Here is a 144,179-nt window from a genome sequence, read left to right on the forward strand (position 1 = left end):
CGAGGTCAGGAGTTTGAGACCAGCCTGGCCAACATAGTGAAACCCTGTCTGTACTAAAACAAAAATTAGCCAGGCGTGGTGGCAGGTGCCTGTAGTCCCAGCTACTCAGGAGGCTGAGGCAGGAGAATCACTTGAACCTGGGAGGTGAAGGTTGCAGTAAGCCGAGATCGCACCACTTGCATTCCAGTCTGGGATGACAGATGAGACTCCGTCTCACAAAAAAAAAAAAAAAGAGAGAAAGAAAAAAGAAAAAAAAATTTTGTATTAAACAGTATCAACCTCTTTTTTTATTTCAGAAAACCTCCAAATTAAAATGAGCTTCTATAAATAAAACAGAAAAGGAAACCCAACAATTATTCCCTGAAGTCTAACAGTTTCCTAATACATTAGCTCTTTAGAATGTATTGTTTGTTTATTATTATTGTTATTTTTTTTGATGCCGGGTCTCATCTCACTCTGTTGCCCAGACTGGAGTACAGTGATACAACCACAACTCACTGCAGCCTTGGCCTCCTGGGCTCAGCGATCCTCTCATCTCAGCCTCCCAAGTAACTGGGACTACAGTCATGCACCACCACACCCAGCCAAGAAGGTATGATTTTTTTTTTTTGACGAAGTCTCACTCTGTTGCCCAGGCTGGAGTGCACTGGCACGATTTCAGCTCACTGCTAGCTCCGCCTCCCAGGTTCACGCCATTCTCCTGCCTCAGCCTCCCAAGTAGCTGGGACTACAGGCGCCCACCACCACACCCAGCTCATTTTTTTTTTTTGTATTTTTTAGTAGAGATGGGGTTTCACCGTGTTAGCCAGGATGGTCTCAATCTCCTGACCTCGTGATCCGCCCGCCTCAGCCTCCCAGAGTGCTGGGATTACAGGTGTGAGCCACTGTGCCTGGCCCCAAGAATGTATGATTTTTTAAAAGGGATGGTATAGAGTGACTGGGAACAGATACTGGGGGAAGCTATGAAACCAACTATGGTTGGTTTTTTATGAATCTGTGAGTTCCCAGAAGTCATATGCAAAATTCTGTTTAATCTGCATATGTATATGGGGAGGTATAGGATCCATAGCTTCTTTCTTTTTCTTTTTTTTTGAGACAGAGTCTCATTCTGTCACCCAGTCTGGAGTATAGTGGCGTGATCTCGGCTCACTGCAACCTTCACCTCCTGGGTTCAAGTGATTCTCCTGCCTTAGCCCTCTGAGTAGCTGGGACTACAGGTGCACACCACCACACCTGGCTAATGTTTTTGTATTTCTAGTAGAGCCAGGGTTTCACTATGTTGGCCAGGCCGGTCTTAGAACTCCTGACCTCAGGTGATCCGCCCACCTCGGCCTCCCAAAGTGCTGTGATTACAGGCGTGAGCCACCATGCCCGGCAAGATCTATAGTTTCAATCTGACTCATGGACCTGAAAAAGCTAAGACCCAGTGCTGCTTCTTATTTGCCTTTAAAAATGGCTATGAGGAATGAGGGGTAATGTGAAGTGGGAAATAAGGGGCAGGAGACACCAAAGCTCTTCCAATATTAATCAGCCTCTTTCTGTCCAGGGTTCCGTGTATCCCTCCAGCTCCCTTCATCCTTTCCACCTCACTAAGCCTTGGACAGCACTCTAAAGTTTAGACTGTTTAAACAATATAGCTGAACAAAAAATAATTCCTGGAATGTGAACATGAAGCAGTATCAGGTAACATCAGGAAACGACAGAATGTCTTTAAATTTCTGTTTTTTTAAATTTATTTTTTGAAAACATATTTATTTTTTCCCTATACATGTATTTGCTTTTAACTTCCATCTCTGCAATTTTCTTTTCTTTTGAGATGGAGTCTCACTTTGTCACCAGGCTGGAGTGCAATGGCACGGTCTCAGCTCACTGCAGCTTCCACCTCCTGGGTTCAAACAATTCTCCTGCCTCAGCCTCCCGAGTAGCCAGGATTACAGGCGAGTGCCACCACACCCAGCTAATGTTTGCATTTTTAATAGCAACCATGTTGGTCAGGCTGGTCTCAAACTCCTGACCTCAAGTGATCCTCAGGCCTCGGCCTCCCAAAGTGCTGGGATTACAGGCTTGAGCCACTGTGCCTGGCCTGATCTTTGCAATTTTCAAAGAGTTTGGAGCAGGATGAAAACCTGTAAATTCAATGACAAATCTCAAGCATTTTTCTGATGATGGGGGCATTCTTTGAATGGAGAATGTGTTTTCTTTATAAGCACTTAAACTGTATTCTTCTTACAAGCTGAGGCTCCAAGATTTACTTAAATATTGTGTTACCTATTTGAACTGGCAAGAGAGTGAATAACAATTACATGCAAAATTGGTAGAGAGAGATTCAATGATTTATATTACTAAATTTAATCACATTTTTCTGATGAGGACAGACTGAGGTAGCTTCAGTGACTTGCCCAATGTCCCCCAGGTAAGTCTCAGGACCAGTGTCCAGCTCTGGGTTTGTCTGACTCCAGAGTCCATATTCTCTCTCCTGCATTCCTTGCCTCTGGGGAGCTCTTCTGCAACCTCCAGACATGAAAACCCCCATCCTCCTGCTCTGCACCCTTGGTATAGTGGCATGCAGTTCGCCTACTCCTAGAATGGAGCAAGCACTGACTTTTGGCGTATTCCAAAGGACTCCTCCTCTAGGGTGGCTTTTTTTTTTTTTTTTTTTTTTTTTTTTTTTTTTTTTTTTTTTTGAGAAAGGGTCTCATTCTGTCACCCAGTCTGGAGTGAAGTGACATGATCAAGGCTGTCTGCAGCCTTGAACTCCTGGGCTTGGGTGATCCTCCCACCTCAGCCTCTCAAGTAGGTGGAACTACAAGTGCATGCCACCATGCCCAGCTGTTTTGTGTATTTTTTGTAGAGACAGGGTTTCACCGTGTTGCCCAGGCTGGTCTCAAACTCCTGAGCTTAAGGGATTTGGTCTCCCAAAGTGCTGGGATTATAGGCATGAGCCACCACACCTGGTCTTTCTTCAGTTCTAACTACTCTTTAACCAACACTGATATCTGGTCAGAGACTCAATTAATTAGAAGCCCACTGACATGGCCGGGCGCCGTGGCTCACGTCTGTAATTCCAGCACTTTGGGAGGCTGAGGCGGGCAGATCACAAGGTCAGGAGATGGAGACCATCCTGGCTAACACAGTGAAACCCCGTCTCTACTAAAAATACAAAAAATGAGCTGGGCGTGGTGGTGGGCACCTGTAGTGCCAGCTACTCGGGAGGCTGAGAGAGGAGAATGGCGTGAACCCGGGAGGTGATCCACCATGCTTTACAATAAGAATATTTAAATAAATGTGGAAATATCCTGGTGGTATCCATTCTTCTCATTCTCTGACATCTAGTCTCTAGTCCTGGATGATCACTGAACTCAGAAAAACAAGGCACTGGAACCCCTGGAGTCAGAAAAACGAAAACAAACTTCTGTTCTCTCCAAGCTGCACTCATTAAGAGAGAAATGAGTATTCATATTGCAGAAAGTTTTCTGACAAGGTTAAGCCTTGATTAACTGGAGAACTCCATGAGTTAGAACAAACTTGTTGGTACCTAGCGTGAGCTTTACCTGTAGTTGGAGCTCAGTGAATTCCCCTAAGATTATGGTTGAGATTGTACCACAGAAAGATCTCAGCCACTTACAAGTGCTCGTCCTCCGAGGGTCCTGTCTGCCCCAGCATTTCCTTTCTGCTTTTCTTCCCCTTTCTTGCATGAAGAGACATCTAGGCTGATAGGAAATGTGATGACTCATCTGACATCAGATCAAATCCTTTTTATTCGCCCTTCATGTCTGCCTCAGTCTCTGATCCTGGGAATAACTGTGTGAAGTCCTGGGGATGTTTTGATTTCTCAGAAGACACACACAGATTGCAGTGGGCTTCTGATGATGTCAAGGTTGGATGCATGTGGCTGACTGATAGCTCTTTGTTTTCCACAATCCTTTGCCTAGAAAAAAGGAATCCAAGTGTGTTTTGACCATGCCGACCAGCAAGGGGCAGGGATTCTTTGACGGGGGCTTGTGTCTCTGGCTGTGTGTGTTCACACCTTTCTTTAAAGGTAGGTTTCATTTCTGCTTTATCTTCTATTTCCTTTTTAGCTACATGTATTTACTCTTTTCTAGTTGTGCTTGAGAAGATACATTAATAAAAGATTCTATGGTCTGCATAGGAACCACCACTGTTACAACTGCTAATTAATCCATTTGGTTTTTATGCATTAGGTGTAACAAAAGATGAAATCTGAGGGGTACGGTGGGGAGGAGAGGACCATGAAACATAGTGCAAACCATATTTTATTTTATTTTTCCCAATGAAAATATAAGAAAAATGATACAGTTTTCTATTGATATCTGCTGTGGCTGTATTGAACTTATTTATTGGCAGTTATGTTTAATGTTTTTTCAAAGTGGTAATATATTTGTTAGCTGATACTATTACTCAGTCAATGAACTCTTCCATTTTGTAGGTAATTGTGTTCATTTCGGGAAACACATCACATGATTATGCTGAAACGTATCCCATGAATAAGATCATCCATTTTAAAAGTTACAACTTAGAAATGGACCACTGCTGTTGTGCTGAATAAAATCACATTTTTATGCTGTTAGGTTTGCAGGGGACTTGCTTTTCAAGGCTGATGGAGGGTTTATCTGCTATAAAAAGTCTTCAAGAGGAAGAAAATGGGTAATGAGGATTATTTGTTGTCTGCCATGGAGAAATACGTTTAGCATGATTAATTACAATGGCAAGAATGATGTTTTACCTTAAATTTGTCCTTCCTGCTAAAACTCTAGCATTTCGGTGTTTCCAAAGGCATTCGTCAGGCAACTCTTTCCATTTAGTAATTTAACAGAGATCTTTCCATTCATGTTGCCTGATGAACTTTTCAATCCCTTTCCATTTTTTTTTCCTTCAATGTATAAATCCCTTTGGGAAATTTGTGGCGTCCTACGTTAGGTATCAAATTTAAATTCTGTGAGGGAAAATGTAGAGGAGGTAGTAATGAAATCAATTATGTCAAATGAGGACAAGTAACCCCACTTTTAAGGTTTTCTTGGAAAAATACGAAGAGATATGCATAAAGTTATTGTCTAGAATTTAGTGAATGAAAGTGCTGTTATTTAAGAACCAATTTCAACTTTTAAAAACGTTTCAAATGGCTGGGCATGGTGGCTCACACCTGTAATCCCAGCACTTTGGGAGGCTGAGGCAGACGGATCACGAGGTCAGGAGATTGAGACCATCCTGGCTAACACGGTGAAACCCCGTCTCTACTAAAAATATAAAAAATTAGCTGGGCTTGGTGGTGGGCGCCTGTAGTCTCAGCTACTTGGGAGGCTGAGACAGGAGAGTGGTGTGAACCTGGGAAGTGGAGCTTGCAGTGAGCCGAGATCGTGCCACTGCACTCCAGCCTGGGCAACAGAGCGAGACTCCATCTCAAAAAAAAAAAAAGTTTCAAGTAAATTTGCCTTAAAAACCTTGCATTCTCAGAAATCTCCACAATAACTGAATTTCAAAGTTGATTTCTGTTTTATTTTAAGTTCTGGGGTATATGGGCAGGATGTGCAGGTTTGTTACACAGGTAAACGTGTGCCATGGTGGTTTGCTGCACAGATCAACCCATCACCTAGGTATTAAGCCCAGCATGCATTAGGTATTTTTCCTAATGCTCTTCCTCCCTGGACCCCCTCAAGAAGCTCTAGTGTGTGATGTTCCCCTCCCTGTGTCCATGTGTTCTCATTGTTCAGCTCCCCCTTTTAAGTGAGAACATGCAGTGCTTGGCTTTTCGTTCCTGTGTTAGTTTGCTGAGGATAACGGCTTCAAGTTCCATCCATGTCCCTGCAAAGGCCATGATCTTGTTCATTTTTATGGTTGCATAGTATTGCATGGTACATATATACCACATTTTCTTTCTTTTGTTTTTTTTTGAGACAGAGTCTCGCTCTGTCGCCCAGGCTAGAGTGTAGTGACATGGTCTTGTCTCATTTCAAGCTCACTTCAAGACTCCCAGGTTCATGCCATTCTCTTGCTTCAGCCTTCCAAGTAGCTGGGCCTACAGGCGCCCACCACCACGCCCGGCTAAGTGTTTGTATTTTTAGTAGACACGGGGTTTCACCGTGTTAGCCAGGATGGTCTTGATCTCCTGACCTCGTGATCTGCCCGCTTCGGCCTCCCCAAGTGCTGGGATTACAAGCGTGAGCCACTGCGCCCAGCCTATACCACATTTTCTTTATCCAGTCTATCATTGATGGGCATTTGGGTTGATTCCATGTCTTTGCTATTGTGAATAGTGCTTCAGTGAACATACACATGCATGTATTTTTATAATAGAATGATTTATATTCCTTTGGTATATACCCAGTAATGGGATTGCTGGGTCAAATGGTATTTCAGGTTCTAGGTCTTTGAGGAATCGCCACATCATCTCCCACAATGGTTGAACTAATTTACACTCTCACCAACAGTGTAAAAGCATTCCTATTTCTCCATAGTCTCTCCAGCATCAACAGATTTCTTGACTTTTTAATAATTGCCATTCTGACTGGCGTGAGATGATATCTCATTGTGGTTTTGATTTGCGTTTCTCTAATGATCGGTGTTGAGCTTTTTTTCATGTTTCTTGGCCACATAAATGTCTTCTTTTGAGAAGTGTCTGTTCATGTCTTCAAAGTTGATGTTTTAAAAGAACATGACTTGCAAAGACCGTCATGAAATTACTAGTTATTACAGTTTCCTTGGTGAAGATTCCCCAGCTAAGTGCCTTGCTGGTGTAGGTACAGATAGTTGATTCAGTATTTTAGACAAGAAAGGATAGGATTTTCCTGAATTACTGGAAAGGGTCTAGTGCCATCAGTAAGACTGCGAGTTACTTCAGTGACATAAGCCAAGATTCCAAGCCTTGTGTCTACTCCTTTATATCTGCAGTGCCTTAGACTTTAAGAAATGCTCTGACCAACATAATTTTCTTTGATACTGCTCTAGTCCTGAAATTCAGGCATTACTCTTTTTATCTCCATTGTAAAGGTGAACAGCTGAGGCATAGAGGGTAGGGTGAGATGGACACTGGTGGAGCATGCACAGGTGGGGACAACACCAGGATACAGTCATGAGTTGGGACATCCACTCCCCACAGGGCCCAGGAAGAATTGCCTAGAATCTCTGCAGTGGCCAGTGGCCCGGCTGGCTTTAACTCTCCCCTCTGTTTGGCCTCACAGGCTGTGCGGGCTGTGCAACTGAGGAGAGACTCTTCCACAAACTGTTTTCTCATTACAACCAGTTCATCAGGCCCGTGGAAAACGTTTCTGACCCTGTCACGGTGCACTTTGAAGTGGCCATCACCCAGCTGGCCAACGTGGTGAGTGCCATCTGATCAGAGCTTTCCCCAGCATTGTTACGCTTTTGCAGGCGGTAAATGAAGGAATTTTAGAAACACAGATAAATGCAGATCTACAGAGATCTGGCCCTTCAAAGCCATCCATTTGGGAGGCAGGCACTTTTCTCACCAATGCTGTACCTGTCTGTGTGAGGCAGTGTTTTTCCTTGAAGTGCTTTCAGAACCAGTTTATGAATCAAAAAGTTGCAGGGGAGTGAAAGGCAGCTAACTTCATGGGGCACCCATTGTGCACCAGACGCCTGTTAACAACTGTGTGGCCAACATCTTCATCTCACTGCTGAGGAAATGGAAGCTCAGTTAAGTGACTTTCCCAGGGTCACTTAACTACAACTACAAAATGACAAAATTGAGATTTAAATCCAAAGCTCATGCCTTTTTCACTCCACAGTTAAAAAATTGCTTTAAGGCTAGGCGTGGTGGCTCACCCCTGTAATCCCAGCACTTTGGGAGGCTGAAGCAGGCGTATCCCTTGAGCTGAAGAGTTCGAGACCAGCCTGAGCAACATAGCAAGCTCCTGTCTCTACAAAAATGCAAAAATTAGCCAGGTATGGTGGCACGTGCCTATAGTCCCTGCTACTAGGAAGGCTGAGGTGGGAGGATTGCTTGAGCCCAGGAGGTCAAGGCTGCAGTGAACCAAGATTGCACCACTGCACTCCAGCCTGGGCAACAGAGCAGGGAAAAAAAATTGCTTTAAGTCTTCTATGTTATGAGAACGAAAAAAATGCAGTTTCCATTTAGCCTTGGAAAAAAAAAAAGAAGGATGGGAATTTGAGGATCTTAATTTAATTCCTTGCTACCGTCTTCAAGGGCAAGTAGGACTGGAGCTCTTTCTTTTGGGTAATCTTTGCTCTCCCATTGCAGGGAGAGGAAGTGGCGAGGCCTGTACTCTTGAGTCAGCAAGGTCTGGGCTCCAGGGCTCAGACCAAATTCCAGGAAGATGCAGGCTTAAGAAGCAAGGGATGTCTGAAGTATCTCCAGAGAGGGGCACCGGAGCGTTCTTGAGACTACAGCACGCGGAGGGGAGCCCTGCCCATCAAGTCAGCCCCAGCCATGGATAGTGAAGGGGCCTCCTTCCTCCCAGACTTTGCTCTGTGGGTGAGGTGGCGGTGACTCTTCTGGGTACACCTGGGGAAAGACCCTAATGACAGGCATGAGTCAGACCCCACCACATTCTCCAGTCCATACTTCCCAGTGGATGAAACCAACCCTGGCCCAGTCCTCTGTCTGTGACCCAGGCTTGGAAGTGTGCATGCACTGGCTGAAAAAAATAAAGCCAGATGTTTCCCCTTACCTGGATGCGCCCTCCCATCCTTTAGTGAGTATTTATTTGGTGCCTGTTCTAAACCCTTTCCCAACTCCAGTAGCTTTGTCCTGGTTCCTGGTCTCCTGCTGGGCTGGAAGCAGTTCTTGCTATGTACTAGGTTGTTGTGAACTGAGAGCTGAACTGAGTTTCCTCTGAAGTCTGTGAGGGCCACCTCACTGCATGGCATCACTCCATAACCCTGCTGGACACGCCCTTGCAGGAGGTTATTCTGAAGATGGGGGTGAAATGGCTGGTAAATGCAGATTTTGGCATTTACATTTGGTTGCAAGTATCAGATATTAAAAGAAAACCCACAGCCTTTACAAAACAAAAAGTTTATTCCTTTCTTACACAACAGAAATCTAAAGATTAATAGTCCAGGAGATTAATATCCGTCAGTTTCACGGTGTTAGTGGTTGCACATGTATGTTCAGTTGCCCAGGTTATGCACCGCACAGCTCCAGGGGATGTCACTCCAACGGACTGTGATTCTAAAGGCATAAACCAGATGAGGCAGCAGTGACCAAGGTTCCTTCCTTCTTTCTGTTTCACCACCCTTTGTACGTGGCTTCTTCCCTCAGTGTTGCTTCATGGTTCAAGATAACTGCTGTATTCCCATCCTCACATTCACATTCTTTGCAAGAAACAGAAGGAAGGGAGGAAAAGGGCAAAGTGTACATCCTAGACTTCTGTGACTTCCGTAAGAGTTGTTGCTTTCCATCTCATTGACTACCTCCAGCTGTAAAGCAGACTTGGAACTGCAGGTTTTTAAAATCGAATTTTTATTTCTTGAGATCATTATAGATTGACATGCAGTTGTAAGAAATAACAGAGGATCCCTTGTAGACTCTGCCCGTTTCCCCCACTGATCTGCCTTCCATTCTGAAATCTTCTCATTTCAACAATGTCATATGTAACTGGAATCATAGAGTAGGTAAACTTCTGGGACTGGGTTTTTCCCTCAGTATCATCTTTAGAGATTCCTCCGAGTTGCTGAGTGTACCAGTAGTTCATTCCTTCTTGTTGCTGAGTAGTACTCCAGGGTGCTTTTTTTGTTTGTTTGCTTGTTTTGTTTTGTTTTGTTTGTTTTTGAGACAGTCTCACTCTGTCACCCAGGCTGGAGTGCAGTGGCGTGATCTCAGCTCACTGCAACCTACGCCTCCAGGACTCAAGTGATTCTCCTGCCTCAGACTCCCAAGTAGCTGGGATTGCGGGCATGCACCACTACGCCCGGCTAATTTTTGTGTATTTAGTAGAGATGGGGTTTCACCATGTTGGCCAGGCTGGTCTTGAACTCCTGACCTCAAGTGGGAGGCCCCACCATGGCCTCCCAAAGTGGGGATTACAGGTGTGAGCCACCACACTTGGACTACGGTGTTTTATTTAACCATTAACTTGTTAAAGGACATTTGAGCTGATTCCAGTTTTTGGTATATTGCAAATAAAGCTATTATGAACATTTGTGTACAGGTTTTGGTGTGAATATAAACCTCCATGTCTCTGGGATAAATGCCCAGGAGTGCAATAGCTCTGTGTTGTCAGGTGAACTTGGGGTGGTGGAGAGAAGTGGCACAGCCGGGAAACTTTGTTGCCCCTCCCTTCTGGAAGGCCTCGGGGCCCTCTGTCTGATCCCCAGCTTGGCTCTGGAGCACAGGGCTGTACCTGGAAGTGTGTTTGTGTCATGCAAATGACCTTGGCCAGAAAGTGTTCTGGTTTCTTTCAGTGCAGGAGCAAGACCAAGTGCCCCTCGGAGGAATCCAGTGTTTATGCTGGCCTGGCATGTCTGAAATGACAAAGATAAAGCTTTGGTGTAATGCAGCCCACTTGGCCTTTCTGATCTGAGTCTCCGAGTCTGCTGCTGCTCCAGAAATGAGTCCATTTGAAATCATAACTCAAAGCCTCCTTTGATGCAGCTGCCGTGTCAATGAATTGATTTTTCCAAGAAGGAGGTACAGGGTGATGGCGCCAGGAATGGAGTTGATGCTGTGGGTCTTTGGATTCCTCCAGCAGGGACGTGTGATAGCAGTGCCATGCCCATTGGTGGGATCTGGAATTGGATGGAGAGAGTACGACTTGCCAGACAGGTCCTGCTCCATAGGGTCAGCTGACATCTCTGAAGGTGATGGCCCCCATGGGCCATGTCCATACCACCTGGAGCTTCTCTGAGCCTGTGGAAGTGAGGCTGTGGAGTTGGCTGTTGCCAAATGATCTCAGCTTTCTGAACACAGTGTGCTCATTCAGAGACAAAGCAGGCTTTGGAGGGCAGTTAGGGCTTATACCCTCACCCCCGAGGCCTTCCTGGAACCGAGACTGCAGGGCTAGTCCATTCCTGACCAACAGTGAGTGGATTTATTGACACGGCCCCTGCTGGACTCTGCAGATTGCAAGGGGACGCTCATCACCAGAAGGCACTGACCGCAGGCTTGTGTAATTGTAAAGCCATGAATTGGTTGACCAATAGATAAGTACAGATAATTTCTTTGCTTCCTGGAACTCACGGAAACCCATGACTGCAACTCCTTTGCTGATCTTTCAAACCCCGGGGCTTACCCTGTCTTGTCACAGGCCCATTTGAAAGAGGAAGCCTAGCAGGGTTTCTGTTTAGAGTTTTCCAGGAGGGGCAGCAGTGGGGATGGAGTGGGGGAGAAGAGAACTGCAGGGCAGCCACGTGGCCCAGGGCAAGCTGGTGTCTGAGCCTGGACACGGCTCCCTCAGCCACCACCACTGAGCTCATTTACTCTGGAGGGTGCCTGGGTATCTTGGGAAGTAAGGTTGACTGAGGAAGACTTGTGAATCTACTGCTGGCCACTGGGGACGTACCACAGCCACCAGGCTGCTGGGCTGTAAAGCTGCTCAAGATGCCAGATGTGTCTTTGGTAGTTCTGCCACTGAGAGGTGGTAGCTTAGGGGAACTCATTACATTTGGAATGTCACCTGGAATGCTCTTTCTCCACGCAGCCCTGACTGTCTTCTGGTCATTTAAGTATCTGCTTAAACATTACCTCCTCAAGGAAGCCTTCTTTGCCCATCCCATCTAAAATAGATATGTGTGTTTGAGATTATGTGCACGTGTGTGCATGAGCGTGTGTGCATGAGCGTGTGTGTGCATGTACACCAGTGTGAGTGTGAGAGTATGTGTATGAGTGTGTGACTGTGCCTGAGTGTATGAGTGTGTCCATGTGCATGAGTGTGTGCATGAGTGTGTGCACTAGTGTGTGAGTGTGCATGTATGAGTGTGTGTGAGAGTATATGTGTGAGAGTACAAATGTGTATGAGAATTCATTAGTGGGTATATGAAAGTGTGCGTGAGTGCGTGTGTTCATGAGTGTGTGTGTGTGTGCATGTGTGTGTGTGCATGAGTGTGAGAATACCATGAGTGTGTGTGCACATGTGAATGTGTGTGCATGAGTGTGTGAGTGCATGAGTGCGTGTATGAGTGTGCATGAATGTGTGTGCATATGTGTGTGTGTTTGTGTCCACACATGGACCATTCCCTTCTCCTTTATTTGTCCTCATAGGACTAATGCTCTCTTACGTTATAGTATAGATCTGTTAGTAATTTTATGTCTCCCCATCTAAGAGCTAAGACACATGAAGGCAGGACATTTTCCCATCCTCTTACTGCAGTATTCCCAATATTTATAGAGCACATAGTGGTTACTCAATAAATATTTGTGTAGTGAACGATCGAAGTGGTGGCTTGGCTGGGAGTGAGTAGCAACTGCCAGCTGGAAACTCCATGGTGACCGAGGCTTTTTTTTTTTTTTGAGATGGAGTCTTGCTCGGTCACATGGGCTGGAGTGCAATGGTGTGATCTCGGCTCACTGCAACCTCCACCTCCAGGGTTCAAGCACTTCTCCTGCCTCAGCCTCCCAAGTAGCTGGGATTACAGGCACCTGCCACCACACTCGGCTAATTTTTTGCATTTTTTAGTAAAGATGGGGTTTCACCATGTTGGCCAGGGTGGTCTCGAACTCCTGACCTCAGGTGATGCACCCGCCTCGGCCTCCCAGAATGCTGGGATTGCAGGTGTGAGCCACTGTGCCCGGCCGGCTGAGGCTGACATTTTAAGGTAGAATCCCAGGGCAGGGGTCTCAGGACTCAGAGCCTGGAGAGCCCTGAGGCACAGTCGGGGATGGGAGGCATTTAGGAAACAGGCAAAAACACTGCAGGGTTGGAATCCCCACCACTATCTGCAGCATCTCCCTCCCTCCTTCCTGCTGTCGCCCTTCTTTTCTTTCCTTCCTTTCATGGAACTAGAAAACTTGATGGGCTGCAGAGATCAGAAGTACTTCACAGAAGAGGTGTGACTTAAATCAGCTATGAAAGAGTTTAAAGCCACATTTCCTCTCAAAATGCACAGGGCTGGAGCCAGATGTGAAAATGCTGCATTTCTGCTTGCATGCTGAATGCTTTCACACGTTGCCTTTAAGTCTTCTTTCACTGGCGTGAATATGTCAGATTTGGTTCTTCTTAGTTGTAATTTTTGCTCTGAGACTCACCTCTATGGCAAGCACATTTGAGGCTAAAAATATTATTTCTTCTTCGCAGGATGAAGTAAACCAGATCATGGAAACCAATTTGTGGCTGCGTCACGTATGTGCCTATATCATCTGTTGGCTTAATGATGTCGAATGGATAAAACCCATAAGCACTACCTTGTTCCATCTCCAACTGGTTATAGAATATAAAATATTATCCTCTAGGTCATCTCCAAAGCCTAAAATGTAGCTCTGGTAATAGCTGACTTGATGCACGCTTCACAGGTGCAGACACCTAGTGACAGAGGTCCTTCTGACATAGAGATTTCCATCCTTCCTGGTTGCTGCTCTCAGATCTTCCACTTTTCTGTAACTTGAGCTCCCGGGTCTGATGCTTGCCTGCTCTTTGATCCCTGCTTGACCAGGCTTGGAGAAGTCAGTAGCTGAGCTTGGGAGCATGTACATGAGATTCCCAGCAGCTGGTTTTATCAGTCGTACCCCTTCTTCCTTAGGAAAGTCTTGGAGGGGTGCAGTGGCTCACGCCTGTAATCCCAGCACTGTGAGAGCCCGAGGCAGGAGGATCACCTGAGGTCAGGAGTTCGAGACCAGCCTGGCCAACATGGTGAACCCTTGTCTCTAATAAAAATACAAAATTAGCCCAGCGTGGTGGTGGGTGCCCAAAATCCCAGTTACTCGGGAGACTGAAGCAGGAGAATTGCTTGAACCAAGAGGCGGAAGTGGCAGTGAGCTGAGATTGCGCCACTATGTTCCAGCATGGGCAACAGAACAAGACTCTGTCTTGAAAAAAAATCAAAAAACAGAAAGGAAGTCTTAATCGTTTATATAGATTTTGTTAAAAAAAAAATCCAAAACTTATCATCATACCCTTGAACTTTTTGATATTAGAAATGGGTTGCCACTCCAGTGTGAGTGTCGTACCTCATGGAATATGGAAGTTAAGCCTAAAACTTTGACCAGCTAACTAATAGTCAATACATAATTATCTAACGAAATATTTGCCTAAATCAGCTTAGCTATTTAGTTCTCTGTTCCCCCATGGATAAAATTGTCCAGATTTTGATAGAAACCAAGGCATTCTTCAAATAAGAATGTATTCTTTTTACTTTTTTTTTTTTGAGACGGAGTCTTGTTCTGTCGCCCAGGCTGGAGTGCAGTGGTGCGATCTCGGCTCACTGCAAGCTCCGACTCCCGGGTTCACACCATTCTCTTACCTCAGCCTCCCGAGTAGCTAGGACTACAGGTGACTGCCACCATGCCTGGCTGCTTTTTTATTTATTTATTTATTTTTATTTTTAGTAAAGACGGGGTTTCACCGTGTTAGCCAGGATGGTCTCGATCTCCTGACCTCGTGATCTGCCCACCTCGGCCTCCCAAAGTGCTGGGATTACAGGTGTGAGCCACCATGCCCGGCCGAATGTATTCTTTTTTCAAAAACAACTGTTGAACCATCATAAAGTTAACATTGGAAGAAAGATATTAAGAAACAATTTTTTTTTTCCAGATAGTCTCACTCTGTCACCCAGGCTGTAGTACGGTAACATGATCTCAGCTCACTGCAAACTCTGACCCCCAGGTTTAAGTGATTCTCCTGCCTCAGCCTCCCCACTAGTTGGGACTACAGGCACGTGCCACCACACCCAGCTAATTTTTGTATTTTTAGTAGAGACGGGGTTTCACTATGTTGGCCAGGTCTTGAACTCCTGACCTCAAGTGATCTGCCACCGTGCCTAGCCAGAAAGTTATTAAGAAATTTTAAAAGCCAATTTCTATTTATTTTAGATCTGGAATGATTATAAATTGCGCTGGGATCCAGTGGAATATGATGGCATTGAGACTCTTCGCGTTCCCGCGGATAAGATTTGGAAGCCCGACATTGTTCTCTATAACAAGTATGGGTCTCTGACCACTGTAGCCTCTTTCCAAAGCTGCTGTTGGTATATTCTGGCCTATAGCAAAGGGAGTGTTACTAATGGTGTCTGACTTGCTTTGCAGTGCTGTTGGTGACTTCCAAGTCGAAGGCAAGACAAAAGCTCTTCTTAAATACAATGGCATGATAATCTGGACTCCACCAGCTATTTTTAAGAGTTCCTGCCCTATGGATATCACCTTTTTCCCTTTTGATCATCAAAACTGTTCCCTAAAATTTGGTTCCTGGACGTATGACAAAGCTGAAATTGATCTTCTAATCATTGGATCAAAAGTGGATATGAATGATTTTTGGGAAAACAGTGAATGGGAAATTATTGATGCCTCTGGCTACAAACATGATATCAAATACAACTGTTGTGAAGAGATATACACAGATATAACCTATTCTTTCTACATTAGAGGATTGCCAATGTTTTACACAATTAATCTGATCATCCCCTGTCTCTTTATTTCATTTCTAACCGTGTTGGTCTTTTACCTTCCTTCGGACTGTGGTGAAAAAGTGACGCTTTGTATATCAGTCCTGCTTTCTCTGACTGTGTTTTTGCTGGTCATCACAGAGACCATCCCGTCCACATCTCTGGTGGTCCCACTGGTGGGTGAGTACCTGCTGTTTACCATGATCTTTGTCACACTGTCCATCGTGGTGACTGTGTTTGTGTTGAACATACACTACCGCACCCCAACCACGCACACTGTGCCGAGGTGGGTGAAGACAGTTTTCCTGAAGCTGCTGCCCCAAGTCCTGCTGATGAGGTGGCCTCTGGACAAGACAAGGGGCACAGGCTCTGATACAGTGCCCAGAGGCCTTGCCAGGAGGCCTGCCAAAGGCAAGTTTGCAAGCCTTGGGGAACCCAGACATCTTAAAGAATGCTTCCACTATCACAAATCAAATGAACTTGCCACCAGCAAGAGAAGATTAAGTCATCAGCCGTTACAGTGGATGGTGGAAAATTCGGAGCACTCGCCTGAAGTTGGAGATGTGATCAACAGTGTTCAGTTCATAGCAGAAAACATGAAGAGCCACAGTGAAACCAAGGAGGTAAATGTGTGTTCCCTCCACCCAGCCTGCTTGCACCCTTCGCAGCCTATGGGCACTCTGGAGGCACAGTCAGACCTTCAGTGTGAGTGTTGTCCCTGAGAGGGTCCTGCAGCCTTGCTCTGAGACCTGGCTCTGTTATTGTGTGGTTATGGGTGGACTGACAGGGTCACACCTACCAGTGGAGTGGGGTCAGGTGCAACAGCCCTAGAGCAAATCTCCACCTCCAGAAATGTGAACTCAAGTAAAATTTGCTTAAAATAAACATTCAGGGCCAGGCACGTGGCTCACCCCTGTAATCCTAGCACTTTGGGAGGCCAAGGTGGGCAGATCGCCTGAGGTCAGGAGTTTGAGACCAGCATGACTAACGTGGGGAAACCCCGTCTCTGCTAAAAATATAAAAATTAACCAGGCATGGTGGCACAGGCCTGTAATCCCAGCTACTTGGGAGGTTGAGGCAGGAGAATCTCTTGAACCCAGGACGTGGAGGTTACAGTGAGCCGAGATCACACCCCTGCACTCCAGCCTGGATGACAGAGCGAGACTCCATCTCAAAAATATAAGCAAACAAACAAACTCAGGGCAACCTCAGTTAATGAAACCAATAACCTCAGCATGAGCAACATAGCGAGACCTTGAACTACCAAAAAAAATATATATATTAGCAGGCATGTTAGTGCCTACCTGTAGTCCCAGCCACTCAAGAGGCTGAGGTGGGAGGATTGCTTGAGCCCAGGAGTTTGAGGCTGCAGCCTGGGAGATAGACGACAGATCAGGGTCCTGTCTCAGAAAAAAAAAAAAAAAAAAAAAGCCCCTGCACAAGAAACAGCGGCAAATAAAAAGGTAGAAAGAGAAAAGCTGCCCCAGAGAGAAGGAGAAATGAGTTCAGAGTAGCGTGCAGCCTGGGGGTGCTGGGAGATGTGGGAGAGGGAAGGAGTGCGTTTGCTCCGGCAGCTCTGGCTCCACTTGTCCTACTTGAGAGGGATTTAGGTGCTGGTGAAATGAGCCCCAGGGATATTTTTAGCATTCACGTACTCTTGCTCCTGCTGCCCAGAGTCTAACTATAGCAGCATGCGCCTCCCTCAGCCTCCAAAGACAGCTCAAGAGAATCATGCCAATTTCCCACACCATGTGGGTGACTAGTGGAGGGCGTCTGAAACTTGGGCCAGGTGTCTGGGTTTGACTTCAGACTGCAGCTGCTGGCAGCCATCACTTCTAGTGAAAGGATGCTGTGAGACCGAAAGTCCGCCCTGTTGGTGTAGAAGGAGGATGCTGTGAATGGCTGTCATGCGATGTGTCACGGGACAAGAGAGCCCAGAAAAATTCACCTTCATACAATTTAAAAGAAGACCCTCTCTCTACAAAAAATACAAAAATTAGCGGGGCATGGTGGCGCATGGCTGTAATTGCAGCACTTTTGGAGGCCAAGGCTGGAGAATTAAGTAAGGCCAGGAGTTTGAGACTAGCCTGGGCAACATATTGAGACCCCGTTTCTAAAAAACAAATTTTTAAAAATTTGCCAAGTCTTTTGTCCCAGCTACTTGGGAGGCTAAGGCTGGAGGATTGCTTGAGCCCAGGAGTTCCAGGTTTCAGTGAGCCACAATTGCACCACTGCACTTCATCCTGGGCAACACAGCAAAATCCTGTCCCTAACATTTTTTTTTTTTTTTTTTAATCTAAGAAACAGCTGCTGTTGACTTAATCACTACCAGTTAGGGCTCTCAAGACACAAGTACAGAGACAGTGGCAGAAGGCTGGAGGGTCAGGAACTGGGAGAAACACAACCAGCTCTCCATGGCCAGCATCCCTTTGAGGGCTAGAGGGCTGCCTATTCCTGATAAAGTGGTTCTCAATCATACCCCATGTCCTGCACCCCCAGCGATACCCGCTGCCTCAAACTCATTCCTCAGACTTACCATGAAGCCAGACTACCCAGCGTTGCAAAGCATGAGTCTAGCTCTCTGAGCAGCTGCTTCTCAGTAGTGTCTCTTGCAGTTGGGAAAGTCCCTGGGGACCCACGGAGTCAGGGCTTTGCCGCAGACTCTGCTGTCTGAGGCTCTCACGGAGGCTGTGCATTCGCCCTCTGCAGACGAAACAAAATTTCTTATGTGTCCTATACAGGAGACGTGGATTCACCAAATACCAATATTTGCTTTATTTTTATTTTTATTTTTATTTATTTATTTTTCTTTTTTTTTTTTTTTTTTTTTTTTTTTTTTTTTTTTTTTTGAGACGGAGTCTCGCTCTGTCGCCCAAGCTGGAGTGCAGTGGCCGGATCTCAGCTCACTGCAAGCTCCGCCTCCCGGGTTTACGCCATTCTCCTGCCTCAGCCTCCCGAGTAGCTGGGACTACAGGCGCCCGCCACCTCGCCCGGCTAGTTTTTTGTATTTTTTAGTAGAGACGGGGTTTCACCGTGTTAGCCAGGATGGTCTCGATCTCCTGACCTTGTGATCCACCCGTCTCGGCCTCCCAAAGTGCTGGGATTACAGGCTTGAGCCACCGCACCCGGCCTATTTATTTATTTTTCGAAATGGAGTCTTACTCTGTCACCCAGGCTGGAGTACAATGATGTGATCTTGGCTTGCTGCAACCTCCACCTCCTCGGTTCAAGCGATTCTCTTGCCTCAGACCCCTGAGTAGCTAGGACTACAGGCACATGCCACCACACCTGGCTAATTTTTGTATTTTTAGTAGAGATGGGGTTTCACCATGTTGGCCAGGCTGGTGTCGAACTCCTGACCTCAGGTGATCTGCCTGCCTGGCTAATATTTGCTTTAAAATGTGCCGGAGAAACCTTCTTTGAAAAAGAGGCAGCTTATTGATGAAACGACACATGTTTCTTATGATTTTGGTTTTTTAAAACAGCTCTTAATTTTTGTTTGCATTTCAGGTAGAAGATGACTGGAAATACGTGGCCATGGTGGTGGACAGAGTATTTCTTTGGGTATTTATAATTGTCTGTGTGTTTGGAACTGCAGGGCTATTTCTACAGCCACTACTTGGGAACACAGGAAAATCTTAAAATGTATTTTACCTTTATGTTCAGAAATCTACAGACACCATATTTGTTCTGCATTCCCTGCCACAAGGAAAGGAACGCAAAGGCTTCCCACCCAAGTCCCCCATCTGCTACAGCTGATGGCTAGATGGAAAAAGAGGACTTTCTTGCACCTCAGGAGGCGGAATATCCTCCAGTGTAGCACAGGGGGAGAAGTGAGAAGTGTTACGACGTTGTTAGTACGACGTTAGTGCCCAGATTGGGCAGCACCCACGGCTACAGTATCAGGTCAGTTTTCTCATGTCTGTGTGTTTGGCTTCCAAGGACACGAATGACTTACAATACAGCCTAACTATGTAATTTACATCAAGCCACACTAAGAAGTTCTGCTTTACCTCCAGCGGTTGCTGTTTCTTAGTATTATGACATGTGACAGGTGAACTCCGGGAATTGGACCTTGCAACATTTGTGAACAATATTTGTGAACTATTGCATCCTTGATTTCTTGTGCATGTCTCTGTGATGTAGCTCACCCCCCTCAGCATTATTTGATACAGATTGTTTGTTTTTTTAAAAAAACAGTTTGGCCAGGTGTGGTGGCTCACACCTGTAATCCCAGCACTTTGGAGGCTGAGGAAGGAGAATTGCTTGAGCCCAGGAATTCGAGACCAGCCTGGGCAACATAGGGAGACCCTGTGTTACAAAATTAAAAACAATAGCCACTGTGGTGTTTTGCACCTGTGGTCCTAGCGACTTGGGAGGCTGATGTGGGGAGGATTGCTTGAGCTTGGGAGGTTGAGGCTACAGTGAGCCAAGATCACACCACTGCACTCCAGCCTGAGTGACAGAGTGAGACTCTGTCTCAAAAATAAATCAATAAATAAAAGCTTCCAGATAGAGTCTTTCTCAACAGGCTGTATTTGCTTAGCATTCATCTGGCAAGAAGCTTGAGTGGAAACCCAGCACTGTGCTAGGCATTGCAAGGGTGACAGCAATGGGTTCTTTCCCATAACCTACAAGTGCTTGTAGCTTCTTAGGAAAAGTAGTAGCTATGAAGACTGCAGGCCAGATGTCATCTGGGGAATGTCACTAGAGCAACCAGAATAGGAGAACATGACGTGACATGGCCAGGCAAGCCTAAAGCAACCACTTTGTTGTGGGTTGGAAAAAGTTGTCTTTCTAGTCTTTTTAATTTTTTTTTTTTTTTTTTTTTTTGGAGACACTGTCTTGCTGCGACACCCAGGCTGGAGTGTGATGGCTCAATCTCAGCTCACTGCAACCTCTGATTTCCCCGGTTCAAGTGATTCTCCTGTCTCAGCCTCCCGAGTAGCTAGGACTACAGGTGTGTGCCACCACACCCGGCTAATTTTTGTATTTTTAGTAGAGACGGGATTTCACCATGTTGGCCAGGCTGGTCTCGAACTCATGACCTCAAGTGATCCACCCGCCTCAGCCTCCCAAAGTGCCAGGATTTACAGGCGTGAGCCACCACGCCCAGACGTCTAGTCTTTTTTCATCAGCAGTTTTCATTTCTTCATTGTACTGATATTGAAAATAAAGTTATTTCTTTTCTTTTCTTTTTTTTTTGAGACAAAGTTTCACTCTTGTTGCCCAGGCTGGAGTGCAATGGCGCGATCTGGGCTCACTGCAACCTCCACCTCGTGGGTTCAAGCGATTCTCCTGCCTCAGCCTCCTGAGTAACTGGGATTACAGGCATGTGCCATCATGCCCAGCTAATTTTATATTTTTAATAGAGATGGGATTTCTCCATGTTGATCAGGCTGGTCTCAAACTCCTGATCCCAGGTGATCTGCCTGCCTCGGCCTCCCAAAATTCTGGGATTACAAGCATGAGCCGCAGCGCCTGGCCTAAGTTATTTCTTTTTTAAATTTTTCATTTAGGTTTTGAGTTTTAAGTTGGGTCCAATGCCACATGCGTATTTCTTCTATAACGAATTATAATCTTGGAGCGTTTGGAGCAATTACTTTTCTGAGAGGGAGAAGCTTGGGAATTCTGTTTTATCATACTCTGATTATCTTCTTATTTGTCGTATAAATATTATAACACTTTAAAACATGTATTTTAAGGCAGAAAACAATAAATCAAATCTAACAAAGGAAGTAATTTCATTTGTGCCTTTTCCCTTCTAGTCTTTGTCTGTATGCAAACACTTCAATTTTACCTTGCAATGCTGTTTCCTTAAAACATAATATCAGCAACATTCTCCTTTACAGAGTCTTGAAGTATAATTTATATGATGGCATAATTAACATTGTGTTGGTACATCGTAATTTTTGTGACTACCATGTGAATTCTTCTTTGTCTTTTTTCTGCTGGAGCTTGAGGTTCTCTGTAGGACATTAGGCAGAGGTCTTGAATTTGAATGACTCTATTTTATTTTTTATTCTTTCTTTCTTTATTTTTTTGAGATAGACTCTCACTCTGTCATCCAGGCTGGAGTGCAGTGGCACGATGCCGGCTCACTGCAACCTCCGCCTCCCAGGTTCAAGCGATTTTCCTGCCTCAGCCTCCTGAGTAGCTGGGATTACAGGGGCCTGCACCATGCCTGGCTAATTTTTGTACTTTTAGTAGAGATGGAGTTTTGCCATGTTGGCCAGGCTGGTCTCAAACTCCTAACCTCAAGTGATCCACCCACCTCAACCTCCCGAAGTGCTGGGATTACAGGCATGAGCCACCGCACCCAGCCTGAATGACTCTATTTTAGAGCATTTTTATTCCCTGTAATATTGGTGACCGTAGTACCTACCTTTTATCTTCCTGTCTTTATAGAGGATAGGTTGTTACCCAATACTTTATTTTTTATTACTAAGCCCAATCAATATTTAATTTCATTTACATTTTTTTAACTGTGGTAAAATCATATAATGTAAAATTTCCTATCTTAGCCATTTTTAAGGATCCAGTTCAATGGTATTAAATGCCTTCCTTTTTTTTTTTTTTTTTTTGAGATGGAGTATTGCTCTGTCACCAGGCTGGAGTGCAGTGGCACAATCTCCACTCACTGCAACCTCCGCCTCCAGGGTTCAAGTGATTCCCCTGCCTCAGCCTCCCAAGTAGCTGGGACTACAGGCACGCACCACCACGCCCGGCTAATTGTGTTTTAGTAGAGACGGGGTTTCATCATGTTGGCCAGAATGGTCTTGATCTCCTGACCTCGTGATCCGCCCACCTCGGCCTCCCAAAGTGCTGGGGTTACAGGCGTGAGCCACCACACCCAGCCCATAATGCCTTCATGTTGTTGTACAACCTTCAGCACCATCCATCTCCATAACTCTTTGTCCTGCAAAACTGAAACCCTGTACCCAGTAAGCAATTACTGCTCCTTCTCTCCTACCTCACAGGCAACCCCCATTCTACTTTCAGTCTCTATTAATTTGACCACCCTGGGTACCTCATGTAAGTGGAATCATATTGTGTTTGTCCTTTTGTGACTGGCTTATTTCACATAGTGTAAACAGCTTCAAGGTGCATCTATATCGTGGTATGTGTCAACATTTCTTTCCTTTTCAAGGCTGAATAATATTGTGTTGTGTGTATTTACCGAACTTTATGTATCCATTCACCTGTCAGTGGACACTTGGGTTGCTTCTACCTTTTGCCTGCTGCCATGAACTTGGGCTTACAAATATTCTGAGTTGCTGCTTTCAGTTATTTTAGGTATACACTCAGAAGTGAAATTGCTGGATCAGATAGTTATTCTATTATTTAATTTTTAATTTTTGTGGGTACATAGTACTTGTATATATTTACGGGTTATGTGAGATATTTTTATATAGGTGTGCAATGTGTAATAATCACAATGGTGATTATTATAAATGGGGTGTCCGTTACCTCAAGCATTTGTCCTTTGTGTTACAATCTAATTATACTCTTTTAGTTATTTTTAAATGTACAATTAAATCATATTTTACTAGTCACCCTGTTGTGTTAGCAAATACTAGATCTTATTCAATCTTTCTATTTCTTTGTACCTATTGTTATTCTATTTTTAATTTTCTGAGGAATCATTGTACTGTTTTCCACAGGGCTGCACCATTTTACATATTCCCACCAGCAGTGCACAAGGGTTTCGATTTCTCGGCATCCTCACCAACATTTGTTATTTTCTGGGGTTTTTGGCAGTTGCCATCCTAATGGGTAAGAGGTGATGTCTCATGATGGTTTTGTTTTGTGTTTCCCTAATGATTAGCAATGTTGAGCATTTTTTCATGTGCTTACCGGCCGTTTGTATATCTTCTTTGGAGAAATGTCTATTTAAGTCCTTCACCCATTTAAAAAATCAGGTTATTTGTGGCCTCGCATTGTGGTGCTCGCCTGTAATCCCAGTACTTTGGGAGGCCGAGGTGAGCAGATCACAAGGTCAAGAGATCGAGACCATCCTGGCCAACATGGTGAAACCCCGTCTCTACTAAAAATACAAAAATTAGCTGGGCGTGATGGTGCACACCTGTAGTCCCAGCTACTTGGGAGGCTGAGGCAGGAGAATCACTTGAACCCGGGAGGTGGAGGTTGCAGTGAGCAGAGATTGTGCCACTGTACCCCAGCCTGGTGACAGAGTGAGACTCCATCTCAAAAAATAAAAAAAATCAGTTTGTTTTTTGAGTTGTTGAGTTGTAGGAATTCTTGATATGTTCTGTATATTAGTTGCCCATCAGATATAAAAACAAGACTTTTAAGAATTGCATTGCAGCCAGGTGCGGTAGCTGATGCCTGTAATCCCAGCACCATGGGAGGCTGAAGCGGAGGGATTGCCTGAGTCCAGGAGTTTGAGACCAGCCGGGCAACATGGTGAAACCCCGTCTCTACAAAAAATACAAAAATTAGCTGGATGTGCTGGCACCTGCAGTCCCAGCTACTCATGAGGCTGAAGTGGGAGGATTAGTTGAGGCCAGGAGGTCAAGGTTACAGTGAGCTATGATCATGCTATTGCATTCAGCCTGGGCAACAGAATGAGACCCTGTCACAAAATAAAACAAATAAAATAGAAAAAGGAACTGCATTGCAGGAAGATGGGAGGAGAGTGCTCCCAGCCAGGGTCAAGCAAACCCCATCCTGACTTCTTAACACATACCTTTCTACTTGAGCATGCCTTAGATTGCTCAGTTCAGCGTTCCAGAAGTTGCTCAGTGACCCTTAGGGGAGAGAGAATCTTGAACTTACAAGTAAACAAACTAGCAAAATACTTTTAAGAAGAAATGAACTGAGCATTGGGGGGAAAGAAAGGGAATCACAACATTTGTTCAGAAGAACATATGAAAGCGTGGATTGAAAATGTATAAAGGGGCATGAAGGGAGTAAAACATGAAAGATCTCTTTGTTAATTGAGATTTTTAGCTTTTATTTTTATTTATTTATTTATTTATTTTTGAGCAGGAGTTTTGCTCTTGTCACGCAGGCTGGAGTGCAGTGGTGCGATCTTGGCTTACTATAACCTCCACTTCCTGGGTTCAAGCGATTCTTCTGTCTCAGCCTCCCTAGTAGCGGCATTACAGGCACACGCCACCATGCCCAGATAATTTTTGCATTTTTAGTAGAGATGGAGTTTTATCAAGTTGACCAGGCTGGTCTCGAACTCCTGATCTCAGTTGATCCACCAGCCTTGGCCTCCGAAAGTGCTGGGATTACAGGCATGAGTTACCTCACCTGGCCCGAGATTTTTAACTTTTAGAATTGACTTGAAACACTCTTGATTATGATTTCATCATTAATATCTGTACATGTGTGTGTTCACACGTGTGCACATGCATTGGGGGTTGTCTGAACTGTAGAATCAATGACTTAGACGTGAAATGAAACTCATAGATTATTTAACCCAAGTCTTACTTTATCTCAAAAGATAGAGTAGTTTGTCCACAATCATACAGCTAATGAATAACGGATCCAACACTAAAAAACAAATCTCCTGACTCTTTAACCATGTCTCTACCTCCTGTACAATTCATCCTCTTCCATGAGATGAGAGTAGAAAAAGAAGTAAATCAATTGAGATGGTTCAACCTGTCCCCGCCCCAAACCCAGGCTCACCACCACAGGACAGGGGTAGCAGGGGACACCCGAATTAGGGAGAGTGGTTTGGGGGACACTTCACTGTCAGTAGTCAGTAGGGAGAAGAAGAAATGTAAACCGTGTCAGGAAGACGAAGGAGCATGCGGTCCACTTATTTTAGGAAGATCTGGGACTGGGTGCGGTGACTCATGCCTGTAATCCCAGCACTTGGGGAGGCCGAAGCAGGCGGATCACGAGGTCAGGAGATCGAGACCATCCTGGTTAATACAGTGAAACCCCATCTCTACTAAAAATACAAAAACTTAGCCGGACGTGGTGGTGGGAGCTTATAATACCAGCTATTTGGGAGGCTGAGGCAGGAGAATGGTGTGAACCCGGCAGGCAGAGCTTGCAGTGAGCTGAGATCGCGCCACTGCACTCCAGCCTGGGCGACAGAGTGAGACTCTGTCTCAAAAAATAAACAAATAAAAAAAATGAAAAAGGAAGATGAGGACTATCAGTTGGGAAAAAAAAAAAAACCTGAGACAGTTTATTTTAATGAGCATAAAGGATAAAAATATCTAATGTATACAAGTTTCACAATGAGACCAGTCAAGGAGGTGGCAAGCTGAGTTGTGTGATTGATATTTGGAGGAAGACAAGTCACAGGCCAGATGGAAGCATCCCAGGTTTCCTCTTCCCACTGCCCTGTCCCACCCACCCTGTCACACTTTCCATGGCAGAGGCAGCAGAAAGTGGGCAGAGGAAAAACCACTGACAGCAGCAGATGCTGAGTGCAGAGGGGCGATGTCCGGGGTAGGTCATCCTGGGAGCTCATGAGCCAGATTGGAGTTGGCTGGGAAAGACAGGCAGACACCCCTGTGCCCTCACCCAGCTCCACTCGGTAGCCCTCGAAGCCGCATGCTGGATGTGGCCTCAGGCGCTTGATCATCTGATTTTTCAGAGAAACAATGATGACCAAAATGAAGGACTGAGGCATGTCTCTATCATTGAGGTTTATTAAACCAGTTGAAGGCGAGTCTGGGAAAAACACCGCACCTTGTGGGACACACCTGTGGCTGTTTTTTGGCAGAGGGTTTCAGTAGGTTTAACTTTATACATGTCCTTAGAGGTGGAGGTGGGGCGAGTAGGGAGAGGGACAGGCTGGCTCCGAATGGTGCATTTTACATAAGAGAAGGTGAACATCTGGAGAGGAAAAAGGGAAAGAATCAAGCTGGGCGTGGTGGCTCATGCCTGTAATCCCAGCACTTTGGGAAGCCGAGGCAGGTGGGTGCTTGAGACCAGGAGTTCGAGACCAGCCTGGGCAACACGGGGAGCCTTCCATCGCTACAAAAAAATACACAAAGTAGCCGGGTGTGGTGATGCCTGCCTGTGGTCCCAGCTAGTTGGAGAGGCTGAGATGGGAGGATCATCTGAGCTTGGGAAGTCAAGGCTGCAGTGAGCTGTGATCCTGCCACTGCACTCCAGCCTGGGTGACAGAGTAAGACCCTGTCACAAAGAAAAATAAAAAAAGATAACAAAGTTAAAACTATAAACTAAATTTCTTCTAGTTTGGCCTATGTCCGGGGATGAACGATGGCAGCTTGGAGGTTAAAGGCAAGATGGAGTTGGTTAGGTCAGATCTCTTTTCTCACTGTTATAATTTTTACAAAGGTGGTTTCAGGAACAAGGCAATAAGAACAGGGGCACACATGTGCACACCTCCCCTTAGCCATCCGCTTTAGACTTTGGAGCCATCGTCTCAGTACTTCAGCATATCCAGCTGCTGTAGACTGAATGTGTGTCCTCCCCAAACCCATAAGTGTATTTATTTTATTTTATTTTATTATTTATTTTATTTTATTTTATGGAGACAGAGTCTCACTCTGTCGCCCTGATTGGAGTGCAGTGGTGTGATCTGGGCTTACTGCAACTTCTGCCTCCCAGATTCAAGTGATTCTCCTGCCTCAGCCTCCTGAGTAGCTGGGCTACAGGCACCTGCCACCACATCTGGCTAATTTTTTTAATTTTTATTTTTAGTAGAGATGGGGTTTCACCATATAGGCCAGGCTGGCCTTGAACTCCTGACCTCAAGTGATCCACCTGCCTCAGCATCCCAAAGTGCTGGGATTACAAGCGTGAGCCACCGTGCCTGGCCCAAACCTATAAGTTTAAATCCTAAACTCCAATGTGATGATGTTAGGAGGTGGGGCCTTTGGAAGGTGATTAGGTCATGAGGGTAGAGACTCCGCGAATGGGATTAGTGCTATTATAAAAGAGACCCCAGAGAGTTCCCTCACCCCTTCCACCATGTGAGGACTCAGGGAGAAGAAGGGCCGTCTATAAACCAGGAAGCAGCCCTCACCACACACCAGACCTGCCAGCACTTTGTCTTGGACTTCCCAGCATCCAGAACTGTGAGCAATAAATTTCTGCAGTTTAGAAGCCACCCGATCTATGGTACTTTTATTATAGCATCCTGAATCGATTTAGATACCAGTTATTCTCAACTGGAGATGCCACTGCACCCATTCTACACACACACACACACACACACAGACAGACACACACACACAATTTCCCATTGGTGTTTGGAAATGTTTAAAGGGGTATTTTGGCTGCCACGGTGACTGGGGGTGGCCGAGTAAACTAGGGTGAATCCTTCCCCATTCCCACTCCATGGAATTTTGCAGATGAAGAGAACCTTCATCTGTAAAACAAGAGCGATAATAGCGCCTTCCTCACAGGGCTGTTTCTCTAAGGTTGCCTGAGTTGACATCACAGTTTTCATCCTTCTGTTGTTTCCTTTTGAACAGTGTGATCTTCTAGCCTGGCTGACTCTCCTCTTGATGCCCAGAGCTGAGACTGTCCTTGAGCATTCAGACGAGCATGTGTAATTCCACAGCAGGCCAGGCTGCCCTGTCCCATGGCCATCAACACTGCCTGGAGTGGTGACAGTCCACATCTGGGCATGGATTGCTGCTCTCACCTAGTTTTCCCAAACCCGAGATTATGTCCTTGGCCAAAGACATAGCGTTACTTTTATGGTCACTGGTACTTGATTGATATACTGAACAGAAAGTTTTAATGCAAAGAAGAAGTACATGTCAGGTTAAACATATATGGTAATCACTGTGTTAATTAAATGAATTAATTTAAGTGGATAACAGTAGGTGCTTCAGAGAGAGAATTTAGACACAACCGAAAGGTCCAGTGCAACATAAGAGCATTACTCTCTGGAAATTACTATGTTCCAATGTTAGCTGGCTATACACCATCTCCAAAGGGACCAAGATCATAGCTATGAGTTTTTGTAACTTTGCTGTGTGTTGTGGCCACAGGCTAGACCACAAGATTTACTACTGGATACAGTGGAGAGATCAGACTTGCATTACCTTAATCTAGGGATTAATCTTAACTCTAATGATCAAATAGCCAAGTAGCCTCCCTTCTCACTATGGTACAATATGAATGCTATGTTACCATCTATAGCACATCCCTAACAAAAAGATTGCAGTGGCTCACGCCTGTAATCCCAGCTCTCTGGGAGACCCAGGTGGGAGGACTGCTTGAGGCCAGGAGTTCAAGATCAGCTGGCCAATATGGTGAAGCCCCATTTCTACTAAAAATACAAAAATTAGCCTGGCGTGGTGGCACAAGCCTATAATCCCAGCTACTCAGGAGACTGAGTCAGGAGAATCGCTTGAACCTGGGAGGTGGAGGTTTCAGTGAGCCGAGATCGTGCCACTGCACTGCAGCCTGGTGACAGAGCGAGACTCCGTCACGGGGAAAAAAAAAAAAAAAAAAGATTGAACCAGAATTATGGTTAGGGATACAGTTGTAACTTTCAGTTTACAGGAAAATACAGGAGACAAAGGAATAAGCTAAATGCCACCAGAAGCAAGCAATCAGACAGACTCCAAGTAGGGAGATATACTTGGGGAAAACGGATCTGGTCCTTTCAACAAATCAGTGCCAAGAAAGAGATTAAAATAGATTTAACATCACGCCTGTAATCCCAGTATTTTGGGAGGCCGAGGCAGGCAGATCACGAGGACAGGGTATCAAAACCATCCTGGCTTAACACGGTGAAACCCCGTCTCTACTAAAAATACAAAAACAAAATTAGCCGGGCGTAGTGGCGGGAACCTTTAGTTCCAGCTACTCAGGAGGCTGAGGTGGGAGAATGGCGAGAACCTGGGAGGTGGAGCTTCCAGTGAACTGAGATCATGCCACTGCACTCCAGCCCGGGCGACAGAGCGAGACTCCGTCTCAAAAAAAAAAAAAAAAAAAAAAAAAAAAAAAAATATATATATATATATATATATATATATATATATATATATAAATAAATAAATAAAAATAAAAAGATTTAAGAGGCATAACGGTCTTGGGTCAACTCTTATTTGAGACAAGCTAAATATCAAATTAGGATATTTTTGAGGCAGGGAACTTGAATGTAGAATTATTAATTTTGCTAAGTACGATAATAGTATTTTGGAGATTGTTTTAATGTAAGAAAATGTTGTTTAAGGTGCATACTGAAAATTACACACACACACACAGCTAGAAATACTTGGAGGGGCTGAGCAAGAGTACACATTTGTCCCCATTTTAGACAACTTCATCCAAAATTCCTGGTATCTGGTTTAATTAATCAACAAATATCAAGTAAGCCTTGACTGTGGACTAAGCTCTATTAGATGTTGTTTGGCATATTACTGAGAATATGCTGGTATAGCTAAGAAAATGAGGTTCACTTAATGTAATAATAGAAATGATATTCTAAATCATAGAGCATACACTGGAATGCCACTGGTTTTCCAACACAGGGAGCCCGGTGGGGGCCATGTGTTCTATGAAGGCTTCAGGAGGAGCAGTGGAGCGGGTGTGTGACCTGAAGTCTGAAGGCTGCACATAACGTGGACAGCTCTCTGTGGCCCCCCGTGTGTGGGCCTGCACACGTGTGTCCCATACTCACACATGTGATATAGAGAGAAATCATTCTTGCAACTTTCACTTCTTGGATTAGTTGGCAGATTTTGCACACAGATTTTTCTTGCTATACATTTGGAATTAAAATTTATTTGCCTTAGAGTGATCTTTTGTGGTTACTTCCTTAGGATTATTATGTTATATAAATATTTGTTCTTTTCTGTGTTTGAAGCTGTTATTATCTCCCACCTTGGCTATGTGCATGCATGTGAAGGCTTAATCGTTTCTGAATCTGTGTCTGATCAGTAAGAAGCTTGCTGTAGAAAGTGTTTCATGCTGGTATTTTCCTTTTTTTTTTTTAACATTGTTTTGTTTTTGTTTTAGACATGAGGGCTCACTCTGCTGCTCCAGGCTGGAGTGCAGCGACACAATCACAGCTCACTGCAACCTTCAACTGCTGGGCTCAAGTGACCCTCCCGTTTCAGCCTCCCATGTGGCTGGAATTACAGGCATGAGCCACAGCACGTGGCTTATACTGGCATTTTTTCAAAATTTGAAACTGAGTTCAGATCTAAACACATTTTTCTGAAATTAGTATCATCATTGTGAAAATAAGTAAAATTTAAAAGCTGTTGGAAATCCCCAAATGCTTTAAGCTTTGAGAGAGATGTGGCTGTTATCTGAGTTATATGGCATGTTGTTGTAACATCTGTTTCTTAGATTATAGCTTAACTCTCTTCTTCATTGTCCTTGTTCTGTCATTGTCTAGGAAAGACCAGACCTCCCTCTTCCAAACACTGAGCATTGTGATAAATTAACTGCCTCCTTTGTTATCCTGTGCCTAACTCAGGCCAGATGGTGTCCCAAACAGGGACCCCATGACAGTTCCATCTTCGGTATAGAATGTTAAATATACCTTTCCCAAAGGAAAAGAACCACCTTTACTAATGAGATCATTGTGACTATGCATTAAGACTTACATAGAAAGAGGTTGAAATTCTGTTAAACTTCCCCAAGGTTTGTCTATAAAAGTGATCCCAAATTTGTAACTTTGGAACGCTGACTTCCTTTCTTTGGAATCTGTGCTTCCTGGGAGGGTTGTCCTCAAACTTTGCACTTGAATAAACTGCTTAAACTAGATTCTGAACCTTTTGATTGTTCTAGGTTGACATCATTTACCTAGCAAACTAAGAGTTAAAGTTAAGTGGTGGGTTAAAGTCAATAGTATTCTCAATAAAAAGGAGAGGAATAGTCGCTTGCCCTTTGAATCCACAATCCCATCAATAATTTAAGGCAAGGAATCCTTGATTTTCATCACAATGTATTCCTGCAAATCCTGTCCTAAAGTACTGATAAAGCAGATTCTATTTTCCCAAAGGAACGAAGTTACAATAAATTGGGTGGTTTAAAAACTGAAAGCTCCAGTAAAATTATCCAAAGTATAGAAATTTAGAGCACGGGAGAGCTTCAAAGGTCATGCATGAATCATAACTTCTGTAAGCTGAAACTAAAATGTTAAGGCCTCCCAACCATCTGAATGGTCCCCTTCTTTTGGCCAGGGCAGTCCAAAATTAATCTGAAAAATTAATCTTGTTCAGGCCATTATGGAAGTGGGGCTCAGACATGCCTTACTATACCCTCCTCCTTTTTGGAATTTAGGAAAAGCCAACCAGAATTAACATCAACACTGATCTGAAGTCTGATAAGGAACATTTGTAATCTCTTATCTCTGAAGCCTGCTACTTGGAGGCTTCATCTGCATGATAAAACCTTGGTCTCCACAACCCCTCATTGTCAACCAGACATTCCTTTCTACTGATAATGACTCTTTCAACCAATTGCTAATCAGAAAAATTTTAAATCTACCTATGACTCAGAAACTGTCTCCAACCCCACTGCTTTTAGTTGTCCTGCCCTTCCAGATAGAACCATTTTAGGCCGGGCGCGGTGGCTCACGCCTGTAATCCCAGCACTTTGGGAGGCCGAGGCAGGTGGATTACAAGGTCAGAAGATCAAGACCATCCTGGCTAGCACGGTGAAACTCCATCTCTACCAAAAATAAAAAAAATTAGCCGGGCATGGTGGTGGGCGCCTGTAGTCCCAGCTACTCGGGAGGCTGAGGCAGGAGAATGGCGTGAACCCGGGAGGCGGAGCTTGCAATGAGCCAAGATTGCGCCACTGCACTCCAGCCTGGGCGGCAGAGTGAGACTCCATCTCAGAAAAAAAAAAAAAAAAAAAAAAAAAAAAAAAAAATTGTAAACCTTACATGTATTTGATTGATGTCTCCTGTCTCCCTAAAAGGTATAAAACTAGGCCATGCCCTGACCACCTTGGGCACATGTCCTCAGGATCGCCTGAGGGCTGTGTCAAAGGTCATGATCACTCATATTTGACTCTGAATACATCTCTTCAATATTTTACAGAGTTTGACTCTTTTTGTTGATACTTCTTACCAACTGGGAAACTGAAACCTGAGAGGGACCTGTTGAGTGGGGAATAAATATCGACCCCACCATACTCCCCATCTAGAGCACCGGATATCACACAATAATGTTTTCAAAGCTCCGAGGGAAAATGATTTTGAAACAGAATTCCATGCCCAGCCAATCCTTTGTTTAAATGTGAGTGTCACACACGTCTGTATGAAGAGAGTCCACCAATAGGCTTTGTGTGAGCAACAAGGCTGTTTATTTCACCTGGGTGCAGGTGGGCTGAGTCCGAGGAAGGAGTCAACATGCTGGGTGTGGTGGCTCATGCTTGTAATCCCAGCACTTTGGGAGGCTGAAGCAGGCGGATCATGAGATCAGGAGATCGAGACCATCTTGGCTAACACAGTGAAACCCCGTCTCTACTAAAAAAATACAAAAAAATTAGCTGGACGTGGTAGCGGGCACTTGTAGTCCCAGCTACTCAGGAGGCTGAGTCAGGAGAATGGCGTGAACCTGGGAGGCGGAGCTTGCAGTGAACCAAGATCGCACCACTGCACTCCAGCCTGGGCGACAGAGCGAGACTCCATCTTAAAAAAAAAAAAGAGTGAGCAAAGGGTGGTGGAACTATCATTAGTTCTTATAGGTTTTGTGATAGGCGGTGGAGTTTGAAGCAATGCTTTGCAGGCAGGGGGTGGATCTCACAAAGTACATTCTCAAGGGTGGGGAGAATTACAAAGTATCTTCTTAAGGGTGGGGGAAATTACAAAGTACATTGACCAGTTAGGGTGGGGCAGAAACAAATCACAATGGTGGAATGTCATCAGTTAAGGCTTTTTTCACTTCTTTTGTGGATCTTCAGTTGCTTCAGGCCATCTGGATGTATACAAGCAGGTCACAGGGGATATGATGGCTTAGCTTGGGCCCAGAGGCCTGACATTCCTGTCTTCTTATATTAATAAGAAAAGCAAAACAAAATAGTGGTGAAGTGTTGGGGCGGCGAAAATATTTGGGGGTAGTATGGAGAGATAATGGGTGATGTTTCTCAGGGCTGCTTCGAGTGGGATTAGGGGCGGCATGGAAACCTAGAGTGGGAGAGATTAACCTGAAGGAAGATTTTGGGGTAAGGGATGATATTTTGGGGTTGTTAGAAGGAGCATCTGTCATATAGAATTATTTGTGATGGCCTGGATGCAGGTTTTATATGAATTGAGAAAACGGAAAGACACAATGTCCAAGTAAAAGAAGGAGAAAAAAAGGTATTAAAGGACTAAGAATTGGGAGTACCCAGGATGTCCAAGTAGAGAGTGTCCAAGGGGGTTCAAAGTTATTGTTTGCTTGGTTGGTGAGGTTTTGGGCTCTATCCTTGAGTGTTTTTTTTGGTGTCATATGCCAGGCCAGATTGATTTAGGTAAAAACAACAATCTTCATTTAAAAATATACAGTGTGTTTCATGTGTCCGTGTGAAGAGACCACCAAACAGGCTTTGTGTGAGCAACATAGCTGTTTATTTCACCTGGGTGCAGGCGGGCTGAGTCCGAAAAAGGAGTCAGCAAAGGGTGGTGGGATTATCATTGGTTCTTATAGGTTTTGGGATAAGCGGTGAAATTAAGAGCAATGTTTTGGGGATAGGGGTGAAGCTCACCAAGTACATTCTCAAGGGTGGGGAGAATCACACAGAAACTTCTTAAGAGTTGGGGAGATTATAAAGAACCTTCTTAAGGGTGGGGGAAATTACAAAGTACATTGATCTGTTAGGGTGGGGCAGAAACAAATCAAAATGGTGGAATGTCATCAGTTAAGCCATTTTCACTTCTGTGGATCTTCAATTGCTTCAGGCCATCTGGATGTATACAGTGCAGGTCGCTGGGGATATGATGGCTTAGCTTGGGCTCAGAGGCCTGACATAGAGTCCTCCTTTTTCAGCAGTGAATAAATTGAGGCCTCGGCAGTTCTGGAGCTAAAGAGTCAACCTGGGCTTGGAGAACAGATAAAGTTTGTGATATGTCTGTAATGCTAGCAGAGAAGTCATTAGAGAGGCTGCGGAATGTTGTGACAGAGGTTGAGATGCCTGCTATTCCAGTTCCAAGTGCAATAGTGGAGGCAGAAAGTCCTAGACACACAAGCAAAGGGATTAGTGGGATGACTCTTTTTTGTAGTGTTGGTGTCATGAGGGGGACAGGCAGTTGTTTGTTCCCATCTGCAAACTGGATTTTGGGGGTAAGGAAGACTAGAATACATGTGCCCATCCAGTTGGCAGGTAGGCACATGTAGGTGGAAGAGCCACATAAAAAGAAGAGACCTTGTGTCAGGCAGAACTGGAAATGTAAAGTGAAAAGGTGAGAGGGTATACTGAAAGGGGAATCCTGCACCCAAAATCCTAGAGATCCAGCAAGGGCAGCAGCCGTTAGAGGTTGTAATGGGGATTGATGGTGCAACTGCATAGTGGGAGAGGTTCGGTTTTCATGGTTTATCAGAAAGTGCATAGTGTCTACAAGTAACCTTTCACTGCTATTCATGGGGCTGGATATAAGCAAGCAAGAGGAGCGGCTAGGAGGAGATTCAGATGAGCAGGGGGAGGGTAGCCAAGGATGGAGTGAGATGCAGGGTAGGTGTCTTCCTAAACAATAGTAACTGCCAATGTTTTTTAGTTTGTCAGTAATGATAGAGGGCTTATCAGTAATGCAAAGTTGGAGGCCGGGCGTGGTGGTTCAAGTCTGTAATCCCAGCACTTTGGGAGGCCGAGACGGGCGGATCACGAGGTCAGGAGATCGAGATCATCCTGGCTAACATGGTGAAACCCCGTCTCTACTAAAAAAAATACAAAAAACTAGCCGGGCGAGGTGGCGGGCGCCTGTAGTCCCCACTACTCAGGAGGCTGAGGCAGGAGAATGGCGTAAACCCGGGAGGCGCAGCTTGCAGTGAGCTGAGATCCGGCCATGGCACTCTAGCCCAGGCGACAGAGTGAGACTCCGTCTCAAAAAAAAAAAATAATACACAGTAATGCGAAATTGGAATGCTCCCATCTGTTTGGTAATGTGTGTGGCTGGGTTCTGGAGATAAAGAGTAAAGGAACATTTGGACAGTGGAAGGTTGCCTAAAGGGATTCCAGTAGGCTGTTGTTGGGAGATGCATAAAGGAGTGGCTACAGGGATAGTTGTTTGTGTGGTTAGGGGTCCAAATATGAGGGTGGTGGTGGAATTGACCTAAGGAGAAAGGTGCCGTAAGTAGATGTGGAGAAGTGTGGCAGCTTGTTGGTGTGAAATGTCTGGGGAGTTCTCACCAAATTTGTCTAGAAAGTAAAGAAGTTCCTCAGGTGGGTAAAGATGAGGGCTATTAAAGGAGGTTCTGGGGTGCAGGGAGACAGAAGAGGTAGCCCAGTCTGCCTGTAGAGCGGGCATGGCTGTCTAAGAGCAGGAAGAAAAGGAAACACATAGCCAACAATTCTGTGCTAGGGAAGGATTGGAGGCAGTGAGGAGAGAGTGGGTGAGATTGATAGTATGCTGGAGGTAACTAGGGAGAGGTAGAGAGTGGCATAAGAATGGGAATGAGAATAAGAGTGAGTATAAAAGTAAAGAATATAAAAGTAAAGAATAGAACTTCATCAGGGTACTACACAGCCCTGCACTTTGGCTGTGTGTAATGAAAAGGATTGGGATGAGTCAAGGAGAGCTAGTGTGGGAGCAGTCTCTAAAGCTGTGTTCAAGGAACGGAAAGAGGAGTGGGGAAAGAATTTAGGATCTGTGGAGTCAGCTAGGTTTGCTTTTGTGAGTTTACATAATGGTTTAGTCAGGATGGTAAAACTAGGTATCCAAAGGTGGAAGTACCTAACCATGCCTAGGAAGGAAAGGAATTGTTGTTTTGTAGAAGCAGTTGGGGTTTGGGAGATTAGCTGGACACGATCAGCAGGGAGAGCATGTGTGTTTTCATGAAGAATTATGCCGAGATAGGTAACAGATAAGGAAGAAATTTGGGCTTGACTGAAGTAATGGGGGCTGTCCACAAAGACTTGTGGCAGTACAGCCCAGGTAATTTGCTGAGCCTGATGGGTGTCAGGGTCAGTACAAGTGACAGCGAAAAGAGGCTGGGATGAAGGGTGCAAAGAAATAGTAAAGAAAGCATGTTTGAGATCCAGAACAGAATACTGGGTTGTGGAGGGAGGTACTGAGGATAGGAGAGTATATGGGTTTGGCATCATGGGGTGGATAGGCAAGACGATTTGGTTGATAAAGTGCAGATCCTGAACTAACCTGTAAGGCTTGTCCAGTTTTTGGACAGGTAAAATGGGGGAATTGTAGGGAGAGTTTATAGACTTTAAAAAGCCATGTTGTAACAGGCAAGTGATAACAGGCTTTAATCCTTTTAAAGCGTGCTGTGGGATGGGATATTGGCGTTGAGTGGGGTAAGGGTGATTAGGTTTTAATGGGATGGTAAGGGATGCATCATCCGTCGCTAAGGAGGGAGGTAGAGGTGTCCTATGCTTGTGGATTAAGGTGGGGAGATACAAAGAGAGGATGTGAAGGAGGCTTTGAACTGGGGGAAAAGGCAGCAATGAGGTGTGACTGTAGCCCAGGAATAGTCAGGGAAGCAGATAATTTAGTTAAAATGTCTCAACCTAATAAGGGAACTGGGCAGTGAAGATAACTAAAAAGGAGTGCATTAAAGAATGTTGTCCAAGTTGGCACCAGAGTTGGGGAGTTTTAAGAGGTTTAGCAGCCTGGCCATCAATACCCACAACAGTTGTGGAGGCAAAGGAAACAGGCCCTTGAAAGGAAAGTAATGCGGAGCGGGTAGCCTCCACATTGATTAAGAAGGGGAGGGACTTACCCTCCACTGTAAAAGTTACCAAAGTGTCCATGATGGTCCAGGAGGCTTCAGAGTCGATCGGGCAGCGTCAGTCTTTAGCCACTAAGCTGAGAAGATCTGGGAGGGAGTCAGTCAGAGAGCCTTGGGCCAGAGTTCCAGGGGCTCTAGGAATGGCTGCCGGGTGAGTTGGACAGTCCGATTTCCTGTGGGGTCCCACACAGATGGGACATGGCTTAGGAGGAATCCCAGGCTGTGGGCATTCCTTGACCCAGTGGCCAGATTTCCAGCACTTGAAGCAAGATCCTAGGGGAGACAGTCCTGGAGGAATGCCTGGCCACTGTGGTTCAACGTTTTGAAGTTCTTGTGTGCTGGAGATGTGGCTGGGGTTTCTCTCACAGTGGATGCAAGTAGTTGCAACTCAGAAATACGTTGCTACTTGGCTGCCTCTAATCTATTATTATATACCTTGAAGGCGAGGCTAATTAGGTCCTGTTGAGGGGTTTGAAGGCTGGAATCTAATTTTTGGAGCTTTATTTAATGTCGGCAGCAGATCGGGTAATAAAATGCATATTGAGAATAAGACGGCCTTCTGGCCTTTCTGGGTCTAGGGTGGTAAACGTCTAAGGGTTGTTGCCAAATGGGCCATGAACTGGGTAGGGTTTTTATATTTGATGAAAAAGAGCCTAAACGCTAACTGATTTGGGAGAGGTTGGATAAAGAAAAAAGAGCATTAACCTTGGCTTTGCCTTCAGTTCCAGCGACCTCTTTAAGAGGAAATTGTTGGGCAGGTGGGGGAGGGCTAGTCACTGAACGAAACTGTAAGCCAGACTGGGTGCAAGAAGGGGAGGTAATAGAAGGATTGTAGGGTAGGGGAGCGGAGGCTGAGGAAGAATTGGGACCTGGCTCGGCCTGGTGAGGAGCAGCCTGGGGAGGAGGCGAGAGGTCAGATGAGTCCATAGAAAAGGATGAGTCCCTAGAAAATGAGGATTCAAAGGACTCAGAGCTTGGGGTGGAGACTGAAGGAACAGACAGGAAAGAAAGAAGAAAGATTTGGGACGAGTCGCATTGGGAACAGAGACTAGGGAGGGACAAATGTGTAAAAGAATGCCTGGACGTCAGGCACCTCAGACCCATTTGCCCATTTTTCGACAAAAATCATCCAGGTCTTGTAAAAGGAGAAATCAAAAGTGTCATTTTCTGGCTATTTAGTACCATTGTCGAGTTTGCATTGGGGCCAAGCGGTGTTGCAGAAGAAAGTAAGACACTTACATTTTAGGTCAGGAGAAAGTTGAAGAGGTTTTAAGAACACTGGCTAAGGGAGAAGAAGGAGGAATGGAGGGTGGAAGTTTGCCCATAGTGAAGGAGGTAAGTTTAAAGAGAAAGGTAGAGACGCAGAGAAGGGGGTGGGTAAGCAGCCAATGCAGGTGTCCCGCAATTGACTTGCCACCAACGGAATGTGGGTGAATGACCAAGGCAGGCATCCCCGCGGTGATCAGACACCAGTGAAATGTGGGTGAAAAATCAGGCAGGCATCCCCGCAGTGATTAAACACAAGGGAAGACTGTCTTCCCGAGTCCGTGACTGGCGCTGGAGTTTTGGGTCCATGGATGAAACATATCTCCTTTGTCTCTACTAGAGAGGAAAAAGAACTGGAGTTGGAAGGACATGGAGATTGAAGGGTAGCAAGAGAGGCTGGAGAAGAGAGTGAAAAGACTACTTACCCGATTTGAAATTGGTGAGATGTTCCTTGGGCTGGTTGGTCTGAGGACCTGAGGTTGTAGGTGGATCTCCTCATGGACTGAGGGCGAGGACGGGGACTGGTCTCCCAAAGGAGTCCTCCTGTCCCGGGTCTTTGGCACCAAATGTCACGCACATCCGTGTGAAGAGAGTCCACCAACAGGCTTTATGTGAGCAACAAAGCTGTTTCTTTCACTTGGGTGCAGGCGGGTTGAGTCCGAAAAAGGAGTCAGCAAAGAGTGGTGGGATTATAATTAGTTCTTTAGGTTTTGGGATAGGCGGTGGAGTTAGAAGCAATGTTTTGAGGGCAGGGGGTGGATCTCATGAAGTACAGTCTCAAGGGTGAGGAGAGTTACAAAGAACCTTCTTAAGGGTGGGGGAGATTACAAAGTACATTGACCAGTTAGGGTGGGGCAGAAACAAATCACAATGGTGGAATGTCATCAGTTAAGGCTATTTTCACTTCCGTGGATCTTCAGTTGCTTCAGGCCATCTGGATGTATATGTGCCGGTCACAGGGGATATGATGGCTTAGCTTGGGCTCAGAGGCCTGACAGTGAAGGCAAAATCAATTACAATTTCAGAAAAGCAAGGGTTCAGGAAGGTTACCACACTCAAATACTTCCTGAAAAAATTACATGAAGACTTGTTCTTCTGAATAATGGAAGAAATGAAGCAGAAAAAGAGGAAAGCTTAAGATGAAACACAGTGATGAACAAAGAAATGAAATTGTTTGCCATGTGGTTGTGGACAAAACGTGTGGTCAATACATGGTTCTTAGGGAAAGGAACACATAATATAAAAATTAATCATACCGAACTAAAATTTATGATTTAAAGAAAATGTGGAAGGGGATAAAAGTGAAATGAAGGTGAGGGGAAATGAGGGTCCTAAAGAAATTATTTTGTGTAGAAAGTGGCAGCCACAAACACTAATTCTCAACCTTGATTTTAAAAGTTGAATGTTTATTAATAAATTAACAGAAGTGGACATGTAACTTTCAAGCCATTAAATGCAAAGAAGGAATGGACAAGCTACAAACCCGGCCAAGGCTGAAAAAGAGGGAAAAAGGTGAAGGAGCAAGAAAATGTTATACAGAAAACACAAACTAAATGGCATTAATAAGACAAAATACATCAGTAGTAACAATATGTGAAGGTGTTTCATGCTTAGATTTTTTTTCTTTTTTTTAATGGAGTCTTGCTCTGTTGCCCAGGCTGGAGTGCAGTGGCATGATCTCGGCTCATTGCCAGCTCTGCCTCCCAGGTTCAAGTGATTCTCCTGCCTCAGCCTGTCAAGTGACTGGGACTACAGGCATGGGCCACCACACCTGGCCAATTTTTTATATTTTTAGCAGAGATGGGGTTTCACCATGTTAGCCAGGATGGTCTTGATCTCCTGACCTTGTGATCCACCTGCCTCAGCCTCCCAAAGTGCTGGGATTACAGGCGTGAGCCACCGCGCCCGGCCGTTTAGATTTTCTTTAAGAGACTGCGTCTTGCTCTGTTGCCCAGGCTGGAGTGCAGTGGAGCAATCACGGCTCACTGCAGCCTCCAACTACTGGATTCAAGTGATCCTGCCATTTCAGCCTCCTGAGTAACTGAGATTATAGGCACACATCACCATTTAAAATTGTTAAAATTTTAATTTTTTAATTTTTTTGTAGAGACAGGGTCTTGCTGTAGAGAGAAGGCTGGTCTCAAACTCCTGGCCTCAAGCAATCCTCCTGGTTTGACCTCCCAAAATGCTAGGATTACAGGTGTGAGCCACTCCACCCAGCCTAGATTGCAAACTGCTTGCAAGAGCCATGCCTAAAAGTACTCCAGAAAGGGATTTGGATTTATAACTGAACAGAGAGAAAAATTGCTTTAAGCTAAAACTCAGGAAGAATTTGGCAGTGGCAGCAATTTTGGAGGGCAAAAAGAACCTGAGCAGACTCCCCTTGGAGTCTTAGAGGAGGAATGATGGTGGGTGGGGGTGAAGCCCACCCAGGTGCCAGGAGACAGGGAAACAGAAGGTGGAGCCTAGGGGATAGTGTTGGCATGGATCCGAGTAGACGAGGTGACATCAAAAACCATTATCAGAGAATGCTCTGTACCCTAGTTTACTAGAAAAAGATAATGGATATTAATGAATCCACTTCTGGTAGCAAAGGGCTGTTTCTTTTGTGAGTTATTTTGGTATGCATGACCTTAAAGCAAGTCACAGCTCACAGTGGGCTCCAGTTTCACTATCTAAAGCCTTATCGTGCTGGGAATAAACCATGAATAACATCTGCCTCGGTAGGCCAGGCATCTTGGAATCTGTATTATTGTTAAGTGTGTAGTGCCAGGTGCCCTGACAGTGTAATCCCCAAACCCTTCTTGAGATTTGCCTGGCCCATTGCTACAGAAGCACAACACAGCCCCAGTTTGCAACTCAGACAAAACCACCAAGGAGGTCAGTGCTGGGTGGGAGATCCAGGCTCTGTCCACACAGATAGCTCAATGTGGAGACCTCCTTAAACTCCAGGTGGATTCCCCCACTCCCCACCGAGGCCTGCTGGTTCTAGGAGGTGTTCCTCCACCAAGTAGCAACAGCTTTTTGTGCACTCTGGCTGTGAGCTCAAGCCTGGACCTATTATCCCTCCCTGAATGTTCAGGGAAACCAAGGCAGGGGCCTGAGAAGGTGTCACTTTCTTTAAAAGCAGCTCACTCTCATGGCAACCACAAATGAGCACATTTACCAGAGTTTCTCCTGTGAGGAGATGTTCCATTTCCACGAAGACAACACAATCAGGGTTCATAGAACAAGCACGTGCATTTGGACTCTGTCTGTACAATAGCCAGATGTCAGGTCTAAGATGTAATCTGGTCTTTACGTCTTTTAAATTCCTAATGGTAACTATGTAGCCACATCTTCAAAGCAGGGGTAAAAATCAGAACCGAGCCTGTAACTGACACTATCAAAAAGAGCCACAGGAAGATTCGGTCAAGAACTTGAGCTACAAATTTCCAGTCTTGTACTACCTGCAAAAGAGAAAAAGATGCCTTTCACTCAAGACACTGAGCAACTGTTCTGTATTCATCTCAAGGGATTTAAAAAGAGTAACATTCAGATTTATAGCATTTACTTAAGTTTTCAAAATGCATCTAATGTCCCAACCACACTACAGGCTCACGTTCTTTCAGGGACTTCGCTAATCATGCCCAAAGGAAGTATCTTGGAACACTGTCATTAGCACTGGAAAAGGAAAATAGAAACAATAGAATTCCGTGTGCATATGTCAACATTCCTGATCAGAATGGGAAAAGTCTGATTTTTACATGAATAAAAAGCCAGTATAGGCCAGGTGCGGTGACTCACGCCTGTAACTCCAGCACTTTGGGGAGGCTGAGGTGGGGGGATCACCTGAGGTTGGGAGTTTGAGACCAGCCTGGCCAACATGGTGAAACCCCCTCTTTACTAAAAATACAAAAATTAGCTGGGCATGGTGGCGGGCGCCTGTAATCCCAGCTACTCGGGAGGCTGAGGCAGGAGAATCGCTTGAACCCAGGAGGCAGAGTGTATCTTAGTATGCCAGTATATCTTGCTAGGGTGCTTCCTGATACTCGTATGAAAAGAATCACAAATTTATAATTTAAGAGTTTTTGTGGCCAAATGTCACAGGCTTTCTTTTCTTCCACTCCACCTGTGCTGCAGCTCCAGAAGGAAGGGTGCTGCCGAGCAGAAGAATCGACCAGGACAAGACAGACATTCACAAAGGAGACGGGAGACTGAGTCCCCTTTACTAGGAAGGGGAGGGGAGATGCAGAGAGTGGGCAACAGGTCCATAACATAAAGTCAAGGCACGACTGGCTGAGGAAGTCTGAAAGGAAGGGGAGTCCTCATCCCTCTAGAGTAAATAAATGTCCTCCATCTTGGGGCGGGGGGAAGAAATCTTTGTATTAGGTTTTTGTTTTGTTTTTTTGAGACGTAGTCTCGCTCTGTCACCCAGGCTTCAGTGGTGCAATCTTGGCTCACTGCAATCTCCGCCTCCTGGGTTTAAGTGATTCTCCTGCCTCAGCCTCCCTAGTAGCTGGGATTAGAGGCACTTGTCACCATGCTCAGCTAATTTTTGTATTTTTAGTAGAGAGGGGGTTTCACCATGTTGGCCAGGCTGGTCTCGAGCTCCTGACCTCAGGTGATCCACATACCTCGGCCTCCCAAAGTGCTGGGATTACAGGCGTGAGCCACCACACCCAGCCTGTATTAGTGTTTTTAAAAGATGTTAAGAAACAAACAAAAAAAATCCGCCCAGCTTGACAGCTGAATGTTTCTTGTCTAACAGCAGTCACTTTTCTAGTGCTTTATTTAAGTGGATGAAAAACATGACAGATTGTTAAGAGAGAGGGTATATGAGGCAGTGTCTGAGAACGCAAGAGAAAATGTATAAGGATAATTCTAAAAAAATTCTTAGCCAGGTGCAGTGGCTCACGCCTGTAGTCCCAGCACTTTGGGAGGCCGAGGTGGGCAGATCACAAGGTCAGGAGATCGAGACCATCCTGGCTAACACAGTGAAACCCCATCTGTACTAAAAAACACAAAAAATTAGCCGAGTGTGGTGGTGGGTGCCTATAGTCCCAGCTACTCAGGAGGCTGAGGCAAGAGAATGGTGTGAACCTGGGAGGCGGAGCTTGCAGTGAGCTGAGATGGCGCCACTGCACTCCAGCCTGGGCGACAGAGCGAGACTCCATCTCAAAAATAAAATAAAATAAAATAATTCTTTCATCAGTTTGTTTAGGGGATGAGGCTCTTGGCACTAATTTTCACCAATTTTAGAGTAAAATACTTGAACCCTATAAAGTGAAGTTATTATATATAAATTGAAAATATGTTACTTGCTGTAGGCAACAGATCATTTTTTTTTTCTGTACACTTAAAAAAATCTGTAAACTAAATGACCACATCCTCTTTCCTCACCAAAATATCTATTGTAACACTACATTTTTTATTAATCAAAAAATCTGATTCTTTCTGGTCTTTTATTTCTAAATACTGTGGTTGAACATATCTAGCATCCCATGAAAAATGAGAGATAAATTACCAGAGACCAGGATAACCAACTTAAAATGTGTAATTGAGGCCAGGCGCGGTGGCTCACACCTGTAATCCCAGCACTTTGGGAGGCTGAGGCGGGCTGATCACGAATTCAGGAGATCAAGACCGTCCTGGCTAACACAGTGAAACCCCGTCTCTACTAAAAATACAAAAAATTAGCCGGGCATGGTGGCAGGCGCCTGTAGTCCCAGCTACTCGGGGAGGCTGAGGCAGGGGAATGGCGTGAACCCAGGAGGCGGAGTTTGCAGTGAGCAGAAATCACACCACTGCACTCCAGCCTGGATGACAGAGGGAGACTCCGACTCAAAAAAAAAAAAAAAAAAAAAAAAAAAGAAAGAAAAATGTGTAATTGAATTATTTAATATAGAATTATAAGAAACAATTATAAGAAACAATGCTTAATCAACAGTTGCTTCACTTTTGCTCCTTATGTTTTTGTGAACTACTTCCTAAAAATTCATACTAAGATCACTATGTTATGTCAGGGCTTGCTTTAAATGGTACATGCATAAAAAGAATGTCTTATAATGTCACATTTAAACCATGACAACATTTTATTGTAAACAGATGTCAAAATACTTGTCTTTGGACCACCTTTATAGCGGCATAATTGGGAATACCAGTTTACTCACCTGGCTGATAAAATGTTCTTTCTTCACATGTCTTGAAATGTATCTAATGGAATCAGCAGCTTTTTCCAAAAAAGCAACCAGAACTTTTTCTCCATCACTAAGCTGTTTCTGTTTCTTTTTTTCGAGGCCTTTGCCTTTCACTACTGGCTGACTCTCCTCTTTCTGTGGGAATGAGTAGCGATCCATGTGGTCTTTCATGCAAAGTAATTTTGGAAGTTTCTGCAGAAAGAACCTCTTAACCCAGGGGGCCATGGGGTGGTATGTGGAAGAAGATCTATGGTGAACGTTAATGACAAACACGGTAACAATGATGGACAGGGTCACGAAAATCATGATGAACAGCAGGTACTCCCCAATGAGAGGAATGACTTTGGAAGACGATGGGATGATTTCTTCAATCACTAAAAGGAAAACTGTCAGAGAAACCAAGACTGATGTGGATAATGAAAGTTTTTCTCCTTCATCTGAAGGTAAATAGAACACGAGAACTGTTAGGAAAGACAGCCCCAGGCAGGGGATGATGAGAAAGAGTGTATAGAATAAAGGCAGGCGTCTCAGGACGAAGGAATATGTGATAAAGGGATAGGAGTACATGCCGTCCCTTCTGTTCCCCTTCATCCCCTTTGCGTTCAGTATTTCCCATTCTCCGTTATCGAAGAAGTCCTTTCTGTCAACATTTTCATTGATCAAAATGAGGTCAACCATGGTGCCATCATAAGTCCAGGATCCAAACTTCATGGAGCAGTTCTGTCGGTCGAACGGGAAAAACGTGACGTCCATGGTGCAGAAGCTTTTGTAGCTGGCGGGAGGGGTCCAGACAATGGTTCCGTTTGATTTCACGATGACCTTGGTCATTAGGGAGCCTTCAAAACGGCCGTCAGCGCTGCAATCAAAGCAGTTTCACCTTATCAGTCGGTGGAGCACCTGCTAGTTTTTGTTCTTTTTCCCAGCATTGACTATTTCTATTTTATGACTTTTCTTTTCTTTTTTGAGATGGAGTCTCACTCTATCGCCAGGGCTGGAGTGCGGTGTGGCACCATCTCGGCTCACTGCAACCTACGCCTCCCGGGTTCAAGCAATTCTCCTGCCTCAGCCTCCTGAGTAACTGGGATTACAGGCGCCTGCCACCATGCCCAGCTAAGTTTTTGTATTTTTAGTAGAGACAGGGTTTCACCATATTTGCCAGGCTGGTCCCGAACTCCTGACCTCATGATTAGCCTGCCTTGGCCTCCCAAAGTGCTGAGATTACAGGCATGAGCCACCGTGCCCTGCCCTATTTTAGGACTTTTCTACCACAACACCAGGCAACTGTTTTAAAATAAACAATTTTTTTTTTATTTTAAGTTGAATATTTCCTTTAAGTATTTTTGCCTGAATCAGAATTTTCTATTCCTGGTGTTAATCAGGAAAAATAGTTTTCTTCTGTGATATTTACTTTTCTTTTATTCACTTTTTTAAAAATTTATTTTTTTCACTTTTTAAAAAATTTATTTATTTTTCCCATAAGTAAGAAACAATGTGATACTTACTTTTCAAAGAGAACTATGTCAGGAAGCCACAGAGATTCTGATGGAACTTTAATGGAATGGATCCCACCATAATCATCAGGATTCCAGCATAACTTGTGGTCTGTCCATTCCTGCATGAAATTAGTACACTGTGATTTTATTCTGAAAGTTCAGTGTATTAGATCTTGAAATCTTCAAGTTTCTGTTAGCTTTATCAAGCCACTGTTTTATTAAGAAAAGGAAATTGTCCTGGTTAGACTGTGTGACCCCACTGAGGACTCAGTACAGGATTCACCTTGGGCCAGCCTGGCCTCTGATCTCACCCGGGCCCACACACTTTGCATGTCACATATTTCCAAAATCACCGTATCTGTCTCACCACGAAGAGGCTCTACAACAAACGCCACTAATTCGTGATCTATCTTTTCAGCCTATTTTCTCTTAAACAAACAAAAGAAAAGCAATGATGTGTCTAATTCAGTTTATTCTAGGAGGGTGGGTCCAGTAATACTTTAATCACATGCTAACAGGTACAAGTGATTTTGAACACCACTCAAGAGGTTTGAATGAACATCCACCTGCTATGTTAATATGAGACATCCATTTTCCATGAATTCTTCTTGATCACATTAGAACTTGTATCCAATAAAAATGTTTTCCCAGCATTTTCTTTTAAGTTCTGAATTTATTTTTGGAGCTCCCAATTATAATTTTAAATTACATTCCTAATATTGTTAGCCTCCAGGCACTTACACATTTTTCTTCATAAGGATGAAATCACATGGCATGTTTTACAGGGGCTGATTAATCTAGATAAATAAACCTGACCATGAATTGGTCAGACTGCGAAGGTCAAGAGGATGATGTATGGATGACCTGATCACAGCAGAGTGGACTCTACTAAAAAGATTTTGGGTCCAAAATCACAGGAAATCTGACCTGAAAATTAAATTTTTCTATTCTACAGCCTCTCATGTGGATAGGTGAATCAGGATGCAGGAGTTCAGAGAGTTAGAAGGGCATGCCCAGAATGAGGCTTCCCAGAGCCCAGTGATGCCAACTTTCTCATTAAAACATCAGGAATCAGGAGATGGATTATGTCACTAGATAGTAAAATACTGAAATATGCATGATGTCTGACAGATGATGGAACTCCACACCCCAGAGGAAACATTGTCTATCTTAGACAATATTTTTGAGACTTGATCCCCCAAAAACAAAGTTTAAGATGTGTGGGCCTTTAAAAAGCTAGAATCTAAAGTATAACAAAATGGCATGATATTTATGGGAAAACATGCATATGAAACTGACAATTTAAGAGCCCAATAATAAAGTATTCACCATGTTTACTTGGTGCTCATGGGCTTCTCTTTTTTTCTTCCTCCTCTGCCTATTTTGAAGAGCAAATATAATCTCCTTCCTAGGAATAATTTGTCTCCTGCTGAGGAGACTCTTACTATCATTGGTAGGTCTGAGTCTCAGAAATCTTGGAGGGAACTCACTTATAGTAGCATTTGTGGTTTGTTTCAATTCCACTTGATGCACTTTGTAAAAATTTACTTACAATAAAATTCACTCTTTTGTTTACAGTTATTAATACAAATAGCTGTATAATAACTGCAGGCATTAAGGCACCAAAACAGTTTTTTTGCCCAAAATATTTCCTAGGTGCTGTCCTTTTGTAATCAACCCCCCCCACATTTCCAACCCTCAGAAATCCCTGATTTGTTCTCTGTTTCTATAATTTCACCTTTTCTAGAATGTCATGTAAATGGAATCAACATAACATTTCAATTCTGACGTCTTTACTTAGCAATGCGTTTACAGTCTTCTTTTTTTTTTTTAATTTGAGACAGAATCTCGTTCTTTTGCCCAGGCTGGAGTGCTATGGTGACATCATGATTCACTGTAGCCTCAACCTCCTGGGCTCAAGTGATCCTCCTGCCTCAGGCTCCCAAGTAGCTGAGGCCACAGGTGTGTACCATCACACCCAGCTAATTGTTTTGCTTTGTAGAAATAAAGTCTTCCTATGTTGCCCAGGCTGGTCTTGAACCCCTAGGCTCAAGCAATTCTCCTGCCTCACCTCCCAAAGTGTAGGGATTACAGGCATGAGCCATTGAGCCCAGATTCATTGTGCTTTTTAATATGCATTTTCCTAATGACTAATCATTAATATCTTCATGTGTTTATCTGCCATCCATGTATCTTATTTGGTCAAGTGCATAATGTTTAATCAAGTTGTTTGTTTTCTTACTGAGTTTTAAGAGTTCCTTATACATTCTGGATAAAAGTGGTTTGTCAAATATTTGATTTACAAACATCTCTCAGTCTTTTTTTCCTCTTAATAATGTATTTCACAAGTCAGAAATTCTAAAAGTTCATTTTATCAGTTTTATTGTTTATGGATTGTGTCATATCTAAGAAATCTTTGCCTAACACAGGGTCACAAAGATTTTCTTATATACTTTCTCCTAGAAATTTTGTAGTTTTTTGTTTGTTTTTTGAGACAGAGTCTCGCTCTGTCACCAGGCTGGAGTGCAGTAGCACAATCTCGGCTCACTGCAACCTCTGCCTCCTGGGTTCAAACGATTCTCCTGCCTCAGCCTCCTAAGTAACTGGGACTACAGGTGCACGCCACCACACCCAGATAATTTTTGTATTTTTAGTAGAGATGAGGTTTCACCGTGTTGGCCAGAATGGTCTTGATCTCTTGACCTTGTGATCCGCCAGCCTCGACTTAGGTCTAAGATCCATTTTCAGTTAATATTTTATAAAGGTGCAGGAATGGGTTGAGGTTCATTTTCTTTTGCATGTGAGTGTCCAATTGTTTCAGCACCTTTTGTGGAGAAGACTAAACATTATCCATGGAACTTCCTTTGTACATTTGTCAAAATGTAGTTAACTATGTATGTGCATGGGTCCATTCTGGACCGTTCTGTTTCACTGATCTGTGTATCTGTCTTTTTTTTTCTTTTTTTTCGAGACAGAGTCTCACTCTGTCCCCCAGGCTGGAGTGCAGTGGTGCGATCTCGTCTCACTGCAACTTCCACCTCCCAGGTTCAAGTAATTCTCCTGCTTCAGCCTCCCAAGTAGCTGGGATAACAGGGGTGTGTCACCACGCCTAGCTAATTTTTGTGTTTTTAGTAGAGACAGGGTTTCACTATCTTGGCCAGGCTGGTCTTGAACTCCTGACCTGAAGTGATCCACCCACGTTGGCCTCCCAAAATGCTGGGATTACAGGTGTGAGCCACAGTGACTGGCCCTGTGACAGTATCACACTGTCTTGGTTATTATAGCTTTAAGTAAATTTTTGAATCTGCTTGTTGCTATCTATAAGATATCCTGCCAAGATTTTAATTGTGATTGATTTGAATATACAGATTAGTTTGGTGAGAACTGGCATCATGATATGGAATCTTCTCCCCAGGAATATTATTTATGTCTCCATTTACTTAGGTCTTGATTTGTTGTTGTTGTTGTTTTGTTAGTGTTTTGCAGTTTTAGGCTTACAGACATTGCACATATTTAGTTAGATTTACACCTAAGTAGGCCAGGTGCAGTGGCTTACGCCTGTAATCCCAGCAGTTTGTGGGGCCAAGATGGGTGGATCACCTGAGGTCAGGAGTTCATGACCAGCCTGGCCAACATGGTGAAGCCCAGTCTCTATAAAAATACAAAAATTTGTCAGGCATGATGATGGGTGCCTGTAATCCCAGCTACTCAGGAGGCTGAGGTAGGAGAATCGCTTGAACCCGGGGGCAGAGGTTGCAGTGAGCCGAGATCGCACCAATGCACTCCAGCCTGGATGACAGAGCCAGACTCCATCTCAAAAAAAAAAAAAAGAAAGTCATTTAATTTTTAAAACTCCAATCATTCATTGTTAGTATCTAAATATACAATCGACTTTTGCATGTTGACCCCATGTCCTGTGACCTGGCTTAGCTCATTTAGTTTTGGGATATTTTCTGTATAGACAGTTATGTCATTTGCAAGTGGAGCGTTTTATTTCTTCCTTTCCAATCTGAATAACTTTGACTGCTTTTCCTTGCCTTAATTACTGAGTAGTAGTAGCTGCAACACCAGAAAGATGGCAGAGCAAGAGCAAAGAAAAATCCCTTTGGTTCCAGAAAATCTCCTGAAAATGAGGAAGGCTTATCAAGCCCTCAAAGCCACCCAGGCAAAGCAGGCACTTTTGCAAAGAAGGAGCAGAGAAAAAGAAAAGGGCTCAGGTTTAAACAACTGGAATCATTCCTACATGATTCCTGGTGGCAGAAACGTGACAAGGTGTGTCTCAGACGACTAGAAGTGAAACCTCGCGCCTTGGAATTGCCAGATAAACATTCCTTGGCCTTTGTTGTACGCATCGAAAGGATTAATGGCATGAGTTTACTGGTGCAGAGAACCACTGTGAGACTTTGCCTAAAGAAAATTTTTAGTGGTGTCTTTGTAAAAGTCACCCCTCAGAACCTAAAAATGCTGCATATAGTGGAACCTTATGTAACCTAGGGATTTCCAAATCTGAAGTCTATCCAGGAACTCATTTTGAAATGTGGACAAGCCAAGGTCAAGAATAAGACCATCCCTCTGACAGACAACACAGTGATTGAGGAGCACCTGGGAAAGCATTTCCAGGAGCTCTCATGGTTCTTGCACCCTTTCCACCTCTCAAGGGCCTGTCATGCTACCAAAAATAGAGTGGGCTTCCTCAAGGAGATGGGCACACCTGGCTATCAGGGTGAACGCATCAATCAGCTGATCTGCCAACTGAACTAGACCCAGGTGCCAAACTGCAGTAAATTTTTTATCAATGAATTGGAAGCATATGTTTTTGTATTTGGGGGAATTTTTATCAAGTATCATCAGAGAAGTTTATTTCCTGCTTTATCTTCAAAAACTGGAAAGGAAGGGTCAAAGAAAAGACAGTAGCTGGCCGGGTGCAGTGGCTCATGCCTATAATCCCAGCACTTTGGGAGGCTGAGGTGGGCGGATCGCCTGAAGTCGGGAGTTTGAGACCGGCCTGTCCAACATGGAGAAACCCCATCTGTACTAAAAATACAAAAATTAGCCAGGTGTGGGGGCACATGCCTGTAATCCCAGCTACTAGGGAGGCTGAGGCAGGAGAATTGCTTGAACCCCGGAGGTGGAGGTTGTGGTGAGCCGAGATTGCGCCATTGCACTCCAGCCTATGCAACAAGAACAAAACCCCATCTCGAAAAAGAAAAGACAGTAGCTTATGTTCATGGCAAGCACCTCGCATCACAGTCCAGTTTTGGCATTTGAAAGTCAGAAAGATTTGTGTTGCTTACCTGACCTTCAAAAGCAGGATTAACAGCTGTGACCAGAGATAAAATGGAGATAGTGGTTTATGGGGCTCACTGTTTTCAAAAAGTTTGTTCATTCATCAAATATGCAAGGCATGTACTAGCACTGAGCACAGCTGCCTCGACCTCTTATCCTGGGGCTGACTCAGATGATAAATCAGTCAACTAACAAATACTCACACCTCCTGACAGTTGCTATAAAGGAGACAGTTTTGGTATGGGATACAGAACAGTGGAGTAGACAGGGAAGACATTTCCAAGGAGATGACATTTAGACTAAACATGCAGGGTAAGAAGGAGTCTGAGGGCTGGGTGCGGTGGCTCACGCCTGTAATTCCAGCACTTTGGGAGGCCGATGCAGGCAGATCACGAGGTCAGGAGTTCGAGACCATCCTGGCTAACATGGTGAAACCCCGTCCCTACTAAAAACACAAAAATTAGCTGGGCGTGGTGTCATGCGTCTTTAGTTCCAGCTACTTGGGAGGCTGAGGCAGAAGAATCGCTTGAATCCAGGAGGCAGAGTTTGCAGTGAGCCAAGATTGTGCCACTGCACTCTAGCCTGGTGACAGAGCAAGACCCTGTCTCAAAAAAAAAAAAAAAAAAAAAAAAAAAAAGAAGGATTCTGAGCAGGACAGGGTTGAGAAGGCTGACCAAAGATGGAACCACCTGTGGGAAGGTGCTGGGGCAGGAAGGAAGGAGAGCATGAATGAGGGATGCCTTCAGATCCTTGAGGAGGATATTAAAGGGATCTAGAGCAGACTCAGTTGCTTCTAACCAGTAAAGAAAAAAAAAGAAAAACAGGCTGGGTGGGACTTGTGGTCAATACCGCTTACACTGGTGGCCTCAAAAGAGAAAGCACACTAGACTCCACTCACAAGCCCTGAGCTCCACACTAGGACTGTGCTTTACTAGCTGTACAACTTGGACGAGTCACTGATCTCCAGCTGCTGCATTGCTTTGCAAGGGTGAGAGAGCATTCTTCACAACCTTAGTGTCCTTCTGCTATCAGACCAGGGAATCACAGAGCGTTCTCCCTGAGATGCCCATCAGAGGGTTCATCCAGTTTCTTTTCTGTTGTTTGTAGACAGGGTCTCACTCTGTTGCCTAGGCTGGAGTGCCATGGTGTGATCACAGCTCATTGCAGTTTCAACCTCCTGGGCTCAAACCATCTTCCAACCCCAGCCTCCCGAGTAGCTAGGACTACAAGTATGCACCACCACACCCGGCTAATTTTTTCTTATTTTTTGTACAGACAGGGGACTCCCTGTGTTGACCAGGCTGGTTTCAAACTCCTAGCCTCAAGTGATCCTCCTGCCTTGGCCTCCCAAAGTGTTGGGATTACAGGCAGGAGCCACCATGCCCAGCGCACCCAATTTCTGCCAGGATGTATGTTCACCACAGAGCTGGCTGTGCCCTGTAGCCCAGGACCACTGTGGGTTTAGAATGGCACAAGCCACAGGACATTTGCAAGTGGTGGAGTTAGCAGTGCCCAGCTGAGGAGCCACAGCCCAAACCTCTATCTTGTTCTCTAAGGGGCTGCGAGGTTTTCTGGTCACTTCTTTGTTCTTTCTGAAACCCTGGTGACATCTGGAGATTAAGCTCCTGTCTCTCCTTTCTCAGGGTAAGAGATGAGAAATAATATTCCATGTTTGCATAGTGTGTTCTAGCTGAGACGCTCAAAGCCGTTGTCAAACACCAGCTCTGCATCACAGCAGTTCCTGGCTTGAGAGCCCTGTTTTTGCAGGAAACAGGAGCGCAAAGGGTATGTCAGAGCCAAATATCAAAGTTAATCTATGACTAAGAAAAAATGGAAAAACACTCCAACTCTAGGTTTCCTCATTCAGAAAAATTGCAATTTCAAATCCATTTCAAATATATATATAATCCTTTAAAATGGTCTTTTCCTACATGTATTACCTGACCGATCACTCATAAATGTCTAGCTAAACCACAACCCAGAGTCAAATTTTATTTAAACCTAAATCATAAGCTTTTAAAAAAAAACTATAAACAAAGTCCTCGAATTTTTTTTTATTTTTATTTTTTTTGAGACAGAGTCTCCCTCTGTCGCCCAGGCTGGAGTGCAGTGGCGTGATCTTGGCTCACTGCAAGCTCCGCCTCCCAGGTTCACGCCATTCTCCTCTCTCAGCCTCCTGAGTAGCTGGGACTACAGGCACCCGCCACCATGCCCGGCTAATTTTTTTGTATTTTTAGTAGAGACGGGGTTTCACTGTGTTAGCCAGGATGGTCTCAATCTCCTGACCTCGTGATCTGCCTGCCTCGGCCTCCCAAAGTGCTGGGATTACAGGTGTGAGCCACCGCACTAGGCCAAGTCCCCTAATTATTCTTACTTCAATGCTAAAAGGACCAAGAGATAAGGAACAAATATTCTTTGCTGTTATCTTGATATGCAGTCTCTGGGACATCCCTGGGATCTCCAGTCATCGTAGATGTGAAATTCTTAAAGCCAAATTATTGTTGATTCATTTTAATCTTAAAGGCAGCAACATGACATATTATATGTTTCATATTCCTGTTAAATTCGTGAGTTGTTAAGGCCAAGAAATGTGATTTGTTATTAAGGATGAAGGCAAGGCATGGTGGCTCACCTGTGTAATCCCAGCACTTTGGGAGGCCCAGGCAGGCGATCACATGGGGTCAGGAGTTCCAGACCAGCCTAGCCAACATGGTGAAACTCCGTCTTTACTAAAAACACAAAAATTAGCTAGGCGTGGTGGCACATGACTGTAATCACAGCTACTCAGGAGGATGAGGTGCGAGAATCATTTGAACCCAGGAGGTAGAGGTTGCAGTGAGTTGAGATTGCACCACTGTACTCTACACTCCAGCCTGGGTGACAGAGTGAGACTCTGTCTTGAAAAAGAAAAAAAAAAAAAAAGATGAGAAAGCTCAAAAGTGGCAACAGGAAGTGACATTTATTGAGCTAGTCATATTCACATACATTGTCTCATGTAATCCCCCAGACAACACTGTGAGCTAGGCATCACCTCTATTTAATAGATGAAGAGATTGAGGGTCAGAGAGGTGAAGTGACTTGCCCAAGTTTATATAGTAGGCCGTTTGACCCCTACTCAATTCTTACCAGGGTCCACTTGAATAAGAAGTCCAAACTTGGCCTCCTTTGCTAAGGTCAGAGTAAGGTTGCAGAAAAGGAAGGAAAATCAGATCATGAGTAAAGATCTGAGATGAATTCATGAACTTATAAGTGCCATTCCAGGTGGTGGATGGTAGATTTTGGGGAGATCACCCAGACCTCTAGGACTAGCCTGACCTTTCCACAAGAGGTCTACTTCTTATTTCTCCTGAGAAATCAGCTCCAGGGGTCTATCTAATAAGGCCTTCATGTATGCTGAACTTTTTGTTGATCTAAAACAGACATCAGCTGTTGGAAAGACACTGCTACTTTAAGATGTTGGCCTTGGCAGACATTCCAGCAGTTTTATTTTCCTCAGGATTGTCATGGGGAGAGGAGAACAAACTGTCTCGGCTACAGTGAAGCCGAGTCACTTAGTCCTCTCATTGTCTTATTTTTATATGCAACAGTGCCCAGCTCAGGGCCTTTTGAGGCAGAAGGCGAAACTGACTCTGGAGGCGGGGACTCGGGTACCGGACCTGACTGAGAACTAGCTAAACAGGGCAGGGCAGAAGCGGCTTTCCATAAGACACAGCTACCAGGGCACTATGTTAGTTTACCATCACCAAGGCAACACCCGGAAGTTACCACCCCTTTCCATGGCAATGACCTGGAAGTTACCACCCACCTAGACATTTCTGCATAAACTGCCCCTTAATTTGCATATAATTAAAGGTGGGTTTAAATATGACTGCAGCCCTCGTCTGGACGCACTGCTGGGGGGTAGCTGTGGTCTGTGGGGAGCAGTATCTCTGCTGCTGCTGTCCTTGAGTTCTGTTCTTGGTGAAGCCAGGACTAAGCCCCAGTTTTGGGGCTCACCTACCCTGCATCACCTACACAGTGCAGAGTAGGCTCTCAGGAAATATGGAGTGAGTAAATTTGGCATTTGTTGTCATAGTTATAATTTCTATGGTAACATCTAGGCAAAAGGGCCAACCCTTGTGTCATTTCAAAAAAGGTCAGTTTCGCTCAGCACAGTGGCTCACGCCTGTAATCCCAGAACTTTGGGAGGCCAAAGCGGGTGGATAACCTGAAGTCAGGAGCTCGAGGCCAGCCTGGCCAACATGGTGAAACCCTCCTCTCTACTAAAAATACAAAAATTAGCTGGGCGTGGTGGCCGGCGCCTGTAATCCCAGCTACTCGGGAGGCTGAAGCAGAATTACTTGAACCCAGGATGCGGAGGTTGCAGTGAGCCGAGATCATGCCACTGCACTCCAGCCTGGGTGACAGAGCAAGACTCCATCTCAAAAAAGAAAAAAAAAAAAAGAAGGTCAGTTTAATTTTCATTGTCTCTAAGGTGCTTTCCACGTTTTCCTAACCTTGATATGATGGTGCAGGATCTGAGGGGCTGGGGCAGTAAGTACTTTCTCACGTAGTCCTAGTGAGTCAATGTTAACAATATATTTATAGTTTATAGGGTTTTGATTACTGTCTGGAAGTACAAAGGAGGAAGACAAACTAGTTCGCAATATAAAATCAATAAAATAAAAATAGCACCATGTAGAAGACTTCCTCTGGATGTCACTAGATTTGTGCTGTATAAAGTTCTTTCTTTGGTTGAGAGGATAGAAGAAGAGTGTCTAAATATACCAGAGGAGAGCTATGGAAACAGAGGATAAAACAGGATAATTGACTTAAAAAACCCCACAAGTATCTCATTTGCATGCACTACCATGGAACGTGCTTTTGTTCCAAGTGGGTAGAATTCTCTTCTCCATGTGGATACGAATTAGAGAACATTTTTCAGTGTCTGGGAGGCAAATGAGGAAAGAGGGGGAATTGGGCATTTTTGTTTTCATTTTGACTGAGGGACACAGAGATGATTGCAAAGAGTTACCAGTGGGTTTGCTCAAATGTGAGAGCTTTTGGATAGTGGTGTTATTGGGACTACTATTCACTATTCAGGTGGTTCACAACTTCTCCACCTTTTTGACTTGTGGAACTTCTGTTTGTCCTGTAAGACTCAAATTAAATATCCCCTCCCCTTGGGAGCTTTCCCTGACTTTCTTCCTGTCTCACTGTCATTTTTCAAGCTCCACAGTGTTTTATATGTACTTTCTTTGTGATATTTATCATGGTAATTATTTTTTGGTAACGAACACTATGTCCTCTTCTTTCAGGCGGTGCTGTGTGTCATTCTTTATATATCCAGGATCTAGCAGGGCGCCTGGCACATAGACTCTCAATAAATCCTGGTGAATGGATGGAAGATGGAGTGGATTCTAACTTCATTCTCTCCTGAATTCTTTCTAGACCAACTCCATCAGATGTCCTGGAGTTTGAGGAATCCAAGCCTTAGAAGACCAAGAATAGGAAATTATACAGGAACAGGACTAACAGGAGAACAGTACACTCTTCAAACTCTCCCTCCAGTCTAAGGCAAGTGAAAGATTTCTCGACGTAAGTCAGACTTCCCCAACAGTGCTTAACCCTGGGCAAGTCACTTCCACTCTCCAGTTCTCAATTTCCTCATCTGCAAAGTTAGGGTAATAATAGAACCTCCCTTTTAGGATGACTGTGAAAATTAAATGGGATTATTCCCATTACAGTCAGCATAGTGCCTGGGCACTTAGTAAGTACTCAGTAAATCTTAGATATTATTATTAGCTGCTCTGGAACTAAGATCTGTGTAAAACACTAATGATAGCTTTTTATGAATATCTGTTTTATCTTGTTTTTTTTTCATCTTTTTTTTTTGAATCCTTCAACTTTCTTTAATCCATATAGCTTTAAAAAGTTTTTTTTTTTTTTTGAGACGGAGTCTTGCTCTGTCACCCAGGCTGGAGTGCAGTGGCGTGATCTCGGCTCACTGTAAGCTCCACCTCCCAGGTTCAAGCGATTCTCCTGCCTCAGCCTCCCAAGTAGCTGGGACTATAGGCACCCACCACCATGCCCTGCTAATTTTTTTGTATTTTTAGTAGAGATGGGATTTCACCGGGTTAGCCAGGATGGTCTCTATCTCCTGACCTTGTGATCCACCTGCCTTGGCCTCCCAAAGTGCTGGGATTACAGGTGTGACCCACGCGCCTGGCCAAAAGGCTTTTTTTAAAAAAGCATAAACATAACATCATGGCGAAGCTCAATGCCTCCTGTTCCAGGCAGCCTTCCCTTCTTGCCACCCAGTGTTGTAAAAATGACCTTTCTTTTCTGCCCCAACATTGTCTGTGCCATAACAACACATATTAACTAATATCCACTGTAAAATTTCCCACTCCAAACTCAATCTGTGCGAATGGACGTCGCATTGACTATATCCACTGTAGTTTTCTGGAATGTGAAGCTTCGTTTCTCCTGCTTCGGCTTTTCCTGTGGTCTAGAAGCAGGGCTTAGTGTTCAGGGAGGAGGCTGCATAAGGCCAGAAAGATCCTGGCCAGGGCTTAGGAAACCCAGATTCCTGCCGAATGAGGACTAGACTCTTCTATCTCTATAAAACAGGGGTAATGATGTCTCTTTTCCTAAGTCAGGTGGTAGAGAGGTTTAAATGAGATAAACCTCGTTTATGCATTTGTGAATTAAACACAAAGTATATTAATCTCAATAGATATTGGAGACTCGGAAGAATGGGAGGGTGGGAGGTGGGTGAGGGATGAGAAATTACCTAATGGTTACAATGTACATTAGTATTCAGATACACTAGATTTCACCACTACACAATATATCTGCGTAAATAAAACCACACTTGTACCTTACACATTTATACCCAAAAAAGTCGATTATTCTCATTGCTTCTGTCAAATGGGAACTTCAGTCAGTGGGCTGACTTTTCCAAGTGTCAGTGTGCTCCTTGCCTGTGGATTTCTCCTGCTTGGTTTTGGGTATTGAATTGACTTTTAGGACTTAATTCTGCCTTGGTTTGAAGACACCCATCAGGTTTCTGGGATTCTGGTGGCAAACTTTGTGGAAAGTCCTTTCCAAAGCTGTAGCTGAGGCCTGAGGGACCCTTGGCACCTACTTTTTTGTGTCTAGTGCTGTTCTCTTTGGCTGAAATGACTCCTTATTTTCAAAAGCACAAGAAAAGTGAAAAGACCTACTATCCCCATGTGAAGGCCCAGAGTCTCTGGACCCCTGCTTTATGTGAGAGATTAGAGCTTAATCTCGGCCAGGCAAAGTGGCTCATGCCTGTAATCCCAGCACTTTGGGCTGACATCAGGGGTTCGAGACCAGCCTGGCCAACATGCTGAAATCCCGTCTCTACTAAAAATACAAAAATTAGCCAGGTGTGGTGGCATGTGCCTGTAGTCCCAGCTACTCGGGAGGCTGAGGCAGAAGAATCTCTTGAACCCAGGAGGCAGAGGCTGCAGTGAGCCGAGATCGAGCCACTGCACTCCAGCCTGGGCGACAGAGTGAGACTGACTCAAAAAAAAAAAAAAAAAAAAAAAAAAAAGCAGTGGAGTAGGAGGCATGCGGGAAGTAAAGGTTTGCGTGTTTGTTTGATTTTTGTTAACTTCTAAGCCTATTTTCCCCTGAAGAGGAAAGTGTGGGTTCTTTTCTGCCCTGCAAGCTTGAATATAGGATTTCTTCTTGTCCTTTATTAACTCAAAATACTTCCCAAGTCTACGGCCTCTGAATTGCAAAAATGGGTAAGTCACCAAGGAATGAGATTGTTGTATAGCAAGATATGTTTAAGTGGTATTTTTATATATACATTCCAAGCTTATTATTTTCTTCTGGATATTTTTATTTGCAAGTAAAACAATATGCAGATCCATTTCACAACTTGTTCACATATCTACTGATTAGAGAATCAGATGAGTAGAAAGCACTGAAAATCATCATAGTTCTCTAATTCTCACTAAAGTTGTTGGGTGGGAGAAATTTGATGACATGAAACGAAGCTGAGGGAAGCTCCTTGCTGTTTCTTGTATCCATTGTTCCTTATAAAGCATTAGCAGAAAGATATCCCACCAGGAATATTTTAAAACTATGGGGCAAATTAGGCAATATCTGGACATTCATTTAAATATTTAGGCCTGGCGAGGTGGCTCACGCCTGTAATCCCAGCACTTTGGGAGGCCGAAGTGGGCAGATCCCCTGAGGCCAGGAATTCAAGACCAGTTTGGCCAACATGGTGAAACCTCATCTCTACTAAAAATACAAAAATTAGCCTGGTGTGGTGGCATGTGCCTGTAGTCCCAGCTACTTGAGACGCTGAGGCAAGAAGATCACTTGAACCCGGGAGGCGGAGGTTGCAGTGAACCGAGATTGTGCCATTGCACTCCAGCCTGGGTGACAGAGTGAGATTCTGTCTCAAAAAACAAACAAACAAACAAAAACAACAAACAAACAAAAAACTTTGGAAAATCAAATATTGCTTGTTCTTGCTTGGAAGTGGGAGCTAAACAACTGGTACGCATGGACACAAAGATGAGAACAAAACACACTGGGGACTCCAAAAGTGATGACGTGGGAGGGAGGGAAGGATGGAGGGAGGGAGGGGAATAAGCTGAAAAACTGCCTGTTGGGTATGATGTTCACTATTTGGGTGATGGGTTCACTAGAAGCCCAAACTCCAGCATCACACAAGAGATCCATGTAGCAAACCTGCACATGTAACTCCTGAATCGAAAAATAAATAAATACATACAGAGACTCAAGTCTGTAATCCTAGCACTTTGGGAGGCTGGGGTGGGCGGATCACTTGAGGCCAGGAGTTTGAGACCAGACTGGCCAACATGTTGAAACCCTGTCTCTAGTAAAAATACAAAAATTAGCTGGGCGCCTGTAATCCCAGCTACTCAGGAGGCTGAGGCACAAGAATCACTTGAACCTCGGAGGCAGAGGTTTCAGTGAGCCGAGATCATGTCACTGCACTACAGCCTGGGTGGCAGAATGAGACTGTGTCTCAGATAAATTTGTAAATAAATATAAGACAAAACTAAATTTTTTAAAAAAGCTAACAAAACAAAAACACAAAATACACAATTAAACCAAGTTTATTTATTTATTTTTTTGATACAGGCTCTCGCTCTGTCACCCAGGCTGGAATGCAGTGGCACAATCTCGGCTCACTGCAGCCTCTGCCCCCTGGGTTCAAGCAGTTCTCCTGCCTCAGCCTCCCGAGTAGCTGGGATAAACCAAACTTCTTACCCGCTATCAAGTGTCAATATTTTATCTTTGTAGATAACATATGTGAAATTGGGATTTGAACAGTAATTATTTACTGACAATCCTAAAACAAACTCCTCTGGACACACTCCCCTGAGTTTAGGAAATAAACTCTAGCCAAGCTAAAAACAATTATCTAAAAAGAAAGCTGAAAACGATTCAAAATGCATTTTCAGTGATGTCAGGAAAACACGTATTCATCATTTTGTTTTGGGCTTCACTCTGTTTTGAAATTAACAATGGGCAGCCCCATTATTCCCTCATTCAGGGCTCAGTTCTTCCTTGGAAGCAACAAGAGGTATTAGATTCTACCCACAGAGGACCAGAGGAGGCTTGGGAGGATGTAGCCCTGATTTTCCTACCTAGCTGCAGTTCCCTACCTGGGGGAAAGTGGTGCATCTTGGAGGCTCTTTGTTCTTTTCTCTAAGTGGTCCCAGGGCCCATCCCCAGGCCTTATGGCGGGAGAGTCACCTCCGCCCACCACACGAGCAGCTCTACTGCTGGGAGCAACCACGCACAGCAGTGTGCACCCAGGGGCTTGCCAGGATCAGTTCCCCAACACTCATAATGGAAGATAAAAGCCATAGACCCTTCCCACAAATCTCCCTGAGGAACACGATATGCCCTCTTAAATAAATGTTTTTCAGATGGGAGGCTTTCTAAATAGAAAATAAGTGACTGGGTTAGCAGACACAATCCTTGAATCGAAATTTACCTGTTTGAGCCACACATTGGTTGTCATCAGCTGATTCTTTTCATCCTAAGAAAATGACAATTAAAAAAATACTGTAAGTTGAAGTGAAAGTAAGTTGTGATTTTTGCTGTTGTTTTAGAAATGGGGTCTCAAGATGTTGCCCAGGCTGTAGTGCAGTAGTGCCACCATAGCTCACTGCACCCTCGACCTCCGGGGCTCAAGCCATCCTCCTGCCCCAGCCCCCAAGGAGCTGGCTATAGGTGCATGCCACCACACCCAGCTGTTTTTTGTTTGGTTTTGATCAGAAAAATCTATCTGAATCTTACCTTTGAGGTGTTAAAAGTGCAAAAGATTCTCAATTTAAAACAGTCAAATGGCATGCAAACAGTCAAATGGCATATAAATAGTCAAACGGTATGCAGATTTTGCCTAAAACGAAAAATAACTAAAACAAGTAGCAGTTCATTGTGGCTATATTTATATAAAATTGCATAACCCAGAAGGCACTTTAAAGGTACAAAGTAGGCTGGGCACAGTGGCTCACTCCTGTAATTCCAGTACTTTGGGAGGCCAAGGTGGGTGGATCGCCTGAGGTTAGGAGATCGAGACCAGCCTATCCAACATGGCAAAATCCCGTCTCTACAAAAAATACAAAAATTAGCTGAGCATGGTGGCACATGCCTGTAATCCCAGCTACTCGGGAAGCTGAGGCAGGAGAATCACTCGAACCCGGGAAACGGAGGTTGCAGTGAGCCGAGATCACATCACTGCACTCCAGCCTGGGTAAAAGACAGAGTCTCTGTCTCAGTAATAATAGTAATAATAATAATAATGAAGGGGCAAAGTAGAGGGAAATAATAGCTAAATTGGAGATGGGCTTTGCATGACTTCCTAGAAGGAATCCTGGGGTATTGAGCCAGCCAGGGCACGTGAGCATGCACACATGTGTGTAGTTGGGTGGAGAAAATGGACAACATAGGAGGATTCTTCTGGAGCTTTGGGGACCATAGCAGGACAATTTTGTTGCATTTGGGTAGTTAAAGTTCACTGGTTTCTTCTAAGAACACAATCATGGCAGAAATGCAAGCTCAAAAGGAAAATTAGAATGTGAAGGCATAGGTGAGTTCAGGAGAGGTGACGGGGCCGCCTAGGGAGAGCAAGAATGGGCCTGGCTGTGGGCACTGTTGTTACCACCCCATCTCCCTGCAGACCCCCTACCAGCCCAGGGCCCAGCCACGGAGGATCCAAGATCACAGCGCGTCAGCCCCAGGCTCAGCCCCTCTTCTCTGCAGTTCTCAGCCCTCCTTCCTGAGTGTTCAGCAAACCAGGCCAGGGGCAATGACTATCTTAGCAACCACATCCTCCCCCCAGCAAAAAGGTCCCACACTAACAGTGCTGCAATTTACCCCGTGATAACTTCTTGTTCTTTCCTCAAGTCATTTCAGTGTCTTCTTGGGGGCAGACTTTCTCTCACAGTAAATTATTTTTTAAATCAAAATGTCAAACATAGGGAAAAAATATATTTTAGACTCATAAACAGGTTAAAGAATGCATGTTCTTTTTAGCCAAGTGCCAAGGATTACTCACCACATCTACGAGCTGGGATATTTTCAATCCAAAATATACTTTTATGGTGTCATTAGAATGTAATACAGGGCGGACCCATTTCTGATAACCTTGGAACAAATGTCTGAGGAGGGCATCTTCATTTTCGGCGATTGAACTGAACCCTGCAGTGGCTGTAAAAGAATCATGGGGAGACATGGGTAAATGGGAGGGGCACGATGCCTGGATGAGTGTCCCGTGGCATCCTGTGGCCCTGGCCTCCTGCACCATAGGCTGTGTCTGTTTCTAAACAGCCCAGTTCCTGAAAGGCAACTTGGAGCATGCAAGAGTCTCCACGCCCACTCCCACCTCCCTGCAAACACACACAGCTGAAAACAGAATCCACATTTTTTTTTTTCGGTGAAATTTTTTTTGAGATGGAGTCTCGCTCTGTCGCCCAGGCTGGAGTGCAGTGGTGCGATCTCTGCTCACTGCAAGCTCCACCTCCAGGGTTCACGCCATTCTCTTGCCTCAACCTCCCGAGTAGCTGGGACTACAGGCGCCCACCACCATGCCCAGCTAATGTTTTGTATTTTTAGTAGAGACGGGGTTTCATCGTGTTAGCCAGGATGGTCTGGATCGCCTGACCTCGTGATCCGCCCGCCTTAGCCTCCCAAAGTGCTGAGATTATAGGCATGAGCCACCGCACCCGGCCCAGAATCCACATTTTACCCAGAGTTCCGCTCTCATGAGATTTTCCCATCATGGGGTCAACACCCGGGTCCCAGAAGCTCCATCTGCAGCCACCCCGACCCCCACCTCTGGTCCCATCTGCAATGGTCCCCCTTCACAGACATGGGCCCTGCCCATGAGCTGTTCTCCGTCCCTGAGCCTCCAGCATCTCCCTTTGGAAGTCTCTTATTTGTCACACCTGTCTTCCTCTGGAGCCCTGACGATGGGCGCAGTGGGCATTGTATTTGATCGTGTTTACCCAGCACCTAGAACAGTGCCTGGCCCATAGTGGGTGTTCATTTTATGTCTGTTGGTAGGTGTCAGAGTCGGCATGGGGTCACTGAACACCAGCCGTGTGCCCCTCACGGTCCTCTTGTCTTTTTCCCAAGGAAGTCTTTCCTTACAAAGTCCTTCCTTGGTCAGCAGCCAGGATGTCACACTCTGCCTCACTGTGTGAGAATCTCAGAAACACCCAGTGTTAAACTGTAACCCTCCAGTTGGGGAAATGGCTTAGGAATGCAGTCCCAAAATAAAGTTTTATTTCCTTACAGTGCAGTGCTGTCACATTTAAAACAAGCAAGCCCCCTACTTTTTTTAAAAAAAGATGGGGTCTCACTATGTTGCCCAGGCTAGAGTGCAGTGGCCATTCACAGGTGCAATCCCATTACTGATCAGCATGGGAGTTTTAAATTGCCCCTCCTTGCCTGTTCAGCACCCAATTAATATGCTACAACAACTCATTCTGCACCATGTCCTGACCATAGAAAACCTTTTTCTTTCCCACTGAGACACCCATATGCTGGGTAATGATCTCATGAGAGACTTACCCTCCAGGTTTGCCCAATCAAAGTCCAGGGATTCTTTTAGGAAGAAAAGTAAAAGTGTACCTACCCCCTGTTTGCAGGAGGCTTCTGTAGGCACTTTCCTAAGAGAGGAGCAATTCAAGGTGCCTCTGTCCCAGCACCTCAGAGGTGTGGGTGAGGTGGGCTGTGTGCTCCGAGGGTACCCAGCCCTGTTTTCCTCCACATAAATGCAAATGAGTGATAGAGATGCAACCTTACATTTATGCTTATTTATTTAAAAACTGTGGGCCAGGCACGGTGGCTCATACCTGTAATCCTAGCACTTTGGGAGGCTGAGGTGGGAGGATCATTTGAGCCCAGGAGTTGGAGAACAGCCTAGGCAACATAGGAAGACCCTGTCTTACAAAAATGAAAAAATTAGCTGGGCATGGTGGTGCACCCCTATAGTCCCAGCTACTTGGGAGGCTGGAGCGTGAGGATGGCTTGAGTCCTGGAAGTCAAGGCTGCAGTGAGTGGTGGTTGCACCACTGCACTCTAGCCTGGGTGACACAGCAAGACACTGTCTCAAGAAAAATTTTTTTAATGAACAAAAACTGATCTGTTGATTACTATTAGTACCAAGAGCAGCACTGGGAGCAGCCAGCTGGGCAGCCACCAGGGTGTCAATCTGTAAAGAGCCAGGAAACCTTCCTGGAAATGTACAGGGAGAGAACAGAGGGAATTCCCCACAGCCTCTAGGGGGCAAGTTGTGTATTTGCTCAGGGAGACATTCTTGAAGTCATCTTTGACTCCTCTCTTTTTCTCCCACCCCACATCGGGTCTTAATGGTCTTCAGAATACATCCCAGCCCTGATTGTTCCCCACCATCTCCACCAGAGCCACGCTGAGAGCACAGATGCTCTCTCTCTCGGGCTCCTGCACTGCTTCCTAATTGTTTCTACTCCTGACCTTTCTACAGTCCATTCGCCACACAGCACCTAGAGAGGATTATGTCAGTTCCTGCTAAGCGCTCCAGATGGTTTCCCATCACACTCAGAAAGAAACATCCTAAGTTCCACCACAGTCTCCCTGACCCCATGTGGCCCTGACTGTGCACCCCTCAACCACACTGCCCGCATCCTCCTCCCCAGTCCTCGGGGCAATCTGCGATTCCCAGAACAAGCTAGAATGCATCTGCATGGGGAAAGTTCTTACCCTTATCCGGAGAGTCCACAGCCATTCCTTCACTTGTCCAGTCTTTGCTCAAATGTCATTTCCTTGAGTAAGTCATTTCAGGTTACACTATTTAAAAATCCCTCTCCTCTCTATCCTTTTAGGGTACTTTATCTTCCAGTAGAGAACCTAATCATATCACATTTATCTGTTTATTGTTGTCTCCCCTCCCTAGATGATGCCAGCTCCAGGAAGTTGGGGATTGTCTTCCTCAGTCCTATATTCCCAGCTCCTAGAATAGTGACTATCACCCAGCAGCTGCTGAGCTAATGACTGCTGAGTGGACAAACACTTGAGCAATGATGCAGTCAGCTTTGTGGCCTTTGTTTTACTGAGGGGCATCTGGAGAGTTGGGACCAGAGGTGAATTGCTCAAGAGAAGACGGAAGCAGTGAGGACACAGCTGTCCTCCTCCATCTATTCCCAGGTCAGGCAGCCCCATCCTCTAAGGCAGAGAATATTGTTTGAAAGGCACTTGTCTTCACCTGTTTTGTGCGGCTACAACAGAATACCACAACCTGAGGAATTTATAATGAACAGAAATTTACTGGCTTATGGTTCTAGAGACTGGGAAGTTCAAGATCATGTGACCAGCCTCTGGTGAGGGCCTTCTTGCTGCATCAAACATGATGGAAAGGCAAAGAGGGAGTTAGAAAGACAAGAGGGGGCCAACCCCTCCCATGATAATGGCATAAATCCACTCATGAGGGTGGTGCCCCCATGACCCAAATACCTGCCATTAGGCCCCACCTCCCAACACTACTGTGTTGGGGGTCAAATTTCCAGCACATGAACTTTGGGGAACACATTCAAACCACAGCAGCACTGTGGCAGACACTGCCAGTTCCCTGCCCAACAGCCATTCCCCCCTTTTCCTTGGCAACAGATGCTAAATTTATTCAGGGTTGCATGGTGCCAGCTTAAAAAGCTCAGCTCCAGGCTTCCTTGCATCTGGGAATGACCTACGGCACATGTAGCCAACTAGATACAAACAGAAGCTGTTGGGATTGGGGTGGTTATAGGAAAGGTTGTTAAAAAGGATGGACTTGATCTGACATGTCTGCTTCCTTCTTTTTATCTGGAACTGGAGATTTGGCCACTCAGCTGTCTTGCAAACCTGACGAAAGCTACACACATAGGAGGGCAGAGTGATACACAGAACCTGGGTTTCTGATAGCCCTGTACTATTGGCCTCCAAATTTCTTGGTATGCGAGAAAAGCAATCTCCTATTTGGTTAAACCACTGTAGCCACTGACAGGCATCTGAACACAGCCCTGATGGCTGCTTGCACCATGTGACTAGCTGCTGAGGCGCTGGAGTGCTGAAATTCCTGCAGAGTCCCTGAGTCCCAGATCAGCCAAATTAGCACAAATTACTGAAGACAATGGGTGGAGGCACTCCAGGGAGGCTGAGAACAACCAAATGATGCCTGAACCAACACATGCACGCGCACACACACACACACACACACACACACCCCATTAGCTCAGACAACCGTGAGCTGGGATAATTTCAGACACATAAGAGAGAGGGTTCCAGAAGATGAGCAGGGACTGTAACCGTGAACTTCCTTTCCCAAAAGGAAAATTGTCCAGTCATTCTGAAAGGAGATGGAGTTGCACGTTGGGAGGGGAAATCTAGAATTCCCACCTGAAATGCTTAGCATTTGCACTTAGGCAGCTGTGCCCTCTGTGAAGATATAGGAATCCTGCTCTTCATCAAGATCCAGGGGCAGCGAGCAGCTCTGCTCTTTCAGGCACAGCATGCATCTCCACCTGTGTTACCACTGTCAGAAGGCACACTTTCTGTCTGAATTAATAAAAAGCATGAATCATACTGGCTGTTAGGGACTGAATGTTTACATCCCTCAAAAATCAAATGTTAAAGCCCTAACCCCCAATGTGACTGTATTTAAAGACAGAGCCCATAAGGAGGCCCAGAGGACAAACCATGTGAGGACACAGCAAGAAGGCAGCCTTCTGCAAGCCAGGAAGAGAGCCCTCACCAGAAACTGACTTTTTAGTGCATGATCATAGACTTCCAGCCTCCAGAATTATGAGAAAATAAATGTCCGTTTTTAATCAGTCTATGGTATTTTGTAATGGCAGCCTGACTAATGCAAATCTGTTCTGACCAAAACAGACTTTATCCCCCTAACAAAAAAACTCAAAGATTAAATGATCTCTGCCTAATATCCTGAAATTTCTGAATCTTTCCAAAATAGAAGCTGAAGTCATTGGCATTATTGAAGCAGACTTAGAGGACAAGCCTGGAAATGTTTCTGGTTTGTCCTTCTTGTGAAATAGAACATTATAAGAAATACCAAGTGCTTCTCACAGTTGATCCTTTGAGACCAGGGCCTCCATAAATATTTGATGATGTTTGAATGAACAAATGAACACATGAACAAAAGGCCATAATGGTGCTTTCTGTGACCCAGGGGAATGAGGCAGAGCCAGCCTGGCTCACTGCTCCTGAAGATGTAAAATCACAGATACGCTCAAGGTTTCCAGGACAAGTGGTCTTTGTATTATGAAATAAAAGGATTCCTGGAAAGTTGTGCATAGACCAAATTTTTGCAAAATAACTTATATTTAAGATTAATCACAATATTCTAAGATTCATTTCAGTAATCCATTGAGAAACCAAGAATTTTTTCTCAGAAGATGAGTGTCCTCCATTGTGGATGCACATATATATATATATATTTTTAGGTGAAGTCTTGCTCTATCACCCTGGCTGAAGGGCAGTGGCATGATCTTGGCTCACCCTGGGTTCAAGCGATTCTCGTGCCTCAGCCTCCTGAGTAGCTGGGATTGCACCAACATGTCCGGCTAATTTTTGTATCTTTAGTAGAGACAGGGTTTCGCTACATTGGTCAGGCTGGTCTCGAACTCCTGACCTCAAGTGATCTGCCCGCCTCAGCCTCCCAAAGTGCTGGGATTACAGGCATGAGCCACCACTCTTGGACATGGATGCATTTCTTAGAGAAGCTTGGACCCAATTTCAGCCACAATGAAAGAGGAAGGAAAAGTGAACTGATAATGAAGTTAAGACAATAAAGCAAAGAAGGACCTCCAGGATCACTCTAGCCCCTCGTTTTACAGGTGAAGATACTGGGGCATTGAGAGGAGCCTTGCCCAGGGTCATCCAGCTGATGGTGGCCTGCGTGGTCTTCTGGTGGCCAGGCCAGCCATCTTCTCTTATTCCAAAAATTCAATTCGATAAATGTGTATTTGCTGTTATTGCTATTTTTGATGTTTTGCTGTTAGCATTGTATTTTTCAGAATCCTTTACTGTTATTTAGAGCAACCTACTACCTGGAAGAATTATATTATTTTTATTTTTTTGAGACGGAGTCTCACTCTTGCCAGGCTAGAGTGCAGTGGCGCAATCTTGGCTCACTGCAACCTCTGCTTCCCAGGTTCAAGTGATTCTCCTTCCCCAGCCTCTCAAGTAGCTGGGATTACAGGCACATGCCACCATGCCCAGCTAATTTTTGTATTTTTAGTAGAGACAGGGTTTCAACATGTTGGCCAGGATGGTCTCGATCTCCTGACCTCGTGATCTGCCCGCCTCGGCCTCTCAAAGTGCTGGGATTACGTGCGTGAGCTATCATGCCCGGCTGAATGATATTTTTATTTTATTTTATTTTATACTTTAAGTTCTAGGGTACATGTGCACAACATGCAGGTTTGTTACATAGGTATACATGTACCATGTTGGTTTGCTGCACCCATTAACTTGTCCTTTACATTAGGTATGTCTCCTAATGCTGTCCTCCCCCTACCCCACCCCTGGCCATGACAGGCCCCTGTGTGTGATGTTCTCTGCCCTGTGTCCAAGTGTTCTCATTGTTCAATTCCCACCTATGAGTGAGGACATGCGGTGTTTGATTTTCTGTCCTTGTGATAGTTTGCTCAGAATGATGGTTTCCAGCTGCATCCATGTCCCTGCAAAGGACATGAACTCATCCTTTTTTATGGCTGCATAGTATTCCGTGGTGTATATTCTAAAATCACATCACAAACAGTATTTGTTTGGCTGTAGGGAGACTCTAAGCCTTGGTGACAGGTTATGTCACACACTTGAGACTCCCTCTGCTGTAGTCGGTGCCAGGCACAGAGGCCTTCACCCAGGGCCTCCCCAGTGGGCACTACTCTGGTTGTGCCCCTTGGTGGAGGATGTCCCATGCTCTTCCGCGAGGGCACATTCCTGCCTCACATATGGCCGTGTGCACCCAACATTTTCTTGCTTTGAGTCTGTCTCCCCCCAGCCCCAAACACACACACTTAGTCCAACAACACGGCTTCAGAGAGTATTCGCTGCCTGTTAAACTTTACACCACCTCTCTTGGTAAAAAAGGAATTTTGCTACTTCTCTAAGCCCCTATTCTTCCTTTTTCTCTCCTCTCCTGCTTTTCCTTGCTTATTTTATTTATTTATTTATTTTAACGGAGTCTTGCTCCTTTCGCCCAGGCTGGAGTGCAGTGGCGTGACGTCGGTTCACTGCAAACTCCGCCTCCTGGGCTCAAGCGATTGTCCTGCCTCAGCCTCCCAAGTAGCTGAGATTACAGGTGCCTGCCACCACACCTGGCTAATTTTTGTATTTTTAGTAGAGACAGGGTTTCCCCATGTTGGCCAGGCTAGTTGCAAACTCCTGACCAAAGGTTATCTGCCCACCTTGGCCTCCGAAAGTGCTGGGATTACAGGCATGAGCCATGGCGCCTGGCTTCCTTAATCTTTGTCTCATTTTTCTTCGTCAAAGTATTTCCTGGGGGGCTGGGTGTGGTGGTTCACACCTGTAAATCCCAGTTACTTGGGAGTCTGAGGCAGGAGGATTGCTTGAGGCCAGGAGTTTGAGACCAGCCTGAGTGGTGCAGTGAGGCTCTGATAAATAAATAAATAAATAAATAAATAAATGTTTACTTCTATTTTAAATAAATGTGTATATTTCCTTTGGGGCCAGACAGACAACTCCATGGGCAGAAGAAGGAAGATGGAGAGCCAGAGAGCGAGTGTGAAGGCTTCAGTTCGGAGGCAGAGACAGGGATGGAGCGCACTTGGCCTGATGCTGGTCATCTCCTGTGCACCAAGCTCAGGCTGGGACAGACACTGGGAGAGTATGCTGCTGTTGGCTGAGAAGGCTGATTCCCTTGCCTAAGTCATGACTCATTAGGATGAGAATCCAACAAATATTTATTTAACATTGAGAAGCACTGGACTCAGATTTAGAGACCATGGGTTCTGGTGCTGATTCCAAGCATTTAACATCTCCCAATAAGAAAAGGGAATGGGTGATGGCTGAGGCCTCCAACAGCTCACACCTTCTGGGCTTTTAGAGTCTTTGTGTCTAAGAAACATCGACAAAATGTGGCCTATTAACCCCAGATATTTGCTGTTTTCAAGATACAAAAGACAGCCAGAGTTTAAGATGTGCCCATGACTGGGGAGCAGCCCTTCACTCACAGCTGCTGTTTATCTCAATAGACAGAGCAATCAGGTAAAAGTAACACAGCTACCAGGGGACTGGAGAGACACTTCTATGAGGGGGCTGGGGCTCTCTCAGCCCCACTGAATGAAATCATGAAAGGTATTGATGAGGTGCCTAGTAATACCTTAAGACAAAGAAATTTTCCTTTGGAATTGAAGACCTGACCTAGTCTCTTTATTCTTTTTATTTTTTAATAGAGACAAGGCCTTGCTCTGTTGCCCAAGCTGGAGTGCAGTGGCATGATCATGGCTCACTGCAGCCTCAACCTCCTGGGCTCATGTGACCCTCCTGCCTTAGCCTCCCTAGTAGCTGGGACTACAGGAACACACCACCATGCCTGGCTAATTTTTAAATTTTTTGTAGAGACGGATGTCTCTCACTATGTTGTCCAGACTGGTCTTGAGCTCCTGGGCTCAAGTAATCCTCCTGCTTTGGCCTCGCAAAATGTTGGATTACAGACGTGAACCGTTGCAGCACCCTTGGCCTCTTTTTGTTTGTTTGTTTTAGACAGAATCTTGCTCTGTTGCCAGGCTGGAGTGCAGTGGTGTGATCTCGGCTCACTGCAACCTCCGACTCCCTGATTCAAACAATTCTCCTGCCTCAGCCTCCCAAGTAGCTGGGATTACAGGCATGTGCCACCACACCCAGCTGATTTTTGTGTTTTTGGTAGAGACGGGGTTTCACCACGTTGGCCAGGATGGTCTCGATCTCCTGACTTCACATTCTGCACGCCTTGGCCTCGTCACACCCGACCAGTGTCTTTATTCTTGATTCTATTTCCTTTCCTCAGTCTCTCAGATGCCCCTGCTCTCTTCCCTCCACCATATCAACATCCACTTTTAACAAAATTTGACAAACACACACTGAGGTACAAACAACTGATAAGACTTAATAGATAAAACTTTTCTCTCTCACAGATCTATACTAAATCCAATAACCTCTTATAAATCTCAGATCTGTGAGTATTTCTAGATCCATCAGCACCTGTTCATAATTTTACGAACAGGATTTCATAAAAATCTTCAGGATTATTTATGGTTTTACTGATAATGCCATTTGTTTTATCCTCAGCCAGGACAGAAAAGAAATAATTGGGCTGGGCGCGGTGGCTCACGCCTGTAATCCCAGCACTTTGGGAGTCCGAGGCGGGTGGATCAGCTAAGGTCAGGAGTTTGAGACCAGCCTGGCCAACATGGTGAAACCCCTTCTCTACTAAAAATAAAAAAAAATTAGCTGAGTGTGGTGGTGGGCACCTGTAATCTCAGCTACTCAGGAGGCTGAGGCAGGAGAATCCCTTCAATCCAGGAGGCAAAAGTTGCAGTGAGCCGAGATCGCCACCACACTCCAGCCTGGATGACAGAGCAAGATTCCATCTCAAAAAACAAAACAAAACAAAACAAAACAAAACAAAACAAAACAAAACAAAACAAAACAAAAACAAGGCTGGTCGCAGTGGCTCATGCCTGTAATTCCAGCACTTTAGGAGACCGAGGCGGGCGGATCACGAGGTCAGGAGATTGAGACCATCCCGACTAACACGGTGAAACCCCGTCTCTACTAAAAATACAAAAAAATTAGCCTGGTGTGGTGGCGGGAGCCTATAGTCCCAGCTACCCAGGAGGCTGAGGCAGGAGAATGGTGTGAACCTGGGAGGCAGAGCTTGCAGTGAGCCGAGATGGCACCACTGCACTCCAGCCTGGGTGACAGAGCAAGACTCTGTCTCAAAAAAAAAAAAAAGAAATTACTGAAGAATTTCAAATCTCAGCAAAGACGATTGGGAAATGTGGACTTTTTTGCTTTGACACCTTTTGGTATGTTTTGGTTTTTCCTTCCACTATTGCCATGTTGTCCAAAAAAAAAAAAAGCATACCACACCCATGGAGCTAGCCCTCATGGTGAAATCAAAGAATGCATATTTAATGGATTCTTGATAGCATGAGAACTCTTTTTTTTTTTTTTTTTTGTGGGACCGAGTTTCACTCTTGTTGCCCAAACTGGAGTGCAATGGTGTGATCTCAGCTCACTGCAACCTCTGCCTCCCAGGTACAAGCAAGTCTCCTGCCTCAGCCTACCGAGTAGCTGGGATTACAGGCGTGTGCCGCCACACCTGGCTAATTTTTTTTTTTTTTTTTTTGAGACGGAGTCTCGCTCTGTCGCCCAGGCTGGAGTGCAGTGGCCAGATCTCAGCTCACTGCAAGCTCCGCCTCCCAGGTTCACACCATTCTCCTGCCTCAGCCTCCTGAATAGCTGGGACTACAGGCGCTCGCCACCTCGCCCGGCTAGTTTTTTGTATTTTTTTTTTAGTAGAGATGGGGTTTCACTGTGTTAGCCAGGATGGTCTCAATCTCCTGACCTCGTGATCCACCCGTCTCGGCCTCCCAAAGTGCTGGGATTACAGGTGTGAGCCACGATGCCCAGCCGAGAACTTATTAGAATGGCTTTGTTTTCATTTCCTCTTGCATTCCTAGAGACTGGAACCATTCTTGGGATACAGTAGATGCTCAATAAGTATTTATTGAATGAATAAACACATGATGTCTTATCATATCATCATGTTGTAAGAGAGATGGGAAGATGAATAAGATACACCTCCTGCTTTTTGAGAGCAGACACCACACATAAAATATGAAATAGCAATATGAGAGACCTCCCATGGCTACACCAGAGGATCCTCTTTACCAAAGCCAGAAATATAAAAATGAAGGGGTTGCCTCTTGTAATTTGAAAAATGTAGTTTTGCATAACAAAAAGAAACTTTTTTTTTTTTTTTACAATGAGTAGTAAAGTTAAAAAACGTAAGGAAATATGGAACAGATTTAAAAATATGAGCAGATGCTGATGGATCTAGAAATACAGATGTAAGATTTATCACAGGTTATTAGATTTATTATAGATTTGTGAAAGATCACATAATCTTCCCAAACTCTTCCAGCCCACACAATGGAGACCAGTGCCAGGTGCCAAGCAATTCCAGTTTTCTTATATAATCCTGATTATGCACAGAGGACGAGGCTTAGCTGAACCAAGAGAGTTTATGCTAAACACCCTCACTAGCCATTGAGAGAAATCATTCCCTGGGAAAAGAGTGATGAGAATGAATTATGTTATAATAAATAGAATAATAAAGACAGAAAAACATCAGACACACGTACATTAATGGTAAACTCAAACACACAGAAGTTTCTTATTATTTTTGTGATTGGCAAACTGCATTTAAGACTTTGAAAAGTCCAAATTTCATGATATCTGAAAGTGAGTTTGAGGCTTTCTGCATTTAGAAATTCCTGCTTGACTTTGAGTCCTTGGTCTGAGAAAAGGTTGTTTTTGACAATAGGATAATGTTCAGGTGCCTCACAGTCTTGGGACCTTGAAATGTAGAATTTATTTCTGGATTTGGGCAAATCTCCCTCAGTGTCTCCAGTTTTCCATTTGAAAATTGCAATAATCAAACGTGGCAAAAATACTACTGAGAAATTAATACAAATTGCTGGTGGACCGACCCTTTTCTCACCATCTGACTGCGGTTTCAGATGGCTTCTCATTCAATGGGGGAAAACTTTCTGTTCTCAAGTTACACAAAAAGTGAAATGATTCCCAAACCCAGGAAGTTGGCAGGTGCAAATGACCACTCCCCAAAGCCTTTCAGTACTTTATTCCTCTTTCCTTTTCTTTTTGTTCTCTTTCTCTGTGTGTCTGTCTCTATCTTTCACTCTTTCCTTTTATTTGTCCTTCATCCTTATCAAAAATTCCTCTATTTTCAGTTGATAATAGTCACATAAAACACATATTCATAGAGTGTTGATACATTTGTGTTTAATTGTGATATATAAACATACTAAATCTACCTACATACACAAATTTATTAAAATATTTATATAGGTCTACAGGGCATATTGGACAAAACTAAATATCTACACGCAGATATAGAAATTATTAGTAAATATGATAGAAAAATGTTGATATAGTAAATTTCTGTGCCAAATATTTGAACAATTCTCTGAGTAATGCTCAGTGCATTCAGTAATGTTTTTCCTGCTTTTGTGTTTTCTTACCAAGCTCATAGTGATTCAGAAGGAGAAATGCAGCAAATGACAAAAACATAAACATTATGAAATTCATAGATATGATTTCTTCAGCAAAAACCCCCACATCTCAGAGAATTACTCATTTGGGCCACATTTTAAAGGTTATGCTAAATGTATCCTGTGCATTACATGTTGTAATTCTAACATTATCAACACCATAGTTTTGCCTCCTCTGCTTAAATAAGTCTGCAACTGTAGTTTTAATTTAGTGTGACTTGTGCTTACCTGAGGAAGGGATGCCAAGGATTATGAGAACCAGCATAAAATCTGGGAGCATCGTGATGTCAGTTTCAGAAAGACAATTTCTTCCTTTTTAACAACAGAGCGTTTCCATTGGAAAAGGGGGTTTTGAAAAGAAAATGCAGGGGTTCAAAATCTGAAGTGGAACCCAAGAGGACAGCAACACCTGGAGTGGAATAAAACAGCCTCAACCCCTCTCGCCAAGTGCGTCGCTTCTCAAAGTGCACTTCATTGATTTGCAGTCAGCTGTCAGATCGTGTAAGTCTAAAACATATCGCTGGGTCCTAACTCCTGACTTATTAATTTACTCCCTTGCAAGAGATGCAGGGCACTGGAGAAAGGATGAAGCTAGACAACTTCTGAATGTTCTGTGCTATTTTTCTTACGATTGGAGATCTGCATATGGAAGAACCACACTTTACCACATCCATAGTGAAAAGTTTCTCATCCCCATTATTTCTCTATTCTCTTTTCTTTTCTTTATTTTTATTCTTTTTTTTTTTTTTTTTTTTGATACGGAGTCTCGCTCTGTCACCCAAGACCTCCGTCTCCCAAGTTCAAGCCATTTTCCTACCTCAGTCTCCCAAGTAGCTGGGATTATAAGCACCTGCCATCATGCCCAGCTAATTTTTGTAGAGACAGGGTTCCACCATGTTGGCCAGGCTGGTCTTGAACTCCTGACCTCAGGAGATCCACCCGCCTCGGCCTCCCAAAGTGCTGGGATTACAGGCGTGAGCCACAGTGCCAAGCCTCTCTATTTTCTTTTCCAGTTGAACCTGAGAGTCATTAATATGTCCTGGAGCCTCCCTATTCTGCTGGTTCCCATGTGTGTTAATATCAGCACATTCTCTGTGGTTCCCTTGACCCCACCAGGCCCACCTTCTGGTCACTACAGGGGACAGTAGGGTGGGAGGTTAGTGTTGTTTTATGTATGAGACTTGGACACTGAGAACACCATCCTTTCTTCTTCACAGTTGATCAGATTTCATCTAGTTCAGTGCTGTGCACACCCAGAGGGCCCTTGATAAATGCGTAATACATCAAATAGATGGCAAGTACAAAGTCAGGGCTAGACAGACAAGAGGGCCAGGTGGGAGCCAAGACCCACCTGGTTGGGAACTGAGTGCTGGAGGAACCCACTCCAGGGCACGGAGGAATTCCATCTTAGCGGCAGTGATTTAGTCCAATTTTTAAATTTCTTAATTTAACCCTCCTGTGTGCCATTAGTGAGTTTGAGACACCAAGAGGGTGCTGGATAAGGAGCCATCGTGTCCTGAAAAGAGGTCTAGCCCAGGACGCCAGGACCCTGAGCTCTTGAGCCCTGCCTGTTCCTCAGGGCCCCTGTCTCAGAGCCCCTCACATCACAATGTTGCTGCCCTGCCTAACCTCCCTTCCTAGACCACCAGCTCCTGCAGGAGGGCTTGGCCTCTAGCCCTCTGGAGTTTCTCCTGTGTCTCTCTGTGTCCAGGGTCTGACACCTGCAAATGCTTAAGAAGGTTGCAGGAATGCAGGGAGGAAGGAAGAAGCCACACACTGATTTCCTCCTATCCATCTGAATTGTGCTCCTGGCCTGCTGAGAATTTGTAACGGTCTCAGAAGTAAATCAGCCACCACCAATCCAGGTGTGCAGGAAGTTTCACCTTTATTTTCAAGAAATCAAATAAAATGAAGATAGCCTTCCACGGAACTGGCTGGAAATCCAATCTCAGTCATTGCAGACCCTGCAGCCCTCTCCCTAGGGGAGGAACTGGATCTGGAAGCCTTTTGTGGTCCCCAAAATATGGCACAGTCCTGTATCCTCCAGCCTGCCTTGACCACAGCCAGGGTCCATGCCCCGCCCACACGGTCCCCTGGAGCCAGCAGCTAGGTTGCTCTTTGCCTTCTCCAATGCCCAGGATTCTGCCAAGACCCAGGATTCTGCCAAGACTGGAGGCCTCGGTAACAGGACCCTGCCTCCCTGGGCCCCACACAACCCCAGCCTGCTGAGGACTGCACCCCTCGAGTGCAACCCCCGAGCAGGGCACAGTCCTGCTGCCAGAAGGACCTGCCAGCCCCTTCCTATGCCTTGGGAAGTTCTTTTCTGTCTCCCTTTATAGTCACCTTTCTCCCTGCAAAGACACTCAGCTCTTCTCCATCCCACTGTAGAAACCTCAAATCATCTCTCCATTGAGTTTAGACTTTGAGGGGAAAAGCAGACAGCAAACAGACACAGAAAGAGAGGCTGTCTTGCTCTGTTGCCCAGGCTGGAGTACAGTGGCATGATCTCAGCTCACTACAACCTTCACCTCCCAGGTTCAAGTGATTCTCCTGCTTCAGCCTCCTGAGTAGCTAGGATTATAGGTGCCCACGACCATGTCCAGCTAATTTTTATATTTTTAGTAGAAGCAGGGTTTCACCATGTGGGCCAGGCTGCTCTCGAACTCCTGGCCTCTAGTGATCCACCTGCCTCAGCCTCCCAAAAAGCTGGGATTACAGGTGTGAGCCACTGTGGGAGCTGGGCCAGCTGTGCTTTCAATTGAAGATGTAAGTTCTGATTGGCATTTAGTAATCATGAAAGTAGTGTAATACTAATACCATATTTCAAGACCACTTATAGTCCATGATTCTAATCCAATCACCATCAATGCTTTACTTCCTTCCAGTGCACACACACATGCACACACACAAACATGCACGATAGCATTGTGGTCACCCAGTTGACATATGAGTTAACACCCTTCAACTGAGCTGTTATTTTTTATAACATAAAACTCAACATCATTAAAAAGGTTATTAAGGCAGGAAAGACAAAATATTTTTTAAAGAAAAGGACATTTTAGTATTGATGAGAAAAGGAGAAACTTTGAAAAATTATTTCATGACCTCTAAGGGGACAAAAAGGAGCATTGTGGTTGGTTCCGTAGTACATGTAAGTGAACTCAGAACTAGTTGAGCAACTGTAAACAATGGTGTGGATTAACAAATGGATGTCAAGCCTGGAAGAGGGTCTCTAGAGGCGGGCTGCGTGGATCTAACACATTTAGCATCTTGAAGGCATGGAAGATACACTTAATGGATTTGCAAATAACAAAAATAAGAGAGCCAGCCTGATTGCCAAGGTCCCTTACAGTGTGAAACCGTACCCGCTTATCCACCAAGCAGGACAGAATCACAGTACCCAGTGACCTCCGAAGTGGGGGATGCTGGGCCCATGCTAGCAAGATAGATTGGCTTAGTTCATGGCCACGTTTATGTGAATCAGGACAAAATGTCTTTTTGCTTTATTATTTTATTTCTACATCTTTTTGCAGTTAGAAAAACAAAATCACACTGAGGTATTTAATCAATTGCCTTAACTGCCTGCATGATACTGACAGTCACTTAGTCACTCTATGAATGGCACTCATCGCAGCACCCCAGCCTGTCTGGAGCCACCTTAGGGCACTGTTTTGTTTAGGACAGCACAGTTTAGGAAGTTAAATATGTTTATTCTGGGGACATCGAGAGACCTGGGATCTAGAAAGGAAGATTTATGAGAAAAGATTAAAAAGCGAGTTTAGATGAGAAAAAAAGAAGTCTGGCTGTGCGTGGTGGCTCACGCCTGTAGTCCCAGCACTTTGGGAGGCTGAGGCAGATAGATCACTGGAAGTCAGGAGTTTGAGACCAGCCTGGCTGACATGGTGAAACCCTATCTCTACTAAAAATACAAAACCTAGGCGTGGCAGCACATGCCTGTAATCCCAGCTATGCTACTCAGGAAGCTGAGGCAGGAGAATTGCTTGAACCCGGGAGGTGGAGGTTGCAGTGAGCCGAGATAGTGCCATTTGCACTCCAGCCTGGGGGACAGGAGTGAAACTCTGTCTCAAAAGAAAAAAAAACAAAAATAAAAAAACAAAACAAAACAAAAAATAACAAAAAAACATGTCTAAGAGAACTGTCTTTCCTCTATAAAAAGCTTACATGTGAGTTACCTGTTCCTCACCAACACCTGGGGAGGTGAAGTCACAGTAAGGTGGGGGCGGGTTTGGGGCTGGGACCACACCTCCCACAGCTGGGTGCTCTCACTGTCTCTGTACCATGATACTTAATAAGCAATTCCACTAATCACAGTGTGCCAGTTTATCACGGAGAGAACACACTCCCTGCCTTCTGGAGGTCCATCAGCTCTCCCTTCCTCAGTCACCCATCAGGGTTTACCAGTGCTCCCTTCCTCGGGGCCTTCCTTACGTCTAACCTCAGTCATTCCTGCTGTAGCCTGCCTGGCTCTACAGCCAGCCAGCATTTCAAATACTCCGATCCTCTTCTCACTACCAGTGGGGAGGTTTTGTGGGAGGGAGCAGGGATGCTGTCTGAGTTCACAGGATTCAGAAGGTCTGGATTCAGGATCCAAAGTATCTGAATTTGAAATTCTCACTGCCCTCCCAAAAACCTCTCATCCTTTGATGCCTAAAATTTCACTCTAGAGATAATTGTTTTGGTTTAAATCTTATTACATCCGCCACTGGGCAGGATAACACTTTAATCCAAAGAGCCAACCCTTTTTCTTCCTGCGCTCTATCCACACGAATGACATTTTTTTTCAATAGCCACACCTCTCACTATTGGTAGAGGTGGGAAAACCATGGCTTTTATTTTTTAGGCAGAGACAGGGTCTTGCCATGTTGCCCAGGCTGGTCTTGAACTCCTGAGCTCAAGTGATCCTTCCTCCTCGCCCTTCCCAAAGTGCTGCGATTACAGGCTTGAGCTACCGTACCCGGCTTTTAAATAAGTGTCCAGTTCTTTCCTGGGATCAGACCACGGAAGCCCCCGACTCCTGGACGTGCTGCGCGCCCTCCCTGGGCTGGGCATTGTGGGTCCTTGGACCAGGATGAGTTGTGGAGCTCGGCCGCCCTCTGGTGGCTTCCTCGTCACACTGCAGGCCTTTAAAAGGTGTGTGCTTCAGACGGTGTTTGTTCCTCAAATTTTAAATAGAAAGGTAGTAATAACAGCCTGCCTAAATCCCAAACTAAGCACTGGAAGGCAATGGGCTGCTGGTTTAACAGCTGTACCCTTCCACGTACCGCTTGCCAGGAGGGCAGCGCGAACCCGGAAGAACTGTAGCCGGGAAGGCCTGTGCGTTCCTCAAGGCGGAGAGTTAGTGCCCGGGACCGAGCTGGAATCAGTCGCGGGACCGCAGCCGGGGCCAGAGCGCCGGGAACCTAGGTGTGCGCGGGAAGAAGGGTTCAAACAGAAAGAAACCGTCTAAATGGATCACATGAGCAGCGTTTCCCAAACCTCCCTGTGCTCCCCAACCACCTGGGGAGCTTTCAAGAAACACGAATTCGGCCGGGCGCGGTGGCTCACGCCTGTAATTCCAGCATTTTGGGAGGCAGAGGCGGTTGGATCACCTGAGGTCAGGAGTTCGAGACCAGCCTGGCCAACATGGCGAAACCCCGTCTCTACTGAAAATACGAAAATTAGCCGGGCACGGTGGTGGGCGCCTGTAATCCCAGCTATTCGGGAGGCTGAGGCAGGAGAATCACTTGAACCCGAGAGGCGGAGACTGCAGTGAGCCGAGATGGCACTACTGGCGACAGAGCGAGACTACCTCTTGAGAGAACGAAAGAGAGAGAGAGAGAGAAAGAGAGATAGAGAGAGAAAGAAAGACGAATTCCTGGTTGTTTTCCACCGGAGTTCTGATCCAGTGGCCTGGAACAGGGCCTGGGCTCTCTGAGAGCAGCCAGGGTCCCAGAACCTGACTGCGCTGGCCTCCTCTTCCAAGTGAAACCTCCGCAAAGACCAGGAGGAAAGACTCAGTGGCCCCAGGGCCCGATCGCAGCACTGAAGCACCACGGGCCACGAGGGTGCCGGTGACCAGGAAGGCCCCGGAGATATGAGGGGCACTGGGAGGCGCACGGGCAGCGCAGGACCCCTGGTTGAAGAGAGGCGCTTTGCCTCTCCTTTCATCCTTCAGCCATTCTGTTTCTTTTTTGAGGCTTCCCTTTATCTTGTCTAAGCAACAGGAGCGTCCGCACTGTGTCCTCGCCGCCGCCACTGTTCCTCAGGACTGCAGCTTGGTCGGAGGACCAGGGAAGTGTCCTGCACAGACTGGCCAGGCACTGAGGTCTGCTTTTCCACCACGATAGGCGTTGGGATTGAAAAAGCTTTGTCCCAGCTCCTCTGGGTGGGAATGGGCCAAACAGGCTGCAGATGCACTGGGCTCCTGGTCCCAGTCAGCCACCCCAGTGTCCACAGCAGATGGAAGCCCAGAGCTGAGGGGACAGAGGGCTGCGATCAAACTGCTGAGGCCATGTCTTGTAAATCCGAGCAAAGGCGATATCTGGGCAAGGAGTAGGGGCTGAATCTGATCCCTGGGCAAGGAGTAGGGGCAGAATTTGAAAGATCAGCCTGGGGACTGCTGAACTGAGAACAGCCCGGGGAGGAAGATCAGGAGGGAGCAGGGAAGAGGAGGCCTGCGATCCCCCCAACCCCAACAAACCCCGCTGGAAGCTCAAAGGGCTGCTTTATTGAAGGCCAGACTGGTGGTGTGTGGGCGCCTTGCCCTGATTAACAGCACTGGGCAGGGGGTCGATTGCAGGTAATGAGTCAGTAATTAATATCTATAAAAAGACTGTCCTATGCAAAGGACACTGGCCCAAGAGTCCGGAACTCTGAGCTTGCCTCTTAATAATTGTGTGACCTTGGACAAATAACCTTTTGTGGCATCAGATTCCTCGCCTATCGGGGAGAAAAGCTGTATTAGATCCGCTATTCTTCATGCTGGCCGCTCACTGCTCTTGGGAAGCTTCTAGAAAGTACTGATGCCTGGGCCTTGCACCTGGACATATTGATTTCATTGGTCTGATGAGAGACCCAGGAACTTATTTTTATTTATTTATTTTGAGACGGAGTCTCGCTCTGTCGCCCAGGCTGGAGGGCAGTGGCGCAATCTTGGCTCACTGCAAGCTCCGCCTCCCAGGTTCACGCCATTCTCTTGCCTCAGCCTCCCGAGTCCCGCCACCATGCCTGGCTAATTTTTTTGTATTTTTAGTAGAGACGGGTTTCACTGTGTTAGCCAGGATGGTCTCCATCTCCTGACCACCCGCCTCAGCATCCCAAAGTGCTGGGATTACAGTCGTGAGCCACCGCGCCGGGTTGTTTTTTTTTTTAAGCTCCTTAGGTAATTCTCATCCATATCCAGAGAGGTGAACCCACAGATTAGATGAGCTAGAAGCTCTCTTTAGGTTTGACAATTCCGCAAGTCGGTGTTATAGGTAGGGCGGCCCAGCTTCCTGGTTTGCCCAGGAATTCCCCAGTATTGAAATAGAAAATTCCTTGTACCAGTAATCCCCACAGTCCCTGGCCACATTCCACATCATTCCCCCTCTGACATCAGTAGGTAAGAAAGAAGAGGCATCCTTAGAACACTCTGGGGTGTGTGTTCATGTGTGTGGGCTTTGTGGGTGACCATCAGGACACCAGGAAGCAAATGTATGATTCCACCGCCCACCTGCTCATCATTGCTAGTCTTGGAAGTACACATGTGTGTGAAACCTACCTTGCCCAGATTTCTTTTTATTGTTATTATTATTTATCTATCTATTTATTATTATTTATTATACTTTAAGTTCTAGGTACCCATACATGTGCACAACGTGCAGGTTTGTTACATAGGTGTACATGTGCCATGTTGGTTTGCTGCACCCATTAACTCATCATTTACATTAGGTATTTCCCCTAAGGCTATCCCTCCTCACGCTCCCCACCCCATGACAGGCCCCCATGTGTGATGTTCCCTGCCCTATGTTCAAGTGTTCTAATTGTTCAGTTCTCACTCATGAGTGAGAATATGCAGTGTTTGGTTTTCTGTCCTTGTGATAGTTTGCTCAGAATGATGGTTTCCAGCTTCATCCATGTCCCTGCAGAGGACATGAACTCATCCTTTTTTATGGCTGCATAGTATTCCATGGTGTATATGTGCCACATTTTCTTTTTTTTTTTTTTTTATTATACTTTAAGTTCTAGGGTACATGTGCATAACGTGCAGATTTGTTACATATGTATATTTGTGCCATGTTGGTGTGCTGCACCCATCAACTCGTCAGCACCCATCAATTCATCATTTATATCATGTATAACTCCCCAATGCAATCCCTCCCCCCTCCCCACTCCCCATGATAGGCCCCAGTGTGTGATGTTCCCCTTCCTGAGTCCAAGTGATCTCATTGTTCAGTTCCCACCTATGAGTGAGAACATGCGGTGTTTGGTTTTCTCTTCTTGTGATAGTTTGCTAAGAATGATGGTTTCCAGCTGCATCCATGTCCCTACAAAGGACGCAAACTCATCCTTTTTTATGGCTGCATAGTATTCCATGGTGTATATGTGCCACATTTTCTTAATCCAGTCTATCATTGATGGACATTTGGGTTGGTTCCAAGTCTTTGCTATTGTGAATAGTGCCGCAATAAACATACATGTGCATGTGTCTTTATAGTAGCATGATTTATAATCCTTTGGGTATATACCCAGTAATGGGATCATTGGGTCAAATGGTATTTCTAGTTCTAGATCCTTGAGGAATCACCACACTGTTTTCCACAATGGTTGAACTAGTTTACAGTCCCACCAACAGTGTAAAAGTGTTCCTATTTCTCCACATCCTCTCCAGCATCTGTTGTTTCCTGACTTTTTAATGATCGCCATTCTAACTGATGTGAGACGGTATCTCATTGTGGTTTTGATTCGCATTTCTCTGATGACCAGTGATGATGAGCATTTTTTATGTGTCTGTTGGCTGCATAAATTTCTTTTGAAAAGTGTCTGTTCATATCCTTGGCCCATTTTTCGATGGGGTTTTTTTTTCTTGCAAATTTGTTTAAGTTCTTTGTAGATTCTGGATATTAGCCGTTTGTCAGATGAGCAGATTGCAAAAATTTTCTCCCATTCTGTAGGAAGCCTGTTCACTCTGATGGTAGTTTCTTTTGCTGTGCAGAAGCTCTTTAGTTTAATTAGATCCCATTTGTCTATTTTGGCTTTTGTTGCCATTGCTTTTTGTGTTTCAGTCATCAAGTCCTTGCCCATGCCTATATCCTGAATGGTATAGCCTAGGTTTTCTTCTAGGGTTTTTATGGTTTTAGGTCTAACATTTAAGTCTTTAATCCACCTTGAATTAATTTTTGTATAAGGTGTAAGGAAGAGATCCAATATCAGCTTTCTACATATGGCTAGCCAGTTTTGCTAGCACCATTTATTAAATAGGGAATCCTTTCCCCATTTTTTGTTTTGTCAGGTTTGTCAAAGATCAGATGGTTGTAGATGTGTGGTGTTATTTCTGAGGCCTCTGTTCTGTTCCATTGGTCTGTCTCTCTATTTTGGTACCGGTACTGTGCTGTTTTGGTTACTGTAGTCTTGTAGTATAGTTTGAAGTCAGGTAGCATGATGCCTCCAGCTTTGTTCTTTTGGCTTAGGGTTGTCTTGGCAATGCAGGCTCTTTTTTGGTTCCATATGAACTTTAAAGTAGTTTCTTCCAATTCTGTGAAGAAAGTCATTGGTAGCTTGACGGAAATGGCATTGAATCTATAAATTACCTTGGGCAGTATGGCCGTTTTCACGATATTGATTCTTCCTGTCCATGAGCATGGAATGTTCTTCCATTTGTTTGTGTCCTCTTTTATTTCATTGAGCAGTGGTTTGTAGTACTCCTTGAAGAGGTCCTTCACATCCCTTGTAAGTTGGATTCCTAGGTATTTTATTCTCTTTGTAGCAATTGTGAATGGGAATTCACTCATGATTTGGCTCTCTGTCTTTATTGGTGTATAGAAATGCTTGTGATTTTTGCACATTGATTTTGTATCTTGAAATTTTGCTGAAGTTGCTTATCAGCTTAAGGAGATTTTGGGCTGAGATGATGAGGTTTTCTAAATAGACAATCATGTCATCTGCAAACAGGGACAGTCTGACTTCCTCTTTTCCTAATTGCATACCCTTTATTTCTTTCTCTTGCCTGATTGCCCTGGCCAGAACTTCCAACACTATGTTGACTAGGAGTGGTAAGAGAGGGCATCCCTGTCTTGTGCCAGTTTTCAAAGGGAATGCTTCCAGTTTTTGCCCATTCAGTACGATATTGGCTGTGGGTTTGTCATAAATAGCTCTTATTATTATTATTATTGCTATTTTTTTTTTTTTTTTTTTTGAGACGGAGTTTCTCTCTTGCTGTCCAAACTGGAGTGCAATGGCGTAATCTCGGCTCACTGCAACCTCCACCTCCTAGGTTCAAGTGATTCTCCTGCCTCAGCCTCCTGAGTAGCTGGGATTACAGGTGTGTGCTACCACACCTGGCTAATTTTTGCATTTTTAGTAGAGACGGAGTTTCACCGTGTTAGCCAGGATGGTCTTGATCTCCTGACCTCATGATCCGCCCGCTCGGCCTCCCAGAGTGTTGGGATTACAAGCATGAGCCACCACACCCGGCCTAATAGCTCTTATTATTTTGAGATATGTTTCATCAATACCTAGTTTATTGAGAGTTTTTAGCATGAAGGGCTGTTGAATTTTGTCAAAGGCCTTTTCTGTATCTATTGAGATAATCATGTGGTTTTTGTCATTGGTTCTGTTTATGTGATGGATTACGTTTATCAATTTGCGTATGTTGAATCAGCCTTGCATCTCAGGGATGAAGCCGACTTGATCATGGTGGATAAGATTTTTGATGTCCTGCTGGATTCAGTTTGCCACTATTTTATCGAGGATTTTTGCATCGATGTTCATCAGGGATGTTGGTCTAAAATTCTCTTTTTTTTTTGTTGTGTCCCTGCCAGGCTTTGGTATCAGGATGATACTGGCCTCATAAAATGAGTTAGGGAGGATTCCCTCTTTTTCTATTGATTGGAATAGTTTCAGAAGGAATGGTCCCAGCTCCTTTTTGTACCTCTGGTATAATTTAGCTGTGAATCCATCTGGTCCTGGACTTTTTTTGGCTGGTAGGCTATTAATTATTGCCTCAATTTCAGAGCCTGTTATTGGTCTATTCAGAGATTCAACTTCTTCCTGGTTTAGTCTTGGGAGGGTGTATGTGTCCAGGAATTTATCCATTTCTTCTAGATTTTCTAGTTGATTTGCATAGAGGTGTTTATAGTATTCTCTGATGGTAGTTTGTATTTCTGTGGGGTCGGTGGTGATATCCTCTTTAACATTTTTTATTGTGTCTATTTGATTCTTCTCTGTTTTCTTCTTTATTAGTCTTGCTAGCAGTCTATCAGTTTTGTTGATCTTTTCAAAAAACCAGCTCCTGGATTCCTTGATGTTTTGAAGGGTTTTTTGTGTCTCTATCTCCTTCAGTTCTGCTCTGATCTTAGTTATTTCTTGCCTTCTGCTAGCTTTTGAATTTGTTTGCTCTTGTGCTCTTGCTTCTCCAGCTCCCCTTTTTTTTTTTTTTTTTTTTTTTTTTTTAAGACAGTCTCACTTCTTTGTCCAGGCTGAAGTGCAATGGCATGATGTCCACTCACTGCAACCTCCGCCTCCCTGGTTCAAGCAATTCTCCTGCCTCAGCCTCCTGAGAAGCTGGGATTACAGGCACTTGCCAGCATGCCTGGTTAATTTTTGTATTTGTAGTAGAGATGGGGTTTCACCATTTTGGTCAGATTGGTCTCGAACTCCCAATCTTGTGATATGTGTCTCTCTCTTTCTTTCTTTCTTTCTTTCTTTCTTTCTTTCTTTCTTTCTTTCTTTCTTTCTTTCTTTCTTTCTTTCTTTCTTTCTTTCTTTCTTTCTTTCTTTCTTTCTTTCTTTCTTTCTTTCTTTCTTTCTCTTCCTTCCTTCCTTCCTTCCTTCCTTCCTTCCTTCCTTCCTTCCTTCCTTCCTTCTCTTCCTTCTCTTCCTTTTCTTCCTTTTCTTTCTTCTTTTCTTTCTTTCTGAGATAGAGTTGCTCTCGTTGCCCAGGCTGGAGTGCAATGGCATCATCTCAGCTCACTACAACCTCTGCTTCCTGGGTTCAAACGATTCTCCTGCCTCAGCCTCTTGAGTAGATGGGATTACAGGCACCCGTCACCACACCTGGCTAATTTTTTGTGTTTTTAGGAGAGATGGTGTTTCACTATGTTGGCCAGAGTTGTCTCGAACTCCTGACCTCAGGTGATCCACCCACCTCGGCCTCTCAAGGTGCTGGGATTACAGGTGTGACCCACCACACTTGGCCCAAGGGCCCAGAGTTTCCGATTCAGGAGGTCTGTGTGGGACTGACAATTTGCGTTTCCAGCAAGGTTCATGTGTTACCCATCACATTCCAGGGCAATGCGTGGAGATATGGCAGCAGGGACATCGAACTCCAGGAGAGTATTCTGTCCTGTGGGCTGTGGGGCTTCCTTTTTAATTGTGGTAAAATAAACAGAACGAAATTTCCCATCTTAACCATTTATAAGCGTATTATTTGGTGGTATTAAATATATTCACATTGTTATTCAACCTTCACTGCTATCCATCTCCAGAACTCTTTTCATCTGAAACTCTATACCCATGAATCAATAATTCCCCACTTTCCCCTTCTCTCTTCCCCTGGGAAAGACCTTCTACTTTCTGTGTCTGTAAATTTGAGTACTCTAGGGACCTCATCTAAGTAGAACCATACATTGCTTTTCTTTTTGTGACTGGCTTATCTCAATTAGCAAAATGTCCTTAAGGTTCATCCATGCTTTTTTTTTTTTTTTTTTTTTTTGGAGAGAGAGTCTTGCTCCATACACTAGGCTGGAGTGCAGTAGCATTATCTCGGCTCACTGCAACCTGTGCTTCCCAGGTTCAAGCAATTCTCCTGCCTCAGCCTTCTGAGTAGCTGGACTACAGGCACCTGCCACCACGTCTGGCTAATTTTTGTATTTTTAGTAGAGACAGGGTTTCATCATATTGACCAGACTGGTCTCGAAATCCTGACCTCAAGTGATCTGCCTACCTCGGCCTCTGGCAGTGCTAGGATTACAGGCATGGGCCATCGTGCCTGGCCTCAGCCTCCCGAGTAGCTGGGATTACAGGCAGTTGCCAGCTTGTGTCAGAATCTGCTTTTTTTTTTTTTTTAGATGGAGTCTTGCTCTGTTGCCCAGGCTGGAATGCAGTGGTGTGATCTCAGCTCACTGCAACCTCCACCTCCTGCGTTCAAACAGTTCTCTGCCTCAGACTCCTGAGTAGCTGGGATTACAGGTGCCCACCCCCATGTCCGGCTAATTTTTTGTATTTTTAGTAAAGATGAGGTTTCACTACCTTGGTCAGGCTGGTCTTGAACCCCTGACCTCATGATCTACCCACCGTGGCCTCCCAAAGTGCTGGATTATAGGCGTGAGCCACCTGAATACTATTCCGTTGCATGTACAGGCCACGTTTTGTTTATCCATTATCTGTAGATGGACACATGGGTTGCTTCCACCTTTTGGCTGTTGAATAATGCTGCAGTGGGTGACTTGGTTTGGATGTTCTGTCCCCTTCAAATCTCATGTTGAAAAGTGACCTCTAGGGTGGAAGGTGGGGCTTGATGGGAGGTATTTGGGACATGGAGGTAGGTCCCTCATGAATGGCTTGGTGCTGTCCTAACAGTAATAAGTGAGTTCACACTCTCTGAATTCAGACAAAACCTGGTAATTTAAAAGCGCTGGCACCTCCTACCTCTCCCTAGCTCCCTCTCTCACCATGAGAGACGCTGCCCCTTCTTTGCTTTCCTCCCTGATTGGAAGCTTTCTGAAGCTGCCCCAGAAGCAGATGGGGCACTGTGCTTCCTGTTCAGCCCACAGAACTGTGAGCCAAATACATTTTTTAAAAATAAATTACCCGGTCTCAGTATTCCCTTATAGCAATACAAAACAGACTGACGATGGACGTATAAAAGCTCTTTTGATTATTTTCTGTATTCAGAAGGGGAACGGCTGGACCACATCCTACAGTCATTCTATTTTGAATGTTTCGAGAAACCACCATAAGGTTTTCCACAGCGTCCGCACCATTTCACATTTCCACCAGAGGCACGCAGGGTTCCAGTTTCTCCACATCCTCGTCAACACATTAGTATTAGTATTATTAGTATTATTAGTATTATTTTGACAGTAGCCTTCCTAGGCCATGGGGCTTTTAAGCTGTATGATTAAGGAAATCTGTGCAAATGCAGTTTTTAAAACTCTTTTGGCCGGGTGCGGTGGCTCATTCCTGTAATCCCAGCACTTTGGGAGGCTGAGGCGGGCGGATCACCTGAGGTCAGGAGTTCCAGACCAGCCTGACCAACATGGTGAAACCCTGTCTCTATGACAAATACAAAAATTAGCCAGGTGTGGTGGCAGGCACCTGTAATCCCAGCTACTCAGGAGACTGAGGCAGGATAATCGCTTGAACCTGGGAGGCGGAGGTTGCAGTGAGCTGAGATTGTGCCATTCCCATTGCACTCCAGCCTGGGCAACAGAGGGAAACTCCATCTCAAAAAAAAATAATAATAATAATAATAAATAAATAAATAAATAAAACTCTTTTAATGGGAGCTGAGTGGGGGAGAGGAGAAAAATGCACTTGTAAACAGAAACCTGACCTATGCTTTGAGGAGATTTCTTTCACCCTCCACCTTTTCCTGCATTCTCCTTTCTCACTTTTTTTCTTTTATTCAGCTCTCATATCTGTACCTTCCTCATTTGCTGTTATCCAGCCCTTCATCTTATAGAACAATCATCTTGCCCATGTGACAAGCTGTTTCCTTCTTAAAACTACCAGGATCTTTCTTGAGCCAAGAACCAGAATGAACTAAATTATCAATCAGGTTTTAAGGGTAGACCTCTGGGTGAGTTCTTGGGTGTTTCTGAAATCTCACCCATCATTTTCCAAAATGACAGAGCAAATGTACCTTTGTGGAAGGACTGTGTAAAGCCACTGTTGAGATGCTATAAAAAATACCCGAGACTGGGTGATTTATAGAGAAAAGAGGTTTAATTTGCTCATGGTTCTGCAGGTTGCATGAGCATGGCTTCAGCATCTGCTCAGCTTCCTATAAGGCCTCAGGGGGCTTTTACTCCAAGAAGGAGGTGAAGCAGGAGCTGGTGTCCCACATGGCAGAGGAGGAGCAAGAGAGAGAGTGGGGAGGGGCCACACACTTTTTATTTTTATTTTTTTTGAGATGGAGTCTTGCTCTGTTGCCCAGGCTGGAGCACAGCAGCATGATCTCGGCTCACTGCAACCTCTGCCTCCTAGATTCAAGCAATTCTCTACCTCAGCCTCCCGAGTAGCTGGGGTTACAGTCTCGCTCCACCGTGCGTGGCTGATTTTTGTATTTTTAGTTGAGACAGGGTTTCACCATGTTGGCCAGGCTGGTCTTGAACTCCTGACCTCATGATCTGCCTGCCTCAGCCTTCCAAAGTGCTGGGATTACAGGCGTGAGCCACTGTGCCTGGCCAGGGGCCACACACTTTTAAACAACCAGATCTCACAGGAACTCACTCACTATTGCAAGGACAGCACCAAGGGGATGGTGCTAAACTATTCATGAGAAATCTACCCTCATAATCCAATCACCTCCAACCAGGCCCCGCAACATGAAAACTGGGTGGAGACAAATATCCAAATGATGTCAAGGAGCAATAAGGCATAAGAATATGGGAATCCAAAGTGCTGGGTTATTGTTTTGTTTTTGCAACTGCTGAGGACTATTGGAATACTTTGTCTTATCCAAATAGCTATTGTTTGAGGCTGGGCATGGTAGCTCACGCCTGTAATGTTAGCACTTTGGGAGGCCGAGGCAGGTGGATCACTTGAGGTCAGGAGTTCAAGACCAGTCTAGCCAACATGGTGACCCCCCTTCTCTACTACAAATACAAAAAATTAGCCTGGCATGGTTGTGCATGCCTGTAATCCCAGCTACTCAGGAGGCTGAGGCAGGAAAATCGCTTGAACCCAGGATGCAGAGGTTGCAGTGAGCCAAGATTGCACCACTGCACTCCAGCCAGAGTGACAGAGGGGGAGATTCTGTCTCAAAAAACAAAAACTCCATCCTGGCTAACACGGTGAAACCCCGTCTCTACTAAAAAATACAAAAAAAATTAGCCGGGCGAGGTGGCGGGCGCCTGTAGTCCCAGCTACTCGGGAGGCTGAGGCAGGAGAATGGCGTGAACCCGGTAGGCAGAGCTTGCAGTGAGCTGAGATCCGGCCACTGCACTCCAGCCTGGGTGGCAGAGTGAGACTCCGTCTCAAACAAAAAAACAAACAAACAAACAAACAAAAAAAAAACCCCAAATAGCTGTTGTTGGAGGGCAATTACGTTGTTTGGATACAATTATGACATAAAGTTTTTTTCTGACATAAAATTTTTTCTTTGTTTTTGTGTTTTATGTGTTCGTTTGCTGCTACCATAAACTTCAGCCCTCCTTTGTTTGTTTATTACACCCCTAACCTGGCAGGGGCCTGTAAGCAGCACAAATTAAGCCTCTAGTTAGCGCAGTACATGAGCCTGCCCTTAGCACAGTTCAGTAAATCATAGAATTTTATTATTTTCTTTGAGACAGGGTTTAGCACACTGCAGCCTTGACATCCCAGGTTCAAGCAATCCTCCTACCTCAGTCTCCTGAGTAGGTGAGACCACAGGTGTGCACCACAACACCTACTAATTTTTAAAATTTTTTTGTAAAGATGGGGGTCTCACTGTGTTGGCCAGGTTGGTCTCAAACTTCTAAGCTCAAGTGATCCTCCTTCCTCAGCCTCCCAAAGTGCCAGGATTACAGGCACAAGCCACTGCACCTGGATTGAAAATCTCTTAAAACTTGTTGAATTAGGATGGGGCAAACCTAAGCCTGCTATACATCTAATTAGCAGTTTAGTCACCTTTTTAAGGTGCGTGGATATCTCCTTATTGCTAAGGATTACCTAAAAGAAAGTACATTCTGATATTATGATAACTATTCTGTTCTGAGTCCATTCCAAGAACAAAGTGCCCTTTACTTTAACAAAGTTTATGGGCAGATAGAGGGAGACAGAAAGATAATCGTGGCCTTTCCATTTCCTTCTGCTTCTTTTTTTTTTTTTTTCTCTTAATTATACTTTAAGTTCTAGGGTACATGTGCATAACATGCAGGTTTGTTACATATGTATACTTGTGCCATGTTGGTGTGCTGCACCCATCAACTTGTCAGCACCCATCAATTCGTCATTTATATCAGGTATAACTCCCAATGCAATCCCTCCCCCCTCCCCACTCCCCATGATAGGCCCCAGTGTGTGATGTTCCCCTTCCTGAGTCCAAGTGATCTCATTGTTCAGTTCCCACCTATGAGTGAGAACATGCGGTGTTTGGTTTTCTCTTCTTGTGATAGTTTGCTAAGAATGATGGTTTCCAGCTGCATCCATGTCCCTACAAAGGACACAAACTCATCCTTTGTTATGGCTGCATAATATTCCATGGTGTATATGTGCCACATTTTCTTAATCCAGTCTGTCACAGATGGACATTTGGGTTGATTCCAAGTCTTTGCTATTGTGAATAGTGCCGCAATAAACATACGTGTACATGTGTCTTTGTAGTAGAATAATTTATAATCCTTTGGGTATATACCCAGTAGTGGGATGGCTGGGTCATATGGTACATCTAGTTCTAGATCCTTGAGGAATCGCCATACTGTTTTCCATAATGGTTGAACTAGTTCACAATCCCACCAACAGTGTAAAAGTGTTCCTATTTCTCCACATCCTCTCCACCACCTGTTGTTTCCTGACTTTTTAATGATTGCCATTCTAACTGGTGTGAGATGGTATCTCATTGTGGTTTTGATTTGCATCTCTCTGATGGCCAGTGATGATGAGCATTTTTTCATGTGTCTGTTGGCTGTATGAATGTCTTCTTTTGAGAAATGTCTGTTCATATCCTTTCCCCACTTTTTGATGGGGTTGTTTGTTTTTTTCTTGTAAATTTGTTTGAGTTCTTTGTAGATTCTGGATATTAGCCCTTTGTCAGATGAGTAGATTGCAAAAATTTTCTCCCATTCTGTAGGTGGCCTGTTCACTCTGATGGTAGTTTCTTTTGCTGTGCAGAAGCCCTTTAGTTTAATTAGATCCCATTTGTCAATTTTGGCTTTTGCTGCCGTTGCTTTTGGTGTTTTAGACATGAAGTCCTTGCCCATGCCTATGTCCTGAATGGTACTACCTAGGTTTTCTTCTAGGGTTTTTATGGTATTAGGTCTAACATTTAAGTCTCTAATCCATCTTGAATTAATTTTCGTATAAGGAGTAAGGAAAGGATCCAGTTTCAGCTTTCTACTTATGGCTAGCCAATTTTCCCAGCACCATTTATTAAATAGGGAATCCTTTCCCCATTTCTTGTTTCTCTCAGGTTTGTCAAAGATCAGATGGCTGTAGATGTGTGGTATTATTTCTGAGGACTCTGTTCTGTTCTATTGGTCTATAGCTCTGTTTTGGTACCAGTACCATGCTGTTTTGGTTACTGTACCTTGTAGTATAGTTTGAAGTCAGGTAGCGTGATGCCTCCAGCTTTGTTCTTTTGACTTAGGATTGTCTTGGCAATGCGGGCTCTTTTTTGGTTCCATACGAACTTTAAAGCAGTTTTTTCCAATTCTGTGAAGAAACTCATTGGTAGCTTGATGGGGATGGCATTGAATCTATAAATAACCTTGGGCAGTATGGCCATTTTCATGATATTGATTCTTCCTATCCATGAGCATGGTATGTTCTTCCATTTGTTTGTGTCCTCTTTGATTTCACTGAGCAGTGGTTTGTAGTTCTCCTTGAAGAGGTCCTTTACATCCCTTGTAAGTTGGATACCTAGGTATTTTATTCTCTTTGAAGCAATTGTGAATGGAAGTTCATTCCTGATTTGGCTCTCTGCTTGTCTGTTACTGGTGTATAAGAATGCTTGTGATTTTTGCACATTAATTTTGTATTCTGAGACTTTGCTGAAGTTGCTTATCAGCTTAAGGAGATTTTGGGCTGAGACAATGGGGTTTTCTAAATATACAATCATGTCATCTGCAAACAGGGACAATTTGACTTCTTCTTTTCCTAACTGGATACCCTTGATTTCTTTCCCTTGCCTGATTGCTCTAGCCAGAACTTCCAACACTATGTTGAATAGGAGTGGTGAGAGAGGGCTTCCCTGTCTTGTGCCAGTTTTCAAAGGGAATTTTTCCAGTTTTTGCCCATTCAGTATGATATTGGCTGTGGGTTTGTCATAAATAGCTCTTATTATTTTGAGGTACGTTCCATCAATACCGAACTTATTGAGCGTTTTTAGCATGAAGGGCTATTGAATTTTGTCAAAAGCCTTTTCTGCATCTATTGAGATAATCATGTGGTTCTTGTCTTTGGTTCTGTTTATATGCTGGATTACGTTTATTGATTTGTGAATGTTGAACCAGCCTTGCATCCCAGGGATGAAGCCCACTTGATCATGGTGGATAAGCTTTTGGATGTGCTGCTGAATCCGGTTTGCCAGTATTTTATTGAGGATTTTTGCATCGATGTTCATCAGGGATATTGGTCTAAAATTCTCTTTTTTTGTTGTGTCTCTGCCAAGCTTTGGTATCAGGATGATGTTGGCCTCATAAAATGAGTTAGGGAGGATTCCCTCTTTTTCTATTGATTGGAATAGTTTCAGAAGGAATGGTACCAGCTCCTCCTTGTACCTCTGGTAGAATTCAGCTGTGAATCCATCTGGTCCTGGACTTTTTTTGGTTGGTAGGCTATAATTATTGCCTCAATTTCAGAGCCTGCTATTGGTCTATTCAGGGATTCAACTTCTTCCTGGTTTAGTCTTGGAAGAGTGTAAGTGTCCAGGAAATTATCCATTTCTTCTAGATTTTCTAGTTGATTTGCATAGAGGTGTTTATAGTATTCTCTGATGGTAGTTTGTATTTCTGTGGGGTCAGTGGTGACATCCCCTTTATCATTTTTTATTGCATCTATTTGATTCTTCTCTCTTTTCTTCTTTATTAGTCTTGCTAGCGGTCTGTCAATTTTGTTGATTTTTTCAAAAAACCAACTCCTGGATTCATTGATTTTTTGGAGGGTTTTCTGTGTCTCTATCTTCTTCAGTTCTGCTCTGATCTTAGTTATTTCTTGCCTTCTGCTAGTTTTTGAATGTGTTTGCTCTTGCTTCTCCAGTTCTTTTAATTGTGATGTTAGAGTGTCAATTTTAGATCTTTCCAGCTTTCTCTTGTGGGCATTTAGTGCTATAAATTTCCCTCTACACACTGCTTTAAATGTGTCCCAGAGATTCTGGTATGTTGTATCTTTGTTCTCATTGGTTTCAAAGAACATCTTTATTTCTGCCTTCATTTCGTTATGTACCCAGTAGTCGTTCAGGAGCAGGTTGTTCAGTTTCCATGTAGTTGAGTGGTTTTGATTGAGTTTCTTAGTCCTGAGTTCTAGTTTGATTGCACTGTGGTCTGAGAGACAGTTTGTTATAATTTCTATTCTTTTACTTTTGCTAAGGAGTGCTTTACTTCCAATTATGTGGTCAATTTTGGAATAAGTGTGATGTGGTGCTGAGAAGAATGTATATTCTGTTGATTTGGGGTGGAGAGTTCTATAGATGTCTATTAGGTCCTCTTGGTGCAGAGATGAGTTCAATTCCTGGATATCCTTGTTAACTTTCTGTCTCGTTGATCTGTCTAATGTTGACAGTGGAGTGTTGAAGTCTCCCATTATTATTGTATGGGAGTCTAAGTCTCTTTGTAAGTCTCTAAGGACTTGCTTTATGAATTTGGGTGCTCCTGTATTGGGTGCATATATATTTAGGAGAGTTAGCTCTTCCTGTTGTATTGATCCCTTTACCATTATGTAATGGCCTTCTTTGTCTCTTTTGATCTTTGACGGTTTAAAGTCCGTTTTATCAGAGACTAGGATTGCAACCCCTGCTTTTTTTTGTTCTCCATTTGCTTGGTAGATCTTCCTCCATCCCCTTATTGTGAGCCTATGTATGTCTGCATGTGAGATGGGTCTCCTGAATACAGCAGACTGATGGGTCTTGACTCTTTATCCAGTTTGCCAGTCTGTGTCTTTTAATTGGAGCATTTAGCCCATTAACATTTAAGGTTAATATGGTTATGTGTGAACTTGATCCTGCCATTATGATATTAACTGGTTATTTTGCTCGTTAGTTGATGCAGTTTCTTCCTAGCCTCGATGGTCTTTACATTTTGGCATGTTTTTGCAATGGCTGGTACCAGTTGTTCCTTTCCATGTTTAGGGCTTCCTTCAGGGTCTCTTGTAAGGCAGGCCTGGTGGTGACAAAATCTCTAAGCATTTGCTTATCTGTAAAGGATTTTATTTCTCCTTCACTGATGAAACTTAGTTTGGCTGGATATGAAATTCTGGGTTTAAAATTCTTTTCTTTAAGAACGTTGAATATTGGCCCCCACTCTCTTCTGGCTTGTAGAGTTTCTGCCGAGAGATCTGCTGTTAGTCTGATGGGCTTCCCTTTGTGGGTAACCTGACCTTTCTCTCTGGCTGCCCTTAAGACTTTTTCCTTCATTTCAACTTTGGTGAATCTGGCAATTATGTGTCTTGGAGTTGCTCTTCTCGAGGAGTATCTTTGTGGTGTTCTCTATATTTCCTGAATTTGAATGTTTGCCTGCCCTACTAGGTTGGGGAAGTTCTCCTGGATGATATCCTGAAGAGTGTTTTCCGACTTGGTTCCATTTTCCTCCTCACTTTCAGGCACCCCAAGCAGACGTAGATTTGGTCTTTTTACATAATCCCATACTTCTTGCAGGCTTTGTTCATTTCTTTTTCTTCTTTTTTCTTTTGGTTTCTCTTCTCGCTTCATTTCATTCATTTGATCCTCAATCGCTGATACTTTCTTCCAGTTGATTGAGTCGGTTACTGAAGCTTGTGGATTTGTCACGTATTTCTGGTGTCATGGTTTTCATCTCTGTCATTTCATTTATGACTTTCTCTGCATTAATTATTCTAGCTATCAATTCTTCCACTCTTTTTTCAAGATTTTTAGTTTCTTTGTGCTGGGTACTTAATTCCTCCTTTAGCTCTGAGAAGTTTGATGGACTGAAGCCTTCTTCTCTCATTTCGTCAAAGTCATTCTCTGACCAGCTTTGATCCGTTGCTGGTGATGAGCTGCGCTCCTTTGCAGGGGGAGATGCGCTCTTCTTTTTTGAATTTCCAGCTTTTCTGCCCTGCTTCTTCCCCATCTTCGTGGTTTTATCTGCCTCTGGTCTTTGATGATGGTGACGTACTGATGGGGTTTTGGTATAGGTGTTCTTCCTGTTTGATAGTTTTCCTTCTAATAGTCAGGACCCTCAGCTGTAGGTCTGTTGGAGATTGCTTGAGGTCCACTCCAGACCCTGTTTGCCTGGGTATCAGCAGCAGAGGTTGCAGAAGATAGAATATTGCTGAACAGCAAGTGTACCTGTCTGATTCTTACTTTGGAAGCTTCCTCTCAGGGGTGTACTCCACCCTGTGAGGTATGGGGTGTCAGACTGCCCGTAGTGGGGGATGTCTCCCAGTTAGGCTACTCAGGGGTCAGGGACCCACTTGAGCAGCAGTCTGTCCGTTCTCAGGTCTCAGCCTCCGTTTTGGGAGATCCACTGCTCTCTTCAAAGCTGTCAGACAGAGTCGTTCGCGTCTGCACAGGCCTCTGCTGCTTCCCCTTTTGTTGTTTAGCTGTGCCCTGTCCCCAGAGGTGGAGTCTACAGAGACAGGCAGGTTTCCTTGAACTGCTGTGAGCTCCACCCAGTTGGAGCTTCCCAGCGGCTTTGTTTACCTACTTAAGCCTCAGCAATGGCAGGTGCCCCTCTCCCAGCCTCGCTGCTGCCCTTTCGGTTAGATCGCAGACTGCTGTGCTAGCAATGAGGGAGACTCCGTGGCCGTGGGACCCTCCCGGCCAGGTGTGGGTATAATCTCCTGGTGTGCCCGTTTGCTTAAAGCGCAGTATTGGGGTGGGAATTACCCGATTTTCCAGGTGTTGTGTGTCTCAGTTCCCCTGGCTAGGAAAAGGGATTCCCTTCTCCCTTGCGCTTCCCAGGTGAGGCAATGCCTCGCCCTGCTTCAGCTCTCGCTGGTCGGGCTGCAGCAGCTGACCAGCACCAATTGTCCGGCACTCCCCAGTGAGATGTCCCCAGTACCTCAGTTGAAAATGCAGAAATCACCGGTCTTCTGTGTCGCTCGCGCTGGGAGTTGGAGACTGGAGCTGTTCCTATTCGGCCATCTTGCTCCGCCCTCTTCCTTCTGCTTCTTTAGTGAGTAGGGAATTACAAAGCAGGCTCCGGTGGCTTCACTTTTCTGTCTGGGGAAACTGGAGTGGAAGTGAGGGTGGAGCTGCCCCTTAGGTCCTTGGACCCAGCTCATGGGGCCTCCAGCAGCTCACAGACTGCCGAGACCAGCTCGGTCAAGGAGAACCTAACCTAGCGGTGCTAGAGGAATTAAAGACACACACACAGAAATTTAGAGGTGTGAAGTGGCAAATCAGGGGTCTCACAGCCTTCAGAGCTGAGAGCCCCTAACAGAGATTTACCCACATATTTATTAACAGCATTGTTTTCTTATTAGCATTGTTTCTATAGATATTAAATGAACTAAAAGTGTCTTTTATGGGAAACGAAGGGATGGGCCGAATTAACTGCAGCAGAAACGCACCCTTAAGACACAGATCGCTTATGCTAATTGTTTGTGGCTTAAGAATGCCTTTAAGCAGTTTTCCACCCTGGGTGGGCCAGGTGTTCCTTGCCCTCATTCCTGTAAACCTACAACCTTCCAGCTTGGGCGTTAGGGCCATTATGGACATATCACAGTGCTGCAGAGATTTTGTTTATGGCCAGTTTTGGGGCCAGTTTGTGGTCAGATTTTGAGGGGCTTGCTCACAACACAGACCTTCTGTACCACTGTGAGATAATGCCGGGGGATGGGACTGAAGTCACCTGCATGCTGGATTTGATTCTGGAAGGAAACAGGCAAATTCTGAGAGGGTTGCTGATGACCTGGAAGGACTTTTTGCCCTGCTCTTCCCTCTGGCTCTCAGTTAACTGTGTGTTAAGGAAAGTAGCTTTCAGGTTTTATAAGTGGCAGGGAGGTGTGTCCTTTGAAACAGCTCATCAGACCTATTAGAGATGATTTTCAGTTCTCTGGGGAAAGTGTCGAACATTGGAAAATAAGGAACTCACTTCCTTTCTCTGTTGTTTCAGCTTGTGCTAAGCTTTAGTTGAGTTCATTTTTGTGAGTTCTTACCTGAAGCAATACTAAGTTGGCAAGTATAAAACTTCATGTGTAATGGTTGAGTAAAGGGATTTTTCTTAGAAAACATGACGCAGGAATAACCAAGTATGTTCCCACCTGCTACTTCTCTTTGGCCATGACTAGAACCACAGAAATTTCATTGAAAATCAAGCAAAGAATCTTTCAGCCAATTTGTGACCTTACTTCAGTTTCCGGTGGGTCCTGGCCAACAGTTCTGAACTGAATTTTTTTTTTTTTTTTTTTGAGATGGAGTTTTGCCCTTGTTGACCAGGCTATAATGCAATGGCACAATCTCGGCTCGCTGCAGCCTCAGTCTCCCGGGTTCAAGTGATTCTCCTGCCTCAGCCTTCCAAGTAGCTGGGAAAACAGGTGCCCGCCACCATGCCTGGCTAATTTTTTGTATTTTTAGTAGAGACAAAGTTTTACTATGTTGGCCAGGCTGGTCTCAAACTCCTGGCCTCAGGTGATCCACCCGCCTCAGCCTCCCAAAGTGCTGGGATTACAGGCATGAACCACAGTGCCTGGCCTGAACTGAAATATTTGAATAAGGAAAGGCAGACACATTCTAGAAACTAGAGACCTATACATGGATATCAATCTCTAACAAAATCTAGATAGTTTTACTAGACAAATGAAAGTTACCACTGAGATTCAGCATGGATCCATTACAAATAAGTGGTATTGATTAAACACACCATTTCATTGATTGGGATACTAGGGTAAATGTGACAAATGCCTGAACAGCAGATAACTTTGGAATTCTGGGTCCTGGCCTCTGTCGCTGGGAGAGAGGTTGATGCAGCAGCACAGGAGATCGCGTGCGGCGGGCAGATGCGTGGCATGCGGAGACTGAACACGGGGAGGGTGAGCTGAGAACATCACAAAAACAAATGTAGTGGCCCAGAAGAAAGGGGATCCAGGTTGTCCTCTTCCTCACTGGTAAGACAGGGTTTTTCGAGTTATGGATGTTAGAGTTACTCAGAGGACCCAATCAATGACCGGGAATGTCGAGTTTTCTATCCCTAAAGGGCTAGAGTCAAAGATCTCCATAGTGGAGAGAAGGATCGGCCTGGGGCAGCCACCTCAGGAGCCCTGAGCAGATGAGGAAGCCACCGCAGAGACCCCTCTCCACCCCCACACACTTTTTGGTCCTTATGAGTGATGTGAGGAACATTCAAAACCTAGAATTTGAGGAGCATAGAATGAGTTTTCAATTCCACATACCACATACTGACACAATTATGTATGTATACATGCATTTGTTAGCTGTAAACTAAATACTAACATAGGTGTTAAAAATGATACCAGGCAGGGGTCGGTGGCTCATGCCTGTAATCCCAGCACTTTGGGAGGCTGAGGCAGGCGGATCACCTGAGGTCAGGAGTTCGAGACCTTCCTAACCAACATGGTGAAACCCCAGCTCTACTAAAAATACAAAAATTAGCCAGGCGTGGTGATGTATTTCTGTAATTCCAGCTACTCAGGAGGCTGAGGCAGGAGAATCGCTTGAACCCGGGAGGCAGATGTTGCAGTGAGCCGAGATTGCACCACTGCACTCCAGTCTGGGTGACAGAGTAAGACTCCATCAAAAAAAAAAAAAAAGAAAGAAAAGAAAAAACAAAAGATACCATTATCCATCTAATACAGGCTCTAACAAGTTACTCCAGACAAACACAGCTATGACAGAACAGTCTTTCCACACATCAAAGATTATCCTCTTAGACTAGACAGCTTCCTATGTGACAGTCATGCAAGGCGGGAAGACACCATGTCCCAGGGAGATCCTCTACACCACCATGTAGATGAACAGGTGACCTGTTCCAGATAGGCCGTCCTTTGTTATATCAGCACCATCTCTTGCAGGCAAGACAAAGGCATGGAGGTTTGAGGCAATAACAGGAAGACATCTAAGAACTGCTGCTCTTTGGATGTCAATATTAAGAGCCAATCACTATGAGTTTGAGACCAGCCTGGGCAACATAGCAAGACTGTGTCTCTATAAAAAATTTCAAAATTAACCAGGTGTGGTGGTAGTTCCAGCTACTTGGGAGGCTGAGGTGGGAGGATCACTTGAGCCCAAGAAGTTATGGCTGCAGTGAGCCATGATTGCACCACTGCACTCCAGTTTGGGTGAAAGGGCAAGATCCTGTCTCCTCCAATCCACAATCCCCCACTAAAAAAAGAATTATATATATATATATTTTCTGAGATAGGATCTTACTGTGTCATCCAGGCTGGAATGGAGTGTGGACATGATCACAGCTCACTGCGGCCTCAACCTCCCGGGCTCAAGTGATCCTCCTACACCAGTCTCCCAAGTAGCTGGGATCACAGGCTCAAGCCACCATGCCAGGCCAATGTTTGTATTTTTTTAGAGATGGAGTTTCGCCATGTTGCCCAGGCTGATCTCAAACTCCCGGGCTCAAGTGATCCTCCTGCCTCAGCCTCCCAAAGTGTTGGGATTACAGGCATGAGCCACCATCCCTGGCCAACAGGTATCTCTTCAAAAACCAATTTTGAGGTCACTTGTCATAGAAACCATCAGTGATACACACAAAATGGCAAGACAGAATCCTGACCTGGTGAAGTGTACAGTCTGTGATAACCAGCACTTTCTTGGTTCCAATGGATAAAACTCCAACCCATGCTCGCTTAGAATAAAAGGTAGAAGGGGTCTTATAGGAGGGATGATCCCAGGGGGAGGGGTGTGTGGAGTCAAACAAGGAGCTAAATATTTGGGCTCAGAAAGGCTGGGAGACCAGCACTAGGGACAAGTCCCAGTTAACTCAACCCCTTCACGGGGTGGAAGGGCCTTGAGTTGCCCTGGGCCCCAGCTGATGTGGCTGGTTCCCAAAGAGAAATTCACTCTTCTTAGGTTGAAATGCTTGATGGTTTGATTAAGACATCAACAAGAAATCCCAATATCTATATAGCATGTGTATGTTAAACCAACTTAACTCTAATTGTGGGTGTTGCCAGTTCCCATGAAAGAAAATGAGAGAATAGATGCCAACTCTTATCACCAGAAAGTTTCACCACAGGACATAAATCATGAGAACACGATGTATTTCAACAAGGAAGAACACTGAGAAAACTATTTAGGTATAATTATATTTAATCAAAGACACAATAGAACTGGATGGGAGAATATGAGGGAGGCTTGTTTAATTATAAAGACCTGAGGAGGACTTGCCACAAAGAAAACATGCATTTAGGAAAGAGTAGACTTTGTTTCACCAAGGATGTAAACTTGCATTCATTTATCCACTCATCCATACACCTACCCATCCATCCATCCATCCATCCATCCATCCATCCATCCATCCATCCATCCATTTATCCATCCATCCATCCATTCATTTATCCATCTATCCCTCCATTTATCCATCCATTCGTCCAATCCATCCATTTATCCATCCATCCATCCATTCATTTATCCATCCTTCCTTCCATCCATTTATCCATTCATTTGTTCCATCCATCCATCCATCCATCCATCCATCCATCCATCCATTCATTTATCTATCCATCTATCCATTCTGATTTTCTACTGTGTTCAGGAAAGACACTGCAAAAAGCTCTAAGGACAAAACAATTAATAGGATGATGTTTCTCCACCTTCAGGGAATTTACAATTGCCTGTGCATCCAGCTATGTATTTGCAGGATAGTTTCTATTTTCCTTTATGGAAATTCTAGTAGCATTCTATCGTGTTGCATATCCAAAAATTAAGCCAGATTTTCTTCACTCATGTGGTGACTGGGGAAGGTGGGAAATGAGAGGCTGAGAGATTCCATTTCAGCTGGAATGTAAAACGTGCATCCACTTATGCTCCAGGGGGCACCCTTACATAGAATACTCTCTGACTTCGGTGTTGGGCAATGATACTGGTTTCTAGTGTGCCAGGTATTCGGGAATAAGGAGATTTTAGAGAAGTTCTCTGTCTTTGGGGATTTAGGAGGATAGGTTATCTGAGATTTTATTTTTTATTATTAACGTATAATATACATTGAGGAAAGTGTACAAATCTTAAATATACAACTCAGTGAAGTTTTGCATAGCTATACACTCATGTGCCCTCCCTGTAGATGAAGATATAGAACATCTCCATCCCCAGGAGGTTCCCTCATGCTGCTTCCCTGACTATACCCCCTCCCATAAACATATTCTGACTTTGTCACATAAGTTGGTTTTGACTGCTTGAACTTCATAAAAATGGAACCATACAGCATGGACCCTTCCACTGGTCTGCTCCTTTTGCCCATCCTAATGTCTGTGAATCACCGTATTGATGCATTTAGCAGCAGTTCATTCTTTTTATTGCTGCGTTTCCATTGAAGGAACACACTCCAATGTATTTATCTATTCTTTTGTTGATGGATATTTGGGTTGTTTGCCATTTGGGATTATTGTGACTAAAGCCACTATGAGAGTTCCTCTGCATGTCTTTTGGTGGACATATGTGCTTATTACCCTTGCTGTATACCCAGTAGTAGAATCTGAGCATTTTTCAATTCTAAAATCTTTGTTCCCAGATAAAGATACATTTGTTTTTTATCTCTGGGTGTGTGTACTGATATTTATTACAGAGATCTATCTGCAGACCACAGAGAATTGATTTTTAATTGTGACTGGCACCAGTTTGCAGAAGGCATGCTGTTTTGCTCTAAAGTCAACATGCATGCCACAAAGTGAGCAGATGAGGCCATTAAGGGAGTTCGGTGTACTTTGCTCCTTAAAGTTAATTGATTAAAATTAAAATTGGTTAGAAGAGTGTTATATATGTATACATGGAGTTGGCTCTGGAAATAATGCATTTCTTTTAAAAAATTGCAGCTGAGGCTGGGCGTGGTGGCTCATGCCAGTAATCCCGACACTTTGGGAGACCAAGGTGGGAGGATGCCTTGAGGTCAGGAGTTCGAGACCAGCTGGAGCAACATGGCAAGACTTTGTCTCTACAAAAAATATTTTAAAAATAGCCGGATCTGGTGGCATGCACCTGTGGTCCAGCTACTCAAGAAGCTGAGGTGGAAGGATTCCTTGATCCCAGGAAGCAGAGGTTGCAGTGAGCCCTGATCACACCAGCTTGAGTGACAGAGGGAGACTCAGTCTCCAATAATAATAATAATAAACAAAATTTTAAAAATTGTAGCTGAACAGTATTGTGAAAGTCTTGAAGTCCTGAGGATCGTCTATCCTGAAAACCATGAGGACATTGTGAAGGCGGAAGCTATAGCCCTGGATGACTGATTGGATGAGGAGTGTGAAGAAGAGGGTGCAGAGATAACCTTGAGATTTCTTGACTGGATGACAAGGAAAATGGTCATGCTAGTAAGAGTAATAAGAAAACCAAGAGAAAGTCTAGGCAGGAGATGATTTGAGCCCAGGAGTTAGAGGCCAGCCTGGGCAACAAAGCGAGACACTCTAAAAAAAAAAAAAAAATAGCCAGGTGTGGTGGCACACAACTGAGGTCCTAGCTACGCAGGAGGCTGAGGCAAGAGGATCACTTGGGTCTAGGAGTTCGAGGCTGCAGTAAGCTATGATCTCACCACTGCACTCCAGCCTGGGTAACAGAGTGAAACCCTATTAGAAAAAAAAAAAAGAAAGAAAAGAAAAAGAAAAAGAAAATAAAGAGAAAGAGGAGTAGCATCACAAATATACTCACATTCCTATGCTGATATGTAAAGGAAATGTAATTTCTTTATTTCTCCATAACCAACCTAAATTTTCAAGTGAGACCCCATTTTCTGGGTAACAGGAAAGTATACTTTAGCTTTAAGTTTGCCAAAGATCGGCCAGGTGCAGCGGTTCCCGCCTGTAATCCCAGCACTTTGGGAGGCTGAGGCGGGCGGATCACCTGAGGTTGGAGACTAGCCTGGCTGATACAGTGAAATGGCATCTCTACTGAAAATACAAAAATGAGCTGGGTGTGGTGGTGCATGCCTATAATCCCAGCTACTTGGGAGGCTGAGGCAGGAGAATCGCTTGAACATGCTAGGCAGAGGTTGCAGTGAGCTGAGATCATGCCATTGCACTCCAGCGGGGGTGACAAGAGCAAAACTCCGCCTCAAAAAAAAAAAAAAAGTTTGCCAAAGATTGGTACCTCGGTCTCTGGATGCTTTGATCTCTTGAACAAATGCTAGGTCTCCACCCAGACCCCACTGGTACCTCCCAGCCCTTTAGTCTTTCTCCAAGAGGCATCCAGGTATGGGGAGTTGGAATTGGCTGGATCACCAGGGCTCTTGAAGACTTCATGGAGGTAAAGCTGATTATGAAGTTTGTAACTGTATAAATTGTAAAAGAATGAAAGCAAGAATAGCCAGGAAGCCACTGCTAAACATGTGTAGCAGGAATAGGAGAAACAGAAAAATATTACAAAGCCTCTGTGGTTAAACCAGTGTGGTGCTGGCACATAAACAGACACACAGAACAAGAAACAGACTAGAACATCTAGAACAAGATGTGATTGCTTATGGAAACTTAGTATATCATAAAAGGGGCAACTCAAATCAGTGGAGAAAGGACATGTTTTTAAAGTGGTTTTAGGGCCAGGTAAGGTGGGCTTATGCCTGTAATCCCAGCAGTTTGAGAGGCTGAGACAGGAGGATCCTTGAGAACAGGAATTGGAGACCAGCCTGAGCAACATAGTGAGACTCCATCTCTACAAAAATAAAACATAAAAATAAAAATTAGCCAGGCCTGGTGGTGCACACCTGTAGCTCCAGCTACTCAGGAGGCTGAGGCAAGAGCCTAGAAGTTCAAGGCCTAGTAAGCTATGACCTGCCACTGCACACCAGCTTGGGCAACAGAGTGAGACTCTGTCTCCAAAAGATAAAAAAGAAAAAAGTGGTTTTAGGGTATCTGGATAGTCATGCAGAAAAAGATAATATGGAATCCATTCTTCACATGGTACACTGGGATAAATTCCAAATCAGAGACTTACGTGTGCAAAATTAAGCCCTACAACTAAGAGAAGAAAACATGAGTTTTGCAACTTTGGCACAGAGAAAACTTTCCTAAGGTTTAAAATCCTGAAGCAATGAGAGAAAAAGATTGATACATTTGATTACGTTAAAACAACTTTGCATGGCCAAAAAGCCATAAGCAACATATCACATACTGGGAAAAATATTCCAGACAAAGGGTTATCATCTGTAAATATATGAATAGCTTCTAAATTAAAGAAAAGGGGCAACAAGTTGAGAGAAAATTGAACTAGAGAAATAGACAAGTCATAGAAAATGAAATCCAAATGGCCCTTAACCACATGAAAAAATTCCCAGTCTTCCCTATAATAAGAAAACTATAAATTAAAACTCACAAAGATACAGCCGGGCACGGTGGCTCACGCCTGTAATCCCAGCACTTTGGGAGGCTGAGGTGTGTGGATCACTTGAGGTTAGGAGTTCGAGACTAGTCTGGCCAACATAGTGAAGCCCTGTCTCTACTAAAAATACAAAAAATTAGCTCAGCATGGTGGCGGGCACCTGTAATCCCAGCTACTAGGGAGGCTGAGGCAGGAGAATCGCTTGAACCGAGATAGCGCCACTGCACTCCAGCCTGGGCAATAAGAATGAAATTCTGTCTCAAAAAAAAAAAAAAAAAAAAAAAAAGAAGGGGAAAAAAAAACAACCCAACAAAACTCACCAAGATATCATTTCTCACCCAACAGATTGGCAAAAGTCAAAAATGTTGAACATATTCTTGACCAAGCTGTGGGGAAGCAGGCATTCTTATACATTGCTGGTGGGAATGTAAAATGGTATAATTGCTATGGAGGGGAATTTGGCAATATCTAGCAAAATTACATATGCAGTCATTCATTAAGCTGGCTTTCCTGCTTTTGGGTATTTATCCCAAAGATAGTGTGTCAAAAATATGAAAAGATGCATGTGTATGGCTGTTATTACCATACTACCTCACTAAGAGGCAATCGCTTAGTTGTCCCTCAGTAGAGGGTCTGGTGCATGACTTATAGTACATTTACAAAATGGAGAGCCATTCGACTGAAAAAGAAGATATTTCTACATATTATTACTATGTAGTTATTTCTGGGTTATATCTATAAATGGAAAAAGCAAATGGAAAAGCATATATAGCATATAAATGTGTATACCCTTTAGGTGATAGACCTATGTGATTTATATGATTAAAAGGAGGGATATGAATATGCACACACACATATTTTTCTATAGATATATCTAAACTCATATTTTTTAAAATAGAAAAACCATAAAGAGGGGCTGGATGCGGTGGCCCATGCCCGTAATCCCAGCACTTTGGGAGGCCGAGACAGATGGATAGCTTGGGTTCAGGAGTTTGAGACCAGCCTGGCCAAAATGGTGAAACCCTGTCTCTACTAAAAATACAAAAATAGCTGAGTGTGGAAAAGGGTTACTCAAAGGGCAAAAACAAGAGTAGAGTTGAGAGAATAGGTATAAAGGAGAGACTTCTCTGACTCTACTTTTTCTAGTAGATTTGATTTTTGAAAGCAGGTAAATATTCTGCATAATTATAAAACAAAATTAAATTTAAAAAGGAAAAAAGATCCCTAAAAATAGCAAACAATGAAACAAATGAATCTATATGTTAAGTTGGTGACATAACCCAGAGAGGTGAGATAGTTCAGGAGATGTTAATTCACAGAAATTTGATCATATATCCATAGTGAAATAGATCCTAAGGACAAAAAGAACTACAAAAATGAAAAACAAACACAAAAACAAAAACAAAAACTGTTTTCAGCCATCATGTTGATAATAGTGTCGGTATTATTATTTTGAGATTGTTGTATATGGAGTGTGAGATGAAGCATACTAGTAATTATCACGGTGTTACTGAGAACCAGGATTTGGGCATAGGAGAAACGAGACACAGACATGGGACTGAAAGGCCTGAGGAAGGACAATGTAGTCCTGAATTTGACTTCAACTTATCTGAACCTATTAATGAATGAATTCATTGCATATTTTATTTTTGAAAAATGTGTTTCTTAATTCCATCCACTGAAAAGTCCTACTAGCAGTGACCATCCCTAAGCTCTCCTACCATCCAGACTGTAATATTTAAATATCATTTCAGGGCAGGCGCAGTGGCTCATGCCTGTAGTCCCAGCACTTTAGGAGGCTGAGGCAGGCGAATCACCTGAGGTCAGGAGTTTGAGACCAGCCTGGTCAAGATGGTGAAACCCCATCTCTACTAAAAATTCAAAAATTAGCTGGATGTGATGGCATGTGCTTGTAATCTCATCTACTTAAGAGGCTGAGGCAGGAGAATCACTTGAACCCAGGAGGTGGAGGTTGCAGTGAGCCAAGCTTGTGCCACTGCACTCCAGCCTGGGCAACAAGAGCAAAACTCTGTCTCTAAGTAAATAAACAAATAAATAAATAAATATCATTTCCTACTAAAAGGAACCATAGAGCAGGGGGTGGAATTCATTTACCCAGCTTCCCTAGTAAAATTATACCTCATCATAACCAAATAGTCGATGAGAAAAGTTTTTTCTTTAAAGAAGTAGTCTACGTAGACTGGGAACAGTGGCTCACACCTGTAATCTCAGCACTTTGGGAGGCTGAGGCATGTGGATCACGAGATCAGGGTTCGAGACCAGTCTGACCAACATAGTGAAACCTCGTCTCTACTAAAAATACAAAAATTAGCTGGGTGTGGTGGCACGCACCTGTAATCTCAGCTACTCAGGAGGCTGAGGCAGGAGAATTGCTTGAACCCAGGAGGTGGAGGTTCCAGTGAGCCGAGCTCATGCCACTGCACTCCAGCTTGGGTGACAGAGCAAAACTCCGTCTCAAAAAAACGGAAAAAAATAAAAAAGTAGTCTACCTAATAAATGAAGAAGGAATAATAAAATACCATAATTTTGCAAAGTCTACTTTATTGTTCTAGGCAATGGTCACTAAGAGCTGCTAACATCACCAAACATTATGTGCCTCTTTGCCAAAAATTCAAACCTGAATCTGAACAGCTCTAAATTTAACCACCAACTTACAGAAAACACAGTGGACAGAGTAACACATATACCACCCCTTAGGGGTGTGATCTGCAAAAATCAGACTGTGAGAAACTCCACGTTTCTATAACAACCAATTGCAAGGAAAAAGAGTAATAAAAGGGAACCAATAGTTTTTTGAAAAACAGGAAACATACCAAACAATTGCAATGTATAGATCTTAATTGAATCAGCCAGGCTCAGTGGCTCATGCCTGTAATCCCATCACTTTGGGAGGCCGAGGTGGGCGGATTACTTGAGGTCAGGAGTTTGAGACCAGCCTGGCCAACATGGTGAAACCCCATCTCAACTAAAAATACAAAAATTAGCCAGGCCTGGTGGTGCATGCCTGTAATCCCAGCTACTTGGTAGGCTGAGGCAGGAGAATTGCTTGAACCCAGGAGGCAGATGTTGCAGTGAGCTGAGATTGTGCCACTGTACTCCAGCCTGGGTAACAGAGGGAGACTCCATTAAATAATAATAATAATAATAATAATAATAATAATAATAATATCTTAATTGGATCTTGATTCAAAAAAATTGTAAAACCATAAGGAAATAAGGAAAATTTAAACACAGGTTGGATATTAAATAATTTCTTTATAGTGGTAGTAAGTGAGGTATATGGATGAATTCATCATGACTTGCTAACTAGTGAAGCTGGGCAGTGAGTACATGAGAAATCATTGTACTCTTCTGTCTATTTTTGGATATATTTGGAATTTTCCATGATAAGCGATTATTATTGAAAGCCTACTCTGTATCCAAAGCTGAACATTCTCCTCCTCCTCCTCCTTGCATTCCTGCTGCAACAATCCTAACCCTCCCAGAGGCAGAGGAATGGCCAGAAATCAAACATGGGACTGCAATAGAGAAAAGCAACTGACATATTTCCAAAAATATTATTTCCATTTCAGAAGATTTATTTTTGATGGAAGATGATAAGTTCCATTTTACGTGTGTTGAATTTGAACTTCCCAACTCCAGCAGGAGTCAAAAACGCAAGACTTCAGACTGGAAGGCATGTCAGGGCTGAAGCTGTGAAAACAGCTAATGTCCCCGGCAGAACAGAAACAGGAGAAAAAGGAAAAGAGGAGCACTTGGGATAGAGTCTTTCCCCTCCTCCCTCCCTTTCTTACTCATTCAGAAATACATGTGTAAGTGCCTATAAGATATGAGAACCAGAGGGGTAAAAAAATGAAAAGGTGGCATTTATTGAGGAAGAAAGGTATTAGGTGCACCAGGCGTGATGGCTCACTCCTGTAATCCCAGCACGTTGAGAGGCCGAGGCGGGCGGATCACGAGGTCAGGAAATCAAGACCATCCTGGCTAACACGGTGAAACCCCATCTCTACTAAAAATACAAAAAAATTAGCTGGGCGTGGTGGCACACGCGTGTAGTCCCACATACTCGGGAGGCTGAGGCAGGAGAATCACTTGAACCTGGGAGGCAGAGGTTGCGGTGAGCCGAGATCACGCCACTGTACTCCAGCCTGGGCAACAGAACAAGACTCTGCCTCAAAAAAAAAAAAAAAGAAAAAGAAAGAAAGGCATTCGGTGCTATGAAAAGCATTAGGTTCTGTGATGAGGGTGATGGGGGTAGACATGAGACGCAGAGGACACACATAAGACCTCTTAAATTGGACTGAAGAATTCAGAGAAATGCTCTTGTTTAAGAGGCCAGAGAAAAAAGTGAAACTGAGGCCCAGGGCCATGTCTCAGTTCTGGCCAATGAAACTATGGGGGAACTTCTGTGAAGATGTTTTTCTCTCTGCTAAAAAGAAAGCTCTGTTCTGCCCATGTCCTTCCTTGCTGCTTCCTGCTGTGGGTGCCATGTGAGGCTGTGGTGCTTAAAACAACTGCAGCCACTTTGTGACCAGGAGTCAGCAAGCATGAGGACAAGATGTCAATACACTCAGGGTGTTTGAAGTCGCCTGGTCCTTGATGCCATTGCTGAGCTGCTAAACAAGTTCTAAGCAGCCTAAACTAATTGTTAAGTAAACAATAAATCTTATACTTTAAAAAAATTATTTCAACTTTTATTTTAGATTCAGGGGTTTCTTACATGGGTATATTGTGTGACACTGATGTTTGAGGGTATGAATGATCCCATCACCCAAATAGTGAGCATAGTACCCAATAGTTATTTTTTCAGCCCTTGTCCCCTCTCTCTCCCCGCTCCAGGTGACCCCAGTGTCTATTGTTCATATCTTTATGTCCATGAGTACCCAATGCTTAGCTCCCACTAATGAGTGAGAACATGCAGTATTTGGTTTTTCTGTTCCTGAGTTAATTTGCTTAGGATAGTGGCCTCCAGCTGCATCCATGTTGCTGCAAAGGATATGATTTTACTCTTTTAAATGGCTGTGTAGTATTCCATGGTGTATATATACTACATTTCCTTTATTCAAGCCACCATTGATGGGCACCTAGGTTGATTCCATGTCTTGGCTATTGTGAACAATGTTGCGATGATAAATGTTCTTATATTGGAAACATTATTAAGTTGAATACTCTATTACTTGGAATAAGATGAACTCACTGACATGGTGTCTCTTCTCTACCAAACCATGAATTGCTTGGAGAAGCAACGTAGCAAAATGCTCCCAACAGACCTTATTGATGTGTATGAGACCAGTCTTGAAAGCAGTGAAAACTGGAGTGGGCAGAATCCAGACTAATGGAGTGAGTGTGTGGTCAATGTTAGCTTCTGGAATTCCTCCCGCCCACCAATGAAGCATATAAATCTGAGTCAGGATGAAAGCCATATATGGATTGAGCCAGAAGGTAGCGGGTAAATGAATGCTTTTGATCCTAGGTATTCCCTCTTGGGTTCCATCTTCCCACCCCTTTTTCCTCAATACAGAGGGTACCTCCCAGCAGAGCGGGGCCACCTCTGCTTACATCAGCAATAGGTGTTCTTGACAGGGAAAGGAGGTAGGAACAGCATCTGAGAAAGTAGCAGGATTAAGGAAATAATTTCTTTTAGGGTGGGAAGACTTGAGCATGTCTGTGGATTGAAGAAAAGAAGAAGCCAAAAATGGAATCAAAGGGGGTGATTGATGGAGCAAAGTGGAGGAGGTGGAAAGATCCAGAGATGGGGGGATGAAGAGAGGCAGGTTCATGGGTACAAAAACACAGTTGGAAGGAATGAGTTCTAGCATTCAATGGTGCAGTAGGGAAATTATAGCTAACAATAATTTATTATATATTTTGAAATAGCTAGAAGATTTGTAATGTTCCCAAAACAAAGAAAAAGATAAATGCTTCAGGTGATGGCTATCCCAATTACGCAGATTCCATCATTACCCATTGTATGCAGGGATCAAAATATCACACATACCCCATAAATATGTACAACTATGATATATCAACTTAAAAACACAAAAAAGGAGAGACGTGGAGGAAAGGTGTTTTTTCTCATGAAGATAAGCAAAAATAAGAGAATATATGAGGTATGCTAAGGGGAAGGATATACAAATAATTTTCCTGGCTGACTCTGATGACAGACAGGCAAGCTGCCAAACTGGGGCTTAGCCCGGGAGGGTTCTTGGCTTCACCCCAGAAGGAATTCAAGGGTAAGCTGGTGGTGTTAGCTGCAGCTTTTATTGGAGTGACAGCGTACGACGCCGGCAGCAGAGGGACTGCTCCTTGCAAGGCAGGGCTATCCCTGAGGCAGGGAGCCTGGAGGAGATGTTCAGAGGCAGCTCTGCATCACATTTATACCCACTTTTAATGACATGCAAATTAAGGGGGTGATTATCCAGAAACTTCCAGAAAAAGAGTGGTAACTTCCAGGTCATCAGGTTGTTACCATGGAAAGGGATGATAGCTTCTGGTGTTGCCATGGCAATGGTAGTTGATATGGCACAGATAGGTGCTTCTTATGGGAAGGTGCCCTCGTCTCTTCCCTGTCTCAGCCAGTTCTCAATCTGGTCTGGAGTCCCAGCCCTTCCCCCAGAGCCAAGTCCCTCCTTCTACCTCAACTCAACTGCAGAAGGCAGTGTTGTCATTTCAGGGAGATGAAATAGAGCCTGGTCTCCAGTGGCTTCACAGGTAGCATCTCCCTGAGGCATCCCCAAGGTCAAGGGGTCAGAGTTCAGCCTTCTGTTTCAGAAATCAACTGTGTGAGCAGAATTGAGCGGGCTGAAAGTGATTGTCTTATATTCACCCAAGTGGTCACTCCCAGGCTTCAGACCAAGCACTGTTTCCAAAGTGTGGCAAGCCACTCTACCTTTCTGAGCCTTAGTTTCCCTATTTTCAAAATGATATGAAAAGTAGTAGTTATCTCAAGGGGCTGCTGTTATAATCCAACCTGATCATTCATGTAATGTACGAAGTACAGTGCTCAATAAACTATTACATTGGGAGGCTAAGGCGGGCAGATCACTTGAGGTCAAGAATTTGAGACCAGTCTCCCCAACATGGTGAAACCCATATCTACTAAAAATACAAAAATTAGCCAAGCGTGGTGGCAGGTTCCTGTAATCCCAGCTACTCAGGAGGGTGAGGCATGAGAGTCTCTTGAACCCGGGAAGTGGAGGCTGCAGTGGGCCAAGACTGGGCCACCGCACTCCAGCCTGGGTGATAGAGCGAGACTCAGTCTCAATAAATAAATATTACAATTTATTTATTCAACAAAATTATTGAACACCTACTTTATACCAGGTACTGTGCTCTGTGTGAGGACATACATAGGTAAATCAAATTAGCAGTGTATACCTGTCTTCATGAAGCTGTAATTAATGCTGCCAAGGGAATAATAAGTGCAACGGGTTCCCATCTGAGAAACTCCAGGAAAAGCCTGTTCTAGGCAGGCATGACTGTGGAGGTTTAGTAAATGCACACCAATTGTATAAAGTCAGAATGAGTTTGTATCAAGACATAACTTGATAGGGGTCAGATCAATGCAGTCAGCTCTACGAAACACTGTGCTCAGTGAATGTGGAATCAGGTTGTAGTGGGTTGAATAATTTCCCCCTGTTATGGTTTGACATGTTTTTTTAGGCCCCACCAAATCTCACGTTGAAATCTGATCCCCAGTGTTGGAGGTGGGGCCTTGTGGGAGGTGCTTTGGTCTTGGGGGCTTGGTGCCATTCTCGTGGGAGTTAAGTTCTCACTCTTAGTTCTAGAAAGAACTGGTTATTGAAAAGAGCCTGACCCCTCCCTCCCATTTCTCCATATGATCAGCACATGCCAGCGCCCCTTCCTCTTCAGCTGTAAGTGGAAGCAGCCTGACGCCTCACCAGACGAAGATGCTGGCGCCATGCCTCCTGTGCAGCCCACAGAATCATGAGCCAAATAAGCCTCTTTCCTTTATAAATTGCCAGCCTCAGGTATTCCTTTATAGCAATGCAAGATGAAAAGCCCCCCAAATTCATATCTACCCAGAACCTCAAAATGTGACCTTATTTGAAACAGGGTATTTGCAGATATCACTAAACATTAAGATGAGGTCCTATTGGATTAGAGTGAGTCTTGAATCCAATCTTTGTGTTCTTATAAGATGAGGGAAGATCACGCAAAGACACAAGAGAAACAGACAGAGAAAGAAGGGGCCTTCTGAAGGTAGAGGCAGAGACCAGAGTTACATGGCTACTACCAAGGAGCCCTTAAAACCACCAGAAGCTGGAAGAGGCAAGGAGGGCTCCCACCCTAGAGCAGAGCCTGGCCAGCACCTTGACTTTGAACTTGTGGTCTCCAGAACTGTGAGGATGCACTTCTGTTGTTCTAAGCCATCTAGTTTGTAGTGATATTATGGCAGCCACGGTATACTAATGTGCAGAAAAGGCAAGTCTGTTCCATGCAAGTGGCCTGTGGTTTCTGATCTGGAAGCCCAGCTAGTTGGCTTTGTTTTGTGGCTCTACTTACCAAGACACCACACCCTGGCCAGCTGATCATGGGCACTGCTCCCTGCACAGAGCTGGGGCCTCCCTTCCTTGCTGTGGACTTCAGGTCAAAGCGTCCACTCTGCTGGCAGGTTCTTTCCTTCTTACAGAACTTCGTGTCTTCACTAAATCTCCCCAGCCACACACTCCCAGACCAGACTGTCACTGGTGTTTCTCAGATGGAAACTTCTACTGATGTCACCTGGGTTCTCCTTCCTTCCACTCTGAGAATGCAGGAGTGTCCTGCCCACATGCTCCTGCACTGCTCACATGTGGGGTGAGCACCTGACAGATGCCCTTCAGAAGATGGGGGTCGGCCAGGCGCGCTGGCTCACGCATGTAATCCCAGCACTTTGGGAGGCCGAGGCAGACGGATCACTTGAGGCCAGGAGTTTGAGACAAGCCTGACCAACATGGTGAAACCGCGTATCTACTAAAAATACACAAATTAGCCAGGCATGGTGGTGAGCGCCTGTAATCCCAGCTACTCAGGAGGCTGAGGCAGGAGAATCTCTTGAACCTGGGAGGCGGAGGTTGCAGTGAGCTGAGATCGCACCACTGCACTCCAGCCTGGGCAACAGAGCAAGGCTCCATGTCAAAAAGAAATTAAAAAAAAAAAAAAAAAGAATGTGGGGGTGGAGGGAGAATGGGGATGACTCTCAGGACAAGGTGACTGGAGAACAAGCGGGTGCCCACACCTCTTTCTTCCTTCTACAAGATGAACATTGGTCAACAGATGTAGCCAAACTCCTGTAGGAAGATGGGAACTCTGTAAGTATCTATTCTTCCCTGATTCCTCTCCCCACAATCTACGTTGTTTGGATTTAAAAATAAATTGCATCTCAAAAATGTTGAAACTGGCTAACAATGACCTTGTCACAGCTACTCTGAGCCTCCAGAAGTTTTTAGTTTCATCTTGTTCATGAGCTTGCAAAAAAATCCTGTTTATAAGAATCAGAAATTGGCCTTCTATTTGTGAAACAATAGCCAGCGATAAAACAAACACAAACATAGCATACTTGAAAATAGCAGGACAGAAAATAAACAGCTGAAAGAAGTTTGAGCTAGTTCATTCACTGGCTGTGTTCCACCCCTTGCCAGGGCACACACTTGCAGTGAGAAGCTTGGAACTTGACTGACAGCTGTCGCCCTGGCCCATCTCAGGCCAGAGTGTATCAAGTTCATGTCCTTTCTTTAGGCTGCCAGCCCCAGGGCGTCAGAAGCTACATGATATCACTATTTGTATTCCCAGGCAGTGGTTTGCCCACAGTGAGCACTCGGTAAATGTCTCATGTTCATTAAGAGCTATTTCCATTGTACTTATTTTTGGTATTTAGGTCTTAACATATCCATTCCATCATGACCTCTGTTAACTGCTGACACATGGGGTGTGCTCAAAACAAATGTGCTTTCATCTCCTATTGTCCTTTTAAATGTGTTTGTGGAAGGTGATCATCCTCAACCTTGAATGGAAAATTGGGCAGTACTCTGGCTTCTCTGCTAACTCTTTATTTTGTTATTTGTTCATTTAGAGACAGAGTCTGGCTTTGTCGTCCAGGCCGAAGTGCAGTGGCAAAATCATAGCTCACTGCAGCCTTGACCTCCTGGCCTCAAGCAATCTTCCCCTCCTTGGCCTCCCAAAGTGCTGGGATGACACGCATGAGCCACTGCACCTGGCCCAGGTTGTACACTTTTTTAAGACTGTCTTTTTTTTTTTTTTTTTTTTTTTAATGCAGAATTTTGCTCTTGTTGCCCAGGGCTGGAGTGCAATAGTGCTATCCTGGCTCACTGGCACGTGCAAGTGGGAAGACGGGTAGACTTCATCGCAGGCTATCTGGATCCCAGCTTGCCTCACTCCCCTTTGCCCATTCCCTTTGATTGTAGGTAGGCAACTTCCATGTGCCAGGGGAGGCAGCTTCTGATGGCCCAAGCACACTCTTCTAGCACTGTCACCCCAGAAGAGGCCACTTTCTGATGGCCCGAACACACCCATTTAGCACTGTCACCCCAGAAGCAAGAGGCCACCTTCTGATGGCCTGAGAACACCCTGCTAGCACTGTCACCCCAGAAGCGAGAAGCCACCTTCTGATGGCCTGAGCACACCCTTCTAGTACCATCACCCCAGAGGTCACCTTCCTCAGCAGCTGCATGAGAAAAGTCCTGGAGAAAGACGCCAATGGCTTTGCTGAAGTCAGGCAAGCAGCCAAGATGACAGGAGGAGGGAGACACATGCCAGACCTCCAGGGGACAAACGGCCACTCCAGAAGCCCACAGGCATTGGAGCCCCTTGCCACTAAGAAGAAAGGAAAGCTGTAGTCAGCTGGATGTGTTACTGACGTCTCACCTTTTCTGTCTTTTTTTTTTTTTTTTTGAGATGGAGTCTTGCTCCATCGCCCAGGCTGGAAGGCAGTGGCGTGTTCTCGGCTCACTGCAAGCTCCACCTCCCGGGTTCATGCCATTCTTCTGTTTCAGCCTCCTGAGTAGCTGGGACTACAGGCACCTGCCACCACGTCCAGCTAATTTTTTGTGTTTTTATTAGAGATGGGGTTTCACCATGTTAGCCAGGATGGTCTCAATCTCCAGACCTCATGATCCACCTGCCTCGGCCTCCCAAAGTGCTGGGATTACAGGTGTGAGCCAACATGCCCAGCCACCTTTTCTGTCTTTTACTTCCTCCATTTCACTTCCCTCGGTGGTGTCTATGCTAGAAAATGACTGAGATGCTGTTAGGAGCCATAAACTAAAACTAAAATTCTAAGTCCCCCACTGACTGAATGGACCCCCTCATGGCTAAGGGGACACCAGAGAAACCTCCAAAGTTCGATTCCTGGCCATGACGGGAAGGGAGGTTGGACGTGCCTCGTGATACTCCTCTCTTTTGGAGTTAGACACAATGGCTGACTGGCATTAATGTTGAAATAGAGATCTGACTGATGAAACAGACTCTTTGTGCCAATAAGATGCCAAACTATAAACAGGATCTAAGGCTGAGCCAGGCAAGGGTTAAGTCACACACTCCTATAGGTCACTCTGAGCCAATGTATTAGTTAACACCGGGGCCCCCAACCCTGTGTTAGGAACCAGCTGCACAGCAGGAGGTGAGTGACAGGTGAGCTTCTTCTGTATTTACAGCCACTCCCCATGACTCATATTACCGTCTGAACTCCACCTCCTGTCAGATCATCAGCAGCATTAGATTCCTATAGAAGTGTGAACCCTATTGTAAATTATGCATTCCAGGGATCTAGGTTGTGCGCTCCTTATGAGAATCTAATGCCTGATGATCTGTCACTGTTTCCTGTCACCCCCAGATAGGATCGCCTATTTGCAGGAAAACAAGCTCAGGGCTCCCACTGATTCTACATTATGGTGAGTTGTATAATTCTTTCATTATATATTACAATGTGATAATAATAGAAATAAAGTGCACAATAAATGTAATCCTCTTGAATCATCTGAAAACCATTCCCCCGATCCAGTCCCTGGAAAAATTGTCTTCAATGAAACCAATCCCTGGTGCCAAAAGGGTTGGGGACCACTTGGTTAGCAGGCTTCCTTGTCTCAACTTAAACATTTCTTTCTGCCGACTCCAAATTTTTGACAAAGCTTTACTTGTTAACTAATTGCAATAAAGAGTCTCTGTGCCAGGCACGGTGGCTCATGCTTGCAATCCCAGCACTTTGGAAGGTCAAAGCAGGCAGATCACCTGAGGTCAGGAGTTCCCAGATCTGCCTGGCCAACATGGTGAAACCTTGCCTGTACAAAAAATAGAAAAATAAGCCAGGCGTGGTTGTGCAAGCCTGTAGTCCCAGCTACTTGGGAAGCTGAGGCATGAGAATCACTTGAACCTGGGAGGCAGAGGTTACAGTGAGCAGAGATCATGCCACCGCACTCCAGCCTGGGTGACAGAGTAAGATCCTGTCTCAAAAAAAAAAAAAAAAAAAAAAAATCTGAACCCACCTATGTATGACCTGTAAGCCCCTGCTTCAAGATGTCCTACCTTTTGGGCCAAACCAATGCATGAACTCCATATATTGATTTATGACTATGCCTGTAACTTGTACTTCCCTAAAATGCATAAAACAGAGTTGAGGCCGGACGCAGTTGTTCATGCCTGTAATCCCAGCGCTTTGGTAGGCTGAGGTGGGAGGATCACCTGAGGTCAGGAGTTCGAGACCAGCCTGACGAACATGGAGAAATCCTGTCTCTACTAAAAGTACAAAATTAGCTGGACGTGGTGGTGCATGCCTGTAATCCAGCTACTTGAGAGGCTGAGGCAGGAGCATTGCTTGAACCTGGGAGGCAGAGTTTGCAGTGAGCCAAGATCACACCATTGCACTCCAACCTGGGCAGCAAGAGCGAAACTCCGTCTCAAAACAAAACAAAAACAGAGTTGAGGCCCAATAGCCTTGGAACCCCTTACTCAAGGTTTCTTGGGTTTGTGTTTTTCCCCAGGTGATAGTCACTCATATTGGCTCAGAATAAACCTCTTTAAAATATTTTACAGTTTGTTTTTTCCTTTAACAGAGCTAAATTGTGCCCCCTCCCAATTTATATGTTAAAATTCTTTTTTTTTTTTTTTTTTTTTTCTTGAGATGGAGTCTCGCTCTGTTGCCCAGGCTATAGTGCAGTGGCACAATCTCGGCTCACTGCAATCCACCTCCTGGTTTCAAGTGATTCTTCTGCCTCAGCCTCTCGAGTAGCTGGGACTACAGGGGCCTGCCACCACACCTGACTAATTTTTTGTACTTTTGGTAGAGACGAGGTTTCACCATATTGGCCAGGCTGGTCTTGAACTCCTGAGCTCAGGTAATCCGTCGGCCTCCCAAACTGCCAGGATTACAGGTGTGAGCCACTGTGCCCAGCCCCAATTTATATATTAAAATTATAATCCTCAGTACCTCAGAATGTGACTGTATTTGGAGACAAGGCCTTTAAAAAGGTGATTCAGATAAAAGGAGGTAGTTAGGGTCAACCTAATCCAATATGACTGGTGTCCTTACAAAAATGAGGTGGGGACACAGAAATGCAGGGATGGCCACGTGAGGATGCAAGGAGGAGACAGCCTACAAGCTAAGGAGAGAATCCTCCGAAAACCAACTCCTCTGTCGCCTGATCTGGGACTTCCACCCTCAGCACTGTGAGGAAGGAAGTTTCTGTTGTTTAAGCCCCTGCCTGCGGTACTTTGTTATGGCAGCTCCAGCAAACCAGGACAGATGCAGTGACATCCCAGGAGGAAATGAAGTCTCAAGAAAGGAACCTGAAGGTGAATTGGTGTCTCTTTTGAACTTCCTGGTACAAAGATGGGGTGGCACGCTTTGCCACTGCTCAGCTCGGTGCCAAGCTCCACTCCGGAGGAGGCCGGGGGGCAGAGGGAGGGGACAGAGATGCTGACTGCTGCGGTCCATCTGCCTTGAAGAGGAAGCCCTGCTTCCTTCTTGCAGCATGTAACTGGGGCTGAGTCACAGTACCAGTGCCACCCTACTCAGCCCAAAAAACAGAACAGATGGCAGCAGAGAAGAGCAGCAGGAGTGGTTCATTGGCCCCTCTCTGCCTCCAGGCAAGCGCCACACAGAGCAGACTGTCAGGGCGCCCTCATTTGCAGGGCCAGGGCCAGGGCATGGAGAGGGGGCACTCACCTCGGGCATGAAAGCGTAGGGGGCTCTAACAGCTCAGCAGTCAAGAGAAATCATCCTTTAATGCAATATTGTTTAAAATCCACATTAATGTAAACAAATCCATGATGAACAAAATGTTTCCGATATTTCCTTTTGCTTCAGGATCCAATGTGGTTAACACAGAGCTTTTATGGATCCTGTCTTTATTTAAAATTATACTTTTATCATGGTTTTTTTTTTTTGCATTAATTTTTATCTTTAAAATTACTGCATTGGCTGGGCGCAGTGGCTCACACCTGTAATCCTAGCACTTTGGGAGGCCAAGGCAGGAAGATTGCACGAGGTCAGGAGTTTGAGATCAGCCTGGCCAACATGGTGAAACCCTGTCTCTACTAAAAATGCAAAAATTAGCTGGGCATGGTGGCGGGATCCTGTAATCTCAGCTACTTGGGAGGCTGAGGCAGGATAATTGCTTGAACCTGGGAGGTGGAGGTTGCAGTGAGCCAAGATCATGCCACTGTACTCCAGCTTGGGTGACAGAGCGAGATTCTGTCTCAAAAAAAAAAAAAATAATTACTGCATTAAAATATTTGTCTTCAGTTGCATTCACTATATGCATGCACACACACACACACACACACATCACACATTACAAATGAATACAGGTTTAAAAAATGGCCATCTACAGTCTAGTTAACAGTAATGTCCTGATGTCAATTTCCTGGTTTTGATTTTATACTATAAGATGTCAGCATTGGGGGAAGTTGGGTATACCAATGTTGCAGTTTCCCGTAAGTCTATAATTATTTCAAAATTAAAAGTTTTGCATGAGGGTGTCACCTGTAGTCCCAGCTGATCAGGAGGCTGAGGCAGGAGGATCCCTTGAGCACAAAAGGTCGAGGCTGCAGTGTATCATGATTGTATCACGGCACTCCAGCCTGGGTGATGCAGTCTCTTTTTAAAAATTGAAAATATATTTATTTTACAAATTATTGAATCTGGGGGCACCCAGGTCAATTTGAGCCCACAATGGGCATCTTACTTTCCTCTGCTAGTCCTGGCCCTGCGTGCTCTGTTCACAAAAGGTGGGGAACGTCAGCCAAGACTCTCACCTTGCTCAGCAAAGCACAGACACTTAGCTTACCCTTGGGCCATCCATAAACCCATCCGGTTGCCCCAGACCCTCTGCTAATTCTGCCCCCAGGAACACTCCTTCCCTGCTAACTGGCCCTTCCCATTTCCATAAACACCCTGTGTGGAATGTTCAAGCATGAGTAACAATGGGATAGGCTTTTCTTTTCTTCTTTTTTGTTCTTTGACAAGTTCAGTTCAATTTCAGTGAGAACTACTCAGGGTATAAACAAATAATGTCACATCTCGTTTTACATTTTAATTATGAGTCAGGGCCGATGGTTTTGACAAGCACCTAGGTGATTCCAGTGTGGAAGCTGAAGTAGAGAACCACCCCTTGAGCCAGTTCTTGACTTTGTGCGCATGTTAGAATATTCTAGGGCAGCATCACCTGGGAACTTGTTAGAAATGCAGATTCTCAGCTGTCCCTGAACCTGCTGAATCAGAAACTCTGGGAGTGTGCCCAGCCATCCGTGCTTGCAAAGCCCTCCAGGCAATTCCGATGCTTGCTGAGGTCTGAGGACCACTGATGTAGAACTTTAAAAAAATGGGATGCTTGGATCCATGTCCAGAGATCCTGGTCTCATTGGCTGAGTTACAGTCCTGCTGCCCCACATAAAGTTCCTTGGGTCATTCTACCAAGCTCTGGGGTGAGAGCTGCTGCTCCACTGTGTCTTGGTGACCAGCCAAGTCTCTCTTCCTGGATCTCCAGCATGGCACCTAATTAGTGCTTATGTTTCTTGCAGAGAAACTAAAGATCTTTCTTTTACAACAGTCCAACAAATTAAGAGGAAATGAAGTGCTTTCAAGAAAATGCCTTTCTAAGCACCTATGGCATCCAGGAGGCCCCTATGCTGTGTATGGTTTGATTTGTGTGAATTTTAGTTTGCTTATTCTTCTCTTCTCTTTGTGAACTCTGGTAGGGTGAGAATAACTTCACAAATGTGTAAGAAAAGTTGTTCTCAAGCGGTCTGGGACAGAACCTTTTTGCTTGATACAATTCAAATCTTCTTCTGGGAATACCATTTATTCCTGATAAAATGCTTAAGAAATTTTCTCATTGGATTTAGAAAGATGTGTCCTGAGAAAGCAGTCATGTACTTGCTGTCAGTCACACACGGAGGTTCTGGAAACCAAACACTCTGACCTTTCTGTATTTGGCCTCATATTAATTATCTTAACATTTCATTCCTGGATGCAGTAGTGTGCACCTGTAGTCCCAGCTACACGGGAAGCAGAGGCCAGGAGTTTGATAGCTTGAGTCCAGGAATTCAAGGTTGCAGTTGTTATGATCTGCCTGTGAATACCCACTACACTCCAGCATGGGCAATCACAGTGAGATCCCATCTCTAAAAAAAAAAAAAAAAAATTCTTATCCAATAATATAACCCTAACACATGTGAATTATGACTGCCAGACAGCTTCTCTCTTATAGCAATATTATAATAAAATTGTATATGTGACTACAGGTGCACACTACCATGCCTAGCTAATATTTTGTATTTTTTATAGAGATGAGTTTTTGCCATGTTGTCCAAGCTGGTCTCAAACTCCTAGACTCAAGCCATCTGCCTGCCTCAAGCCTCCCAAAGTGTTGGGATTACAGGCATGAGCCACCGCACCTGGCCTGAAAAGTTTTTAATGCAAGTTATATAAACATTGTATTTACTAAAAACAGTTCTATGCAATGCAAACAGCAGAGACATATAAATAGCAGTAAGTGATCACCCCCACTGAATTCCACTTCCCAGCAGGGGGGGTGACTGATTCCATGAGGTGTGTGTCTTTCCACCTGTATTCATCCACTCATTCATTCATTCATTCATTCATCCACAATTCATTTGTCCAATCTTTAATCAATCACCTATACTGTTCCAAGTTGAGTGCAGGGGATACAGATGTGCATGAGATAAACACCGTTTTAAACTCATGGATCTTACATAAATGTAAATACAAACTCTCATACACCATTGGTTGAGCTATTACTAAAAGAAACTAATTTTTGACTCAGCTTTCTTTTCCTGCCATGGATTCACCCAGGAAGATTAAAAACATCTTTCCCTGTCCCCACGGAGAGCAGGAATGAGCTGTGCTGTTCTCTCCCGGCTCCCACCCTTTCCACTCTGTTCCTGGCCCCCTGCCCCACCTTTCCAGGGCTGCAGTTTCAGGCCCACTGGGTGATTAAGGTGGATTACCCTAGACAAGGATCAGAGGAGATAAAAGTGGCTTGGTTGGGGGAGGGAGATGGAGAGGTTGGAAAGTGAATAAGTGAGACTCCTCGCCCCCAATAGAGAGAGAGAAGGGGCAGTGCTGGGAACCACTGGAGGTGACAGTGACCAAGCCCATTGCACACAGCACACCATAGGGGACAAAATTTCAAGGTTGCCTAAGAGGGTGGCATAGTAGGGGGTCTGGTTCACAGTCCCCATGCCGCAGCCTGAGATCACAGCAGACCTTTGGAAGGGGCTTAGAGGTTGAGCAGTGCACGCCTAGCTGTGGCCAGGGTAGACTCAAGGCCAGAGTCACTTCCTCGTGTCCTCTGGACTAGTAACACCCCAGGACTCCTGCACAGCCAAGGCAATGGAAATGCACTGACCATCCCCTGCTCTGGGCTGTGCTGGCTGAGAGAGGGGTGTTATTTGATTTAGGAAAATAAAACATGACGTTTCCTGCATCCAGGTTTTGCAAAGCAAATGTATGCCTACTGGAGACACACGTACACATGCACACACACACACATCACACACATCACATGCACACTTATAAAGCTCCTGGTTTTGTTGATCAGCTCCTAATTGCATTAACATTCTTTTTACAGCACAGAGACTAAAACTGGATTGGAAGCCTCTTTTGCCAACAATAGGCTTGTGGCTGCTTTAGTTGAAAATGTGCACTCTTAGTAAGAATATTGAAGCAGTTTACTTGGCCAGGTGTGGTGACTCATACCTGTAATCCCAGAACTCTGGGAGGCCGAGGCAGGTGGAGAGCCTGAGGTAGGGAGTTCGAGACCGGCCTGGCCAACTTGGTGAAGCCCCATCTTTACTAAAGATACAAAAAATTAGCTGGGCGTGGCAGCATGTGCCTGTAATCCCAGCTACTCAGGAGGCAAAGGTGCAGTGAGCCAAGAGGGCGCCACTGCACTCCAGCCTGGGCAACAAGAGAGAAAGTCCGCCTCAAAAAAAAAAAAAAATTATTGAAGCAGTTTACTGTAAAACAGATCCTGTGTCCTTTACGAAGCCTGAACTGTCTGGGCGATATTTATGGCTGCATGACACAGCTTGGTGTAATTAAATGGGTTCCTGAAGTTGTAATTTTCATAGAGCAGTCCCAGGGTCCCTTTGGGGGTCAAAAGATCATTAGAGGGTGGAGGTGGAGTGGGGCATCTCTTCCTGAATTAAAGCAGCCCTCTCCCGGCTCCCACCCTTTGAAAAAAGAAAAACCATCATTATTGAGGGATAATTTATACACACACACACACACACAAACGTACTAATTTTAAGTTTGCAGTTCAATGAGTTTTGACAAATGAATACACAATCACAACAGTCGACACACAGAACCATTTCCATCACCCCCAAAGGCCCCTCAGTCACTTCACAACCCCTGCCCCAGACATCTCCTGACCTGCTTTCTGTCACTAGAGATTGGTTTTGCCTCTTCCAGGCTTTCATGTAAGTGGATTCTACAGCGTGGATTCTTTCATATCTGGCTTCTTTCACTCGGCATAATCACTCTGAGATGCATGTGTGGCCTGCATGCCACAGACTTTCATTCCTTTTTATTGCCAAGTTGTACTCCATGGTATGGAGAGACCACAGTTTATTTATTCACCTGTTGGTGGACACTTGGGTATTTCCAGTTTTTCTCTATTGTAAACAAAGCAAAGCAGCTCTGGTCTTATATATTTCATATATTCAGATTTGTGCATCATTTCAGTTGCACAAAAAGCATTTGGCTTCTCAGAAAGGGAAGCAGGAAGGGAGGAAGGAAAGGAAGAAAGAAAGGAAATAGAAGGGAGGAAGAAAGGCAGCAGGAAGAAAGAAAACCACTGGTGAAGTAAAAAAGGTGAAATCTTTGGAGCCAGAGACAGAACTGGGCTGGAAGCCTGGCTCTGCTTCTAGTATCGTCAGCCTGAAGAACAACTGCATTTTGTGTGTGTCTGTTTTTTGGTTTTTGTTTTTCTGAGTTGGAGTCTTGCTCTTTTACCCAGGCTGGAGTGCAGTGGTGTGATCATAGCTCACTACAGCCTTGGGCTCACTTGAGCTCCTGGGCTCAAGTGATCCTCCCGCGTTGGCCTCAAAAAGTGCTAAGATTACAGACGTGAGCCATGACACTTAGCTAAATTTTTAAAATTTTTGTAGAGATAGGGGTCTCGCTATGTTGCCCAAATTGGTCTTGAACTCCTGGCCTCAAGCAATCCTCCTGCCTCGGCCTTGCAAAATGCTGGCATTACAGGTGTGAGCCACCACGCCTGGCCTTGTGGAAGTTCTCTTATTTATAAAAATAAGGAGACTACCACACAGGGTTATTGAGAGGATTACATTCAATGAGGTCAGATATCTAAAGTGTACAGCAAGTGCTCTAAAAATTGTATTCCTCTCCTATTCCCTGGCCTGGGAGGGAGGAGAGCCAGCCGGAAGGACTCTCTGGCCCTTTTTAGCTCAGCAGACCAGATGTACATGAGTAATTCCCAATCAGTGTCACTCTGTGAGCCGTCTGTGAGCTTAGATGATTTAGCCCAAGTGCATATTGTCTGGTTCAAATCATGTTCCGTGGACTTTCACTTATTTCTAATCATGCTCTAAAATTATCCTTTTGAATTGATTAACGATTCAAAGCCCCAGAGTATCCTAGGTTATCTTCAGCGTGGTTGAGGACGTTAGAGAAGATGAAAAGACTATGAGTTGGCTGCTAGATTAGTAATGGAAAGTTCCTACCAGCAAACTGCTGGAAGCTTCTAGAGAAACAGGCTCATCAGACCCTGGGGATTAATGAGATTTACATTATAGCAGACTTCTCTGGGAAAGGCAGTGGCTTTTTCTAAGCCCTGTGCCACAGATTCTAAAGGCCTGTGCTGCCAAATCTCACTCCGTGGGAAATCTCACTCCCGGAAAACAGAGACACTGAAGCATGCAGCAACTTGGAAAGTAACCACCTGGAGCACCTGGAAAAACAACAGAGCCTGGAAAGGCCACGTCAAATCTAATGAGGACAGGGCAGCCGGGGCCAAGAGGGAGAAGACTGGAGTGTTGCGATATTAATAGTTCTGCCGCGAGTTCCGTGCAAATCCCTCAGGAGCTTGGTTTCTTCATCTGTAATGAAGGGGTTGGACCGAGGTCGCTTTTAGCTCTGACAAGCTATAATTTTGTGATATTGATTAATCCATGAATGTCAGGTGCTGGGAACTTGGCTGCCCCGTCAGGTTTCTGATGCACATCGAGCCCCGTGTGAAGTAACTGATGAAGACACAGGCTGGGAGGATTTGTGAGGCAAAGGACAAAAGTAATGAAGCTGGGATTGGGGTCGGGCAGGGTAAATCCGTTTTTGATCTGCTCTATTTCAGGTAAAGGTAAACCCTTTCCATATACATTATTGAAGACATATGGAATACAAAACTGGAGGTTTGATGGAGAAGCCACAACTAAAAGTCACGTTGGAGATCACTGGCAAACCAGATTCAACAAATATTTATTGAGCACCCAGTAGTGCAAATAAATAGTCATCCATGCAATCAACAAACATCTATTTAGCATCTATTATGTGTTAATACCACAATATGTACTGTGGAAAAATAAAAAAGAAAGGAGGCACAGACTCATTTTTTAGGAATTTGCAAAAGAAGTAGCATTTGAATAAGACAAAAAGAATTATGTGACAGGATGATATAAGATGAATTCCATATGAGAAACATGGTGATTTGGGGGATTGAAGCAAGTGTATAGAATTGTGGCATCAGGGGGATTTCCTGAAGGAAGTGGTGCTTGAAATAGGCTTTGAAGAAAGCATAGTGATAACTCAGTGGAAAGGGGGATTGGAGAGGGCATTTTATGGAGAGGAAACTGCAGATGAATACCCACCTGCACTGGGAAGGTTTGCAGCATTTTGCATTACTAGCAAGAATCCCTGTTGGAATGTGAGGACAGGCTATAAAGGAGCAGTGGGAATTAAGCTTTGGGTAAATAGGTTATATCATGCAGTGCTGAAGACTGAAGAGTTTCCTTATTTGGAGACATGTTAGGAGGGCGCCAGTCTCCTGTTTTTGTACAGGTGTGTGTGGTGGGCTGAGTGCTTACGCTTAATAGTATTTATCTGGCTCTGCTGAGCGGAACAGATTAGAGTTTGAGATAAGATCTGGGTGAACTTTTAGGTCTAAGTTCTAATACTGGATGAGTCCATAGAGGGTGAAGGCTGAAGGAAGAGAATTGAAGTCTGGGGCTGGATGTGGTAGCTCATGCCTGTAATTACAGCATTTTGGGAGGCCGAAGCGGGTGGATCACTTGAGGTCGGGAGTTCGATACCAGCCCAGCCAACATGGCGAAACCCCGTCTCTACTAAAAATATAAAAATTAGCTGGGTGTGGTGGCAGGCGCCTGTAATCTCAGCTACTCGGGAGACTGAAGCAGGAGAATCGCTTGATACCGGTAGGCAGATGTTGCAGTGAGCTGAGATCTTGCCACTACACTCCAGCCTGGGGGACAGAGTGAGATTTCATCTCAAAAATAAAACAAAAAAAAAGTCTGGGATTTTTTTTTTTTTTTTTTAAGAGACAGGGTCTCACTCTGTCCCCCAGGCTGGAGTGCAGTGGTGTGATCATAGCTCACTGCAGCCTTAACCTGCTGGGCTCAAGTGATCCTCTCACTTTATCCTCCCAAGTAGCTAGGACTGCAGGTGTGTGCCACCATGCCTGGCTAATATTTTAAAAATGTTTTGTAGAGATGAGTTCTTGCTATGTTGCGCAGGCTGGTCTCTAACACCTGGATTCAAGTGATCCTCCCAAAGTGCTGGGATTATAAGCATGAGCCGCTGTGCCAAGGCTGGATTGATCTTTAGAGACACTCAAAGTTACAGGGCCAAGGTAGAAGGGAGAGGCACAGCAGTTAGAAGCTGGACACATCCACTCCATTATTTCCAGGCCCAGAAACAAGTAATCAAAGTGGGGAGATGGATGGAAACCTTTGTGGTCTCCAAGCCTAACTCTCATATACCTATCAAATTCAGGAAAACACAGGACCATGGTCCACGGCAAAGAGTTGTGGACTCAGAGATCTGGCTCATCTTCCAGACCTCAGTTTTTATCCATAAAATGGGTAGTGTATTAGAAAGACCCATGAGTTAATGTATTTAAACTAGTAGGCACTTAATTCCTCCAGATGAGTCACAAGTACAGCAGATTTCCTAACTGCATGCAATCTGTTCTACGAAAAACCAGGTCATGTTTTCATCAATACAGGTTGAGCATCCCTTATCCAAAATGCACAGGACCAGAGGGTTTCAGATTATGGACAGATATGGTTTGGCTATGTCCCCACCCAAATCTCATCTTTAATTGTAGCTCCCATGATTCTCATGTGCTGTGGGAGGGACCCTGTGGGAGATAATTGAATCATGGGGGCAGTTTCCACCATATTGTTCTCGTGGTAGTGAATAAGTCTCATGAGATCTGGTGGTTTTATAAGGGGAAACCCCTTTCACTTGGCTCTCATTCTCTCTTCCCTGCCACAATGTGACATGTGCCTTTCACCTTCTGCCATGATTGTGAGGCCTCCCCAGTCACATGAAACTGTGAGTCCATTAAACCTTTTTCCTTATAAATTACCCAGTCTCAGGTATGTCTTTGTTAGCAGGATGAGAACAGATTAATACATAAACTTTTTCAGATTTTGGAATATTTCCATATACATAATGACATATCTTAGGGATGGGACCCAACTCTAAACATGAAATTTACTTATGTTTCATATTCACATTATACACATAGCCTGAAGGTAATTTTATACAATTTTTTTTTTTTTTTTTTTGGAGACAGACTCTCACTCTGTTGCCCAGTCTAGAGTGCAGCGGCAGGATCTCAGCTCACTGCAACCTCTGCCTCCCAGGTTCAAGTGATTCTCCTGCCTCAGCCTCCCGAGTAGCTGGGATTACAGACACCCACCACCACACCCGGCTACTTTTTTTTGTATTTTTAGTAGAGGCGGGGTTTCACCATGTTGGTCAGGCTGGTCTCGAACTCCTAACCTCAGGTGATCTGCCGGCCTTGGCCTCCCAAAGTGCTGGGATTACAGAGCCACTGTGCCCGGCCCATTTTATACAATATTTTTAATAATTTTGTGCATGAAACAAAGATTGTGTACACAGAACTGACAGAATCAAAGGGGTCACTATCTCTATCCCCATGTGGCCCCCCCCCCGGTCTGTGGTTGTTCAGCATCACCATCATGTCTGACTCTGAATTTATATGCTACTGATAAGCAATCATGTTTTTACACTTATCCATACATAAATACTTAGAAAGAAATGATAAACTATTAATACAGTGAAAAATAATGTGTTCCAGGTAACTAAGCAGCACAGTAGCATCCACAGAACACCTACATCAGCTGTGAGACAACAGCAACGGCAAACAGAGGCAGGTGTCAGCCTCCTCCTACTGTGCTACATTTGATTCAAAGGTTACTGTTTTTTGTTTTTTTATTTGTTTGTTTGTTTGTCACCCAGGCTGGAGTGCAATGGCATGGTCTCGGGTCACTGCAACCTCTGCCTCCTGGGTTCAAGCTATTCTCCTGCCTCAGCCTCCCAAGTAGCGGGACTACAGGTGCGCCACGACGCCCAGCTAATTTTTGTATTTTTAGTAGAAATGGCATTTCACTATATTGGCTAGGCTGGTCTCAAACTCCTGACCTCGTGATCCACCCACCTCAGCCTTCCAAAGTGCTGGGATATACAGGCATGAGCCACCATGCCTGGCCTGTATTTTATTTTTTAGGTGAGAAGAAACATCAGAAGCACTTGAGGGACCAGGAAGTGGGTTCTCTAGGAATGAGGAGGCATTCTACTGGGTGGCTTTTTAAAATGTTTCCTCCAGAGTCATCTGTCTCATTAACAGCTTTTGTCTTAGATGTCTCCCTTTGATTTTATAAACTGCATGATGATTTCCTGTTCTGTTATGAATTTGCACTGCTCTAGTCCTTTAATAAACCCAGCGCACGTTTTCATCATCTCATCAAGAGGCACTTTTTCTGCAGTGTTAACAATATTATCTTCCTCATCACTGTTACCATGATCACCTGGATTCAGAACCATTTCAGCAATTTCACCATTGGTCAATGAATGAATGATGGAAGTCTCATTATTGATGTTAAAAACTCCTTCAATATCGACTTATTCCAGCTTACTAAAGGACTCTGGAGATACATATTTTTTTCGTCTGTAAGGAGATTAGACATCATTTTTTTTGACTTGACATACAGAATCCTTCAAAGTCATCATCATCACTGAACATAGTCTCAGGCCAGAGGTTTCCTGCCAGGTGTGCACAACCATCTAATGGCTGGGTTCCAGGCGTTGGAAGCATCTTATACAGCATCCCCATGCTAAACTCCTTTTGAAGACCTTCCGTACCCACACCTCTAGTCACTGCTGCCAGCATGCTGTTCAAGAAAGTGTTTTTATATTTATTCTTCATTGATCTAAGGATACCCTGGTCACATGGCTGAATTAATTAAGTCATATTTGGAGAAAAGTACACAGCATAAACATTTTTTATGAGAATTTCAGCTGGGAAAGGAGCAGAACAGTTGTCAATGAATTACAAAGTCTTGCAGTTGTCATCCAGTCTAGCTTCCCTGCTAGCATGAGCTGCTGGTACAAAAATGTCTGTGAAACCAATGAGAAAAGATGTCCCTGTGACCTATGCCTTTTTGTCATCATAATAACAGACTGGTAAGAAATTCACTCCTTGAAAACAGTGAGGACACAAGCAAGCTTTTGCCCATCGCAGCAAGTTGACCCTTATGCACGCCTGCTGCATTAGCACAGCCCAGCACACTTGCTCTGTCCTTAGCATCCTTAATACTTGGGGGCTGCCTCATCAGCTTTTGTCAGTCTCTTTCTGGATAATTATGCCAAAACAGTGATGTTTCACCAGCATTACAGACTTGTTCTGGCATCAGACTTTCATCAGCAACACTGTGATGATGTGATCAGCAACACTGTGGTCAGCAACCATGGCAAACTCATCAATGAATTTTTCTGCTGCTTTGTGATCATCAGATTCTCTGTCACCACACATCTTCAAAAACTTTAATGCTGTATCTTAAATTTCTGCAATCAGCCTGTTGAATATTCACAGTTCCCTTCAATTGCCAGTTCAAAGTTATAGATCTTTGCTTGTTTCACAATCAGCATACCATTAAGTAACAGCTGTTCATTGCCACACTGATGGATCCACTTTTATTTTTTTGAGACAAAGTCTCACTCTGTCACCCAAGCTGTAGTGCAGTGGTATGATCTTGGCTCACTACAACCTCTGCCTCCCAGGTTCAAGTGATTCTCATGCCTCAGCCTCCTGAGCAGCTGAGGCTACAGGTGCGCACCACAATGCCCAGCTAATTTTTGTATTTTTAGTAGAGGTTGGTTTTCACTATGTTGGCAAGGCTGGTCTTGAACTCCTGACCCTGTGATCTGCCTGCCTCAGCCTCCCAAAGTTCTGGGATTACAGGCGTGAGCCACCGTGCCCTCCCTGAATTCTTTCTTTCTTTCTCTCTCTCTCTCTCTTTCTCTCTCTCTCTCTCTCTCTCTCCTTCCTTTCTCCCTCCCTCCCTTCCTTCCCTCCTTCCTTCTTAGACAGAGTCTCACTCTGTCGCCTTGGTTGGAGTGCAGTGGCGTGATCTCAGCTCACTGCAAGCTCCACCTCCCGGGTTCATGCCATTCTCTTGCCTCAGCCTTCCAAGTAGCTGGGACTACAGGTGCCTGCCACCATGCCCAGCTAATTTTTTATGTTTTTAGTAGAGATGGGCTTTCACTGTGTTAGCCAGGATGGTCTCAATCTTCTGACCTTGTGATCCACCTGCCTTGGCCTCCCAAAGTGTTGGGATTACAGGCATGAGCCACTGCACCCAGCCTCCCAATTCATTCTTTCAATACATGATCGAGATCTTCATTTTTAGCCTTAAGCACTGTTTTTCTATTTATCGTTAACTTATTTTCATCACTTTTTGCATAGAACTTCAACAGTTTATCCTTCTGTTTCCTTGGGCTGTATATGGTGTCCATTCTGACACTATCTCTTCTGAATGACACTTCACACATCACTTCTGGTTTCTCCAACAGCTTGACTTTCTGTGCTACAGGTAAACAGAAATGCTTTCTGTTATCACTGTTACCCACAGAGGTGTCTGCAGGCCCTTTTAACATTTTCAACAATATGTTTGCACCACAGACCAGAGAATAAGCAAAAAAAAAACCACAGTGAATAATGCATGCAGGTCTTGGCATCCAGCCTGACCTGCATCCAGCCTGCACATGTGCCATTTTCTCACCCTTTGTGGGAATGGTTATGTGGGGGAAACCGAGTATGTACACTGAACATGTATTACAGCACAAGGAGGCTAGGAGGGTCTGAAGGATCTTTTTCCTCCCAGATGGGATGATAAATAAACTGTGTGTTGTGCACTTGACTTTTGACTGCGACCCCTCACATGAGCTCAGGTGTGGAATTTTCTACTTGTGGCATCATGTTGGTGCCCAAGAAGTTTTGGATTCTGGACTTTCAGATTAAGGATGCTTGGTCTGTAGCAGCAGACTAACAAAACACAGTGAACCTGCCCTCCCCCACAGTGCTATCAAGAAGTTACACTGTACTGAAATGTCACTAAGACAGTGGCCCAAGTATCAGAATCTAAAAGAATGAAAAATTCCAGAATGAACTTTATTCTGAAACCAGGAACTTGGGCTTTCTGACCTTTTCCATTTTTAACTCCTATTTTATATTCCAGATACAATTCCCCCTATCCCACCAACACTGTAGCCTTTCTGCCACCTCCTTGCCATGACATGGTGAGAAAAACGCAAGCGCAGTCATGATGAGCTGATGTTTATGGAGGGCGTTGGGAGTCTTGCTGGTGCATGCTTCACAAACACAGGATATTATTTCTAAGCTGCTGCTTAAAGAAGAGAGAGACAGGGAGGAGCAGTCTCCTCATGTTCTGGGTCAGCAGCAGGGGGCAGGTCAGGGGAACAGGAAATAACCAGCAATTTCCCAGAGCCCATGAGAGAGCAGAGCCATGGGGGCTGAGGCTTTGAAGCCCATCTCAGTGAAGGGGGTGACCCACATTTTCCACACTGCATTGGAGGGAAGCAAAGCCTCCTGAGCAACTAAGTAATAAAGATGACATTTTTGCAAATAAATTGTTGACTGCAAGGCTCACAGGAGGTAAGCAGAGATCCTGGCAGCTCACCTTTTCCTGCTGGGAGTTCTGTGTATGTAAACTTCCTGGTGAGAATCTCCACCAGTCCCTCTTGACAGGCACCTTAGGGAGAGCCAGATCTTCAGTCTCCACGCCCCACACTGAGTTTGACACCAAAGGTCACAAAGCCATCAGCAAGAATCTGTTGTCTTTGTTGTACAAAGCAAAAATCAGTGGCCACCTCCCAGCACCTGACCTGTAATGCACAGTAAAACCAGCACAGCTCTCTTCACGTTCTTCTAAGGATTCACACAAGGGCCGCAAGGAAACCTACCTGCCTCATAAACCTATCATGTCTCCCGTGCTATGCCTCCTTATGGTTCCACATCCCTCTACAGGTAGAAGTTTGAAGTTCTAAAATTCAAAAAAGAGGTTTATCTAAATTAAAGACTGAGCAATGGAGCTTTCCCTTTTCCCAACTCTGATGGGAGTTATTTTTGAAAAATATCTACTGCCTACAAAACACCATGCTAAGCACCACGAGAAAGCTTTAGAAATAAAGACAGTTTGAGTGATGCTTGTGACCTGCAAAAGACACAAACACACAAATAAATTACAAGCATCAGGCAGACAACAATCCTATCAGAACACAAAAGTTAAAAAGGGATTCTCTTTTCCTCCTGGGAGAATCGAGAAAGGGAGTTTGACACAGGTTGGCACTGACATGGCCCTAAAGGAAAGGACTTCAGCAAGCAACCACCGGTGGCAGCAGCTGTTTTCCATCTGCAGATTCAGAGAGGGAAGATAGAGGAAATTGTGAATACCTAGATGTGGCTGGATACACGTTTTGGGTGGAGGGTGTCGGGAAGGTGAGAAGGAACAGTAGCTATGGATAACAGACTAAGGAGTTTGGACTTTTTTCTCTGTGAAACAGAAAAGGGTTAAATGTTCTTTAAAATGAGAGAAATGCTGTTAGAATGGAGTGAGCATGGAGTCAAGACCAGGCTGTTACTATAGCACAGGCAAGAGGAGCTGGAGACTGTGGCCATGGGCTTGAGATCCTAGAACTCCTAATCAAGCCTCATTCTTCTCAGACAAGTGTCAGGGAGCCACATGTGTTAAGGTGGAGACTCAATAGCTCTGTAGATACAAAGAAGAATGAGGGGCCAAAGTGTCATCACTGGACAAATGTGTGATTCCTGGGGCATTTGTCACAGACATGGCCGTCCAGATTTATGCTACAACTTGAGGTCTGCAGTAATAGCCGTTTCTGCTAGCTGCTTCAGTGAAGGGCAAAGGAAAGTTTGAGAATGAAGCCAGACCAGTGTGGCATGGGGCAAGTCTCCAACACTCTACAGGCTCAACAAATTGCGAGCTTTTCAGATTTAACTAAAAGTTGAGCATGTCCAGTATCATGTACCATGCTGGTCAGTACCATGGATCATGTTGGTCAGTATCATGCACCATGCTGGTCAGTATCATGTACCATGCTGGTCAGTACGTATCATGGACCCTACTAGTCAGTATCATGGATGATGCTGGTCAATGTCATGTACCATGCGGGTCAGTAACATGTACTGTGCTGGTTGGTATCATGTACTGTGCTGGTTGGTATCATGGCCCGTGCTGGTCGGCATCATGTACCACACTGGTTGTCATTGTGTACTGCGCTGGTCAGCATCATGTACCATGCTGGTCAGTATTTCTGTGCTGTGCTAGGTGGTATCATGTACTGTGCTGGTGTCATGTACCTTGCTGGTCAGTGTCATGGACCATGCTGGTTGGTTTTACGTACTGTGCTGGTTATTCCCTGACTCCACTCAGATCTGCTCTGTGCCTGGGGGCCTGACCTCTACAAAATATATCTCCCAGGCTCCCCTGCCCTCTGGTTTCCAGCTGGGCTTCAGTCCAAACTTGGACCCCATCCAGCAATGATTCCCTTAACTCTGCCCACACCTCTGCACCTAGTCCCACCATCTTCTAGTAACAATAAATTCTTGTCAGTGTGCCATCTGTTTCTTGCCAGGACCATGACAAATATATTATTAATCCTCTATATATGCCATCATTCCTCTTAGCAACCCTGAGAGGTATTATTTCCATTTCATAGATAAGGAAAATGAGGCACACAGAGACTAAGAGATTTTTGTGGCAGAGGCAGTAATGCTCACCTGTTACAATGCCCCCATGCCTCCATCCCAGCCCTGAGAGAAGGGGCACTGTATGACCAATTCTGGCCAATTGGCTACAAGAAAAAGTGATGAGCTGTGTGTGGTAATGCATGCCTATAATCCCAGCACTTTGAGAGGCTAAGGAGGAAGGATTGCTTGAAGCCAGGAGTTTGAGATCATGCCAGAGAAACATAGTGAGACCCCCATTTCTACCAAAAAAAAAATTTTAATTAGCTGGGTGTGGTGGTGCATGCCTGTGGTCCCAACTACTTGGGAGGCTGAGATGGGAGGTTTGCTTGAGTCTGGGCAGTCAAGGTTGCAGTAAGCCAAGATCACACCATGCATGCAAGCCTGTGTGATAGAGTGAGACCCTGTTTCTAATAATAATAATAATAATAATAATAATAATAAATATTTAAAAATAAAAAGTGGGGTCGAGCACAGTGGCTTATGCCTGTAATCCCAGCACTTTGGGAGGCTGAGGTGGGCGCATCATGAGGTCAGGAGTTCAAGACCAGCCTGACCAACATGGTGAAACCCCGTCTCTACTACAAATACAAAAATTAGCCAGATGTGGTGGCGTGCACCTGTAATCCCAGCTACTCAGGAGGCCGAGGCAGGAGAATCACTTGAACCTGAGAGGAGGAGGTTGCAGTGAGCCGAGATTGTGCCACTGTACTCCAGCCTGGGCGACAAAGCAATACTCAGTCTTAAAAAATAAATAAATAATACAAAATAAATAAAAAACAAAAAGTGATGTATGGACACAGGGAGATGGGTTGTGGGCGCCTCTGTCGAGGCAATCCTGGGGACCTGGAGGTGGAAGCTGAATAAGGTGAACAGCGCATGCTGCTTAGCCACTGGAAAGAAGGCAGCTTCCTTGCACCCACAACCAACTTTATGTGAGTGGAATACAAACTTTTATGCATGAAGCCAAGAGATGTGTTACCATATACCCATCCAAGCAATTGCTTTTCTAAGGTCACTAGTAAATGGCAGAACCAGGATATAAGCAGGATACAGGACAGCCGTACATCCTGTGCTTTGTACAAGGAATTAATTAGGAGGAAGAAAAAGCAAAACAAAACAGTGCTAGGCCAAGTGAAGCCAAAGCCTGGGGCATTTTCTCTTGCTTATTTTTTCCACAGTTGTTCTGCCCTTCCTAACACCACCACCCATCAAGCCAGGAGCTTACATTTCCTGAGCGCTTGACATGTGCCAAGAAATGTGTTATATGTTTTGCCTTGTCCTCGCAGGAGGCGTGCACGATTATTATCCATGGTTTTTCTTTGAGGCAGCTGAGCTCAGAGGGGTTAAATAATTTTTGAAGTTCATGTAGGTGGTAAGTGTCAGAACTGGGATTTTAACCCAAAATATGTGACATCAAAGCATAATCTTATGCTATTACTTAGCATAAGATTTTTGCCAAAGCTGACAGGGAAGATGGCATGAAAATGGCCACACATACACACACACACACACACACACACTGAGTCACTTAGGATTGAAGGGAGCCAATCCAATGAACCACAAGTATTGGAAACGTTCCCCCAAGGTCCTGCCACTGCACTTAAGCAAATGTTCTCAGCAGCCAAGAGAAAGTAGCCTTTTATCAGAAAACTTAGTGCTGTGTTTGAGAACTCCACTGCTATTTCTATGCTTGAAGAGTTTCTGTTTTTGCAAGGTCAATCGTCCAGGTTTTGAGAACTAGCTATTTAGGTAAATGTGTGCTATGGAAATTGAGGGGTGTGCTTAACAAGGTGGCTGTCCATGCCTAGGCAACCACAGGGTCACAGGGTGTGTGCTATGGTGGGACAATCACACACCGGCAATTCCATGCAAATCATTCTTCTAGGAGACAGTGACATTTGGCGAAGAGTAGGCCTGACCTTTTACATCTTTTACATTTTTTATATCTTTTACATCACGGTGACATCAAATACACCAGGGATCTCCGAACCACTCAACACAACTCACTCTCCTACTAATAACATTTCCTTCTTTCATCCTGAATATTTCTTTCTTTTCTTTTCTTTTCTTTCCTTCCTTCCTTCCTTCCTTCCTTCCTTCCTTCCTTCCTTCCTTCCTTCCTTCCTTCCTTCCTTCCTAGACAGAGTCTCATTCTGTTAACCAGGCTGGAGTGCAGTGGTGTGATTTTTGAATCACTGCAGCATTAACCTCCTGGGCTCAATGGGTCCTCCTGCCTCAGCTTCCTGAGTAACTGTGACTATAGGCATGCACCTCCATGCCCAGCTAATTTTTTTTAGACGGAGTCTCACTCTGTCACCCAGGCTGGAGTGCAGTGGCACAATCTCGGCTCACTTCAATCTCTGCCTTTCGGGTTCAAGCGATTCTCGTGCCTCAACCTCCTGAGTAGCTGAGATTACAGGCGCATGCCACCATGCCAGGCTAATTTTTGTATTTTTAATAGAGATGGGGTTTCACCATGTTGGTCAGGCTGGTCTTGAATTCCTGACCTCAAGTGATCTGCCTGCCTCGGCCTCTCAAAGTGTTGGAATTACAAGCGTAAGCAACCACGCCCAGCCCTAGCTAATTTTTGTGTTTTTGTAGAGACAGGGTCTTGCCATGTTGCCCAGGCTGGTCTGAAATTCCGAGATTCAAGTGATCCACCTGCCTCGGCCTCTGAAAATGCTGGAATTGCAGGCATAAGCCACCCTCCCTGGCCTGATCCTGTATATTTCTTAACTAGTCTTCCATTTGGCTCATATAATTACATCAATGCTAGAATACAATTCACATTAGGGAGGCAAAGATAAAGATACATATGTGAAATTATATAAGATAAAGTTGCCTAAATAGAATGCAGCCTAATTCAGGCATCCCTGTTACCACGTCTGGGTTTCTAGAGCAGTCCAAGATGTAAGCAACATTTATAGATCTGGGTTCGGTAACTTCCAGCCAATTTTTTTTTCTGGTTATGATAATATTTCTTTTTTTGTGAAATATTTTTTCCTAAGGGTAAGTGATTTTTGAATATGGGAGAAAACTACCTTTACTACTAATAAGGTGGAGCAGATATCCTGCTAATGCAATGCTAAATAAATAAAACATCTAAAAATATTGAATACTATATATATATATATATATATATATATATATATATATATTTTTTTTTTTTTTTCCCCCGAGATGGAGTCTCATTCTGTCACCCAGGCTGGAGTGCACTGATGTGATCTCGACTCACTGGAAACCTCCACCTCCCAGGTTTCAGCGATTCTCCTGCCTCAGCCTGCCGAGTAGCTGGGATTGCAGGCGCCCACAACCACGCCCGGCTAATTTTTGCATTCTTAGTAGAGACAGGGTTTCATCGTGTTGGCCAGGCTGGTCTGGAACCTCTGACCTCAAATGATCCGCCCACCTTGGCCTCTCAAATTTCTGGGATTACAGGCATAAACCACTGTGCCCAGCCTGAATACAATAATTTTTTTTTTTGAATACAATAATTTTTAAGCTTTTTTTTTCATTTTATATATATATATATATGCATGTATATTTGACTGCACTTTCAAGGCAGCAGGGACAATTCTCAGGAGCTGGAAATGAAGAGACCAGGAAACCATGATGGCAAGCAGGTCTGACAGCCTCTGTCCATAGACCCTACAAAGGAGTTTACCATTCTCAGTTTCCAAGGCCCTGAGTTTGAATGGCCTCATGAGATAAGGCCTTGGGTTCATATAATTTGGGAAGCTGGAAATGAGCTGCATCACATAGATTTGCCACCCTCAGCAAAAAGGTGGGACTGAAAAACTCCACATCCCAGCACAATCATGACAAAGAAGCCTATCTGCTTTGGCCTTGGCTCTAGGTGCAGGGGAAAAGGCCCCTGAAAATGTATAACGATAGCCTTTTGGCACATAGATTTGGGGAATTAATTTTTTTTTTTTTTTTAGACGGAGTCTCGCACTGTCCCCCGGGCTGGAGCGCAGTGGCACGATCTCGGCTCACTGCAACCTCTGCCTCCCGAGTTGACGCCATTCTCCCGCCTCAGCCTCCCGAGTAGCTGGGACTACAGGCGCCTGCCACCATGTGCCCGGCTAATTTTTTGTATTTTTAGTAGAGACGGAGTTTCACCATGTTAGCCAGGATGGTCTGGCTCTCCTTCCTGACCTCGTGATCCGCCCGCCTTGGCCTCCCAAAGTGCTGGGATTACAGGCCTGAGCCACCGCGCCCAGCCTGGGGAATGAATTTAAATCACCTGGGTTGTCCAGAAATCCCAGAGCTGAGAACTTTAACTTAGAGTGGTCTTGGGTTGAGGGCAGCTGGCAGAAAGTAAAAGTAAATCTTTTTTGGAGGTTTGCACACTCAACCAAAGCCTCTCAAAATTCCACACATGAAGCCCAAAGGCCATGAGCTCACAGCCCCAGTCACAAACATACAAGTGAACAAGCTACCATGAGCAAGAGGCAAGAGAAATGACCGCCACAGAGCTAGGTCCCCCAGGGGCACCAGATAATGGAATTATCCCGTAGAGAATATAAAATGATCCTGTTTACATTGTTTAAAGAAATAAAAGAGATTAAAACACATAAACAAGAAATAAGAGAGTTAGCCATGCATGGCGGCACACACCTGTAATCCCAGCTACTTGGCAGGCTGAGACACAAGAATTGCTTGATCCCGGGACGTTGAGGCTGTAGTGAGCAGAGATCAAACCACTGCACTCCAGCCTGGGTGACAGAGTGAGACCCTGTCTCAAAAAAAACAAAAAATGGGCCAGGTGCGGTGGCTCACGTCCATAATTTCAACACTTTGGGAGTCCGAGATGGGCGGATCACCTGAGGTCAGGAGTTCAAGACCAGCCTGGCCAACATGGTGAAACTTCGTCTCTACTGAAAATACAAAAATTAGCCGGGCCTGGTGGCAGGTGCCTATAATCCCAACTACTCGGGAGGCTGAGCCTGGAAAATGGCTTGAACTCGAGGCAGAGACTGCAGTGAGCGGAGATCATGCCGCTGCATTCCAGCCTGGGCAACAGAGCAAGACTCTGTCTCCCGCCTACCCCCCACCCGAAAAAGAGAAGATAGTATGAAAAAGATCAGACAGACTTGATAAAAGAAACACAATACTTCTAAAAATAAAATAAAATAAACAATGGAAATTAAAAACTCAATCGATAGGTTAAAAAAACAACTAAAAGAATTAGGCAATCATTTCCTAGGCCTGGAAAATTCAGGTTTTTGCCTTCGAGAATGTTTATGCTAAGAAGCATCCAGCTGGATCTGTGTCCCTTTGGAGCTGGGGTCCTGCAGTGGCACTGGGTGTCTGTGGGACAGAAGGAACGTCCACCCTGTGTCCAGTAGGACAGAAAGGATGACCCTAGCCCTAGAGTTCCCATGGACTTCTAAAAGAAAAGTTGTTTTTATTTAAAGCTGCTTAGAATGAAGGTCTTCAGAAGCCTTCTGCACAATTTTCTACTTAGAAGATATTTTCTCCTTAACTGAACAAAATCACTTTGGTGTATCTTTGGGGTTTGACCTTACTAATAAATAAACATGTGAAACTTGATGTGCACAAATGTTTAACGTTGAAGTCTGCATGTGTGTGTGTGTGGATATGTGTGCATGTAAATTTTAAAATAAGACTTTGCTTTAACAGAATATTTTGTTGAAAACAGAAGACAGAAAAAATTATGAACAGCAAAATACATGAAGATCTTACCCAAAATTCAGCACAGAAACAAAGAAATTTTAAAAATGGAAGAGAAAAACAAATATGATGATGGATGGAATGAGAAGATTGGAAGCCCAGTGATAAGGAATTTCATAAGAAAGAAGAATTATCAAGCATTCAATGGCAGGGAATTCTCCAGAGTTGATGAAAGATACAAATCCCTAGATTTAGGAATTAAGTGAATCTCAAGCTACATAACAAAAAACAAAGCCCCAGTCACAGCATTGTGAAACTAGATCACCAAAACAAAGAGAAGGTTTTAGGGGCAGCCAGGGAGGAAAAACAGCTTATCTATGAGGGCATAAAAATCAGACTGTCAGCAGAGTTTTCTCATTTGCAGTCATAAGACAGAGGTGCAATATTTTTCAAGCATGAAAAATAACTGTCAACCTAGATAACCTATCATTCAAGAACGAGAACAAAAAAGATATTCTCTCCTCCTTCTCTCTCTCTCCATATATACATATATATGTCCTTGTTCTATGTATGTATAGTTTACTATAGCTCAAAGTTAAAGCATTCCAAGGTCTTAGAGTGTTGTGGAGCCATGCAATATGGCAGACAGCTGACTGTCTCCCAGAGTGTGCTCTTTTCTTTGTCCTTCTAGTAATAGAATACCCTGCCTTACATTTTAACTGGGCACAACAGTTAGAGACTACATTTTCCAATGCCCAACTGGTATGGGTTAAGGGGTGAATGGGAAGGGAGAAATCTGAGACAGAATAAAGACAAACTATCAAGTAGAAGTAGGAGACAATAGCTGGAGGGGAACATGTATTCCAGAAACAGTTTTCCTTTTTTTTTTTTCAGATGAGGTCTCACCATGTTGCCCGGGTTAGTCTTGAACTCCTGGCTTTAAACAACCCTCCTGTCTCGGCCTCCTGATTAGCTGAGATTACAGGCACAAACCACCACACTTGGCTCAGTTTTGCTATTTTTAAAGACAACAGATACTAGAGCATGTTTGTTTACGTGTGTGATCCAATGGAGAGAGAGAAAATCTTGCAAAATAGAGGAAGCTGTAAAAGGGAAAGCTGCAAGAGGGAAGGTCTTGACAGGGCAAGAAGGGGTCCAGAGCACATGTGGTAGCAGAGGTTGGCCTTTGATAGAGCTGGGACCCACCCAATTAGATAATCAGATAATTTTCCAGCATCCGTGCCATCTCATTAAATTTTAATAATTCAGTTAAACATCTTGAATATTAATTACTTTTCCTAAAAGGAGAAATTCTGTACTCTTTCAGAGTAGACATCATTGATGAGACTTAGAATCTCCAAGTAAAAGAGGATGATTCATGTTTAAGACGTAAACCAGAGTGACCACAGGCAATGGGAAAATATTGAAGAATAGGGTTTAAAGGTAATCCTAGAAGGTGTATGTTAAAGCATTTAAGCAAACATGCTTGGGTTCATTGCTGGTTATTTTTCCTTGCTTTTCTATAATGTAGGTATGAGA

At 44.5% G+C, this 144,179-nt stretch overlaps 2 protein-coding genes and 1 pseudogene across 3 annotated transcripts; 2 read left to right on the top strand and 1 right to left on the bottom strand.

Moving 5' to 3' along the window:
• Positions 1-3,604: 3,604 nt before the first annotated feature.
• CHRNA6 (cholinergic receptor nicotinic alpha 6 subunit) lies at positions 3,605-19,715 on the top strand. 2 transcript variants are annotated; one of them, XM_010356313.2, is made up of 6 exons: positions 3,605-4,039; positions 7,197-7,336; positions 13,230-13,274; positions 14,960-15,069; positions 15,173-16,151; positions 19,039-19,715. In XM_010356313.2, the coding sequence occupies exons 1-6, from the start codon at positions 3,961-3,963 to the stop codon at positions 19,168-19,170; spliced, it is 1,485 nt and encodes a 494-aa protein (XP_010354615.2). In that variant the 5' UTR covers positions 3,605-3,960; the 3' UTR covers positions 19,171-19,715. The 2 variants fall into 2 exon arrangements, with proteins under 2 accessions (XP_010354615.2, XP_010354622.2); XM_010356320.2 differs by lacking the exon at positions 13,230-13,274.
• Positions 19,716-41,147: 21,432 nt separating this feature from the next.
• Positions 41,148-75,877, bottom strand: CHRNB3 (cholinergic receptor nicotinic beta 3 subunit). Its single transcript, XM_010356325.2, has 6 exons — positions 75,645-75,877; positions 63,137-63,288; positions 61,571-61,615; positions 46,297-46,406; positions 44,768-45,650; positions 41,148-42,064 (listed from the first exon to the last, which is right to left on the bottom strand). Exons 1-6 carry the CDS (start codon positions 75,694-75,696, stop codon positions 41,930-41,932), a joined length of 1,377 nt encoding a protein of 458 aa, XP_010354627.2. The 5' UTR covers positions 75,697-75,877; the 3' UTR covers positions 41,148-41,929.
• On the top strand, positions 50,348-51,048 carry LOC115899674 (annotated as a pseudogene).
• Positions 75,878-144,179: the final 68,302 nt, after the last annotated feature.

The sequence above is a fragment of the Rhinopithecus roxellana genome, chromosome 9 (genome assembly GCF_007565055.1).
Source record: "Rhinopithecus roxellana isolate Shanxi Qingling chromosome 9, ASM756505v1, whole genome shotgun sequence".
NCBI lineage: Eukaryota > Metazoa > Chordata > Mammalia > Primates > Cercopithecidae > Rhinopithecus > Rhinopithecus roxellana.

Coding starts and splice junctions, on each gene's coding strand:
- CHRNA6 (XM_010356313.2), top strand. CDS start 3,961: ATGCCGACCAGCAAGGGGCAGGGATTCTTTGACGGGGGCTTGTGTCTC. Junction 4,040..7,196: donor GTTCACACCTTTCTTTAAAG/GTAGGTTTCATT, acceptor TTGGCCTCACAG/GCTGTGCGGGCTGTGCAACT. Junction 7,337..13,229: donor TCACCCAGCTGGCCAACGTG/GTGAGTGCCATC, acceptor TCTTCTTCGCAG/GATGAAGTAAACCAGATCAT.
- CHRNB3 (XM_010356325.2), bottom strand. CDS start 75,696: ATGCTCCCAGATTTTATGCTGGTTCTCATAATCCTTGGCATCCCTTCC. Junction 63,289..75,644: donor CCTTGGCATCCCTTCCTCAG/GTAAGCACAAGT, acceptor ATTCTTTTACAG/CCACTGCAGGGTTCAGTTCA. Junction 61,616..63,136: donor TATCCCAGCTCGTAGATGTG/GTGAGTAATCCT, acceptor TCATTTTCTTAG/GATGAAAAGAATCAGCTGAT.